This window comes from Aquarana catesbeiana, linkage group LG01, assembly GCF_042186555.1.
Source record: "Aquarana catesbeiana isolate 2022-GZ linkage group LG01, ASM4218655v1, whole genome shotgun sequence".
NCBI lineage: Eukaryota > Metazoa > Chordata > Amphibia > Anura > Ranidae > Aquarana > Aquarana catesbeiana.
The window spans coordinates 26122955-26267133 of record NC_133324.1 but is presented as its reverse complement, the minus strand read 5'-3'; the positions used below and the strand labels follow the sequence as shown (position 1 = coordinate 26267133).

Below are 144179 nucleotides of genomic sequence, written 5' to 3'. Positions count from 1 at the left end.
CGTCAGAGTGGGGCGGGCTCACCGGGTGGCCCCGCCCCCCGTTATTTAAGAACTGTCAGACGAGGAGCGCCGTCACACAGCGGGAGCCTCCCTCCATGCCAGCATGGATTGCGGAGCGGCCCGGAGAAGAAAATGAAGAAGAGAAGAAGAGAAGAAAAGAAGAAGAGAAGAGGAGAAGAGCGGGAGCCTCCCCCCCATGCCATGGGTGCGGAGCGGCCCGAGGAGAAGAAGATAGAAGACGCCGCGGAGGAGATGCTGGACGAGAACGCCGGAGGAAGAACCAGAAGAGCCAGAAGAACCAGAAGAACCAGAAGATGAAGGAAGATAGAAGAAAGAAGAAGCATTTAAATAAAGGAATTGTCAAAAACTGTCTCTTGTCATTTTTAACATTTTTGACACTTTTTTCGTGAAATGGTAGGGGTACTTATGTACCCCCTTACCATTTCACACGGGGGGGGCCGGGATCTGGGGGTCCCCTTGTTAAAGGGGGCTTCCAGATTCCGATAAGCCCCCCGCCCGCAGACCCCCACAACCACCGGCCAGGGTTGTGGGGATGAGGCCCTTGTCCTCATCAACATGGGGACAAGGTGTTTTGGGGGGCTACCCCAAAGCACCCCCCCAATGTTGAGGGCATGTGGCCTGGTACGGTTCAGGAGGGAGGGGGGGCCGCACTCTCGTCCCCCCCTCTTTTCCTGCGGCCTGCCAGGTTGCGTGCTCGGATAAGGGTCTGGTATGGATTTTTGGGGGGACCCCACGCCGTTTTTTTTTTTTTTTTTGGCGCGGGGTTCCCCTTAAAATCCATACCAGACCTGAAGGGTCTGGTATGGAATTTAGGGGGAACCCCACGTCATTTTTTTTTTTAAATTTTGGCCGGGGTTCCCCTTAATATCCATACCAGACATGAAGGGCCTGGTATGTAATTTAGGGGGACTCCCACGTCATTTTTTTTTTTTAATTTTGGTTTGGGGTTCCCCTTTGAGGAATTCCCATGCCGTTTTTATCAATGAACTTCTATGTGTATTGTCGGCAATGCAATAGCCGCGGGTAGTTTTAAATGAGTTTTTTCCTTCAAAATGTAATTTTGCTGTCAGACTGTTCTAAACACAGGAAACATGCGCCCCTTTACAGGCATACTATAGACACCCCCCAGGTACGAAATTTAAAGGGATATTACACTTTTATTGTTTGACTTTAAGCATTATTAAAATCACTGCTCCTGAAAAAACAGACGTTTTTAAAACTTTTTTTTGCATTGATCCATGTCCCCTGGGGCAGGACCCAGGTCCCCAAACACTTTTTATGACAATAACTTGCATATAAGCCTTTAAAATTAGCACTTTTGTTTATTCATGTTCGTGTCCCATAGACTTTAACGGTGTTCGCGTGTTCGAACGAACTTTTTTCCTGTTCGCATGTTCTGGTGCGAACCGAGCAGGGGGGTGTTCGGCTCATCCCTACTAGGCACCAAAGGCAGACAATGATCTCATTGGGGGAACAAGGACCTAATCCCCACATCCATTACCCCAAAAAGATATTATTTTTCCAGGAGAACTAATCAGAATCTGGATGTTCCCTTCGGAATAAGGATGCCTTCAGATACCCCAGCCCCTGGGTGAATTACTGCAGAGTATATAGTATCCTGCTTTACAAATAAAAAGGACAAAGTAAATCAAAACACTCACACCATAGAAAAGTCCTTTATTAATACTAAAAATATAAAAAACAAACAAACAAACAATGTTTTCTTATGGAAAACCAATTTCAATGACATTGTCCAGTAACTACCTGACACCACCACCACCCACCAACATGATAATCCATTGCCTCATAATATTAATCCATTGCAGTACTGCTGCAAATTGACAGATTCCAGCCAGCTGTAGTATGTAAACCAACTGACCAGAGATAATGGGCGATCAGAGAATGAAGGCAGCAGAGAGAAGGCAGATTTTATCTGGAAATAAAAAAACAGAAACATTTTGCAAATGTGCAGCACAGTATGTAGTCTTTTTTTCTGAGACTGATGGTAAACAATGTACAGATTTGCTGGACAGTATGTACTTATTTTTCTAGCATGCGATTTTAAGGGCAGAGATTACACAGATTTCATTAGGAAATAATAAATTGTCTTTTTGCAGAGACTGAAGGCCAAAAAAAAGTCAAAATTTGAAGCACAGCTTTTAGCCATTTATGATAATCCAGGGATGTAAGGAAGAGACCCAACATCGAGACAGGGTGCTTTTCCAGATGGCCCTCCTGGAAATGTTTTCTCCCCATGCTGAGGGAATGTGGCCTGGTATGGTTCCAGAGGGGGCACACACTCATTGTTCTCTTTTTCTGGCCAGCCAGGCTGCATGCTCTAAAAAGGGTCTGTATGGCTATTGGGGGAACTCACATCATTTTGTTTGTATGTAGGATATAGAAAAAGTAACATTTAAAAGGAAAAAAACTATTGCTGGCTTTTGACATTTTACTGCCAGATTTTTCTAAAAAAAAATTGAATGGTGACACACATCTTTAATAGGGATGAGCTTCGTGTTCGAGTCGAACCCATGTTCGACTCGTACATCGCCTGTTCGCCCATTCGCCGAATTGCGAACGATATGGGTCGTTCGCGCCAACTTCGTATGGCGCGCCATGGCCCATAATTCACTGCGGCATCGCAGTGCATTGCTGGCTGATGATTGGCCAAGCATGCACTATGACCCGCATGCTTGGCCAATAACAGCGCCATCAGTAGAGAGAGCTGTAATTGGCCAAAGCCAGGGTGGCTTTGGCCAATTATGGCTCAGGGGGTTTAGAACACGTCCCACACTATATAAGGCCGCCTGCACAGAGGCCCTGTGTAGTGTGTTCCGGCGTGCTTAGATAGATAGAGAGACAGTGTCATTTCATATGAGTTAGCTAGATTAGGCAGGACAGTCAGTGAGTTAGCTGCACTTACAGTGTATTGATATGCATCCCTGGTGTTGTATGTGTATATATATATATATATATATATATATATATATATATATATATATATATATATACACTGTATTCAGTTTAGCTAGATCCGTTCCTGTTATCTTCCTACTGACAGGCAGGCTTGTCTTGTTACAGTATTTACAGCTACCTGAAGAAAATTGCTGGTGTTCTTTTGATCCTATTAGTACCACAGTCAGGCAGCTAGACTATTTACAGTTAGTGTAGTGCGTCCTCCTCACAGTGTTCAGTTAAAGCTACAAGTTAGTTTAGTGTGACCTCTGCACAGTGTTCAGCTAAAACTACAAGATAGTGTAGTGCGTCCTCCTCACAGTGTTCAGCTAAAGCTACAAGTTAGTTTAGTGTGACCTCTGCGCAGTGTTCAGCTAAAGCTACAAGTTGGTGTAGTGCGTCCTTTTCACAGTGTTCAGCAGCTAAAACTACAAGTTAGTGTAGTGCGACCTCTGCACAGTGTTCAGCTAAAGCTACAAGTTAGTGTAGTGCGTCCTCCTCACAGTGTTCAGCAGCTAAAACTACAAGTTAGTGTAGTGCGACCTCTGCACAGTGTTCAGCTAAAGCTACAAGTTAGTGTAGTGCGTCCTCTGAACAGTGTTCAGCTAAAGCTACAAGTTAGTTTAGTGTGACCTCTGCACAGTGTTCAGCTAAAGCTACAAGTTGGTGTAGTGCATCCTCCTCACAGTATTTAGTGCTAAAACTACAAGTTAGTGTAGTGCGACCTCTGAACAGTGTTCAGCTAAAACTACAAGTTAGTGTAGTGCGTCCTCTGAACAGTGTTCAGCTAAAACTACAAGTTAGTGTAGTGTGACCTCTGCACAGTGTTCAGCTAAAGCTACAAGTTAGTGTAGTGCGTCCTCCTCACAGTGTTCAGCAGCTAAAACTACAAGTTAGTGTAGTGCGACCTCTGCACAGTGTTCAGCTAAAGCTACAAGTTAGTGTAGTGCGACCTCTGCACAGTGTTCAGCTAAAGCTACAAGTTAGTGTAGTGCGTCCTCTGAACAGTGTTTAGTTAAAGCTACAAGTTAGTTTAGTGTGACCTCTGCACAGTGTTCAGCTAAAACTACAAGTTAGTGTAGTGCGTCCTCCTCACAGTGTTCAGCTAAAGCTACAAGTTAGTTTAGTATGACCTCTGCACAGTGTTCAGCTAAAGCTACAAGTTAGGGTAGTGCGAGCTCTGCACAGTGTTCAGCTAAAGCTACCTCTAGAAGGTTGGTGGTGTTTTCCTGATCCTATCACTACCGCAGGCAGCTAAATAAGCTACAAGTTATTTTTTTTCAAGCTCTGCACAGTGTTCACCTAAAGCTACCTGTAGAAGGTTGGTGGTGTTTTCCTGATCCCATCACTACCGCAGGCAGCTAAATAAGCTACAAGTTAGTTTTTTTGCAAGCTCTGCAGTGTTCAGCTAAAGCTACCTGTACCTGTATATATATATATAGTGCAGCTACAGGCCATTAGTATGTCTGGAAGGCCAACAAGGAGAGGCAGACAATCACAAGCCAATAAAATAGGGCAAGCAGGCTCTGTGTCTAGAGGCAACAGTGCTGGTCGTGGAGACGGTGCATCCTCATCAGCACGTGGCCGTGGGACACGCTTGGCCTTTTTTTCGGCAGCTGGCCGTGTTGAGCTGCAACATGTGGAAGACTTGGTCGAGTGGATGACCAAGCCGTCCTCATCCTCCTCATCCTCTCCCACCCAACCGAGCTTCATGCTCCTCCAATGTTCTGCCAAACATGATGATGTCATTAAGGTACACTAGCACTTCCACCAAGTTCATATCCCCACCGTGTTCTTCATCAGTCTCTGGAAAGTGGCGGCGCTCCAGCTAATCCTTGTGGCTTTCGATCAAATTAGAAAAATCCTAGAGGGATGATATTTTTTATCCAGATGCACGGGTATCTGATCTGGTAGTATTCACTCTTCAGATCCAGCACACTGAACCACTTGGCCCCAGACAGACATTGCAGGGGCTTTCTATGCTGAGGGTTGTGTATTGTTCTGGGATAGTCCTTCGGTTCAAGGTTCGGTAGTCAATACACATCCGGAGTGACCCATTTTTCTTTATCACTACCACAATTGGGGATACTTAAGGGCTCCTGGACTCCTTCATGATCCCAGACTTCTTCAGCTCAGTCAGCTGTTCTCTAAGGTCCTCCAGATCACACAAAGGGATATGCTGGCCCTTTCATGAAAAGGCTTGTCTTCAGTTAGTCAAATTCGATGTTGGGCAGTCCTTGAAGAACATCTTCTCCCATCGGGCTAATTGAGCTTTAATCTTCTCCTCCCATCCTGAGGGTAGATTTGAGCAATTTTTCTTTCCTTGCAAAAATTTTTTTTATTATTCAGCTGTCAGCGGGGAAGCCCGTTGACAGCTGATGACTTCCCATCCCCGCTTACTAACAAGCAGCTTTTACTGCACCCTGAATGGGAAAAGCTTTGCCTAATCAGGGAGCAGAATGCACTGTGGAAATTTGGGTGTTTCCCAATGTTTGGCCCAAACTCAGGCTCAGACAGAACGGTTCACCCAACACTAGGGATGAGCTTCGTGTTCGAGTCGAACACATGTTCGACTCGAACATCGGCTGTTCGATCGTTCGCCGGATTGCAAACTATATGGGCCGTTCGCGCCAAATCGTGTGGCGCGTCACGGCCTATAATTCACTGCGGCATCGCAGTGCATTGCTGGCTGATGATTGGCCAAGCATGCACTATGACCCGCATACTTGGCCAATCACAGCGCCGTCAGTAGAGAGAGCTGTAATTGGCCAAAGCCAGGGTGGCTTTGGCCAATTATGGCTCGGGGGGTTAGAACACGCCCCACACTATATAAGGCTGCCTACACGGCGGCCCTGTGTAGCGTGCTAAGAGAGAGAAAGAGACAGTGTGATTTAATTTGAGTTAGCTAGATTAGGCAGGACAGTCAGTGAGTTAGCTGCACTTACAGTGTATTGTGTATATATATGCATCTCAGGTGTTGTATATATATATATATATATATATATATATATATATATATACACTGTATTCAGTTTAGCTAGATCCGTTCCTGTTATCTTCCTACTGACAGGCAGGCTTGTCTTGTTACAGTATTTACAGCTACCTGAAGAAAATTGCTGGTGTTCTTTTGATCCTATTAGTACCACAGTCAGGCAGTTGGATAATTTACAGTTAGTGTAGTGCGTCCTCCTCACAGTGTTCAGCTAAAGCTACAAGTTAGGGTAGTGCGTCCTCCTCACAGTGTTCAGCTAAAGCTACAAGTTAGTGTAGTTTGACCTCTGCACGGTGTTCAGCTAAAGCTACAAGATAGTGTAGTGCATCCCCTGAACAGTGTTCAGTTAAAACTACAAGTTAGTGTAGTGCGACCTCTGCACAGTGTTCAGCTAAAGCTACAAGTTAGTGTAGTGCGTCCTCTAAACAGTGTTCAGCTAAAACTACAAGTTAGTGTAGTGCGACCTCTGCACAGTGTTCAGCTAAAGCTACAAGTTAGTGTAGTGAGTCCTCTGAACAATGTTCAGCTAAAACTACAAGTTAGTGTAGTGCGACCTCTGCACAGTGTTCAGCTAAAGCTACAAGTTAGTGTAGTGTGTCCTTATCACAGTGTTCAGCTAAAACTACAAGTTAGTATAGTGCAACCTCTGCACAGTGTTCAGCTAAAGCTACAAGTTAGTGTAGTGAGTCCTCTGAACAATGTTCAGCTAAAACTACAAGTTAGTGTAGTGCGACCTCTGCACAGTGTTCAGCTAAAGCTACAAGTTAGTGTAGTGTGTCCTTATCACAGTGTTCAGCTAAAACTACAAGTTAGTATAGTGCAACCTCTGCACAGTGTTCAGCTAAAGCTACAAGTTAGTGCAGTGCGTCCTCCTCACAGTGTTCAGCTAAAGCTACAAGTTAGGGTAGTGCGTCCTCCTCACAGTGTTCAGCTAAAGCTACAAGTTAGTGCAGTGCGTCCTCCTCACAGTGTTCAGCTAAAACTACAAGTTAGTGTAGTGTGTCCTCCTCACATTGTTCAGCTAAAACTACAAGTTAGTGTAGAGCGACCTCTGCACAGTGTTCAGCTAAAGCTACAAGTTAGTGTAGTGCATCCTCCTCACAGTGTTCAGCTAAAACTACAAGTTAGTATAGTGCAACCTCTGCACAGTGTTCAGCTAAAGCTACAAGTTAGTGTAGTGCGACCTCTGCACAGTGTTCAGCTAAAGCTACAAGTTAGTGTAGTGTGTCCTCTGAACAGTGTTCAGCTAAAGCTACAAGTTAGTGTAGTGTGTCCTCCTCACAGTGTTCAGCTAAAACTACAAGTTAATGTAGTGCGTCCTCCTCACAGTGTTCAGCTAAAACTACAAGTTAGTGTAGTGCGTCCTCCTCACAGTGTTCAGCTAAAACTACAAGTTAGTGTAGTGCGTCCTTATAACAGTGTTCAGCTAAAACTAAAAGTTAGTGTAGTGCGACCTTTGCACAGTGTTCAGCTAAAGCTACAAGTTAGTGTAGTGCGTCCTCCTCACATTGTTCAGCTAAAAGTACAAGTTAGTATAGTGCAACCTCTGCACAGTGTTCAGCTAAAGCTACAAGTTAGTGTGGTGCGACCTCTGCACAGTGTTGATCTAAAGCTACAAGTTAGTGTAGTGTGTCCTCTGAACAGTGTTCAGCTAAAACTACAAGTTAGTTTTTTGCGAGCTCTGCACAGTGTTCACCTAAAGCTACCTATAGAAGGTTGATGGTGTTTTCCTGATCCTATCACTACCGCAGGCAGCTAAATAAGCTACAAGTTATTTTTTTGTGAGCTCTGCACAGTGTTCACCTAAAGCTACCTGTAGAAGTTTGGTGGTGTTTTCCTGATCCTATCACTACCGCAGGCAGCTAAATAAGCTACAAGTTAGTTTTTTGCGAGCTCTGCACAGTGTTCAGCTAAAACTACAAGTTAGTGTAGTGCGAGCTCTGCACAGTGTTCAGCTAAAGCTACCTGTAGAAGGTTGGTGGTGTTTTCCTGATCCTATCACTACCACAGGCAGCTAAATAAGCTACAAGTTAGTTTTTTGCAAGCTCTGCACAGTGTTCAGCTAAAACTACAAGTTAGTGTAGTGCGAGCTCTGCACAGTGTTCAGCTAAAGCTACCTGTAGAAGGTTGGTGGCGTTTTCCTGATCCTATCACTACCGCAGGCAGCTAAATAAGCTACAAGTTAGTTTTTTGCGAGCTCTGCACAGTGTTCACCTAAAGCTACCTGTAGAAGGTTGGTGGTGTTTTCCTGATCCTATCACTACCGCAGGCAGCTAAATAAGCTACAAGTTCGTTTTTTGCGAGCTCTGCACAGTGTTCAGCTAAAACTACAAGTTAGTGTAGTGCGAGCTCTGCACAGTGTTCAGCTAAAGCTACCTGTAGAAGGTTGGTGGTGTTTTCCTGATCCTATCACTACCGCAGGCAGCTAAATAAGCTACAAGTTCGTTTTTTGTGAGCTCTGCACAGTGTTCACCTAAAGCTACCTGTAGAAGGTTGGTGGTGTTTTCCTGATCCTATCACTACCGCAGGCAGCTAAATAAGCTACAAGTTAGTTTTTTGAAAGCTCTGCACAGTGTTCAGCTAAAACTACAAGTTAGTGTAGTGCGAGCTCTGCACAGTGTTCAGCTAAAGCTACCTGTAGAAGGTTGGTGGTGTTTTCCTGATCCTATCACTACCGCAGGCAGCTAAATAAACTACAAGTTAGTTTTTTGCGAGCTCTGCACAGTCTTCACCTAAAGCTACCTGTAGAAGGTTGGTGGTGTTTTCCTGATCCTATCACTACCGCAGGCAGCTAAATAAGCTACAAGTTAGTTTTTTGCGAGCTCTGCACAGTGTTCAGCTAAAACTACAAGTTAGTGTAGTGCAAGCTCTGCACAGTGTTCAGCTAAAGCTACCTGTAGAAGGTTGGTGGTGTTTTCCTGATGCTATCACTACTGCAGGCAGCTAAATAAGCTACAAGTTAGTTTTTTGCGAGCTCTGCACAGTGTTCACCTAAAGCTACCTGTAGAAGGTTGGTGGTGTTTTCCTGATCCTATCACTACCGCAGGCAGCAAAATAAGCTACAAGTTAGTTTTTTGCGAGCTCTGAACAGTGTTCAGCTAAAACTACAAGTTAGTGTAGTGCGAGCTCTGCACAGTGTTCAGCTAAAGCTACCTGTAGAAGGTTGGTGGTGTTTTCCTGATCCTATCACTACTGCAGGCAGCTAAATAAGCTACAAGTTAGTTTTTTGCGAGCTCTGCACAGTGTTCACCTAAAGCTACCTGTAGAAGGTTGGTGGTGTTTTCCTGATCCTATCACTACCGCAGGCAGCTAAATAAGCTACAAGTTAGTTTTTTGCAAGCTCTGCACAGTGTTCAGCTAAAGCTACAAGTTAGTGGAGTGCGAGCTCTGCACAGTGTTCAGCTAAAGCTACCTGTAGAAGGTTGGTGGTGTTTTCCTGATCCTATCACTACCGCAGGCAGCTAAATAAGCTACAAGTTAGTTTTTTGTGAGCTCTGCACAGTGTTCACCTAAAGCTACCTGTAGAAGCTTGGTGGTGTTTTCCTGATCCTATCACTACCGCAGGCAGCTAAATAAGCTACAAGTTAGTTCTTTGTGAGCTCTGCACAGTGTTCAGCTAAAACTACAAGTTAATGTAGTGCGAGCTCTGCACAGTGTTCAGCTAAAGCTACCTGTAGAAGGTTGGTGGTGTTTTCCTGATCCTATCACTACCGCAGGCAGCTAAATAAGCTACAAGTGATTTTTTTGCAAGCTCTGTACAGTGTTCAGCTAAAGCTACAAGTTAGTGTAGTGCATCCTCCTCACAGTGTTCAGCTAAAACTACAAGTTAGTGTAGTGCGACCTCTGCACATTGTTCACCTAAAGCTACAAGTTAGTATAGTGCGTCCTCTGAACAGTGTTCAGCTAAAACTACAAGTTAGTGTAGTGTGCCCTCTGAACAGTGTTCAGCTAAAGCCACAAGTTAGTGTAGTGCGTCCTCCTCACAGTGTTCAGCTGAAACTACAAGTTAGTTTTTTGCGAGCTCTGCACAGTGTTCACCTAAAGCTACCTATAGAAGGTTGATGGTGTTTTCCTGATCCTATCACTACCGCAGGCAGCTAATTAAGCTACAAGTTATTTTTTTGTGAGCTCTGCACAGTGTTCACCTAAAGCTACCTGTAGAAGCTTGGTGGTGTTTTCCTGATCCTATCACTACCGCAGGCAGCTAAATAAGCTACAAGTTAGTTTTTTGTGAGCTCTGCACAGTGTTCAGCTAAAACTACAAGTTAGTGTAGTGCGAGCTCTGCACAGTGTTCAGCTAAAGCTACCTGTAGAAGGTTGGTGGTGTTTTCCTGATCCTATCACTACTGCAGGCAGCTAAATAAGCTACAAGTTAGTTTTTTGCGAGCTCTGCACAGTGTTCACCTAAAGCTACCTGTAGAAGGTTGGTGGTGTTTTCCTGATCCTATCACTACCGCAGGCAGCTAAATAAGCTACAAGTTAGTTTTTTGCAAGCTCTGCACAGTGTTCAGCTAAAGCTACAAGTTAGTGGAGTGCGAGCTCTGCACAGTGTTCAGCTAAAGCTACCTGTAGAAGGTTGGTGGTGTTTTCCTGATCCTATCACTACCGCAGGCAGCTAAATAAGCTACAAGTTAGTTTTTTGTGAGCTCTGCACAGTGTTCAGCTAAAACTACAAGTTAATGTAGTGCGAGCTCTGCACAGTGTTCAGCTAAAGCTACCTGTAGAAGGTTGGTGGTGTTTTCCTGATCCTATCACTACCGCAGGCAGCTAAATAAGCTACAAGTGATTTTTTTGCAAGCTATGTACAGTGTTCAGCTAAAGCTACAAGTTAGTGTAGTGCATCCTCCTCACAGTGTTCAGCTAAAACTACAAGTTAGTGTAGTGCGACCTCTGCACATTGTTCACCTAAAGCTACAAGTTAGTATAGTGCGTCCTCTGAACAGTGTTCAGCTAAAACTACAAGTTAGTGTAGTGTGCCCTCTGAACAGTGTTCAGCTAAAGCCACAAGTTAGTGTAGTGCGTCCTCCTCACAGTGTTCAGCTGAAACTACAAGTTAGTTTTTTGCGAGCTCTGCACAGTGTTCACCTAAAGCTACCTATAGAAGGTTGATGGTGTTTTCCTGATCCTATCACTACCGCAGGCAGCTAATTAAGCTACAAGTTATTTTTTTGTGAGCTCTGCACAGTGTTCACCTAAAGCTACCTGTAGAAGCTTGGTGGTGTTTTCCTGATCCTATCACTACCGCAGGCAGCTAAATAAGCTACAAGTTAGTTTTTTGTGAGCTCTGCACAGTGTTCAGCTAAAACTACAAGTTAGTGTAGTGCGAGCTCTGCACAGTGTTCAGCTAAAGCTACCTGTAGAAGTTTGGTGGTGTTTTCCTGATCCTATCACTACCGCAGGCAGCTAAATAAGCTACAAGTTAGTTTTTTGTGAGCTCTGCACAGTGTTCACCTAAAGCTACCTGTAGAAGCTTGGTGGTGTTTTCCTGATCCTATCACTACCGCAGGCAGCTAAATAAGCTACAAGTTAGTTTTTTGCGAGCTCTGCACAGTATTCAGCTAAAACTACAAGTTAGTGTAGTGCGAGCTCTGCACAGTGTTCAGCTAAAGCTACCTGTAGAAGGTTGGTGGTGTTTTCCTGATCCTATCACTACCGCAGGCAGCTAAATAAGCTACAAGTTAGTTTTTTGCGAGCTCTGCACAGTGTTCAGCTAAAGCTACCTGTAGAAGGTTGGTGGTGTTTTCCTGATCCTATCACTACCGCAGGCAGCTAAATAAGCTACAAGTGATTTTTTTGCAAGCTCTGTACAGTGTTCAGCTAAAGCTACAAGTTAGTGTAGTGCGTCCTCCTCACAGTGTTCAGCTAAAACTACAAGTTAGTGTAGTGCGACCTCTGCACAGTGTTCACCTAAAGCTACAAGTTAGTGTAGTGTGCCCTCTGAACAGTGTTCAGCTAAAGCCACAAGTTAGTGTAGTGCCTCCTCCTCACAGTGTTCAGCTGAAACTACAAGTTAGTTTTTTGCGAGCTCTGCACAGTGTTCACCTAAAGCTACCTATAGAAGGTTGATGGTGTTTTCCTGATCCTATCACTACCGCAGGCAGCTAAATAAGCTACAAGTTATTTTTTTGCAAGCTCTGCACTGTGTTCACCTAAAGCTACCTGTAGAAGCTTGGTGGTGTTTTCCTGATCCTATCACTACCGCAGGCAGCTAAATAAGCTACAAGTTATTTTTTGTGAGCTCTGCACAGTGTTCAGCTAAAACTACAAGTTAATGTAGTGCGAGCTCTGCACAGTGTTCAGCTAAAGCTACCTGTAGAAGGTTGGTGGTGTTTTCCTGATCCTATCACTACCGCAGGCAGCTAAATAAGCTACAAGTTAGTTTTTTGCGAGCTCTGCACAGTGTTCACCTAAAGCTACCTGTAGAAGGTTGGTGGTGTTTTCCTGATCCTATCACTACCGCAGGCAGCTAAATAAGCTACAAGTGATTTTTTTGCGAGCTCTGTACAGTGTTCAGCTAAAGCTACAAGTTAGTGTAGTGCATCCTCTGAACAGTGTTCAGCTAAAACTACAAGTTAGTGTAGTGCGACCTCTGCACAGTGTTCACCTAAAGCTACAAGTTAGTATTTTGCGAGCTCTGCACAGTGTTCAGCTAAAGCTACCTGTAGAAGGTTGGTGGTGTTCTCATACTACAGTCAGGCAGTTGATTTTTTTAGCTGCAGTGTCAGTATATATATATATATATATATAATATATATATATATATATATATATATATATATATATATATATATATATATCCATCCCAGCTTAGTGCAGCCAGCTACAGGCCATTAGTATGTCTGGAAGGCCAACAAGGAGAGGCAGACAGTCACAAGCCAATAAAAGAGGGCAAGCAGGCCCTGTGTCTAGAGGCAACAGTGCTGGTCGTGGAGACGGTGCATCCTCATCAGCACATGGCTGTGGGACACGCTTGGCCTTTTTTTCGGCAGCTGGCCGTGTTGAGCCGCAACATGCGGAAGACTTGGTCGAGTGGATGACCAAGCCAACCTCATCCTCCTCATCCTCTCTCACCCATGCTCAGGGTACTTTGTCTGGCAAAGCAGCTGCCAAAACGGCCTCTTACCTCGGCTCAATGGCATCAGTGACTCCTTCCCTAGCCCCACCATGTCCTCCTGAGGAGTCCCTCAAACTGTTTGACCACAGTGTTGGGTACATGCTCCAGGAGGATGCCCAGCGTTTATGATGATGATACTGAGCTAGATGAAGGCAGTAACGTGAGCACAGACAGAGAGGGTGCCCAAGAAGGACAGCAATCTGGCAGTCATGCTCCCCCTGCTGCAGCATACTGCCAGGTTTGCTCCAGTGATGAGGAGGAAGGGGATGATGAGATCACTGACTCAACGTGGGTGCCTGATAGGAGGGAGGAGGAGGAGGCACATCACCAACAAGGCAGGATGCCCTCCAGGGGACAGCCTAAGGGCAGCACACTGACTGCATTACACCCCAAAGCTCTGAATGTGCAGGGCGCTGCTGTCTCTGTGCAGTATTTCAAAAGTTCTTTGGTGTGGGCCTTTTTTGAGACGAGTGCATCAGATTGCACCGCTGCTATTTGCAACATATGTGTCAAGCGTATCTCGCGTGGCCAAAACATCTCCCGCTTGGGCACCACATGCTTGACCAGACATATGTTGACCTGCCATGCAGTTTGTTGGCAAGCGTATCTAAAAGACCCACACCAAAGAACAAAGAGGACCTCTCCTTGCTCCTCATCAGCTGAGATCTCCAACCCCACTATACCTTCTGTCCTCTCTGAGACCTGCACTGAGAGGAATGAAGGCGTAGAATTAGGTGTGTTACAGCCAAGTACTTGTGGGCAATCTTCTTTCGGTACACCAACGTCAGATTGTACCAGGCAAATTTCCCTGCCCCAGCTGCTGCACCGCCAAAAGAAGTTTGCTTCCAGCCATCCACATGGCCAACGGTTGAATGCTAGCTTGGCTAAATTGCTAGCACTTCAACTGCTGCCTTTTCAGTTGGTAGACTCTGCCCCCTTCCGTGAGTTTGTGGAATGTGCGGTTCCTTAGTGGCAGGTACCCAAATGCCATTTTTTCTCATGGAAGGCAATTCCGGATCTTTACTGGCATGTGGAAGGCAATGTCTTGGCCTCACTGGCGGTCAGTGGTAAGGTGCATATTACCGCTGACTTATGGTCCAGCAGGCATGGACAGGGACGTTACCTAAGTTTCACCGCGCATTGGGTGACCCTCCTCTTCTTCTTCCTCCATGGCCTCTTCCTGTGCTTTGTCCTCGGAACCAGCGGTGCTCCATAGCCGTTCAAGGAGCTACGCAAGTATGCAGGCCAAAAAATGCCATGCGGTGCTTGAGCTGGTGTGCTTGGGAGACAGAAGCAACACTGGGGCAGAGGTTCTGTCACCTCTGCAGGGGCAGGTTCAGAGGTGGTTGAGGCCACACCAACTTAAGGCAGGAATGGTGGTTTGTGACAATGGCACCAACCTCCTCTCTGCCCTCCGACAGGGACAAATGACCCATGTGCCCTGTTTGGCTCACGCCCTTAACTTGGTGGTGCAGTGGTTCTTGGGCAGGTACAAGGCTTACAGGATGTCCTGAGGCAGGCCAGGAAAGTCTGTGTGCATTTCCGCCGGTCATATAATGCCAGTGCTTGGCTGGCATACCTCCAAAAGGAGTTTAACCTGCCCAAGAACCGCCTAATCTGTGACATGCCCACTAGGTGGAACTCAACGTTGGCCATGCTGCAGCGGCTGCACACGCAGCAGAGGGCCATCAATGAGTAAATGTGCGACTATGACACCAGGACAGGGTCAGGGGAGCTTGTTTTTTTTCCCCATGCCAGTGGGCCATGATCAGGGATGCATGCACTGTCCTGTCACCATTGGAGGAGGCCACGAGGATGGTGAGCAGTGACAGTGCATGCATCAGTGACACTGTCCCCCTTGTCCACACGCTGCGTGGAATAATGGACAGGGCACTTGAGGCAGAACAGAGGCAGGAAGAGGAGGACTTCCTTAGCTCTCAAGGTCCCATTTATCCAGACAGTGTTCCTGCGTGCCCGCCGATCACACAGGAAGAGGACAAGGATGAGGAAGAGGAGGATTGTGTCAGTATGGAGGTGGAGCCTGGCACTCAGCATCAGCAGCAGTCTTTAAGGGATCAGAACAAGCAAGTAAAGGCACAAAAACCGGAAGCCTTATATCACCATCATGCTACTGACAAACTAAAGTTGTAAATATAACTAATAACTGATATAGTCCATAAAAGTCTATGTAAAGGGGCAGGCTGATATTAAAAAGTCCACACAGAGGGCTGCCTTCCAAGAAGAGCTGAAACCAAGCTCCAAGATCTGCAGGAAAAAACACAAGGGGGAGGCGCCTCTAGGTGTAGTATGTAAGCCAATTTATTTAAAAAACACTGTGCAAACAACTCACATTTTGAAGGATAAAAAACAGCATGTAGTACGATTATGATCCATCATGAAAAACGGGGGGAGTCCATCAGATCGATCACAGGTATCTCTGCTGCCTGCCGTGCATAGGGCTTTGCTGGACACCACTCGAGCCGGCCGCAGTGGTGGTGTAATTTAGAGCGAGGCCTGGAACGCTGATGGCAGGCAGACGCGGAGCTGTGACGTCACTGGAAAGCGACGCGTTTCCTGAGCGTACGGGCTACGATGTCACGGTAGCCTCGCTCCTTCATCAAGCTACAGATGGATCGTAGTGGCGACTTAAAAGAGAATTGGGGGAGGAAAGGAAGGAGGAGAAGGGGAGGGGACGGAGAAGGATGGGAAGGGGAAAAGTAGTGGCTATCGGAAAACACTCTGTCAAATCTGATTAAACGGCGCATGTCTAGAGGTAGTCTCAATTGATAACAGACATACAGATGATATGTATATATATGAGATATACCTCTATAAAAAAAACAATATGGGAAAGACAATGTAAAAGATTAAATATAAGAACATGATTGAAATAAATATAAATAAAAATAAAAATAAAAATAATCAATGCATATTAAGCGCAGTATAAGGCCAACAAATTTTAAATATTAATGGTAATATTAAAAAGTAATAATGGTAATATTAAAAACTAATAATTAATTAATTAAAAAAATTAAAAAGAGCTCAATATTATAGTCAGAGGTATTGGTACATATATATACATGCACATACAAATACGCATATATACATACACACATATACATGTATACGCCTCTGCTGTATAGCCCCCATATATACAACCCATGCAGAGCAGGGAACAAAGAAGCACTCATGTAAAGGTACCAATGCATATAAATGGGTCATATATAATTGATGACTTGTAACAGCCATATGATGCAATAGGAACAATTTGACCCCTAGGGGACAATGATTAACATTGGGACCACCAGTTGGTTTAATGGATTTTAATGAATAAGCAAATGTTACGGGAGTATATAATGTATTCATAGAATGGTTGCGATCTCGATGCTCTCATTGATTCCTCCTGGCGAGAGTACACCCAGAGGTCTCACGGGCACAAAGCTTCTTGAATCTCTCAGCGGCTGGGAGGGACCTCGGGATCTGTTCGATGACCCATACCCTAAGGCCATCCGTGGAACTCTGATGGGCTGAGGCAAAATATTTTGGGACACTATGGGGGTCTTTTCACCCCTCGATAAGCCTTCTGTGTTCACCAAATCTTCGTCTCAAGGCCCTAATTGTCCGGCTTACGTACAGTAGGCCACAAGGACAACATAGGCCATAGATGACGAAGTCGGATGAACAGTTAAAACATTCTTTCAGCATGTAGGTCTTACCCTTGGTGGTGAAGGATTTCTGTCCATGTTGGACGAAATTACAGGTTTTACATAAGGCCTTTCGGCATTGGTACATGCCTACCAGGGAAATCAATGTGGGTACAGGCGGTATCGTTGAAATAGATTTAAACTTACTGGGTGCAATCTTGTTTTTAAGATTGGGAGCCCTGCGGTAGATGACTTTGGGGCGAGGTGGGAGTAACGTTTTTAGATGGGGGTCTTGGTGTAGAATACCCCAATGCCTTTCTACGATCTTCTCCATACCTTTGTGTTTGTTATGGAAGGTAGTTATAAACCTACTAGAACCATCGTGTTTTGGTAGATTATTTTTTGGTATTGGTGGTTTTCCATGCAGGTAATGTTTGAAGGCTTCTTCCACTAGATTTTCAGGATATTTTTTGTCAAGAAATTTTCTTTTAAGGGTTTCACTTAGTTCAACATAATCTGAATCCTTAGTACAGTTTTGCCTGACACATAATTACTTCTCCTTTAATGAAGAATACTACCAACAGATACACGGTACAGCAGTGGGGGCGAATTTCGCACCCTCATATGCTAACCTGGCGATGGGTCTATGGGAAAACAATTTCATTTACAAAAACAACCCCTTTGCGGCCAACATCATATTCTTCGGGTGATATATCGATGACTTAATCATCATCTGGGATGGTGATATTGATTTGATAACTCCCTTTATCCAACATTGCAATACCAATCCCTATGGGCTGTCATTTACGTCAGCCACCGACTCAGCCACTATCGCTTTCTTAGATCTAGAACTGGGACATGATGGTTCCACCATCACCTCTAAAAATTATACCAAGCCCACAGCAGGCAATTCGTATTTACATTTTGAAAGTTGCCATCTTCCCAAATGGGTTACAAACATTCCTAAAGGACATCAAAAGGGGATTTCTCCAAATCTTTTTCCAAGTGAAAACACCACCACCGTGCACTTCCAAGCAGTAGTCACAATCCACCCTAGTAGTTGAGCCTGCTTACCAGATGGCAAGCATAAAAGGGCAAGTGGCTTTAGCCCAGCCAAGGCCTTTTAGCTTGCTGACTCGCCAGAACCACAATGTTCGGCACTCATCGATGCCTGTGAGCAGCACACCATTTCCCGTGTCGTGGTGGGAAGTGGTGTGCTGCTCACAGGCATCGATGAGTGCCGAACATTGTTGTTCTGGCGAGTTGGACTTCAGGCTCATATTCGAAGAGGCTACGGCGCAGCCTTTAGGATTGACAGCCTAAGGGAGCCTGGAGATTTACCCCCCATAGGAACACCGGGAGCGTCAGCAAGCTAAAAGGCCTTGGCTGGGCTAAAGCCACTTGCCCTTTTATGCTTGCCATCTGGTAAGCAGGCTCAACTACTAGGGTGGATTGTCACTACTGCTTGGAAGTGCACGGTGGTGGTGTTTTCACTTGGAAAAAGATTTGGAGAAATCCCCTTTTGATGTCATTTATATAGATTATTTTTAACTTTTAGCGCAGCTTTTTACAGGACTCTAGATTTTGGTGTAATCGCACTATATGCTGCTGCTTATTTACATTATATTTTTGTGTTAGCACGGTTCTTCCTATTTACATTCCTAAAGGACAGTTCTGCCGTCTTCGGCAGAAATGTACTAAGGATTCAGATTATGTTGAACTAAGTGAAACCCTTAAAAGAAAATTTCTTGACAAAAAATATCCTGAAAATCTAGTGGAAGAAGCCTTCAAACATTACCTGCATGGAAAACCACCAAAACCAAAAAATAATCTACCAAAACACGATGGTTCTAGTAGGTTTATAACTACCTTCCATAACAAACACAAAGGTATGGAGAAGATCCTAGAAAGGCATTGGGGTATTCTACACCAAGACCCCCATCTAAAAATGTTATTCCCACTTCACCCCAAAGTCATCTACCGCAGGGCTCCCAATCTTAAAAACAAGATTGCACCCAGTACGTTTAAATCTATTTCAACGATACCGCCTGTACCCACATTGATTTCTCTGGTAGGCATGTACCAATGCCGAAAGGCCTTATGTAAAACCTGTAATTTCATCCAACATGGACAGAAATCCTTCACCACCAAGGGTAAGACCTACATGCTGAAAGAATGTTTTAACTGTTCGTCCGACTTTGTCATCGATGGCCTATGTTGTCCTTGTGGCCTACTGTATGTAGGCCGGACAATTAGGGCCTTGAGACGAAGATTTGGTGAACACAGAAGGCTTATCGAGGGGGGAAAAGACCCCCATAGTGTCCCAAAACATTTTGCCTCAGCCCATCAGAGTTCCACAGATGGCCTTAGGGTATGGGTAATCGAACAGATCCCGAGGTCCCTCCCAGCCGCTGAGAGATTCAAGAAGCTTTGTGCCCGTGAGACCTCTGGATGTACTCTCGCCAGGAGGAATCAATGAGAGCATCGAGATCGCAACCATTCTATAAATACATTATATACTCCCGTAACATTTGCTTATTCGTTAAAATCCATTAAACCAACTGATGGTCCCAATGTTAATCATATACTGTCCCCTAGAGGTCAAATTGTTCCTATTGCATCATATGGCTGTTACAAGTCATCAGTTATATATGACCCATTTATATGCATTGTTCCTTTACATGAGTGCTTCTTTGTTCCCTGCTCTGCATGGGTTGTATATATGGGGGCTATACAGCAGAGGCGTATACATGTATATGTGTGTATGTATATATGCGTATCTGTATGTGCATGTATATATATGTACCAATACCTCTGACTATAATATTGAACTCTTTTTAATTTTTTTAATTAATTAATTATTAGTTTTTAATATTACCATTATTACTTTTTAATATTACCATTAATATTTAAAATTTGTTGGCCTTATACTGCGCTTAGTATGCATTGATTATTTTTATTTTTATTTTTATTTATTTCAATCATGTTCTTATATTTAATCTTTTACATTGTCTTTCCCATATTGTTTTTTTTATAGAGGTATATCTCATATATATACATATCATCTGTATGTCTGTTATCAATTGAGACTACGTCTAGACATGCGCCATTTAATCAGATTTGACAGAGTGTTTTCCTATAGCCACTACTTTTCCCCTTCCCATCCTTCTCCGTCCCCTCCCCTTCTCCTCCTTCCTTCCCTCCCCCAATTCTCTTTTAAGTCGCCACTACGATCCATCTGTAGCTTGATGAAGGAGCGCGGCTACCGTGACATCGTAGCCCGTACGCTCAGGAAACACGTCGCTTTCCAGTGATGTCACAGCTCCGCGTCTGCCTTCCATCAGCGTTCCAGGCCTCGCTCTAAATTACACCACCACCCCGACCGGCTCGAGCGGTGTCCAGCAAAGCCCTACGCACGGCAGGCAGCAGAGATACCTGTGATCGATCTGATGGACTCCCCCCGTTTTTCATGATGGATCATAATCGTACTACATGCTGTTTTTTATCCTTCAAAATGTGAGTTGTTTGCACAGTGTTTTTTAAATAAATTGGCTTACATACTACACCTAGAGGCGCCTCCCCTTTGTGTTTTTTTCTTTAAGGGATCAGTCCCAAGAAACACATGGACTTGTACGTGGCTGGGAGGAGGTGGCTGTGGACCATGTCATCCTTAGTGACTCAGAGGACTCCGGACCAAATGCCTCAGCAAACCTATGCTGCATGGCCTCCCTGATCCTGCAAAGCCTGCGTAAGGATCCTCGTATTCATGGTATCAAGGAGAAGGACCAATACTGGCTGGCAACCCTCCTTGATCCACATTACAAGGGTAAGGTTTCGGACCTTATCTTGCCATCGCAGAGGGAACAGAGGATGAAACATCTTCGGGAGACCTTGCAGAAAGGTCTGTGCAACGCGTTCCCAGAGGCTGGGAGGTTACAAACTCATGTTTCTTCACAACGTGTTGCTGAGGCTTCGGTCAGTCAAAGAAGGAGCGGTGGAGAAGGTGGCCATCTGACTGATGCGTTCAGACAATTTTTTAGTCTGCAGCCCCAAGCTATGATCGGTTCCAGCAACCATCGCCAGCGTCTGTTTTACATGGTGCAGGAATACCTAGGGGCAAGATCTGCCTTGGACACCTTTCCCACCAAAACTCCTCTGGGTTACTGGGTCTTGAGGATGGATCACTGGCCAGAGCTTGCACAGTATGCAGTTGAGCTACTGGCCTGTCCTGCATCCAGCGTTCTTTCGGAATGCACATATAGTGCTGCTGGAGGCTTTGTAACCGATCACAGGGTGCGTTTGTCCACCGACTCGGTCGATCGACTGACCTTCAAAAAAATGAATCAGTTTTGGATCACTACCAGCTACCAAGCACCTGATGATGATGTAACCGAATATTTGCTTTGAAATCTCAGATCCCTTCAAAGACTGCCTATGCTGATGCTGAGTGACTATCCTGTTATGCTGAGTAATTATCCTCTTCCTCCTCAATGATCACCCTGATAGCTTGTAAGAACACTTTTGCTTCTGGGCGCCGCCACCAGTGCCTAAGGCCCAATTTTTCTGCCCCTGTTTAACCGGGGCATGTAATTACAATTTTCGATGCAATACTTTGCAGCAGGGTTCGTTCCTGCATTCCAACTAGAGTATCGGTGAGGGGTTTCAGTGTTGTGGCACCAGCACCAGTGCCTGAGGCCCAATTTTTCTGCCCTTGTTTAACCACTTGCCGACCGCCGCACGACTATATACGTCGGCAGAATGGCACGGGCAGGCAAAAGGACTTACAGGTACGTCCTTGCCTGCCCGCGGGTGGGGGGTCCGATCGGACCCCCCCCCGGTGCCAGCGGCGGTCGGATCGAGGTCAGGGTCGATCGGAGGTGAGGGGGAGGCCACTCATTCGTGGCTCCCCCCTCGCGATCGCTCCTGGCCAATGATGTGCTTCCTCGGCTTCTGTGAATGTAAACAGAAGCCGAGGAAGTGATGTCATCTCTCCTCTAGTCGGTCTTTTCGTCCGGCGCCGAGGAGAGAAGACATCCAAGTAAGTGCACCAACACTACACATTCAGTAGAACACGCAGGCACACTTGTCACCCCCCTGTCACCCCCCAGTCACCCCCCGATCACCCCCCTGTACCCCCACACATACTGACACCAATAGCAGTTTTTTTTTTTTTTCTGATTATTGCATTGGTGTCAGTTTGTGTCAGTTATAAGTGTTAGGGCAGTTAGGTTAGCCCCCTTTAGGTCTAGGGTACCCCCCTTAGGTCCAGGGTACCCCCCTAACCCCCCCTAATAAAGTTTTAACCCCGTGACCCCCCCCCGTCGCCAGTGTCACTAAGCGATCGTTTTTCTGATCGCTGTATTAGTGACACAGGTGACGCTAGTTAGGGAGGTAAGTATATAGGTTCGCTGTCAGTGTTTTATAGCGACAGGGACCCCCATATACTACCTTCTAAAGGTTTTAACCCCTTGATTGCCCCCTAGTTAACCCTTTCACCAGTGATCACCATATAATTGTTACGGGTGACGCTGGTTAGTTGGTTTGTTTTTTGTAGTTTATTATAGTTTATTACAGTTTATTATAGTTTTAGGGCACCCGCCGTTTATTACCTTATAAAGGTTTAACCCCCTAATTGCCCGGCGGTGATATAACTTAAGTTTTTAGGGTCAGCTTAGGTCTGCGTCGCCCCAGGCAGCGTCAGGTTAGCGCCAGTACCGCTAACACCCACGCACGCAGCATACACCTCCCTTAGTGCTATAGTATCTGAGCGGATCGATATCTGATCCGATCAGATCTATACTCCCCAGCAGTTTAGGGTCCCCCAAAAAAACGCAGTGTTAGCGGGATCAGCCCAGATACCTGCTAGCACCTGCGTTTTGCTCCTCGGCCCAGCCCAGCCCAGCCCACCCCACCCAAGTGCAGTATCAATCGATAACTGTCACAAAACACTAAGCACACATAACTGCAGCGGTCGCAGAGTCAGGTCTGATCCCTGCGATCGCTAACAGTTTTTTGGTAGCTTTTTGAATCAATCACTGACAGTCAGGAGCTTTTTTGCCTGTGAGTCTCACTAGTGTACCCCTAAATTTAGAGGCCAAAATGGCAAATCGAAGGTACACTAGTGAAGAGGCCTACACGTTTCTGAGTATGACAGATAGTGAAGAGGAAGTCACTCATCTGTCAAGTTCAGGCTCAGAATACGATCCTGTAGAGGACAGCGGCTCCATGACAGATAGCTCTGACGACGGAGTTGTGGTCCCTGCTAGGGTCAGGCGTACCAGACCCCGAACTTCTTCTTCTGTCCTTGAAGTGCAAGAACCGCAGGTCCCTCGTATGGAGCAGAGCAGTACTAGTGCCGCTACTCCTTCTGGTGAACTGGCAAGCACCAGCGGCCTAGTACACCCTGGTCGTACATCCAGCACTGCAGTATCACGTGGTGACGTGGCGAGTCCCATAAGTGCAGTTCAAGCTGGTGAGGTGGCAAGCACAAGTAATGTCCCGCTGCCACCAAGAAGACAAAGACAGGCCCGTCGTGCCCATAGTGCCCTTCCTGCTGCATTGGCCAATCCGAATTGGGTACCCACCACTTCTGCAGCACCCGTATTGCCCCCATTCACTGGCCAACCCGGAATTCAGGTGGAAACAGTTGATTTTACGCCACTGGATTTTTATTCACTGTTTTTCACCGAAGATCTCTATAGATCTATTGTGGACCAAAGCAATTTGTACGCTGGTCAACACATCGCCACTATTCCCCAGTCCTCCCTTGCCAGAGATTGGAGACCAATTACGGTCTCCGAATTTAAGGTCTTTCTGGGCCTTTCCCTCAACATGGGCATAACCAAAAAGAGTGAGTTGCGGTCATATTGGTCCACTGACCCAATTCACCATATGCCCGTGTTCTCTGCCTCCATGGCCAGGGCACGATACGAGCAGATTTTGCGGTTCATGCACTTCAACGACAATGAACTCTGTCGTCCTCGTGGAGACCCTGGATACGATCGGCTCTACAAAATTCGGCCCCTCGTAAACCACTTCAACCAACGTTTTGCAGACTTGTTTACCCCCCATCAAGTTGTCTGCGTTGATGAGTCCCTGATTAAATTTTCTGGCCGCTTGTCATTCAAACAGTACCTTCCCAGCAAGCGTGCCAGATACGGGGTCAAGATGTATAAGCTCTGTGACAGGGCCACAGGCTATACATGTAGATTTATGGTTTACGAGGGCAAAGATAGTCACGTAGAGCCGATCAACTGCCCTGACTACATAGGAAGCGCTGGCAAGATAGTGTGGGACTTGGTGTCACCCTTATTCGGAAAGGGGTACCACTTGTACGTGGACAATTATTACACGAGCGTGCCACTTTTTAGTCACCTTTTTGATCATCAAATTGGAGCATGTGGCACCGTGCGACCTAATCGCCGGGGCTTTCCTCAGCGGCTTGTAGATTCCCGTCTTAGGCTGGGGGAGAGAGCCTGCTTGCAGTGTAATAATTTGCTCGCTATGAAGTGGAGGGACAATAAGAATGTTTTCGTTCTTACCTCCCTTCATGCAGACATGACGACCCAAATTACTACGGCGACTGGTGTTGTGGAGAAACCCCTCTGTGTCCACGAATATAACCAAAATATGGGAGGGGTGGACCTCAACGACCAGTTGTTGGCGCCGTACCTAATTGCCCGTAAGGCCAGACGCTGGTACAAAAAAGTGTCTGTATACTTATTTCAATTGGCTTTGCTGAACGCTCATGTGCTATACAGAGCTTCAGGACGGACTGGATCCTTCCTTAAATTCCAGGAAGAGATCGTCAGAGCCCTTCTGTTTCCAGACGGTGCTCCACCTCACCTTCCCCAACCAAATGCAGTAGGCCGGCTGCATGAGAGGCATTTTCCTTATGTCCTCGAGAGTACCCCTACCCAACGAGCCCCCCAAAGAAAATGTCGTGTCTGCAGCAAGCGCGGATTTAGGCGTGACACCCGGTATTATTGTCCCTCCTGTCCTGGCAATCCTGGTCTTTGCATTGGTGAATGTTTTGAACGCTACCATACACTAGTTGAGTTTTAGCGTAGGGTACAGCACTGCACAGACTAGGACACACTTTCACAGGGTCTCCCAAGATGCCATCGCATTTTGAGAGACCCAAACCTGGAACCGTTACAGTTTTAAAAGTTACAGTTATAAAAAAAAAAAAATGTAAAAAAAAAAAAAAAAAGTAAAAAAAAAAAAATACACAAAAAAAATATAAAATAAAAAAAACAAAAATAGTTGTCGTTTTTATTGTTCTCTCTCTCTCTATTTTCTCTCTATTGTTCTTCTCTTTTTTACTGTATTCTATTCTGCAATGTTTTATTGTTATGTTTTATCATGTTTGCTTTTCAGGTATGTAATTTTTTTATAGTTTAATGTGTTTTAACCATTTTTTTGTTTTCAGGTACGCCATTCAGCTGCAGCGCGGATTTATTTATCTTGACAGCAACAGCGTTTGCTCCCACGATACATAAAGCCGTGACTCCAGCGCTGTCGGAGGTGATTTCACCACCACAGTTGCATACTTCAGCATATATGCCGAAGCGTGGGGGCAGCAGTGGGTGGAGGAGCGATTTGCTCCTGCCTTTTGTGGGAGGATGCCCCCATGCTTCGGCATATATATATTTTAGGTAGGCACAGGTTGCGTTAAATGTTTTATTTTTTACTATGTTTTTTTTTTTTTTGTATTTGCTTTGCAGGTATGGTAAGTATTACTGTTATACTGTAATGTTACTTTGTTTTTTGTTAACCATCATTTGCTTAGCAGGTACGCCATTCAGTTGCAGCGCGGATTTATTTATCTTGACAGCAACAGCGTTTGCTCCCACGATACATAAAGCCGTGACTCCAGCGCTGTCGGAGGTGATTTCACCACCACAGTTACATACTTCAGCATATATGCCGAAGCGTGGGGGCAGCAGTGGGTGGAGGAGCGATTTGCTCCTGCCTTTTGTGGGAGGATGCCCCCATGCTTCGGCATATATATATTTTAGGTAGGCACAGGTTGCGTTAAATGTTTTATTTTTTACTATGTTTTTTTTTTTTGTATTTGCTTTGCAGGTATGGTAAGTATTACTGTTATACTGTAATGTTACTTTGTTTTTTGTTAACCATCATTTGCTTAGCAGATACGCCATTCAGTTGCAGCGCGGATTTATTTATCTTGACAGCAACAGCGTTTGCTCCCACGATACATAAAGCCGTGACTCCAGCGCTGTCGGAGGTGATTTCACCACCACAGTTACATACTTCAGCATATATGCCGAAGCGTGGGGGCAGTGGGTGGAGGAGCAATTTGCTCCTGCCTTTTGCGGGAGGATGCCCCCATGCTTCGGCATATATAAATGGTGCATGTATGCCCATCATTAGAAGTGGGTGGATGAAGGGAGGTATTCTAATGGTGGGCATACCCACCGATCAATATCTTTTTTTCGTTCAGCCCACAGGCTGCATGAAAAAAAAGTTTACAATATATGCCCAACAAGGACCAGCAACGTACTGGTATGTTGCTGGACTTTGAGTGGTTATACCAGAATGATGCCTGCAGGTTTAGGTATCATCTTGGTATCATTCTTTTCAGCCAGCGGTCGGCTTTCATGTAAAAGCAATCCTAGCGGCTAATTAGCCTCTAGACTGCTTTTACAAGCAGTGGGAGGGAATGACCCCCCCCCCACCGTCTTCCATGTTTTTCTCTGGCTCTCCTGTACCAACAGGGAACCTGAGAATGCAGCCGGTGATTCAGCCAGCTGACCATAGAGCTGATCAGAGACCAGAATGGCTCCAAACATCTCTATGGCCTAAGAATCCGGAAGCTACGAGCATTTCATGACTTAGATTTCGCCGGATGTAAACAGCGCCATTGGGAAATTGGGAAAGCATTTTATCACACCGATCTTGGTGTGGTCAGATGCTTTGAGGGCAGAGGAGAGATCTAGGGTCTAATAGACCCCAATTTTTTCAAAAAAGAGTACCTGTCACTACCTATTGCTATCATAGGGGATATTTACATTCCCTGAGATAACAATAAAAATGATTAAAAAAAAAAAAAAATGAAAGGAACAGTTTAAAAATAAGATAAAAAAGCAAAAAAATAATAAGGAAAAAAAAAAAAAAAAAAAAAAAGCACCCCTGTCCCCCCCTGCTCTCGCACAAAGGCGAACGCAAGCGTCGGTCTGGCGTCAAATGTAAACAGCAATTGCACCATGCATGTGAGGTATCACCGCGAAGGTCAGATCGAGGGCAGTAATTTTAGCAGTAGACCTCCTCTGTAAATCTAAAGTGGTAACCTGTAAAGGCTTTTAAAGACTTTTAAAAATGTATTTAGTTTGTCGCCACTGCACGTTTGTGCGCAATTTTAAAGCATGTCATGTTTGGTATCCATGTACTCGGCCTAAGATCATCTTTTTTATTTCATCAAACATTTGGGCAATATAGTGTGTTTTAGTGCATTAAAATGTTAAAAAGTGTGTTTTTTCCCCAAAAAATGCGTTTGAAAAATCGCTGCGCAAATACTGTGTGAAAAAAAAAAATGAAACACCCACCATTTTAATCTGTAGGGCATTTGCTTTAAAAAAATATATAATGTTTGGGGGTTCAAAGTAATTTTCTTGCAAAAAAAATAATTTTTTCATGTAAACAAAAAGTGTCAGAAAGGGCTTTGTCTTCAAGTGGTTAGAAGAGTGGGTGATGTGTGACATAAGCTTCTAAATGTTGTGCATAAAATGCCAGGACAGTTCAAAACCCCCCCAAATGACCCCATTTTGGAAAGTAGACACCCCAAGCTATTTGCTGAGAGGCATGTCGAGTCCATGGAATATTTTATATTGTGACACAAGTTGCGGGAAAAAGACAAATTTTTTTTTTTTTTTTTTTTTTTGCACAAAGTTGTCACTAAATGATATATTGCTCAAACATGCCATGGGAATATGTGAAGTTACACCCCAAAATACATTCTGTTGCTTCTCCTGAATACGGGGATACCCCATGTGTGAGACTTTTTGGGAGCCTAGCCACGTACGGGACCCCGAAAACCAAGCACCGCCTTCAGGCTTTCTAAGGGCGTAAATTTTTGATTTCACTCTTCACTGCCTATCACAGTTTCGGAGGCCATGGAATGCCCAGATGGCATAAACCCCCCCCAAATGACCCCATTTTGGAAAATAGACACCCCAAGCTATTTGCTGAGAGGTATAGTGAGTATTTTGCAGACCTCACTTTTTGTCACAAACTTTTGAAAATTGAAAAAAGAAAAAAAAAATACGTTTTTCTTGTCTTTCTTCATTTTCAAAAACAAACGAGAGCTGCAAAATACTCGCCATGCCTCTCAGCAAATAGCTTGGGGTGTCTACTTTCCAAAATGGGGTCATTTTGGGGGGTTTTGTGCTATCTTGGCATTTTATGGCCTTCGAAACTGTGATGGGTAGTGAGGAGTGAAATCAAAAATTAACGCCCTTAGAAATCCTGAAGGCGGTGATTGGATTTCGGGGCCCCGTATGAAGCTAGGCTCCCAAAAAGTGCCACTCATGTGGTATCCCCATACTCAGGAGAAGCAGCAGAATGTATTTTGGGGTGTAATTCCACATATGCCCATGGCCTGTGTGAGCAATATATCATTTAGTGACAACTTTGTGCAAAAAAAAAAAAAATTGTCACTTTCCCGCAACTTGTGTCAAAATATAAAATATTCCATGGACTCAACATGCCTCTCAGCAAATAGCTTGGGGTGTCTACTTTCCAAAATGGGGTCATTTGGGGGGGGTTTGTGCCATCTTGGCATTTTATGGCCTTCAAAACTGTGATAGGTAGTGAGGAGTGAAATCAAAAATTTATGCCCTTAGAAATCCTGAAGGCGGTGCTTGGTTTTCGGGGCACCGTACGCGGCTAGGCTCCCAAAAAGTCCCACACATGTGGTATCCCCGTACTCAGGAGAAGCAGCAGAATGTATTTTGGGGTGTAATTCCACATATGCCCATGGCATGTTTGAGCAATATATCATTTAGTGACAACTTTGTGCAAAAAAAAAAAAAAAATTGTCACTTTCCCGCAACTTGTGTCAAAATATAAAATATTCCATGGACTCACCATGCCTCTCAGCAAATAGCTTGGGGTGTCTACTTTCCAAAATGGGGTCATTTGGGGGGGTTTTGTGCCATCTTGGCATTTTATGGCCTTCAAAACTGTGATAGGTAGTGAGGAGTGAAATCAAAAATGTATGCCCTTAGAAATCCTGAAGGCGGTGCTTGGTTTTCGGGGCCCCGTACGCGGCTAGGCTCCCAAAAAGTCCCACACATGTGGTATCCCCGTACTCAGGAGAAGCAGCATAATGTATTTTGGGGTGTAATTCCACATATGCCCATGGCATGTTTGAGCAATATATCATTTAGTGACAACTTTGTGCAAAAAAAAAAAAAAATTGTCACTTTCCCGCAACTTGTGTCAAAAAATAAAATATTCCATGGACTCAACATGCCTCTCAGCAAATAGCTTGGGGTGTCTACTTTCCAAAATGGGGTCATTTGGGGGGGTTTTGTGCCATCTTGGCATTTTATGGCCTTCAAAACTGTGATAGGTAGTGAGGAGTGAAATCAAAAATTTATGCCCTTTGAAATCCTGAAGGCGGTGCTTGGTTTTCGGGGCCCCGTACGCGGCTAGGCTCCCAAAAAGTCCCACACATGTGGTATCCCCATACTCAGGAGAAGCAGCTGAATGTATTTTGGGGTGCAATTCCACATATGCCCATGGCTTGTGTGAGCAATATATCATTTAGTGACAACTTTTTGTAATTTTTTTTTTTTTTTATTTATTTTTTATTTTTTTGTCATTATTCAATCACTTGGGACAAAAAAAATAAATATTCAATGAGTTCAACATGCCTCTCAGCAATTTCCTTGGGGTGTCTACTTTCCAAAATGGGGTCATTTGGGGGGGTTTTGTACTGCCCTGCCATTTTAGCACCTCATGAAATGACATAGGCAGTCATAAACTAAAAGCTGTGTAAATTCCAGAAAATGTACCCTAGTTTGTAGACGGTATAACTTTTGCGCAAATCAATAAATATACGCTTATTGACATTTTTTTTACCAAAGACATGTGGCCGAATACATTTTGGCCTAAATGTATGACTAAAATTGAGTTTATTGGATTTTTTTTATAACAAAAAGTAGAAAATATCATTTTTTTTCAAAATTTTCGGTCTTTTTCCGTTTATAGCGCAAAAAATAAAAACAGCAGAGGTGATCAAATACCATCAAAAGAAAGCTCTATTTGTGGGAAGAAAAGGACGCAAATTTCGTTTGGTTACAGCATTGCATGACCGCGCAATTAGCAGTTAAAGCGACGCAGTGCCAAATTGTAAAAAGTGCTCTGGTCAGGAAGGGGGTAAATCCTTCCGGGGCTGAAGTGGTTAACAGGGGCGTGTAATTACAATTTTTGAGGCAATACTTTGCAGCAGGGCTCGTTCCTGCGTTCCAACTAGAGTATCTGTGAGGGGTTGCAGTGTTGTGGCACCAGCACCAGTGCCTAAGGACCAATTTTTCAGCCCCTGTTCAACAGGTGCATGTAATTACAATTCTTGATCTAATATTTCACAGCAGGGCCCATTTCTGCTCCCACCATGAGCGAGTGAGAACTTACAGTGTTGTGGCACCAGCACCACCACCACCACCAAAGGCCCAGTTTTTCTGCCCCTGTTCAACAGGGGCATGTAATTACAATTCTTGATCTAATATTTCACAGCAAGGCCCTGTGAGGGCTTACAGTGTTGTGGCCACAACAACACCTAAGGCCCAAATTTCTGCTGAGTATATAGGGCAGGCCCCTACTTTCAAACATCCAACTTACAAACGACTCCTACTTGCAAACGGAAGGAGACAACAGGAAGTGAGATGAAATCTACTCCTAGGAAGGGAAATTCTCTCCTGTAAGAGTTTATATGGGAAAAACATTTCTCCTTTCCACTGATGCTTTATCACCAATCCTTGTTTCACAAAAAAACCCACATTTTCAAAAAACATTTGTCATTGGGACAAAAAGTGAGGTGAAATCTTCTGAAGAGGAGCACACACAGCAAAACAAATGTCACAGGGGTGATAACCCTTCCCTATGTTTTCAAAAAAGCTTAAAATAGATTTTTTGGCTGGAGCTAAACACGTTAAAAATGTACCAGTTCAAAATTACAAACAGATTCTACTTAACAACAAACCTACAGTCCCTGTCTTGTTTGCGCCGCCTGTATACTGCTGTTCAGAGTACAGAGCCTGTATACTGCTGTTTCCTTTGTTAATTCGGGTGCGGGGTTCCCCTTAATATCCATACAAGACCCAAAGGGCCCGGTAATGGACTGGGGGGTACCCATGCTGTTTGTCTCACTGATTTTCATCCATATTGCCAGGACCCGACATTACATTAAAGCCGCACGCAGTTTTAAATGACTTTTTTTCCTTTAAAAATGACATTTTGTGCAGGGACTGTTCTAAGCACGGGAAACACGCTCCACTTTACAGGCATACTATAGACACCCCCCAGGTACGATATTTAAAGGAATAGTTCACTTTTTTTTTTTTACTTTAAGCATCATTAAAATCACTGCTCCTGAAAAAACGGACGTTTTTAAAAGTTTTTTTTGCATTGATACATGTCCCCTGGGGCAGGACCCGGGTCCCCAAACCCTTTTTAGGACAATACCAAGCAAATTAGCCTTTAAATGAGCACTTTTGATTTCGAACTTTCGAGTCCCATAGACGTCAATGGGGTTCTAGCGTTCGTGCGAATTTTCGGTCCGTTCCCAGGTTCTGGTGCGAACCCGAACCGGGGGTGTTCGGCTCATCCTTACCCAACACTAATCTCTACCACACTGTCCCTAACCAGAAGGAGCTCTATCCCTGCAATGCCCACTTCAAAAAATGTGTGTCATTTTGTGTCACTAAAGATGGCTATGGAGTTCACCCAGGAATCCAGTGCCCAATCTGACATCTGCTCCCCTGATGACACTAATAGAAGCTCCAGAGGGACAAAGTTCTCCATTCCTCCCTCCTGTACAGTGGCCATGACACAATGCCATCTACAGCCAGGAGGCCACATTGCACCTGCGTTATGTACTAATGCACTCATCTTCTTTTTCCTTAAAGAAGACTTCAAGGTATGACATTGTTTTTACATAGCTTGGACCAATCTAACTATGACTATACCATACCAATGGAATCCCTCTATAAAATGGAAATCACTTTAGTAGACAACCGTACTACAGTGATCTGCACTAGCTTCTGGGTCTTGTACCAAGTGGCTGCCCTGCTGCATTGTAAACACTGGAGTTTGTGATATCACTGCCCCACCTGCCCACCTCATCCAATAAGAGAATGCTTTGCAAATGAAAATGCAATTCTCTGAATGAGATCCTTCCTGTGTTTCTGACCGCCTGTGTTCAGCATGCAGCTGGGAAGCTATTCAGCACAAGACCTAGAAATGAGTGGAGATCACAGTAATAGACGCTGCTACTACAGTGATCTCTACTATCATTTGGGTCCTGTGCTTCAGCTTGTAGAGGGATCCCATGAGTATGGTATGTGCATTGGTACATTGGTCCAAGCATCTATATTTGGAATTCTTTTTTTAAGACACATTAAAACCAGTACTTGGGACTACTAATTCTTCGTTTTCTTCTTGCACAAGGATACATATCAGTACTTTTTTGGATTGCTAGTGCACCCGTTCTCCTCCCCCTTCTCCCTTTTTCTGTGTCCTGTACTACACAATAGCAGGTACCCAACCATCATTATTTTGACCCAAAGTTCAAGCCAGTGCCATTATTTTGCACAAAAGGCCATTCCATGTCCATGGCATGTGGAATGCCCTAAGGAAGCAGGAGGTAAAGGTGTAATATGAAGATCAAGAGTGTTTGGGTGCTGAAGGTTAAGAGGATAAGTGTAGGGCACTGAAGTTTAGGAAAAGTGTTGGAGTGTTGAAGGTTAGGAAGATAAGTGTTGGGTGATGAAGGTTAGGAGGAGAAGTGTTGGAATGCTGGCAACAGCAGGAAATATAGTGGGACATTTCAAGGGAGACATTTCACCCCTTCTTGATACAAGGGGAAAACTCTGGTAGATCTACTGCTACCATTCCAGAGGAAGCCCAAGTAGAACAATAACTGTAGGAAAAGAAAAATGCAAAGTCATTACTGTTTCATGAGCGTAAATACAGAAGACATGGAGAAGCAGGTATTCACACACTTAAACATGTTTGCAGGTAAGGGCCAAAAAAAAAGGTAAGTAAAGACAGCCTTCTTTTACAGGCCTTGCTTACTTTACAGGGTCAGGTATAATATAGAGCAGTTATGTGCATTAGTAATGTGACCAGAAATCATTATAAAAAAACAATATTTGGTACTACCTGTGTATTTCCATTGTATGATAATATTTCGCATTGATTCTAGCTGAATAGGAGTTTATTTTAAAGAAATTATGTGTCTTGGTTTAGAGTTGTAGAAATAATATGAAAAATAGAGGACTAAACTTAACCACTCACAAATAAACTACCCGCACAAACAACTAAAAGTAGATAGAAGATGATGTCAGTATATTGAGAACAAAGAGAGATGTATGGTACCGAACTGTATAAAAAGAGAAAGAGAAGCCATCACATTGTATTGTCATTGTGATACCCATGTCACAATGGAGAATTATAGGCTTTAATTAAAGAAGAACCCAGTGATCGGAGCTATGGTCATATCATATATCTACATCTTCCAGCTCTGTGTGATCCTGCAATGTATGACACTCTGGAGATCAGGAATGCAGAGTCCAGCCTGCACCCTTCATTTTACTGATGTATTTGATGAGTTCCAATATTTTCAGGATGGAGATTTGATCATTGGAGGAGTGTTCACTGTGAGGTCAAAAGAAGAACAGCAATATTCACCTGAAGAAAAGAGGTACAGGTATGTGACTTACTTGCTATGGAGAGAAAAAAGTGATCAGGGCGACAAAGAACAACAAATCGGATTTTAAAAAATTATTGTAAGAAATGCATGTGATGGAAATATTATAAGAATGTATACATTGGATATAAAATGTCTCTTCATTTACATGCAAGCTAAGCTGAAAATGTCAGGGGTGGGCGACAGTGATATGGGATGGGTGACAGTAACAGGGGTGGGTGACAGTGACAAACTATAACAATGTCAGGGTGTTGGAGAAGTTGCTGGAAGAGTCTTTTCTTTAAAGATGAAAAGTGTGGGGATTCCTCTATCTGCTCTGTTTGTGTGGATCTGCCATTATTTATTTGTTGTAACTAGGGTTGCACCGATACTAGTATCGGTATCGGTGCCGATACCGAGTATTTGCACAAGTATTGGTCATTGTGCAAACCAATAAGAAGTCCGGTAACTGGAGGTGTCAAAAAAAATAAAAAATAAAGCAGCTGAAACACTAAAATAAAAAGAAACATTGTCTCTTTTTGTATCTTTCTGTTTCTTCATCTGCAGATCAAAGAGATGAACAAATGTTCCTCTGTTTAACCCCTTATTAACCCTAGATTTACTCTAATCAGCCTTAATTAACTTCCTTTTCTCCTCCATTTTATTATTATTTTCCTGCTTTTTTTTTTCACGTCTATTTTTTTAAACGATAAACAATTAAAACTTTTTTGTTTGCTTTGTTAGTGAATATTTTCACATATATATTAACATATATTTACACATTTCGCATTGAAAAAGCACAAAAAAAATCTATTTATTTAATTTGTAAATAACTTTTCAATGCTTTGTACCATTGCTGACAGCTGAAGTGAAAAAAAAAAAAAACAGTTGCGGTAGGTATTGGTAATCGGTATCGGCAAGTACTAAAAAAAAGTATCGGTACTCATACTCATTGTAAAAAAAATTATATCGGTGCATCCCTAGTTGTATCAGTGATCACTTTACAGCTGTCCTTGGATGATTTTTTTTTAAAATTCATCTAGGTAGATGGAGGAATCCTCCCTTTTGAGACATTGTATTCTGGAAGCGGGACTCTTCACTGTCAGAATACTCTGACTTTTGTTCTACTAGGCCTCTGCTTTCAGAAAATATATTATGTTCTGGGGATTTAGGTAATTTTATAAGCAAAAATGCAGATTTTAAAAAGTGTACAAAAAATAAAATAAATCTTCTAAATGGGACATAAAATCTCAGGGGGAAGTTTTTGGGGAAAGTGTGATGTGCGCTTATGCTTTAATCCCAATTGTTCTGTTACCATTCTTTATAGCATCACACATACAATCTGTGCTGTTATTTCCCTTTTTAAGGGAGCTGTGTAAATATCAGAACTGGATGGACAGACATACAAATCCTTTGGCAGTTAAAACAGCTCTCATGTATGCGTTTCTTCTTGTGTATTTCATTATTTGCTTGGAGTTTGATTTGAATGCTTTCTCTGCCAGAGCAGTTTCAGTTATCGCACTCCTGGTAAAATGCACATTTTAGGCCTGAAAATTAAGCTCCCCAAACATTATGCAGTATATTTCTGAAAGCAGAGAACCTGTAGAATAAAAAAAAGGATAATTGTAACTCTTTATGTTGCACCATATCTGTGCAATTGTGTATCAAACCAATATTTTTACCACAAAATACACTTGCATTTTCTTTTAGTGCGCACAAAGTTAGTAATATAATGTACAGTATCTATTTTTAAATATAAAAGGTGAGATTGTGTCTATTAAATAGATACCAAACATGTAAATCTTAAAAAAAATGTCTGCACCCACAAAACAAACATCCTTAAGTGAAGTTTTCAAAAGTCCTTCCAGCTTATAATTTTAGAGTTAACCATAAATAATGGAAATAAAACTATTTCTCTCCTCCAAAATGTGTTACACTGGTGATGTCTTCCAATGCTAGATATATGTATTTTTACATATGTGTCTAAGGGCATCAATGGTCATTGTTACTTTTTGCTTTACTTATTTATTTTTTCCAGTTTTATTAATTTTAACTTCACTTTGAATTTTGACATCAGGGGTCTATTATTTTCCCAGAGCTGATAAAGGACATAAACTCCCTGATCAGCTCCTACACTTGCCATTAGCGGCTGTTATTTGACAGTCACAAACCCAGAAGTGCTTCCAGGTTCGCTGTATGGAGGAGAGATCAGGTATGTTATCTCTCCTCTTTTGCACACCTCTAATCACCCTGATAGTTGTTGTGGTCCTGTGCTCCTGGTTGGAGTGGGAGAGCCTAGGAACCACAGTAGGGAATCACATGCTGGGTCTTCACCAGTGATGGGCTTAATGTTCGTGTCCAACATAAGTTTGACTTGAACATCAGCTGTCTGTTCATAGAACAAACAAACATATGGGGCACTAGCGGGATGTTCGCCCGCTGTGGAGCTCCCCATAATGCACTATGAGATCGCAGTGCTTTGACAGCTGCTGATTGGCAAAAGCATGCACCTGAACTGTATGCTTTGGCCAATCACAGCGCAATGTGCTATTAAAGCCATCATGGCTAAGGGGCTAAGTCCACACCCCACACTATATAAGGCTGCCTACACGGTGGCTGTATGTAGTGTGTTGTAGTGGAGAGAGATTAGGCAAGTTAGTTAGTGGATTGAGCATGTAGGCAGTGTAGAATATTTAATAGAGTGCAGTCAGTGTAGAATATATAATAGAGTGCAGTCAGTGTAGGCCCTGAAGGGCCTGGTATTGAATTTAGGGGGACCCCCCACGTCATTTTTTTTTTAAATTTGGTTTGGGGTTCCCCTGTGGGGAATTCCAATGCCGTTTTTATCAATGAACTTTTATGTGTATTGTCAGGAGACTCGGGACCGGCAATTCATTAATAGCCACGAGTAGTTTTAAATGACTTTTTTTCCTTTGAAATGTCATTTTGCTGTCAGACTGTTCTAAGCAAGGAAAACATGCACCCCTTTACAGGCATACTATAGACACCCCCCAGGTATGAAATTTAAAGGAATATTACACTTTTATTGTTTGACTTTAAGCATTATTAAAATCACTGCTCCTGAAAAAACGGCCGTTTTTAAAACTTTTTTTTGCATTGATCCATGTCTCCTGGGGCAGGACCTGGGTCCCAAAACACTTTTTAGAACAATACCATGCATATTAGCCTTTAAAATTAGCACTTTTGATTTTGAACTTTCGAGTCCCATAGACTTCAATGGGGTTCTAAAGATTTTGCGAAGTTTTGGTCTGTTCGCAAGTTCTGGTGCGAACCGAACTGGGGGGTGTTCAGCTCATCCTTAATCACAATCATGGGAAAGACTGCTGACCTGACAGTTGTGCAGAAAACCATCATTGACACCCTCCATAAGGAGGGAAAGCCTCAAAAGGTAATTGCAAAAGAAATGGGGTGTTCTCAAAGTGCTGTATCAAAGCACATTAATAGAAAGTTATGTGGAAGGGAAAAGTGTGGAAGAAAAAGGTGCATAAGCAGCATGGATGACCGCAGCCTGGAGAGGATTGTCAGGAAAAGGTCATTCAAAAGTTTTGGGAGCTTTCACAAGGAGTGGACTGAGGCTAGAGTCACTGCATCAAGAGCCACCACAAACAAAAGCACGTACAGGATCTGAAGTAAATGAAGGCATGTCATATGTTCATAGAGCAGGTGGTCTGGCATAAGAGGGGTCCCCAGTGTGTTAAGATTTCCCAACGATGTCAGCGTATAGCAGCGGAAGATCTCAGGATGGCCTGCAGATGGACGTCCTATGGATCTAGAGACACTGGTAGAATAATCGCGCTGTCAGGATCAGCGAGGAGCAGAGGTTCCCAGAAGTGACATCAGCAGAGGGGGACGACAACCAGCATGGACCGCAAGCCAGAAACCGGAAATAGTTATCAAATAGTTATGGTCGTCCTATGGCTCTAGAGTAGGGATGAGCCAAACACCCCCCGGTTCGATTCGTATCCAGAACATGCGAACAGGCAAAAAAATTTGTTTGAACACGTGAACACCGTTAAAGTCTATGGGACATGAACATGCATAATCGAAAGTGCTCATTTTAAAGGCTTATATGTAAGTTATTGTCATAAAAAGTGTTTGGGGACCTGGGTCCTGCCCCAGGGGACATGCATCAATGCAAAAAGTTTTAAAAACTGACTTTTTTTGGGAGCAGTGATTTTAATAATGCTTAAAGTGAAACAATAAAAGTGTAATATTCCTTTAAATTTTGTACCTGGGGGGTGTCAATAGTATGCCTTTGAAGGGGCACATGTTTCCCGTGTTTAGAACAGTCTGACAGCAAAATGAAATCTCTTAAGAAAAAAGTCATGTAAAACTACTATCGCTAGTGCCGGCTATAATAAATTGTCGGTCCGGCAATACACATAAAAGTTCATTGATAAAAACAGCATGGAATTTCCCCACAGGGGAACCCCGAATCAAAATTAAAAAAAAATGCGTGGGGGCCCCCTAAATTCCATACCAGGCCCTTCAGGTCTGGTATGGATATTAAGGGGAACCCCATGCCAAATTGTTTTAAAAAATGGCGTGGGGTTCCCCCCAAAAATCCATACCAGACCCTTATCTGAGCTGGCAACATGGCAGGCCGCAGGAAAAGAGGGGGGACAAGAGAGCGCCCCCACCTCCTGAACTGTACCAGGCCACATGCCCTCAACATTGGGAGGGTGCTTTGGGGTAGCCCCCCAAAGCACCTTGTCCCCATGTTGATGGGGAGAAGGGCCTCATCCCCACAACCCTTGCCCGGTGGTTGTGGGGGTCTGCGGGTGGGGGGCTTATTGGAATATGGAAGCCCCCTTTAACAAGGGACCCCCAGATCCCGCCCCCCCGTGTGAATTGGTAATGGGGTACAGATGTAACCCTACCATTTCACAAAAAAGTGTCAAAAAGGTTAAAAAACACAAGACGGTTTTTGACAAGTCCTTTATTAATTTCCTCTTCTTCCATCTTCTTTCTTCTGGTCTTCCTTCGGTGTTCTTCTTCTTCTTCCATCTTCTTCTTCTCCATCTTCTTCTTTCCCGTAAAGTCCCTGTGAAGTCCCAATGCGTCAGAGGAGGGCGGGGTCACCGAGTGGCCAGGGTTGTGGGGATGAGGCCCTTCTCCCCACCAACATGGGGACAGGGTGCTTTGGGCGGCTGTGGCCTGGTCCGTTTCATTACTGATAGACTGGACACCCCTAGTGTCCCTAGATACTACCTGGAATACCATAACAAATCAACTGATGGTCTAATGGTCCAGCTGAGCATTTTTGTAAGCTTTGTCATAGCGAAATGTATTGGATTTTCTTTTTGAACGTTTTGGCTCCTGGAGGGTTAAATGAGGATTTTGAAATCAGTGCCATACTTTAGAATTTTATCCTAATTTATACATGAATCTCCATTTCACACTTATCCTCATTGGATAATCACTTTTTCATCACCCATGGGATGCATATGTGTTTGTATACATGTATGTGTGTGGATGGTGTGCGTTATGCCCTATCCCCCGGACATATGTACATACATTCTTGCATTATGGAGAGATATATGATCTACCTGTGAACTCTTTTGCACATGCATTCATGGGTATGCACATATGCATGTGTATACCCACATGTCCTTATTATATTGACATCTGATCATTTTTTTCCTAATATGATGTACTATTTTTAATAATTAATTTTTATCACCCATTTTAGTGCTTTTTCCAAAATAAGGTCCTTTCTTCCCCTTAACAACACTGACATTGTCATTAGTGAGTGTGTAACCTTGCTGCAGTGTTCCACTCTATATCCATGTGTTGGTTCTACTGGCAGTCTGGCTTCATCCATTTCTGAAGTTTTGTTTCTTGTTTTGTTTCTTGTCTTGTCATATTTATTTATTTATTTGTTTTTTTTCCTTTGTTATATTTGTTTTCACTTTTAATTGGTTTAAGACACACCTTGTATCTTATTTTATCTTATGTATGTTTTCCACTCATATATTTCCATATATCCTGTGAGAACATTTGTATTATTCCACTATTTCCCCTTTCCACTCCCACCCATAGCCCCATCCACAGCCCGCCCACAGATTACAAGAAGCCATACCTGGGAAAACGTGTAGTCATTGGCTTGATGAAGGAACCAATCAGTAGTTCCGAAACGCACCCCATTTTGATAACTATTTCCGGTTTCCGGCTTGCGGTCCATGCTGGTTGTCGTCCCCCTCTGCTGATGTCACTTCTGGGAACCTCTGTTCCTCGCTGATCCTGACAGCACTATTGTTCTACCAGTGTCTCTAGAGCCATAGGACGTCCATCTGCAGGCCATCCTGTGATCTTCCACTGCTATACACTGACATCGTTGGGAATTTTTAACACACTGGGGACACCTCTTATGCCAGACCACCTGCTCTATGAACATATGACATGCTTTCATTTACTGCATATCCTGTAAGTGTTTTTAACCCTTTTTGGGATATTAAAAGTTTTTAATTCTGCACTTAGAGGCGGCTTTTTGCTTTTGTTTGTTTTTTAGAGATTGCTCCTCTCTGCGAGTGCAGCCCTAAGTGCTGAAGAATATACACATATCGGATCACCCTATTTTATATAGACATTATCTGCCTGGTCCTTTTACTCAGAGCGCCCTTACGTATACTTCTATCAAGAGCCCCCACACACAGACAGTTCCTGGACATGGACTTCAAATGTCGTATTCCTCTTGCCAAGCCACTCCCGAACAATAAACAACATCAGAAGCGTCTTACCTGAACTAAAGAAAAACAGACCTGGTCTGTTGCTCAGTGGTCCAAAGTCCTCTTTTCTGATGAGAGCAAATTTTTCATCTCATTTGGAAACCAAGGACCCAGAGTATGGAGGAAGATTGGGGATGCACACACACAGCAAGATGCTTGAAGTCCAGTGTGAGGTTTCCACAGTCTGTGTTGATTTGGGGAACCATGTCATCTGCTGGTGTTGGTCCACTGTGCTTCATTAAGTCCAGGGTCAACACAGCCATCAACCAGGAGATTTTGGAGCACTTCATGCTTCCTTCCAAAGACGAGCTCTATGGGGATGCTGACTTCATTTTCCAGCAGGACTTGGTACCTGCCCAGACTAGCAAAAGCACCAAAACCTGGTTCAATGACCGTGGGATTACTGTGCTTGATTGGCCTGCAAACCTGCCTGACCTGAATCCCGTAGAGACTCTATGGGGCATTGCCAAGAGAAAGATGAGAGACATCAAACCCAACAATGCAGAAGAGCTGAAGGCCGCTATTGAAGCATCCTGGTCTTCCATAACACCTCAGCAGTGCCACAGGCTGATAGCTTCCATGCCACACCGCATTGAGGCAGTCATTGCTGCAAAAGGGGCCCAAACCAAGTACTGAGTACATATACATGTTTCTACTTTTCAGGGGTCCGATATTGTTCTATGTACAATCCTTGTTTTATTGATTGCATGTAATATGCTAATTTTCTGAGATTGTGGATTTAGGGTTTTCATGAGCTGTAAGCCATAATCATCACAATTATGACAAATCACAGCTTGAACTATTTTGCTTTGCATGTAATGAGTCTATCTCATATATTAGTTTCACCTTTTAAGTTGCATTAGTTAAATAAATGAACTTTTGCACGATATTCAAATTTTTTGAGTATGACCTGTATACTACAGTGCAAAGTATATAATACAGTGTAGTGCGGTGTGAATAATACAGTGCAGTATAGTGTGAATTACACAGTGTTGTGGTGCTACTGGAGTGTCGGTGTGTCACCACTGATCCCATTTTTTTTTTTCATTAATCATATTTTTTGCAGTATCACGTTCTTTTGCTGCATTATTAGTACTCCCCCTTCTGTGTCACATGTGTTATTCCTTCTGCGTCAACACAGCAGTGGTATACTTTAGATTGTTAGGGGATATTTAGGGCATAATTGATGTCCCCCTTTCTGCGTTGCAGGTTTTTCTCTTTCTGCGTCAGCAGTGGTTCCCTATTTTTTTTTTTTTTTTTTTGGGGGGAGAGGATTTTTGATTTTTTTTTCCAGCAGGAGAAAAAAAAATCTCCATAAATGCTGTTTCTTCTTCTGAGTCAAGGGTGGTCTTTCTTCTGTGTCACCACTGTTTGTTTTCTTTGCCTTTCTTAATTTTTTTTACATTTATTTTATTTTAAGTTTTTATTTGCAGCAGCAGCAGTGAAAGAAAAATTCTCCACACTTGCTGCATCCTTATTTTCTTTATAAAAAAACTATAATAAAACAGTTTATAGAGCACCAAGCCAAAAAGTATTGCACCCAAGCACCATATTTTCTTCCCATACTCTATAATAAAGAGTTATAAAATCCCCCCCAAAAATAAAAAAAAGAATAAAACAATGGTTTATAGTGCACCAAGCAAAAAAATAAATCCCCCCAAAAAATCCACATCATGTCTGAAAGGCCAACAAGGAGAGGCAGACGCTCACATGCCACTAAAAGAGGGAAAGCAGCCTCTGTGTCTACAGAAAAAAGTGGTGGTCATGGACATGGTGATTCTCCTGCAGGCAGGGCACGATTGTCCTTTTTTTTCCGCTGCTGGCCATGTAATTGAGCCACAACATGCAGAAGAGTTGGTGGAGTGGATAACTAAGACATCCTCATTCTCTTCATCCTCTGTCACCCAGGCTCATAGTAGTTTGTCTTCCACCGCAGTCAAAGTGGCCTATTCCACCAGCTCCTTGTCCACACTTACTCCTTCCATAGGCCCACTATCATGCACGGAGGAGTCACCTGAATTATTGGATCATAGTGTTGGTTACATGCTGCTGGAGTATGAGCAGCAATTTGAATGATTTGATATTAGTTCCCAGATTGAGGAAGGGAGTAACGTGAGCATAGAGAGAGGGGGTGCCACAGAAGGAAAAGAAACTAGCAGTCATGTTAACCCAGCTGCAGCATACTGCCAAGTTTGCTCCAATGATGAGGAGGGAGGGGAGGATGAGGTCACTGACTATACGTGTGTGTCTGAGAGAACAAAGGATGAAAGTGAGGAGGAGGCACAACTCCAATGAGGCAGGGTGTCCTCCAGGGGCAGGCTTAAGGGCAGCCACCCTATTGCATCACACCACAGAGCTCCACAGGTGCAAGGCGCTGCTAACTCCCCGCTGACTTCCAAAAGTTCATTGGTTTGGGCTTTTTTAAACACATGTGCAACAGACCGCAGCGTTTCTGTTTGCAATTTATGTCTGAAGCGGATCAAGCGTGGCCAGAACACCAGCCGCTTGGGCACCACATGCTTGACAAGACATATGATGACCTGCCATTCAGTCTGGTGGCAACAGCACCTGAAAGACCCACATCATAAAAAAAAGCATACTTCTCTTTGCTCCTCATGTGGGATCTTTACTCCTACTATACCTCAAGTTTTCTCAAAAACCTGTACTGAGAGGAATGATGGTAGATCAATGGGTGCCACAAGTACTTGCACCCAATCTGCTAGCAGTACACCACCTGTTGATTTCACCAGGCAAATTTAGCTACCCCAGTTGTTAAACTGTAAAAAAAAAATACTGTCCCAGTCATCCACATGCTCAGCATCTAAATGCTAGCTTGGCCAAATTGCTAGCACTACAACTGCTGCCTTCTCATATGGTAGACTCTGCCCCCTTTCATGAATTTGCAGAATGTGCTATACCACAGTGGCAAGATCCAAAAATACATTTCTTTTCACGTAAGGCCATTACAGCTCTGTACCGTCATGTGGAAGGCAATGTTTTGGCCTTGTTGGACAGGGCGGTCAGCAGCAAGGTTCACATTTCTGCTGACTCATGGTCCAGCAGGCATGGTCAGGAACGTTACATTTCCTTCATGGTGCACTGGGAAACTCTGTTGGCAGCTGGGAAGGATGCCTGACAGGGTTCAGTGCTGGAGCTTGTTCCACCACCACACTTCCAAAAAGCTAGTGGTGATTCTGTCACATCTGTCTGCTCCACTCCCTCCTCTTCTTCTTCATCTATGGCCTCTTCTATGGAATTGTACTCTGAACTAGGGATGAGCCCGATGTTTGAAAGCTGTGGAACACCCTTTAAAAGTCTATGGGAAAAACCTTGGGGTGCCTATAGTATGCCTGTAAAGTGGCGCATGTTTTCCACGTTTAGAACAGTCCCTGCACAAAATTACATTTCTAAAGGAAAAAAAGTAATTTAAAACTGCTCACGGATATAATAAATTGTCTATGGGGGAAATCAAAAGTGCTCATTTTAAAGGCTTATATGCATGGTATTGTCATAAAAAGCGTTTGGGGGCCTGGGTCCTGCCCCAGGAAACATGTATCAATGCAAAAAAAGTTTTAAAAACAGACGTTTTTTAGGGAGCAGTGATTTTAATAATGCTTAAAGTGAAACAATAAAAGTGAAATATTTCTTTAAATTTCATACCTGGGGGTGTCTATAGTATGCCTGTAAAGTGGCACATTTTTCCTGTGTTTAGAACAGTCTCTGCACAAAATTAAATTTCTTACATTTGCCTCCACACCGGCCGTGTGAGACCTGAGACCTTGTATTGATTATAGGGGTCTCAATCGTTTCACAATTAAGAATGCCTATCTGATTCCATTGATTACAGAGTTATTTGACCGCCTCAAGGGATCAAAGGTTTTCAGGAAGCTTGATTTGAGAGGGGCATACAATTTTGTGAGGATTAAGGAGGGCGACGAGTGGAAAACTGCGTTTAATACCAGAACAGGCCATTATGAGTACCTTGTAATGCATTTTGGCCTTTGTAACGCCCCCGCAGTTTTCCAGGAATTCATTAACAGTGTCCTCTGAGATTTGTTGCAGTTATGTGTGGTGGTTAATCTCAATGATATCCTCATATTTTCCAAGTTCCTGGAGAGCCACCACACAGGTGTCTGTCATGTGCTTCAGAAACTTAGATAGAACAATCTCTATTGTAAATTGGAGAAGTGCGAGTTCCATCGTGAACAGGTTAAATTCCTGGGTTATGTCATTTCCACTGCTGGTTTTTCGATGGACCCAGAGAAACTTTCTGCAGTCCTACAGTGGCCCCGTCCCGTGGGTTTACATCCTCTGCAGCGTTTCCTCACCTTTGCCAACTATTATCGGAAGTTTTTTCGTAATTTCTCATCTCTGGTCAAGCCCCCGACTGATATGACCAGAAAAGACGGTAACCCACAGAGTTGGTCTCCGGAGTCCATTAAGGCCTTTGAAAGTCTCATGGCTGCCTTTGTTTCTGCTCCTGTGTTGGCACATCCTGATCCTACGTTACCGTTTATGAGAGCGCTATGCATCCTTGTGGCTACTTTTCCAAGAAATTCTCACCTATGGAGTGCAATTATGAGATTGGTGACAGAGAGCTGTTTGCGATCATTTTAGCCCTGAAAGAATGGACACATCTCCTCAAAGGTACCACTGTGCCAATTTTCATTCTTACTGACCAAAAAAATCTCACATTCTTGTCTGAGGCGAAACACCTCTCTCCAAGAAGAGTGCGATGGGCTCTTTTCTTGTCAAATTTCAATTACATTGTCTCATTCTTACCCGGTAATAAGAATGTAAGGGCTGACACCTTGTCACGACAATTTTCCTCCACTTCCAAGTTGGAGTTGGTTCCGGTTCCTGTGATTCCTCCTGATCGTATTCTGGCTAAGGTTCGCACCGGTCTCACTTCTCCTTTGGGTGACAAAATTCTTGCTGCTCAGGTCCATGCTCCTCCTGAGAAACCTTGTGACCACTGCTTTGTCCCAGAGAGTCTCTGTACTGCCGTACTCCAGACTTACGATTCTCCCAAGGCTGCTGGCCATCCTGGAAAGAATCAAACTCTTTTGGGCCATTTCCCAATAATTCTGGTGGATTAGTCTAAGAGCTGATGTAACCACCTTCGTAGCTGCCTGTTCCGTGCTTGCTCAGAGTAAGACTCCATGACATCTTCCAGTGGACCTCCTAAAACCCATACCCAATGGAGAGAGGCCCTGGACCCACCTGTCTATGGATTTCATTGTGGAGTTACCCAACTCCCAGGGCAACACAGTTATCTTTATTGTGGTTGACCGGTTCTTTCGCTTACATGGGCTATCCAAGGTGATTGTCTCAGACAGGGGTAGTCAGCTTGTGCCGAGGTTCTGGCGAGCCTTTTGTGCACAGTTGGGAATTCAGCTTGATTTGTCCTCTGCATATCACCTGCAGTCTAATGGGGCTGCAGAATGAGCCAATCAGTCCTTGGAGCAATTCCTACGTTGCTATATTTCTGACCATCATAACAACTGGTCAGACCTATTACCATGGGCAGAGTTTGCTCACAATAGTGCCTTTAATTCTGCTTCCCGATTGTCCCCATTTACGGCAAACTATGGCTTCCAACCTTCCATTTTGCCTGACTCATACAGGGCTATGAGAATTGTTAGAGAATAAATATCATACACACATACTTGGGAAACTACATTGTCTATCCACTGTCAGCATCCCTTCTCATGTGAAATTAGTGTCGGTCCGAATCCAAATTCAGACAAATTTTTGGTTATTTTGAAATTCAGATGTATCCAAATCTCCATATGAAATAGTAATTCTGTTTTGTTTATTCATTTTCTAACAAATTCTAAAACGATTAGCATTCGGATTAGTCAAAAAATGAACAACCGATTCAAATTCTGTTTGAAGACTAGCTGGTTGTTAAGCAGCGGGCTGGGAAGCCACGCCCACCCTTAACAAACAATGACTCGTCAGCTGTCAGCGGGCTTTCCCACTGACAGCTGAAATGTAAACATAACAATGCTGGCAATACAAAAACGTAAACAAAAAAATGGCGTGGAGGTCCCCCCAATCCATATCAGGCCCTTCGGGTCTGGTATGGATTTTAAGGAGAACCCCATGCCAAAATGAAAAAAAAAATATGTAGGGTCCCCATCCCCCCTGGGTCCCCCTCCCCCCCTCCAAATCCAGACTCTTATCTGAGCCTGCAGCCCGGCAGCTCAAGAAAAGGTGGATGAGCGAGTAGCCCCCCTCCTGAACCATACCAGGCCACATGCGCTCAACATGGGGGGTACTTTGGGGTGGGGGGATCTTGTCAATCATCTTGATTGACAATGGATTTACATCGGGGGACATTGTTTTGTTTTTTTAATAAACTGTCCACTGTTTTTTTTTTATTTTTGTTACTTTTTCTGGTGAATGAGGAGAGGTACAATGTACCCCATACTCATTCACCTGGAGGGGGCTTCCAGATTTCAGGGAGGGTTTAGGGGGAACTCACTTTTTTTGTGTGAAGGCCCCCGTCAAATCCACACCAGAATCAAAGGGTCTGGTATGTACAGTATATCCTGGGGAACCTTATGCTTTTTTTTGTTTTTTTATAATTATTTTTATGTGAAGTACCTTCTTAAAATCCAAGCGAGACTCAAATGGGTTCACTTTAATGCCTTCCCACCCAGCCTATTGTAAAATGATGGTTGGATGGGAGCACTGTTATTCTGGTAGGACGTCATATGACAACCTCTCAGGATTGCGCCTCGCCTTGCATTGTTCTCAAAGGCAGTATTCGTCCACTCCCTTTTTTATTCCCTCTTGCCTATTAGAGCAGAAAATTAGCATTTTCAATTTAACTGGTTTCAATGAAGTTCACCGAACACCTGCTGAACTGAACATTGGCAATTTGGCTGATCTCTACCTGCCAGACCTATGCAGAATATACCAAAACAGTCCACAAATAGGTGTTCTGGATCTTTAAAGACCATATGATTGGTTTAAACATTCAGTGGTGAGACTTTAATTTACAGACCTGCTTTGTGAAACTTAGCATTAACTCAACATTGTTTCTGCTGTTTTATTCATTCCCCGGAAATCTTTGCTCAAAAGCTTTTCCATTTGCATTAAATGCTGATTACATGTATGAATATTTTTAAAACATTTGACATATCTGTATAGAAATTGTTAATGTACTGTTTTGGAAAAATCTTTTTGTAGCCTGTCTTTCTGGTATTACATGAACCTCCTAGCTTTCCTTTACACAATTGATAATATTAACCAGGATCCAGATATCTTACCCAATATCAGTCTAGGCTTCCATCTATATGATTCATGGTTGGAACCCAGGAAGGGTGTACAGAGTGTTCTGCAGATCTTATCTGGACCAAATGGGACATTTCCTAATTATTCCTGTAAAGGACAAGGCAAGCTGGCTGGTGTTATTGGAGATCACTATTCATCCACTACAATCCCAATCGCCCAAATCCTTGGACTGTACAGATATACACAGGTGAGTGAAAAGTACTTGTATATTTGTAATAATATTCTAAGTCAACAGAGAAAACAATATACATTTTACAAAAATATGACAGTCTGTGAAATTTAAAGTGTATATAAACTCTAACAATTAAAGTTTTTGTAAATGCAAAGTCAGTCAAACAAATTAAGACACACCTAGCACAATCACTAAGGATTTTGTCCCATTTTCCATCATTAGGCTTCATTCACACCAGGAGCTAAAAGAAATGCTGGAAAAACACTGGACCAAAAAATGCTAAAGCAGGCTGTTTTAACAATTTTTAAAAATGGTGACAATGAGGACAAGGGCCTCTTCCCCACAACTCTGGCCGGTGATTGTTGGGGGTCTGCGGGTGAGGGGCTTATCAGAATCTGGAAGACCCCTTTAACAAGGGGGCCCCCAGATCCAGCCCCTTCATGTGGATGAGTATGGGGTACATGGCACCCCTACTCCTTCACCAAAAAAAAAAAAAGTGTTGTGTAAATAAAGACAGGAGGCAACTTTTGACAAGTGCGTTATTAAAAAAAAAAATATATTTTTATTTTCATTTTCATTCATTTAATTTTATTTCATTTTTATTTTCATTTTTTTATTTTTTTATTAAAATACAATTTGTGTTCCCACATTTAAATTTTGTATTGTTCTGCTGATATTTGTATGTAGGTGTAATAAAAATTCTAAGCATAGGGGTTTTAAAAGTTTTAAAATAGATTTGAAAACATTAAGAGTGTGAATAATGCTGACATTATGGTTGTTTTTAGGAATATAAAATTTGTAAAAGCCTTTCCAGCCATTTATATGGGTGACCTCGGCGAGGCAGAAGGGATTAAGCATATCATCCATAAAATACACCTTCATGATATCTATGAGATTTTAGGAACAATAATAAATAAAAACTAAGCGGGGGACCTATAAAAAACATACAGACCGGGTGTGGGCAAATAACAATAGTTAAAATGGCGGCGGATGTACTTCCGGTATAGGGGGATTGATTGGCCTAAACAATAGGTCCGTGGTATAAATAAGGTGACACACTGACAACAAGCAGCTTCCTGATGACGCAATCATTATTGCAAAACGAGTAGAGACTGCTGGGAAATACACACGACTTCACTTCGTCACTTCCGACCTGGCAAAAATGAGGTTTGAACCACAAACCAGGTGAAAACAAGGCTTGCACCACACGTCGGTATAGGAAGTATACGGCGACATCTTTACACCCATTCTAATGGCTGGAACAGCTTGGTGCCGGCTTACGGGCACTACAAAATGTGAATTCACAGTATCTTTTTTAACCAATTTTATAAATAAACAGTGTAAGCATACTACGCAATGATCGCTGTCTGTTTTTTATGAGGATGGATACTATATGCCCATAGTTTATTGGGGTCAGCAAGGACAAACATTACAAGTGGAGTGGTTATCCCTTCTTAATGAACCAAAGGTGCATTTATACCAGCATATGGTGAGTGGCCAATCCACGTGGTGATGGTGTTGTCACTGAAGTGGTGAAATTGTCACAAGCAATCATGGATAAATGATTTAAGAGCACAGGATTACCATATTCACAGAGAATAGTCCACACGGGGACCCCCTGTGTAGATTGGCACATCGCACATTATTAATTAATTGGATACTATATATCATAAGTTTGGACGTTTATATTGGTGTTATGTTAAAATATATCTAGGGGTTGTCTTTTTATAGTTATGAACAAGATGCAGACTGAGAGTATATGACAACGATTATATACCATTGCACAATTTATATTTCTTTTTTACACAAATATTTTTGTTATTTATATGATTTATTTCACAAATTGAACAAGAGTGGTGTATTTAATGTTATGGTATTGGGGTAGCGCAGTCAACACTATTTTCACCTTCCCTGTTCTACATCCTGAAGCAATCCTGCACCGCAGCTGGCGGGAGAAGAGGTGAAGCTGGCAGCGCTGTGGGGGGACGTACCAGGGGAGCACATACAGTAAGTGACCCGAGCAGCAGAAAGAAGTAGAACCTGAGTAGGAGGAGTAGGAGGTGCAGCATATACTGGAACAGATCTTCTGTATTTTCCTCCAGCAGCCACAGAATGCTCACGGGAGGGAAAGGAGGAGAAGCAGTCTTTCAGAGGCTGCAGGAGAAAAATACAGGGATTTGTTCCAGTGAATGGTAAAGTGTAAAACCTAATGTGAAAAGAAGGCCTCACAATCTCATCCCCTAGAGCATAGGCAGGGTCACCATTGCGACCATCAAAGCTCCACCAGCTCCACTCCCCATTCTGATGCCCTAAAGCGGCTGTCTAAGCAGCCTTATGCTGGTGCCAGCCCTGTTAATAGTTAATCCTTCTCCTTTCAGATCAGCTATGGAGCCACCGATTACTCTTTAAGTGACAGACTCCTTTACTCACAAGTATTCAGGACCGTTCAGAATGATTATGTCCATTATTTAGCAATTGCCAAACTAGTGAAACATTTTGGCTGGAATTGGGTTGGAATACTTTTTTCAGACAATGATACTGGAGAGAATGAAGTGCAAATTCTGAAGAGAAACTTGGCTTCCCAGGAGATTTGTGTGGCTTTTGAAAAAAGAATGACCATGGATTTCGCTACAATGAATCAGTGGATAGACGCACTTAGTAAAGTGCATTGCAAAGTCTTAATACTTTGTGGTTCCTTCACAAGCAATGCTCGGGGATACCTTTATGAATACTCTCGGGTCCATAGAAACAATATGATTATCCTTCCCCCAGGCTGGGCTTCAGGTGATTTCAAGATAATAACCGTTTTAATAGGTTTTATAACAAGTTTGTCTTTACAGTTGTTTGATCCTCAAATTCTTAATGATAAAAGTCCATTTGATGACAATCTATTGTCAAGACATTCACAAATTGAACAGCTGATGGATAATCTAATCATTACATTTTACAATATAACATCATCTCAAAATGGGAAAAATATTTATTTTCATAACTTTACTATTTTTAGTCAGAGTTTCATAAGAGTCTTTTTTTCAAAAATTAAAAGAAGTATACTTTGCGGAGAAACTCTACGAGTGTATATTGCAGTAGAAGCTATGGCTGAAGCTATAAATTTTTTCAACAAGTTTAATCACAGTTTTAATATTAACAGATTTAAGCAGGTAAAACAGTATAGTGCAATAGTCTGTAAATTATTTTTTTCGATTTTTTTTTTGTATAGAAACTTAAGAAGGTACTTTGACCAAACATTTTGGGTTTGTTATAATTATTCTACAGGATTTATATAGCGCCAACTGTTTGCACAGTGCTTTGCAAAATAAAGGGACACAGTACAGTTACAATATAATTCAATGCAAGAGGGTTAGGAGGGCCTTGCTCATGGGAGCTCATGATCTAAAAAAAGGCTGCAAGTGATATAAAAGGTAATAACTGTATTGGATGAGCTACTGAGAAAATAAAAGTATAGTTTTTAGGTGGTGGCAGGATAGGCTTGCCTGAACAGATGAGTTTTCAGAGATTGCCTGAAGGAGGACAGAGCAGGAGAGAGTCAGACAGATTGCATTACAATGTTTCAAAGGATGAAAGAGTCTCTGAAGTAGTCTTGGAGGAGAGTATAGGAGAAGGTGTTGAGGGAGCTAGAGAGTAGAAGGTCTTGCAGGAGCAGAGAGGATGGTTTGAATGATAGTTTGAGATGAGGTTGTTGTTATAGCTCCTCAGGGTAGGGCTCTTGTTAGTAGTTAGAATTTTAGTTGTTAGATGATCGCAAGCCAGTGGAGAACTTGGCAAAAGAGCTGATGGTTAGGTGCATACATCTAGCAGCAGCACTATAGCTGGGATAACCTGTGTAGCAGTAGGCCAATGAGGGGGAAGGTGTTATTGTCAAGGTGAGGGATACTAAGAGAGTGAATTTGTATGTTGGTGGTGTCATTGGCAAGAAGGAGTGCATTTTAGAGATATTATTGAGATTAAGGTAGCAAGATTTGGACAGTGATTGGCTGTGGAATCAAAAGGAGAGGTCAGAGTCCAGGATTACACCTAGCGTGCTGACATGAGGGAATAGACTAACGATTGTGTCATTTATCTTGAAGGAAAAGTTCTAGAGGGGACATGGTCGAAGGAAATATACGTTTTTTGCAACTTTTAGCATCTAACCACATCTGAGGGCTGCAAAGGGAATTGGTTCTGAGACTTCCCTCTGCCAGACTTTGTGATCTCATGTCTGAACAGGGAAAAGGTATCATTTGCATCATATTTTACTGAGTGCAGGTCCCACTTTGGCCGCTGTCTGAATAGTAGCTTCACTGAGGGCTCCAACAAAACAAACTGTATTTTTTTAGTAGAAGAATTAAGTTGGCCATACACCAGAGCAGGAATAGGCTTAACTATGAGCTGTGACTGAGTGACCCTGTCAGCACTTTTGACAAACTTCTACTGAAACATCAAAAAAGGTGAATGGCCAATTGTACATGCATAGATTTCTCTACACTGAATCTATACTGCTGGTTATTGAATTCAGACAGCCACAGCACACAAAGCTGTCGAGTATAGTAGCTCTCATTGTAGATTCATCCATCCATGCTGTTTAGAGTGTAAATCTGTGCATGTATACAGAACATAAAAGATTAGAGGATCCCAGATGACAACATTTTCCAGAACGTGGTCTTTAGGTCTAACATAGAGGCTTTTACGCTCCAGTTTTGACTGGCGGACATGTAGGGCCCTCTCAAGCATAAACATTTTACACATTGAAGCATATGCTTAAGAATTTGTACAAGCAACACGGTGTTCACTATTAGAGACATGCATTCCTGTTATCTTGGAACAACTTATTAGCTTGACAGACCTCTAGATTTCCTAATCCCTTATTGTAGAACAAGAAGATTAACTTGCTCCATGATCCACATAAAAGGTTTTCTGAGAACATTTTACACATTAAAGTATACACTTAAGAATTTACAGAAGCAACACATTGGGGTTGATTTACTAAAACTGGAGAGTGTAAAATCTGGTGCAGCTGTGCATGGTAGCCAATCAGTTTCTAAGTCCAGCTTCTTCAATTAAGGTTTGACAAAAAAAATTTGGAAGCTGGTGGGTTTCTATGCAGAGCTGCCAGATTTTGCACTCTCCAATTTTAGTAAACCAACCCCATTGCTCACTATAAGAGACCTCTCATTTTTCAAATCCCTTATTGCAGAACAAAAAGATTAATGCCCCATACACATGATCAGAAATTCCGTCAGAAAAAACTTGGATGATTTTTACGACGGAATTCCGCTCAAGCTTGCCTTGCATACACACGATCACACAAAAGTTCTCTGAACTTTCGACCGTCAAGAATGCCGTGACGTACAACACTACGACAGGCCGAGAAAATGAAGTTCAATGCTTCCGAGCATGCGTCAAATTGTTTCCAAGCATGCGTGATTTTTTGCACGTCCCAATTGCATACATACACATTTTTCGGAAAGGAACTTTTTCCGACTGAAAAATAGAGAACCTGCTCTCAATCTTTTGCTGGCTAGAATTCTACCAGCAAAAGTCCGATGGAGCATACACACGGTCGGAATTGCTGACCAAAAGCTCACATCCGACTTTTGCTGGCAGACTTTCTGATCGTGTGTACGGGGCATTACTGTTTACATGTTACAAACAAAATGCATTCTAAGAATCTAGAGAAGAACTATGTGTTCTAACATCTTTCTTCAAAACAATCTAACATTACCTTTTGAGCACTGTAATGTTATTTAATCATTAGCAAAATACATAAAATTATACTTCTTTATCAGAACTTTTGAGGTAGATGGATCTGCTCATGTATTCACACATATCATACAGTGCCTTGAAAAAGTATTGATAATCCTTGAAATTTACCACATAATTTATCATGTTACAACCAAAAACCTACATTTACTGTATTGGGATTTTATGTCTTGATTTGTTGTAGCCGTATTAGTGCAATTGTGACAGAGAAAATTGAGTACTGTCCGTGATACTTTTTTTATTTGCACTAACATACAATTTTTCAGGACAAGCTTTCGGGGTATGTCCCCTTCTTCAAGGTCCAAGCAGTACTGATTCACACATTTTGATTTTATGTGATAGACCAATACAAAGTGGCACGTAATTGTGAAGTGGAAGAAAAATCATAAATAGTTTTAATTTTTTTTTTAAATATGTAAAAAGTGTGGCATACATTTGTATTCAGCCCCCATTACTCTGATACCCCTAACTAAAATCTAGTGGAACCAATTGCCTTAAGAAGTTACCCAATTAGTAATAGAATCCACCTGTGTGTAATTTAATCTCAGTATAAATAAATAATATAAAAATCAGAGGTTTGTTAGAGAACCTTAGTGAACAAATAGCATCATGAAGGCCAAGGAACACACCAGACAGGTCAGGGATGTTGTGGAGGTTGTGGAGAGTTGTGGAGAAGTTTAAAGCAGGGTTAGGTTATAAAAAAATATCCCAAGCTTTGAACATCTCACGGATTACTGCTCAATCCATCATCCGAAAATGGAAAGAGTATGGCACAACTGCAAACCTACCAAGACATGGCCGTCCACCTAAACTGAAAGGTCGGGCAAGGAGAACATTAATCAGAGAAGCAGCCAAGACGTCCATGGTAGCTCAGGAGTGAGAATTTGTCCACAGGACAACAATTAGTCTTGCACTCCACAAATCTGGCCTTTATGGAAGAATGTCAAGAAGAAAGTCATTGTTGAAAGAAAGACATAAGAAGTCCAGTTTGCAGTTTGCGAGAAGCCATGTGGGGGACACAGCAAACATGTGGAAGAAGGTGCTCTGGTCAGATGAGACCAAAATTTAACTTTTTTGCTTAAACGCAAAACCTTTTATCATTTTCCATCCACTTCACAATTGTGTGCCACTGTGTGTTGGTCTATCACATAACATCCCAATAAAATACATTATTGTTTTTGGTTGTAACATAACAAAAATGTGGAAAATTTTAAGGTTTATGAAAACTTTTTAAAGGCACTGTAAGTTTTTTCTATATTTTAATATTTTACTTAGAAATCAATGTTTAAGAATCATTTATGGAGCAGTCATTAAGCCATATCTTTGTACAGTACATACATGACTACCAAGGTAACCAGTGTAACTGTACTTCAACCCTATCCTTAATTTGTGTAGAAATCAAGGTAATGTGAAATGAAACTTTATATGCTAATACTTTGCCAATTATACACCCACGGCCTCTTTATTAGGTACACCTGTTCAATTGCTTGGTAACACAAATTGCCAATCAGCCAATCACATAGCAGCAACTCAGTGCATTTAGGCATTTAGACGTGGTGAAGATGACTTTCTGGAGTTCAAATCGAGCATCAGAATGGGGACGAAAGGGGATTTAAGTGAGTTTGAATGTGACATGGTTGTTGGTGGCAGAAGGCCTGGTCTGAGTATTTCAAAAACTGCTGATCTACTAGAAGTTTCATGCACATCCATCTCTTGGGTTTACAGAGAATGGCCCAAAAAAAAGAAAATATCCAGTTAGCAGCAGACTGGTTGGAGATTATAGAAAGGCAACAGTGACACAAATAACCACTCGTTACAACCAAGGATTGCAGAATACCATCTCTGAATGCACAACACATCGAACCTTGAAGCAGATGGACTACATCAGTAGAAGACCACACCGGGTGCCACTCTTGTCAGCTAAGAACAGGAAAATTAGGCTACAATTCCCACAGGCTTACCAAAATTGGACAATGGAAGCAGTGACGGCTAGATGCTCAAATTTTTTTGGGGGGGCGCAAACAAACTGAAAAACACTGACCCCCCCATCAATTGCAGCCTTACTGTGCCCATCAAATGCAGTCACTGTGCCCGTCATATACAGCCACTTGTGCCCGTCATATGCAGCCACTTGTGCCCATCATATGCAGCCACTGGTGTCCATCATATGCAGCCATTGTGCCCATCATATGCAGTCACTTGTGCCCATCAAATGCAGCCACTTGTGCCTATCATATGCAACCACTTGTGCCCATCATACGCAGCCATTGTGCCCATAAAATGTAGCCATTGTGCCCATCATATGCAGCCACTTGTGCCCATCAAATGCAGCCACTTGTGCCCATCAAATGCAGCCACTTGTGCCCAGTATATGCAACCACTTGTGCCCAGTATATGCAGCCACTTGTGCCCAGTATATTCAGCCAGTTGTGCCCATCAAATGTAGCCACTTCTGCCAATCAAATGCAGCCACTGTGCTCATCAAATGCAGCCACTTGTGCCCATCATATGCAGCCACTATGCCCCCCGACCCCCCTCGCGGCTCTGATGGCCCCCCTGCTCACGGCTCTGATGGCCCCTACTGCTTGCAGCTATGATGCCCCCCCTCGCGGCTCTGACGGCCCCCCTCGAGGCCCTGACTCCCCCCGCTTGTGGCCACTTATTACCAATTGAGCATCATTTAAACACCACGGCCTACTTGAGTATTGTTGCTGACCATGTCCATCCCTTTATGACTACTGTCTTCTATTGGCTACTTCCAGCAGGATAATGCACCATGCCACAAAGCTCAAATCATCTCAAACTGGTTTCTTGAACATGACAATGAGGTTACTGTACTCCAATGGCCTCCACAGTCACCAAATCTCAATACAATGGAGCGCCTTTGGGATGTGGAGGAATGGGAGATTTGCATCATGGATGTGCAGCCGATAAATCTGCAACAACTGCGTGATGCCATCATCTCACTATGGACCAAAATCTCTGAGGAATGTTTCCAACACCTTGTTGAGTCTATGGCACGAAGAATGAAGGCAATTCTGAAGGCAAAAGGGGGTCCAAAATGGTACCAGCAAGGTTTACCTAATAAAGTGGCCTGTGAGTGTATTTAAACTGGTTGTAAAGGCAGAAGGTTTTTTCTCTTAATGCATTTTGTGCATTAGGATAAAAAAAACTTCTGTGTGCAGCCCCCCCCACCCAGCCCCCCTAATACTCACCTGAGCCCCATTTTGATCCAGTGATGTTGCATGAGAGACTCAGCTGTCCGGGACTCTGCCTCCTGATTGGCTCACTGAATTTGATTGACAGTAGCAGAAGCCAAAAGTCTCCGCTGTGTGTCTCAGCCAATCAAAGGAGAGAGGGGCAGGGCACACAGAGCAGCAGCTCAGCTCGGTTGCCCCCATAGCAACCTGCTTGCTGTGGGGGCGCTCAACAGGAGGGAGGGGCCAGGAATGCCTGTGAGGGACCCGAGAAGAGGAGGATCTGGGCTGCTCTGTGCAAAATCACTGCACAGAGGAGGTAAGTATAACATGTTTGTTATTTTTCAGTAAAAAGAAACAAGAATTTAGTATTACTTTAACCATTATAATCTGTGTGTGCAAATGAGCAACACATAGGGGGGGTGAGGGTTATGACAAATGGCCGTCCCCAAACAGACTATTGCGCTAAACCTTTAACTAAATAAGAGAACCAGAAACTTCACTAAGTGGAAGAGTGGGTTTGATAATAAAGTTAGCAGTGCCTCCACCCAGGACAGGACCTATGTGAGCATATACATTACCCAGGAATATATAGTTATCAATAGAGATATCTCCAGATCTCCAGTGTTGCAGCAAAGTCCAGTTTCATGGGGCCTCTGAGGATGAACCCAATGTGGTGTCCATCTTTGTGTCTGAGACTTGAATATAAGATCTGATGTGATGCGGAGACCCTCCAGCCATTGTACAACCAGCCTGGAATTGTGCTTTTCATCAGCAGAAACCATTGTATGGCACTGCAACTCAGAGTCAGCCTATCTACTCTGTACCCTGGTGGATTTTAACCAAACCTTTTATTACCAGAAGTGGCTGTTGGCTTGTCGAACCTGGCACTAGCCTATGCTGATTATTGAGTCATAAAGTGGTTGAAAAGGCAGAAGGTATTTTTTATCTTAATGCATTCTATGCATTAGGATAAAAAGCCTTCTGTGTGCAGCAGCCCCCCTCAGCCCCTTACCTGAGGTCCATCTAGATCCAGCGATGAGGTCAGGTCAGTCAAGTTCCTCCACTCCAAACTTGCTCATTCATGTCTTTATTAGGGATCGGTTCACAGCAGAACATGCGAGCAGGCAACAGGCAAAAAAATTGTTCAAACACGCGAAAGCCGCTAAAGTCTATGGGACACGAACATGAATAATCTAAAGTGCTAATTTTAAAGGCTTATATGCAAGTTATTGTCATAAAAAGTGTTTGGGGACCTGGGTCCTGCCCCAGGGGACATGGATCAATGCAAAAAAAAGTTTTAAAATGGCCGTTTTTTCGGGAGCAGTGATTTTACTAATGCTTAAAGTGAAACAATAAAAGTGAAATATTCCTTTAAATTTTGTACCTGGGGGGTGTCTATAGTATGCCTGTAAAGTGGCTCATTGTTCCCGTGTTTATAACAGTCCCTGCACAAAATGACATTTCTAAAGGAAACAAAGTCATTTAAAAGTACTCGCGGCTATAATGAATTGTTGGTCCTGGCAATACAGATTAAAGAAATAATTGAAAAAAATGGCATGGGATCCCCCAGGCCATTACCAGGCCCTTTGGGTCTGGTATGAATATTAAGGGGAACTCTGAACTGAAATTAAAAAATTGCGTGGGGGTCCCCCCAATTTCCATACCAGGCCCTTCAAGTCTGGTATGGATATTAAGGGGAACCCTGCACCAAAATAAAAAAAATGGCTTGGGGTCCCCTCAAAAATCCATAGCAGACCCTTATCCGAGCACACAACCTTGCAGGCCGCTGGAAAAGAGGGGAGGATGAGACTTGGCATCAGAGGGGGCGGGGACACACGTTTATGTAACCGGGTGGCCCGCCCCCTATGACACCCTGAGAAAGCCATAAGGAAGTCAGATAAAGGTCTGGTATGGATTTTTGGGGGACCCCCACGCCATTTTTTTTATTTTGGCACGGGGTTTCCCTTAATATCCATACCAGACCTGAGGGGCCTGGTATGGAATTTGGGGGGACCCCCACACAATTTTTTTTTTAATTTTGATTTGGCGTTCCCCTTAATATCGATACCAGACCTGAAGGGCCTGGTATGGAATTTGGGGGGACCCCCACGCAATTTTTTTTTTTTTTGATTCAGAGTTCCCCTTAATATTCATACCAGACCCAAAGGGCTGGGACCAATAATTCATTATAGCCACGAGTACTTTTAAACGACTTTTTTCCTTTAGAAATGTCATTTTGTGCAGGGACTGTTATAAACACGGGAAAAATGCGCCAGTTTACAGGCATAATATAGACACCCCCCAGGTACGAAATTTAAAGGAATATTTCACTTTTTAATTGTTTCACTTTAAGCATTATTAAAATCACTGCTCCTGAAAAAACGGCTGTTTTTAAAATTTTTTTTGCATTGATACATGTCCCCTGCGGCAGGACCCAGGTCCCCAAACCCTTTTTATGACAATACCATGCATATAACCCTTTAAAATTAGCACTTTTGATTTCTCCCATAGACTTTTAAAGGGTGTTCCGTGGCTTTCAAACTTGCCGCGAACACCCCAAATTGTTTGCTATTCGGCGCACAGGCGAACAGACGAACACCCGATGTCCGAATGGAACTTACGTTCGACTCGAACATTGAGCTCATCCCTAGTCTTTATGGTCCTCACTTTGTGTACTGGTGCACAGTCATGTTGGAACAGGAAGGGGCCATCCCTAAACTGTTCCCACAAAGTTGGGAGCGAAATGTCCAAAATGTTTTGGTATTCTGACGCTTTAAGGTTTCCCTTCACTGGAACTAGAAGGCCAAGCCCAACCCCTGAAAAACAACCCAAAACCATAATCTCCCCTCCACCAAATAATTTGGACCAGTGCACAAAACAAGGTCCTAAAGACACATGGATGTACAATTCGGGGTGGAGGAACTTGACTGGCCTGCACAGAGTCTTGACCTCAACACAACAGAACACTTTTGGGATGAATTAGAGCGGAGATTGCAAGGCAGACCTTCTCTCCCACATGCGCTTCTGGAAGAATGATCAAACATTCCCATAGACACACTCCCAAACCTTGTGGACGGCCTTCCCAGAAGAGTTGAAGCTGTTATAGCTCCAAAGGGTGTGGCTGCACTACTGCTGATCTCCTGAGCTCCAGTGAGGCCTACTGATCCATGGAGCTTGATTACTCCCTATACCCAGAGTGGATGCATGAATCTGGTGTGGACTAAGGATGAGCTCCGGTGTGTTCGCACACTGCACGTGCCGAGCCCACCAGGAATTCGGCACGGCGCTGCGCTAATCACAGGCAGTGAGACATTTCCCGATCTCTGCAGCCGCACATCGGGAAAATGTCTCACTGCCTGTGATTAGCGCAGCGCCGTGCTGACTTCCTGGAGGGCTCGGCACGTGGAGTGTGCGAACACGCCAGAGCTCATCCTTAGTGTGGACCAAGTGGAGGATCCCCAGCTGGCCAGAGTACTGGCCCTCCCATACCAGTGTCTGAGCAGTGGGAAATGGCCCAGCTAAAGGTGAAAGCCAGGCAGCCTACAGAAAGAAGGTTTGTGCTAGGATTGAGAGAATTGCCAAGGAGGAAGAGGTACTGGCAAAGTTAAAGATTGATTTCAAGCATAAAAAAATTGCAAATGACAGGCATCACAGTTCCAAGAGAAGACAGATGTGGCCTGAGTTAATGGCTTTGGAGGCCAAAGTGGAAAAGCAGAGTCTGCTGGTGGCCGCATTGAAAGAAATCAGCGGTGCTTTCAAGGAGAAGTATGGCAATGATGATCGCTTACGTGCAATGCGCAGAGTGACCATAGAGTCCAGTGGCATCTCCAGAGTGTGAGAAACCAAGATCAGTGCAAAGCAAAAAAGTTTCTGTGGGCTTGGACTGTGTTTCTGGCCAGCACGCTGAAAAATCTTTGCATCCCGTGCCAAGTATCAGTACGCCTGCAGATAGTGGAGAAAGCTCTGGCACACAGGTTGCGGTTGATCAGCAGTCAAATGGTTTGACTGGCAATATGTCATTGGGCCAAGGAAGTTCTGTGCCCTTGTCACCGCAGCAGGAGGCTATGGAGCAAGATGATCCATCTGAGCCTATGAAGGGAGCAGGTATGCTAAAGTTAATTTCAGAAATGGAATCACCTTTGCATTAGCAAGTTAGCAAGTTTGCCATGTCTGGATCATCTGAGGATGAAGAAGAGGATAATGATGTCCCCCCCCCAAACCTTTGAAACAACGGGTGACAGAATAAGCTGTTTTTGTTCATGACTTGCCTATACAATATAATGGAGGTGTAGCTCCTATGGATGGTGCAGTAGAGAGCAAGCTCATCTCCTGGCTGAGACTCCCACCTATCTACAGAAAGCTAGTGAAGGGTGTGCAGACTTTGCTTTGAAGAGTGCTGATAAGGACATCTCCACTGTTGGTAACCCTTTAGTTACTGGTAACAAAGTAAGAATTACCAAGGGTAATGTAAATATTTCTTTGTCAGAAGTCTCTGCTCCATCTGTTCCTGACAATAATGTTGTTACTACTTTACCTAAAGAGTGGTCTGTAACTAAAAGTGATGTGCGGGATGTTGCAAGGAGTACAATTATTTCCTATGCGGCAGCGCTGGATGCACCTGTCCCAAGGGTGAGTAGGGCCACTTATTCTGTAGTCACTAGTAGTGATGTGAGTGAAGGCCAGACCAATCTGACACCATCTGGTAGCTCCTTTAAATGCAGCAATGTGGTCCAATTGAGGTGGACTGGAGAGGGCCCCCCCCCAAATAGGAGAGATGTGGTGGACCATATTCTGGGGATGGGTTTTAAAGCGGAGGAGATTTTTGCCCTTATCAGCCCAGTTGGGTCATATGAGTATGATCTCTCCTTTGTCAAGGCGGAAGGATTAGATGTCTTTTGGAAGAGGTATGAGCAGAGGTCGAAGGTGTCCATCCCTACTGTGGATCTGATGGCGGACAAAATTAAAAAAAAAAAAAAAATGGTGTGGGGTCTCCCTCAAAATCTATACCAGACCCTTCAGGGTCTTTTATGTGTATTGTCAGACTGGCAATTCATTAATAGCCGCGAGTAGTTTTAAATTACTTTTTTTTCCGGCCGTTTTTAAAACTTTTTTTTGCATTGATTCATGTCCCCTGGGGCAGGACCCAGGTCCCCAAACACTTTTTATGACAATAACTTGCATATAAGCCTTTAAAATTAGCACTTTTGATTTCTCCCATAGACTTTTAAAGGGTATTCTGCGGCTTTCAAATTTGCTGCGAACACCCCAAATTGATCGCTGTTCGGCGAACTGGCGAACAGCCGATGTTCGAGTCGAACATGAGTTTGACACGAACTCGAAGCTCATCCCTAGACAGGATTATTACCTTTTATGCAGGGCAACCAAAGCTATGTCATCGCTGTGGTGAAAAGGAGCATTTTTCAAGCTTGTGTTCTGTGCAGAAATGTTCCCTCTGTCAGGGCTCAGGGCATGTTGCAAAGGACTGCAATAGTATTCCTTGTAATCTCTGTAACAAGTTAAGTCACTCCTATAGCCTTTGCCCTGAAGCCCTCCATAATCAGCCAGAGGTGGCAGAAGAACTGCTGAGGATGGAGAGGAAGGAACGTGGGGAACAGCAAGGGGTTGGTGGAGCTGTTTCAGCTAGTCCTGAGGACCCCCGCCAGGTGTCAGTTTCCCAATCTGAAGGTGTGACTCCTCTTGTGTCTGTTCCCTAGTCTGTGCTCCCTACTGTGTCAGTGTCTACTTCTGTTGTGTGTTCTTCCCCAGTGTTTCAGGTGCCCAGTGTTCCAGAGGTGGCTAAGTCATCCAGATTGGCTGAGGCTGCCAAAGGGGCAGATTTGTGCAGATCTGAGGTGGCAGCTTCATCTGGGCCTTCCATGAGGCAACGTAAGACCTCTAGTGGAGGTTCTAAGGTGAAGAAGAGGGAAGTTGCCACTGCTAATGATGTAGATGAGGTATTTCAGGGTAATGTTTCAGGGGAAGAGGGAGAGTGGACCAAGGTGGGGAGAAGGAGGAATAAGGTAGTTCTGACCTCTGCCTCCTTGGTTTCATCTTTAGAGGTAGATGATCTACCTCTGGGAAACTAATTTGGGTCCTTATCTTACGGGGAGGAGTCTTCTAAATCCGTGTCTCAGATGGAGGAGGATGAGGTAGAGTGTTCCCTAAAGAGGTCAAGGTCTCCAGTAAGGGGAGAGGGAGCTCAGGCTTAGGAACGCCTACCTCAATCATCCTGATGGCAGTTCCCACTCTGATAAAGGTGGCAACGATTAATGTTGCCAGCATAAAATCTGTAAGGGCTCGTAACATGGCCTTATTTTTACTCAGCAAGATGGATGCTGATATTCTATTTTTGCAAGAGACCCGGCTAAATAACCTGGCAAAGGGGGAGTGGAGGCGTGGGCCCTCCTTCTGGTCTCTTGTGGCTGAGCCTTACAGCGGAGCTGCGGCACTGTTTACTGGCATGGTAACGTATATTGCGTTGATAAAGGTAGATGGAGAAACAAGGGAAAGCAACATATAAATTGTTTCAACTTCAGTTTTAATTTGTTTGAGTTTTTTTTGTCCTCCAGCTGCATAAATATGTGAAACAAATAAAAAATCCATATAAGATGGTAGACAGAATGACCTTCTTTGATGAAAATGGTGAATTTCCTTTCCACTACCAAATAGAAAATTGGATGAAGTCTAAACGCCACGTTAAAGAAAAGTCTACTGAAGTTGGTTCATACACACCATGGGGTAAAGAAGAAGACCGACTTCACATTGACCCCAACAAAATAACATGGGATGAAGACAAAAATACGGTGAGGAGGAGAACATGTGGCACTCACTTTTCATGACATTGGCCACCGGTTTTCACACCAGATGTGTAACAATTATAGTCATTCAATGACATTTCATAATGTTACCCATGAACTTTATTACTTCAAATATTATATTAGCCTTATATGCCCTTCACATATAAGTATAAATAACACAGAAATTAACCACTTACCTACTAGACACTTTTACCCCCTACTACCCAGGCCATTTTTGAGCTTCCAGCGCTGTCACATTTTGAATGAAAATTGCACGGTCATGAAAACACTGTACTCATATGAAGATGTTATCATATTGTTCATACAAATAGAGCTTTCTTTTGGTGGTATTTAATCACCACTGGGGTTTTTTTTATTTTTTGCTAAATAAACAAACAAAAGAAAAATTGAAAAAAAAAACAAAACATTTTCATAGTTTATTATTAAATTTTGCAAACAGGTAATTTTTCTCCTTCACTGATGTGCACTGATGAGGCTGCACTGATGGGCACTGATGGGTGACACTGACAGACACTGATATAGCAGCACTGCTAAGCGGCACTGATGGGCACTTATAGGTGGCACTGATGGGCTCTGATAGGTGCCACTGGGCACTGATGAGGCAGCACTGATGGGCACTGATAGGGGGCACTGATGGGCACTGATAGGTGGCACTGATGAGCACTGATGGGCTCTTATAGGTGCCAATGATGGGCACTGATGAGGTAGCACTGATGGGCACTGATAGGTGGCACTGATGAGCACTGATGAGGTGGCACTGATAGGCACTGGTAGGTGGCACTGATGGAGACTGATAGGCAGCACTGATAAGTGACACTGATGAGGAGGCTCTGATGGGCACTGACTGACAGCACTGATTGGCAGCACTGATGAGCATTGATTGGCAGCACTGGTGGGTACTGATTGGCAACACTGATGAGCTTTGATTGGCAGCACTGGTGGGCACCAATTGGCAGCCCTGATAATCAGTGCTGATGCCCCTTTAACACAAGCCAGTTATTGGCTCTCTTCTTCTCTCTTCACAATGTCAGCATGAGGAAAGAAAAGCCCATAACCAGCTTGTGTTTACATCCTGTGATCAGCTGTCATTGAGCATAGCTGATCACATGGAAAAGGGCCACTGTGATTGGCCCTTTAACCCAGTTTATGATCATCTGAGTCCTATGGACAATCCAAGGAGGAAGTCCATGGATGCCCTCCCAGCAAAGGAAGCCTGCGCTGTAGCCATCTATAGTGCAGGCAGGACGTGGTTAAAAAAAGATAGTAAAATATTTTTCGGGATTACCATATATACTCGAGTATAAGTCGAAATTTTCAGCCCCTTTTTTGGGGCTCAAAGTGCCCCCCTCGACTTATACTCGAGTCACCGCCGTCTGCCTACATGATCAGTGTGTCATGCAGGCAGACGGCGGCCAGCATGTGCTACATACCACTAGGCAGCCTCTCACTGTTCAAAAGCCGCACCTCCTCGTCTGTGATAGGCAGTCAGTGTACAGCCTATCACGGACATTCTCTCATCCTCCTCCGTGGTATGAGGTAGGATGCACACAGACACATGCACACAGGTACATATACACATGACACACGCACATATACACAGGACACAGGTACATATACACATATACACAGGTACATGACACATATACACAGGACACAGGTGCATGACACATGCACATATACACAGGACACAGGTACATGACACATGCACATATACACAGGACACATGACACATGCACATATACACAGGACACATGACACATGCGCATATGCACAGGACACATGACACATGCACAGGACACAGGGAGGTATACAGCTGCAGATGGGCAGTGTTGACCCTCTTTTTCCACTTACAGTAGCTGCTGCATTTCTCACCCTCATCTTATACTCGGGTCAATAAGTTTTTCCCATTTTTTGTGGTAAATTAGGGCCTCGACTTATACTCAGATCGACTTATACTCAAGTATATACGGTATTTCTTACTCTTATGCCGCGTACACACGATCGGAATTCTCTTCTCACTGGAAAAAGATATGACGGCTTTTCCAACGGGATTCCACTCAAGTTTGCTTTGCATACACACAGTCATGCAAAAGTTCGCTGAACTTTCGACCATCAAGAACGCGGTGACGTACAACACTACGACAAGCCGAGAAAATGAAGTTCAATGCTTCCGAGCATGCGTTGAATTGTTTTCGAGCATGCGTAGGAATTTTGCACGTCGGAATTGCCACAGACGATTGCGTTTTCGGATAGGAGCTTTTCCCGACCAAAAAATTGAGAGCATGTTCACAATCTTTTGCTGGCTGGAATTCCGCCAGCAAAAGATGGATGGAGCATACACACGGTCGCATTTTCTGACGAAAAACTCTCATCGGTCTTTTGTGGGCCGAAATTCAGATCGTGTGCATAGACTATGAGGTTCTCCATGGGGAATGACTTCTGTCCCCCCAGGTTAAAATAGTTAACATGTTTGTAAACTCTAAGGCCGTGTACACACGAGCGGACTTTTTGACCGGACTGGTCCGACGGACTTTCCAACAGACTTTCCAACGGACTTTTGACGGACATCCAATAGACTTTTGAACAAACAGACTTGTCTACACACTATCACACCAAAGTCCGACGGATTCGTACGTGATGACATACGACCGGACTAAAATAAGGAAGGCACTAGCCAATAGCTGCCCTAGCGTGGGTTTTCGCCCGTCAGACTAGCATAAAGATGAGCAGATTTTTTGACCGGACTCATCGGAAAGATTTGAAGCATGTTTCAAATCTAAAGTCTGCCAGATTTTTGACTGGAAAAGTCCGCTGAAGGTCTGATGAAGCCCACACACGATCGGATTGTCCGCCGGACTCGGTCCGTCGGACCAGTCTGGTTGAAAATTCAGCTCGTGTGTACGCTGCATAAGAGTGAAATCCTCTTTTTTCCTCCTTTTTGCTCTATTAAATATACGATTGCAAGCATTTTGTTATACCTGTTCAAATTACAAAATAAAAAATAGGGCGAGGCTGACACCGGTCTACAAAAAAAAATATTACACTTTAAAGTGCAAGTAAACCAGAAATATATATATATATATATTTTCAATATGTTAGTCATCACTATATCACTGTTTTCGGTTTGCATTTTTTTGGGGATCCTTTGCAGTTTCTTACCCAGAGAAGAGTTGTTCCTGGCAGGATCTCCATACTGTACTTTGAGAGACTTGCTGGCAGCCCTACTGGTAAATAGAAATAGTATGCAATGGAAGACACAGATAAGGAGATACAGTAACAGATTTCAACACACTCTTATTGAATTTCCAATGTTATTTCACACAAGTAAATACATTTTTTTCACTTCCTTTTAGAAGCTGGAATCTAAGTGTGTGGATTCTTGCTTGCCTGGATACAGAAAAAAGCCAGGATCTTCAATCCACTCTTGCTGCCATGACTGTGTCCCATGTTCAGAAGGGCAGATATCCAATATGACTGGTATACCTTATATATTTATATACATACTGTATATACAGTATAAATACGCATATACTATGTTTTTTATATTAATTGTTTCTTAACTTTAACGTGAAACAGATGTGCAAAAGCTGTAACATTATATACCGTATATATATATATATATATATATATATATATATATATATTTTATTATACAGGATTTATATAGTGCCAACAGTTTGCGCAGCGCTTTACAACATGAGGGCAGACTGTACACTTACAATACAAATCAATACAGGAGGGATCAGAGGGCCCTGCTCATTAAAGCTTACAATCTAGAAGGGAGGGTCAAGTGAAACAAAAGGTAATAACTGTGGGGGATGAGCTGATGGGAAAAATGAAAATACAGTTATGTGTGGGTAGGGTAGGCTTCTCTGAAGAGAAGGGTTTTCAGGGATCGTCTAAAAGCTAATAGAGTAGGAGATAAGTGGACAGATTGGGGTATGGCATTCCATAGGATTGGAGAGGCTTTGGAAAAGTCCTGGAGGCAAGCATGGGAGGAGGTGACGAGGGAGCTAGAGAGCAGAAGGTCTTGAGAGGAACGAAGATAACGAGTAGGTTTGTATTTAGAGACTAGACTAGTGATGTAGCTGGGGGCTAAATTATGATGGCTTTGTAAGTAGTTGTTAGTATTTTGCATTTGTTGGGTGAGCGGAAGCCAGTGGAGAGATTGACAGAGAGGGGTAGTAAACAAAGAGCGATTGGTAAGGTGGATGAGTCTGGCAGCAGCATTCATTAAAGACTGAAGAGGTGATAGACTATGTAGAGGTAAGCCAATGAGAAGGGAGTTGCCTTAGTCGAGGTGAGAGATGACCAGCGAGTGAAATAAGAGCTTTATTGTGACATTGGTTAGAAAGGGGTGTATTTTGGAGATGTTGTGGAGGTTGAGGCTGCAAGATTTGGACAGTGATTGGACGTGGTGCTTAAAGGAGAGTTCAGAATCCAGGACTACACCTAGAACCTTGGCATGCGGGGATGGGCTTATAGTTGTGCCACTTATTTTAACAGAGAGATCAGGGTAAGGGAAAGGGGCATATGGGGGAGGAAAAATGATAAGTTCGGTTTTGGCTAGATTGAGTTTGAACAAGTGGTGTGAGATTCAGACTGATATATCTGATAGTAAATTAGTGATACAAGAGGAGACAGAGGGAGTTAGCTGAGGGGTAGAGAAATAGATTTGGGTGTCATCAGCATAGAGGTGGTATTGAAAGCCATGGGAGACTGACCCAGAGAGGAGGTGTAGCTTGAAAATAGGAGAGGTCCAAGAACAGAACCTTGGGGGACCCCAACAGAGAAAGGAAGAGGAGAGGAGGAAGTAGATTTGTAAGACATGCTAAAGGTGTGGCTGGATAAGTAGGAAGAGAACCAGTGAAGAGTACAGTCACAGAGACCAAAGGCATGGAGTTTTTTGAGGAGAAGGGGGTGGTCAGCCATATCAAAGGCGGCAGAGAGGTCCAGGAGTAGGAGTTCAGAATAGTGTTGATTGATTTTGGCCATTAGTAGATCATTTGTTAGTTTTAGGAGCAGTTTCTGTGGAATGTTAAAGATGAAATACAGACTGAAGGGGATAAAGAAGGCTATTATCAGGAAGGTGGACGCTCAGTTGGTTGTAGACTAGACATTCAAGAAGTTTGGATAGGAAGGGGAGCAAGAAGATGGGGTGTAGTTTGTTAAGATTGGATGGGTCCAATGAGGGCTTTTTAGGTATGGGTCTGACAAGTGCATGTTTTAGAGAGTTGGGGAAGATGCCAGAAGAGAGGGAGAGATTTAAGATGTGGGTTAGAGAGTGTAGCATAGAGCCAGAGGGTGAACGTAGCATTTGCAAGGGAACAGGATCCAGAAGGCAGGTGGTAAGGTGGACAGTGGCAAGTAGTTTAGCAACCTCGTCTATAGTAGTGGGGTTGAAAGAGGGAAGTAATGATTGTACCTGTGGGCATGAAGTGTAAAGCGTGGAGGGTATCTGAACAGTAGAGATCTCCTCGCAAATTGTATCAATCTTCTGTTTGAAGTTTTTGGTGATCTCCTGGGCAGTGAGTAAGTTGGCCGGTGGAGGCAATGGAGGACAAAGTAGAGAGTTGAAGGTAGAGAAGAGTTGACGGGGATGGGATGATAAGTTGCTAATGAGAGTGATAAAATAGGTCTGCTTGGCAGTGAGGAAGCTGGAATTGTATTTTTGGAGGGCAAATTTATATTGGTTGAAATCTTTCTGAGAGTTAATTTTATGCCACAGGTGCTCATGAGCACAACTATTTTTTTTCAGACTTCTAGTATCATCTGTTTACAAAGAAGAAAACAAGCAGCGCCAACCTAAGTGCAGTGGTATGGACATACGTTTTAATTGTAAGTAGAAATACACTCACTCTGAGTAAGATAAAAGCAAGCACATCATAATATAGTCCAGTGGACAGCAGGATGGACAGCAGGGCTCCACGAGGATGGTCCTCTAGCGCTGTTTTGTTTGCGTCTGATGATGCCGGTGGCTTCCGGTTTCTCAGACTCGAACAGGCAGGGCGCAGGGGGAGATCTTCAGTCCCGGAGTTCCTTGTTGCAGTCAGATGATGATATTTGCGTGCACGTGTTTGGAGCATGCGTGCTTCTATGTTAGATGCCTGACGATTTCCCCCTGCGCCCTGCCTGTTCGAGCCTGAGAAACCGGAAGCCACCAGCATCGTCAGTCACAAACAAAACAGCATTAGAGGACTGTCCCTGTGGAACCCTGCTGTCCATCCTGCTGTCAACTGGACTATATTATGATGTGCTTGCTTTTATCCCGCTCAGAGTGAGTGTATTTCTACTTACAATTAAAACGTATGTCCATACTACTGCTCTTAGGTTGGCGCTGCTTGTTTTCTTCTTTGTATTTCTCCAAAGGTGCCTTCTATCCTTCAGCATGCTGCCTCCTGCATTGTGTCAGTAATTCCTTTTGTGAAAATATACCCAGATTACAGAAACTTCTCCCCTCTCTTCATTGACTGTACCCTTATCAGGAGTCATTTTTACAAAACTATTTATTGACTCTCTGCTGCTATTTTATTATACCCTACCCCTGGTCCCATTTTTTAACACTCCCATCCCACCAACAACAGTACTGCTTACAAATGACATTATTAGCGCAACCAATTATTGTCTTTTTCTCAGTATCATCTGTTTGCCAAAGTTGAAGGGGTTGGGGCCTGATTCTGTGTGTAGTGAGGGGGGGCAGTGAGTCCATTGAGGCTAGAAGTAAAGCGTTGTAGACAGAATTGGTACAGGATAGGGGTGAGATTTTGTTGTAGAGGTTGTCGGTAGCAGAGTAGAGAAGAGAAGGGTTGAGATGACATAGGTTTCTGCGGGTAACTTTTAGGCAGTTGGAGGGAGAGGAGGTGGAGGAGAGGGAGAGAGTGAAACTAATAAGGTAGTGATCAGAGAGAGGAAATGGATATTAGAGAGGTTGCATGGAGTGCAAAGGTGAGAGAAAATGAGGTCAAAGATATTGCCTTCAGAGTGAGTAGGAGCATGAATCCACTGCTTCAGGTCAAAGGAGGAGGTTAGGCTGAGAAGTTTGGAAGTGGCAGAAGTATTAGTATTAATAGAAATGTTGAAGTCACTCAGAATGATTGTGGGGATTTCAGAAGAAAGAAAGTAGGGTAGCCAGGCAGAGAAGTCATCAAGAAAGGTTCATACTGGTCCAGGGGGCCTGTAGATCACAGCTATACTTAGAGAAACTGGAGTGAAGAGACAAATGCAGTGTGCTTCAAAAGAGGACAGGTACATTTTGTAAGTGTAGCTCCAGCCAAAAAATCGATTTTTAAGCTTTATGGATAACATAGTGAAGGGTTATCATCACCCCTAGAACATTTGTTTTGCTGTCTGTGCCCCTGTTCAGAAGATTTCACCTCACTTTATGTCCCATTGATAATTGGATTGAGAAAATTGTGGGTTATTAGGGAACCAAGGATTGGTGATAAAGCATCAGTGGAGACTAGGGATGAGCTTCGAGTTCGAGTCGAACCCATGTTGGACTCGAACATTGCATGTTCGACCATTCGTCGAATTTTGAACGTTATGGGCCGTGACACACCAAATTCGAGTGGCACGTCACGGCCTATAATTCATTGTGACATCGCAGTGCATTGGTGGCATATTATTGGCCAAGCATGCACTATGACCCGCATGCTTGGCCAATCACAGCGCCGTCTATACAGAGAGCTGTAATTGGCCAAAGCCAGGGTGGCTTTGGCCAATTATGGCTCAGGGGGTTTAGTACACCCCCCACACTATATAAGGCCGCCTGCACGGTGGCCCTGTGTAGTGTGTTCCGGCGTTGAGAGAGAGATAGATAGACAGACAGACAGTGTCATTTGATTTCAGTTAGATAGAGTAGGCAGGGGAGTCGGTTAGCTGCACTTACAGTGTATTGTATATATATATATATATATATATACATCCTAGGTGTTGTGTGTGTGTGTGTATATATATATATATATATATATATATATATATACACTGTATTCAGTTTATCTGGATCCGTTCCTGTTATTCCCTTCCTACTACTGACAGGCAGGCAGGTGTTTTACAGCTACCTGAAGAAAAGTGCTGGTGTTCTTCTGATCCTATTAGTCCTATTAGCTACAGTATTTACAGTTAGTGTAGTGCGTCCTCTGCACAGTGTGCACCTAAAGCTACCTGAATAAAATTGGTGGTGTTCTTCTGATCCTATATTAATACCACAGGCAGGCAGCTACAGTATTTACAGTTAGTGTACAGGGGGTTTAGTACACGCCCCACACTATATAAGGCCGCCTGCGTGGCGGCCTTGTGTAGTATGTTGCGGGGGTGGCGGAGAGATAGACAGAGAGACAGTGTCATTTGATTTAAGTTAGATAGATTAGGCAGGCGAGTCAGTTAGCTGCACTTACAGTGTATTGTGTATATCTATGCATCCTAGATGTTGTGTGTGTGTGTATATATATATATATATATATATATATATATACTGTATTCAGTTTAGCTAGATCCGTTCCTGTTATTCTCTTCCTACTGACAGGCAGGCAAGTGTTTCTACAGTATTTACAGCTACCTGAAGAAAATTGCTGGTGTTCTTCTGATCCTATTAGTCCTATTAGCTACAGTATTTACAGTTAGTGTAGTGCGTCCTCTGCACAGTGTGCACCTAAAGCTACCTGAAGACAATTGCTGGTGTTCTCATACTAATAATACTACAGGCAGGCAGTTGATTCTGCTAGCATCAGTATATATATATACATCCCAGCTTTGTGCAGCTACATCTCACCGCAGGCCATTAGTATGTCTGGAAGGCAAACTAGGAGAGGCAGATGGTCACAAGCCAATAAAAGAGGGCAAGCATGCTCTGTGTCTAGAGGCAACAGTGCTGGTCGTGGAGACGGTGCATCCTCATCAGCACGTGGCCGTGGGACACGCTTGTCCCTTTTTTCGGCAGCTGGCTGTGTTGAGCCGCAACATGCGGAAGAATTGGTAGAGTGGATGACCAAGCTACCTGAAGAAAATTGCTGTTGTTCTGCTCCTATTAATACCACAGGCAGGCAGCTACAGTATTTACAGTTAGTGTACTGTGTCCTCTGCACAGTGTGCACCTAAAGCTACCTGAATTAAATTAGTGGTGTTCTTCTGATCCTATTAGTGCACAGGCAGGCAGCTACAGTATTTACAGTTAGTGTACTGCGTTCTCTGCACAGTGTGTACCTAAAGCTACCAGAAGAAAATTGCTGTTGTTCTGCTCCTATTAATACCACAGGCAGGCAGCTACAGTATTTACAGTTAGTGTGCTGTGTCCTCTGCACAGTGTGCACCTAAAGCTACCTGAAGAAAATTGGTGGTGTTCTTCTGATCCTATATTAATACCACAGGAAGGCAGCTACAGTATTTACAGTTAGTGTACTGTGTACTCTGCACAGTGTGCACTTAAAGCTACCTGAAGAAAATTGGTGGTGTTCTTCTGATCCTATATTAATACCACAGGAAGGCAGCTACAGTATTTACAGTTAGTGTACTGTGTCCTCTGCACAGTGTGCACCTAAAGCTACCTGAAGAAAATTAGTGGTGTTCTTCTGATCCTATTAATACCACAGGCAGGCAGCTACAGTATTTACAGTTAGTGTACTGCCTCCTCTGCACAGTGTGCACCTAAAGCTACCTGAAAAAATTGCTGTTGTTCTGCTCCTATTAATACCACAGTCAGGCAGCTACAGTATTTACAGTTAGTGTACTGTGTCCTCTGCACAGTGTGCACCTAATTATTTTTATGAATGTGAGCCGATCAACAGAGTCTGTGGACAGGCACACTCTGTGTTTGGTTACAAAGCCTCCAGCAGCACTGAATGTGTGTTCTGAAAGAACGCTGGATGCAGGACAGGACAGTAGCTCAATTGCATATTGAGCAAGCTCTGGCCACTGGTCCATCCTCAAGACCCAGTAACCCAGTGGATGTTCTGGTGGAAAGGTCTCCAAGTCTGTTCTTCCCCCTAGATATTCCTGCACCATGTAATTCAGATGCTGGTGATGGTTGCTGGAACCGATCAGATCTTGGCACTGAGGTCTGAAGAATTGTTTGAAGGCATCGGTCAGCCGGCCACCTTCTCCACCGCTCTTTCTGTGACTGAACAAAGCCTTAGCAACACGTTGTCCAGCACCAGGAAATTGTAATCTCCCAGGCTCTGGAAACGCATTGCACAAACCTTTCTGCAAGGCCTCCCAAAGATGTTTCATCCTCTGCTCCCTCTGCAAAGGCAAGATAAGTTCTGCAACCTTACATGGATCAAGAAGGGTTGCCAGCCAGTAATGATTCCTTTCCTTGATACCACGAATCCTAGGGTCTTTTTGCAGGCTTTGCAGGATTAGGGAGGCCATGCAGCATAAGTTTGCAGAGGCATTCGATCCTGAGTCCTCTGGGTCACTAAGGATCACATGATCCTCAACAACCTCCTTCCAGCCACGTACAACTCCATGGGTTTCTGGGGACTGCAAACGATCCCTTGAAGACTGCTACTGATGCTGAGTTTTATCCTCCACCCCCATGCTGACACAATCCTCTTCCTCCTCCTCTTCTTCTTCCTGTGTGAATACTAGTATCTGGATAAAGGGGGCCTTGAGAGGTAAGGAAGTCCTCTTCTTCCTCCCGCTGTTCTGCCTCAAGTGCCCTGTCCATTATTCCACGAAGCGTGTACTCCAACAGGAAGACAAGAGGGACAGTATCACTGATGCATGCACTGTCACTGCTCACCATCCTTGTGGCCTTCTCAAATGGTGACAGGACAGTCCATGCATCCTTGATCAGTAGCCATTGGCGTGGCCAAAAAAAGCCAAGCTCCCCTGACCCTGTCCTGGTGCCATACTCACATAGGTACTCATTGATGGCCCTCTACTGCATGTGCAGCCGCTGCAGCATTGCCAACGTTGAGTTCCAACTGGTGGGCATGTCACAAATTATTCTTGGGCAGGTTGCATTCTCTTTGAATGTCAGCCAGCCAAGCACTGGCATTATATGACCGGTGGAAATTACTACAGACTTTCCTGGCCTGCCTCAGGAGATCCTGTAAGCCAGGGTGCCTGCTCACCACCAAATTCAGGACGTGAGCCAAATAGGGAACATGGACCAAGTGTCCCTGTCGGAGGGCAGAGAGGAGGTTTGTGCCATTGTCGCATACAACCATTCCTGGCTGAAGCTGGCGTGGCATCAACCACCTCTGAGCCTGCCCCTGCAGAGCTGACAGAATCTCTGCCCCAGTGTGGCTCCTGTCCCCCAAGCACACCAACTCAAGCACCGCATGACATCTTTTTTTGCCTGCGTACTTGCATAGCCCCTTGAACGCCTACGGAGCACCGCTGGTTCCGAAGACAAATCAGCACAGGAAGAGGCCATGGAGGAAGAATAAGAGGAGGGGGTGGAGGAGAGAGGTGTGGCAGAATCACCACTAGTAGAATTTTTGAGGTGTGGTGGCGGAACAACCTCCAACACTTACTGCACCCTGTCCTGCATCCTTTCCAGCTGCTAGAAGAGTCACCCAGTGCGCAGTGAAAGATAAGTAATGTCCCTGTCCATTCCTGCTAGACCATGAGTCAGCGGTAATATGCACCTTACCGCTGACCTCCCTGTCCTGTGAGGCCAAGACATTGCCTTCCACATGCCGGTAGAGAGCCGGAATTGCCTTCTGTGAGAAAAAGTGGAGTTTGGGAACTTGCCACTGAGGAACCGCACATTCCAAAAACTCACGGAAGGGGACAGAGTCTACCAATTGAAAAGGTTGCAGTTGAAGTGCTAGCAATGTAGCCAAGCTAGCATTCAACCGCTGGGCATGTGGATGGCTGGGAGTGAACTTCTTTCGGCGGTGCAGCAGCTGAGGCAGGGAAATTTGCCTGGTACAATCTGACGTCAGTGTACCGATAGCAGACTGCCCCTAAGTACTTGGCTGTGACACACCTAATTGTACACCTTCATTCCTCTCAGTGCAGCTCTCAGAGAGGACTGAAGGTATAGTTGGGTTGGAGATCCCAGCTGCTGAGGAGCAAGGAGAGGTCCTCTTTGTTCTTTGGTGTGGGTCTTTTAGGTACGCTTGGAAACGAACTGCATGGCAGGTCGACATATGTCTGGTCAAGCATGTGGTGCCCAAGCGGGTGATGTTTTGGCCACGCGAGATACGCTTGAGACATATGTAGCAAATAGCAGTGGTGGGATCTGATGCACTCGTCTCAAAAAAGGCCCACACCAAATAACTTTTGGAATAACGCACAGAGACAGCAGCGCCCTGCACATGCAGAGCTTTGCGATGTGATGCAGTAGGTGTGCTGCCCTTAAGCTGGCCCATGGAGGGCATCCTGCCTCGTTGGTGATGTGCCTCCTCCTCCTCCTCCTCTCTCCTATCGTGCACCCACGTGGAGTCAGTGAACTCATCATCCCCTTCCTCCACATCACTGGAGCAAAGCTGGCAATATGCTGCAGGTGGGGGAACATGACTGCCAGATTGCTGTCCTTCTTGGGCACCCCCTCTCTTTGGGCTCACGTTACTGCCTTCCTCTAGCTGGGTACCATCATCGGAGCCTTCAAAAGGCTGGGCATCCTCCTGAAGCATGTACTCAACACTGTGGTCAAAAAGTTCGGGGGATCCCTCAGGAGGACTTGGTGGGGCTAGGGAAGGAGTGACTGATGCCATTGAGCTGAGGGAAGAGGCCGCATTGGCAGCTGCTTTGCCAGACAAAGTACCCTGAGCCTGGGTGAGAGAGGATGAGGAGGATGAGGATGGCTTGGTCATCCACTCTACCAAGCCTTCCGCATGTTGCGGCTCAACATGACCAGCTGCCGAAAAAAAGGAGAAGCGTGTCCCACGGCCACGTGCTGATGAGGATGCACCGTCTCCATGACCAGCACTGTTGTCTCTAAACACAGAGCCTGCTTGCCCTCTTTTATTGGCTTGTGACTGTCTGCCTCTCCTTGTTGGCCTTCCAGACATACTAATGGCCTGCAGTGAGATGTAGCTGCACAAAGCTGGGATATATATATATATATATATATATATATATATATATATATATATATATATATATATATATATATATATATATACTTATACTGCAGCTAGCAGAATCAACTGCCTGCCTGTAGTACTATTAGTATGAGAACACCAGCAATTGTCTTCAGGTAGCTTTGGGTGCACACTGTGCAGAGGACACAGTACACTAACTGTAAATACTGTAGCTGCCTGCCTGTGGTATTGATAGGATCAGAACAACAGCAATTGTCTTCAGGTAGCTTTAGGTGCACACTGTGCAGAGGACGCACTACACTAACTTTTAAATACTACATCTGCCTGCGGTACTAATAGGATCAGAAGAACAACACTAATTTTCTTCAGGCAGCTTTAGGTGCACACTGTGCAGAGAACACAGTACACTAACTGTAAATACTGTAGCTGCCTGCCTGTGGTTTTAATAGGAGCAGAACAACAGCGATTGTCTTTAGGTAGCTTTAGGTGCACACTGTGCAGAGGACACAGTACACTAACTGTAAATACTGTAGCTGCCTGCCTGTGGTATTAAATAGGATCAGAAGAACACCACCAATTTTCTTCAGGTAGCTTTAGGTGCACACTGTGCAGAGGACACAGTACACTAGCTGTAAATACTGTAGCTGTCTGCCTGTGGTATTAATATAGGATCAGAAGAACACCACCATTTGTTTTCAGGTAGCTTTAGGTGCACACTGTGCATAGGACACAGTACACTAACTGTAAATACTGTAGCTGCCTGCCTGTGGTATTAATAGGAGTAGAACAACAGCAATTGTCTTCAGGTAGCTTTAGGTGCACAATGTGCAGAGGACACACTACACTAACTTGTAAATACTGCAGCTGCCTGCGGTACTAACAGGATCAGCAGAACACCACCAATTTTCTTTAGGTAGCTGCTTTAGGTGCACACTGTGCAGAGGACGCACTACACTAAATGTAAATACTGTAGATGCCAGCCTGTGGTATTAATAGGATTAGAAGAACACCACCAATTTTATTCAGGTAGCTTTAGGTGCACACTGTTCAGAGGACACAGTACACTAACTGTAAATACTGTAGCTGCCTGTCTGTTGTACTAATAGGAGTAGAAGGACACCACCAATTTTATTCAGGTAGCTTTAGGTGCACACTGTGCAGAGGACACAGTACACTAACTGTAAATACTGTAGCTGCCTGCCTGTGGTATTAATAGGAGTAGAACAACAGCAATTGTCTTCAGGTAGCTTTAGGTGCACACTGTGCAGAGGACACACTATACTAACTTGTAAATACTACAGCTGCCTGTGTTACTAATAGGATCAGAAGAACACCTCCAATTGTCTTCAGGTAGCTTTAGGTGCACACTCTGCAGAGGACGCACTACACTAACTTATAAATACTGCAGCTGCCTGCATTACTAACAGGATCAGAAGAACACCACCAATTTTCTTCAGGTAGCTTTAGGTGCACACTGTGCAGAGGACATACTATACTAACTTGTAAATACTACAGCTGCCTGTGGTACTAGTAGGATCAGGAGAACACCACCAATTTTCTTTAGGTAGCTTTAGGTGCACACTGTGCAGAGGACACACTACACTAACTGTAAATACTGTAGCTGCCTGCCTGTGGTATTAATATAGAATCAGAAGAACTCCACCAATTTTCTTCAGGTAGCTTCAGGTGCACACTGTGCAGAGGACACAGTACACTAACTGTAAATACTGTAGCTGCCTGCCTGTGGTATTAATAGGATCAGAAGAACACCACCAATTTTATTCAGGTAGCTTTAGGTGCATACTGTGCAGGGGACACAGTACACTAACTGTAAATACTGTAGCTGCCTGCCTGTGGTATTAATAGGAGTAGAACAACAGCAATTGTCTTCAGGTAGCTTTAGGTGCACACTGTGCAGAGGACACACTATACTAACTTGTAAATACTACAGCTGCCTGTGTCTTTCTCAACGCCAGAACACACTACACAGGGCCGATGTTCAGGCAGCCTTATATAGTGTGAGGCATGTACTAAACCCTCTGAGCCATAATTGGCCAAAGCCACCCTTGCTTTGGCCAATTACGGCTCTCTGTACAGACGGCGCTGTGATTGGCCAAGCATGCTGGTCATAGTGCATGCTTGGCCAATCATCAGCCAGCAATGCACTGCAATGCCGCAGTGAATTATGGGCCGTGACGCGTCACTCAAATTTGGCGCGAACGGCCCATATCGTTCGTAATCTGATGAATGGCCATTCGACTTGAACACGAAGCTCATCCCTAGTGAGTACTATAGCAACCTGTACAACATCAGACATGGCCCTGCTACCTACCAACCCTCCTCTACTGACATTAAAGATTTTCTCCACCAAATTAAACTCCCAACTCTGACTGACACTCAACTGTCCTTCCTAAACAAACCATTCTCTGAACAAGAAATCCTAGACACGATATAATTTTTGCCCTCGAGCAAAGCTCCCGGTCCAGATGGTTTAACGGGAGAATACTATATAAAAATTTCCAGCCGAGGGGCTTGTCCAGATGTGAAGCAGGGAAGACGTGTATGTGTGGAGCTCCACACAGACAGGGACAATCCAACACCATCCTGCCTCTGCTACACCCCGGTTTTCACCATACACAACGGCATACCCTTCAGGACGTCAAGTACAACAGCTACAACTGCCTATTTGCTGCAGACTTCGCTCGGCTGTGTATATCCCGGGACGGCCCTTTGATCTCCGGGCTCGAGGCCCGCCGCCATCCTAAGGCCCGCAGGCCCTTCTTCTCGGCACACTGCGACATGAAGGGGAAGCGATAGCTACGCTATAGCACACTAACAACTAATTCCCGGCAGACATCGGATGATTCTGCAGCGGGGGCCGGCTGTCTGACAGTTACCTGAGGTCATCTGTATATTCCATGGCCTAACATTACGCCGAAGCCTGCAGCCTATCGTTCCGGCTTCTACCTCCACTAGTGGACACAGTGAGTAACAAATCGCCTGCATCCCTCCCTGTACAGCGGAAGCCCTTAGCAGCGATTACTCGCTGACCCATCACTTGTGCTAAGTGGAAATTCCCAGGCCCGATCGGAGTGGAACTCACATGGGCGGCAGCCGCTTCTAGGAAAGTCCGCGGCTTCGGCCTACACGTGGAAGCCGGCGGCCATCTTGGGAATCCTGCTACACCTAACCACTTCTCTCTCACTTCACCTGTGCCCCACCTCCACCCTAACTGAACGGTGTCTGCTTGTGGGTCTAGCACTTCCTCATCCAGCCACTTCCTCACCCAGCTACTTCACAAATGTAATTTATAAATGAATGGTGGCCATCCCACCTAATATGAACTATGTTCCCTAATTGAGCTTGGAGGCCCGCCTGCTCCCCGAGACCTCTGCCATGCTACATCAGCTCTCTATAGCTCCGGAGGTAAGATAGATCGTCTGCCACATTCCCTGACCATCACATGGGCAAAGTTGGCCAACAGCAGCAAAATTACAAACCCCTCTTTGGGTCACGTGGAAGTTCAAACATGGAGCGATCTGTTACCAGACCCCAACTTCTGTCCTCCAATTCTCCCACAGACCCCTTTGCATCAATGGATCCATCCATGGGAGTGGAGAATGACGCAAACATTCCATCCACTAACCCTCAAAGCCCAGGTCCCGTCTTATCTTCTCCTCATGAGATTCTCACTCCAGATATATTAGATGCCAAACTAGATGCCAAGCTGCAGCTCTTGCTACAACAAATCACAAATAATGTCTCGAAGGAGGTGAACAAACTAGCTGCAGAACTGAGAGGAGAGATTGACCAAATTGGCGAGCATACTGAAACTCTTGAAAACAAATTTGATGAGATGACAAATTATGTACAGGCTATTGAAGAGGAAAACCATAACTTACGCTTGTCAGTCTCTCAATTACAGCTACAGCAGGAGGACTTGGAAAATAGAGAAAGAAGACAAAACTTATGCTTCAGAGGTATCCCTGAAACAGTGGGAGATCCTGACCTACGTGCCTACCTTCTGGGTCTCTTTAACACTATGGCCCCACGGTGGTGGACATTGATTGGCGTCTTGATAGGGCTCACAGGCCCCTGGCCCCCAAGCCTCCGGTTGGAGCTAGACCCAGAGATGTCATAGTGAAATTCCATTACTTTGAAAGCAAGGAGGCACTCACCCTTGCTACACGTAACAAATCTCAACTTACCTATAAGGAGGCGAAACTCCAGATCTTCAGCGAACTTTCTCCCATTACCCTTGCTAAATGTAGGAATTTGTGCCCAATCACACTACACCTACAACACCACAAGATTCCATATTACTGGGGCTTTCCATTCCGCCTCACCATTTCCAAAGATGGCGTGCAACACACCCTGCAGGAATTATTGGAAGGTGAGGCATTTTTGAAAGGTCTTGGTCTGCCTCCACTCCCGGAAGAGGATTTAATCCCTCCTAATAATCAGGCTCGTCCACCTCCTCACACGCCCAACCGCATCTGGACCCCCGTGAGAGACAAATCCAGGAAACGTTTCTCCACACCCCAGCGTCTTCGTACCTCCAAGCAACCTCCTTGAGTGCCCAACATCTGTCTCCCTGGATTCATCCACATAGTATTACTCAGAACGTTTTTTTTTTAACTCTACATGTTCTAAGAGTAGTAGAAGTTAATGCTCTGGCCTACTATTTTTTTGCAACTACCCTGTTCTTTTGGTTTTGTTTTTTTCCTGTTTTACTTTAGGGTAGAACTATTTTTTTTTCCTCATCCTGTGAGATCTCATAGCTAATGGTCTGTTCTTTCTCCCCTGGCCATAAGTGCCTTGGCTTACTGACCCTTTTGTACATTTGCTGACTTTTTCTTTGTCGGTTAACCACTCTTCTATTGGCAGAATCTATTGCTAATCTTATTGCTAATGAGCTCATAAGGCGAGCGGCGGGTGCTTCCCAGTTCTCTACCTGGAGACTCCTGATGGAAGTCCATATACGCTCCTACCTGGCCTTGACATTTGTTCAGGGCTTCCTGAGAGCAGTTGCCTCTCAGGCCTTACAGAATTTCAGTTCTTTTTTGTTTTTATTTTTTTCTCCAGTTGTTTTTTGTTTTTTTCTATGTCCATGGATATAAATCGGATGCTAAGGATGAAAATGTCGCATTCCTACCTTTCTAACCAAATGCAGTTTTATTACAAGATATGTCTGCTGATATGTGGGTATCAAGGGAACCCTCCTTGTTTGTGATCATATTTGTATTTTTTTGTTTCTTATGTTTCTGTGCTCTTTGATGTTTATACGCCTACAAAAGCTTATCTAATGGGTCCATACACATGGCTTTGAAAATCATGTTGTATAATGTGAAAGGTCTGGGTTCCATTCGCAAGCGCTGGATGGCCCTGAAGGATTTCAGGGCCTCAGAAGCAGATGTGGTGATGGTCCAGGAGACCCATTTCAAGTCAGATGGTTCGCTTAAATTTGCCTCAAGGTATTTCCCCACTTCCTTCCTTGCCTCGAATTCCTCGGGCAGGGCGGGAGTGGCGATTTTGATTAGGAAGTCATGTCCTATTAAGGTAAAAAGAACCCATGCTGACCCTCTTTGTAGATACCTCATCCTGGTCTGTGAATATATGACTACATTGTTTACCCTCATCAATCGCTATGCTCCTAATACAGGCCAAATTGAATTTCTTAATAAATTGTTTGACTCCCCTCGTTATCCATTTCAACCTTTCATGATCATGGGAGGGGATTTCAATCTGGTCATGTCACCCACTAGAGACAGGCAAACCCTCTTTAGCACTAGGGATGAGCCGAACACCCCCCTGTTCGGTTCGCACCAGAACATGCGAACAGGAAAAAAGTTGGTTCGAACACGCAAACACTGTTAAAGTCTATGGGACACGAACATGAATAATCAAAAGTGCTAATTTTAAAGGCTAATATGCAAGTTATTGTCATAAAAAGTGTTTGGGGACCTGGGTCCTGCCCCAGGGGACATGGATCAATACAAAAAAAAGTTTTAAAAATGGCCGTTTTTTCAGGAGCAGTGATTTTAATAATGCTTAAAGTCAAACAATAAAAGTGTAATATCCCTTTAAATTTCGTACCTGGGGGGTGTCTATAGTATGCCTGTAAAGGGGTGCATGTTTCCCGTGTTTAGAACAGTCTGACAGCAAAATGACATTTCGAAGGAAAAAACCCATTTAAAACTACCCGCGGCTATTGCATTGCCGACAATATACATAGAGGTTCATTGATAAAAACGGCATGGGAATTCCCCACAGGGGAACCCCGAACCAAAATTTAAAAAAAAAATGACGTGGGAGTCCCCCTAAATTCCATACCAGACCCTTAAGGGGAACCCCGCGCCCAAAAAAAAAATGGCGTGGGGTCCCCCCAAAAATCCATACCAGACCCTTATCCCCAGACCCTTAAAATGAAGATGAGAAGAGAAAAAGAGAAGAAGGAAGAAGAGAAGAAGATGAAGAAGAAGATGAAGAGCGGGAGCCTCCCCCATGCCATGAGTGCGGAGCGGCCCAAGGAGAAGAAGATAGAAGACACAGCGGAGGAGATGCTGGACTAGAACTCTGGAGGAAGAACCAGAAGAACCAGAAGAACCAGAAGATGAAGGAAGATAGAAGAAAGAAGAAGCATTTAAATAAAGGAATTGTCAAAAATTGTCTCTTGTCATTTTTAACATTTTTGACAGTTTTTTAGTGAAATAGTAGGGGTAAGTACCCCCTTACCATTTCACACGGGGGGCGGGATCTGGGGGTCCCCTTGTTAATGGGGGCTTCCAGATTCCAATAAGCCCCTCGCCCGCAGACCCCCACAACCACCGGCCAGGGTTGTGGGGATGAGGCCCTTGTCCTCATCAACATGGGGACAAGGTGTTTTGGGGGGCTACCCCAAAGCACCCTCCCAATGTTGAGGGCATGTGGCCTGGTATGGTTCAGGAGGGGGGGGCGCACTCTCGTCCCCCCCTCTTTTCCTGTGGCCTGCCAGGTTGCGTGCTCAGATAAGGGTCTGGTATGGAATTTAGGGGGAACCCCACGTCATTTTTTTAAAAAATTTTGTCCGGGGTTCCCCTTAATATCCATACCAGACCTGAAGGGCCTGGTATGGAATTTACGGGGACTCCCACGTCATTTTTTTTTTTTAATTTTGGTTCGGGGATCCCCTGTGGGGAATTCCCATGCCGTTTTTATCAATGAACTTCTATGTGTATTGTCGGCAATGCAATAGCCGCGGGTAGTTTTAAATGGGTTTTTTCCTTCGAAATGTCATTTTGCTGTCAGACTGTACCCCCTTACCATTTCACACGGGGGGGCCGGGATCTGGGGGTCCCCTTGTTAAAGGGGGCTTCCAGATTCCGATAAGCCCCCTGCCCGCAGACCCCCAAAACCACCGGGCAAGGGTTGTGGGGATGAGGCCCTTGTCCCCATCAACATGGGGACAAGTTGCTTTGGGGGGCTACCCCAAAGCACCCTCCCAATGTTGAGGCCATGTGGCCTGGTACGGTTCAGGAGGGGGGCGCTCTCTCGTCCCCCCTCTTTTACTGCGGCCTGCCAGGTTGTGTGCTCGGATAAGGGTCTGGTATGAATTTTTGGGGGGACCCCATGCCATTTTTAAAAAAAAATTTAAATCCATACCAGACCTGAAGGGTCTGGTATAGATTTTGAGGGGGACCCCCACGCCATTTTTTTTTTACATTTTGGCCGGGGTTCCCCTTAATATCCATACCACACCTGAAGGGCCTGGTATGGAATTTAGGGGGACCCCCCACGCCATTTTTTTTTAATTTTGGTTCGGGGCTCCCCTGTGGGGAATTCCCATGCCGTTTTTATCAATGAACTTTCATGTGTATTGTCGAACCGGCAATTCATTAATAGCCACAAGTAGTTTTAAATGACTTTTTTTCCTATAAAATGTAATTTTGCTGTCAGACTGTTCTAAACACGGGAAACATGCGCCCCTTTACAGGCATACTATAGACACCCCCCAGCTACGAAATTTAAAGGGATATTACACTTTTATTGTTTGACTTTAAGCATTATTAAAATCACTGCTCCTGAAAAAACGGCCGCTTTTAAAACTTTTTTTTTCATTGATCCATGTCCCCTGGGGCAGGACCCAGGTCCCCAAACACTTTTTATGACAATAACTTGCATATAAGCCTTTGAAATTAGCACTTTTGATTTCTCCCATAGACTTTTAAAGGGTGTTCCGCGGCATTTGAATTAGCCGCGAACACCCCAAATTGTTCGCTGTTCGGCGAACTTGCGAACAGCCACTCAAACTCGAAGCTCATCCCTATTTAGCACCACGCCCTCTAAAAAGATTACATCCCAAGCTAACTCCTTTCGCAAATGTATAAGGTCTCATCAACTGTTCGACTCATGGAGGATCAGACACCCCTCCTCTAAACAGTTCGCTTTCTATTCACCGGCCCACAAAATGTATTCACGTCTTGATGATTTCTTTATATCAGCCCCACTCATATCCTATGTGATTGAGGTTGATATATCACCTATTACGTGGTCGGACCATGCTCCCATCACATTAAACCTTATGCTTTCCCAGGCCTACACCAAGTCATGTCATTGGCGCCTAAATGATCACCTGCTACAATCTGAGCTCTCACGTACCATATTGGCAAAAAATCTAGAAGAATACTTTCAGCATAACATAGGGTCTGTCTCAGAGTTCTCCACACTTTGGGAGGCACACAAGACTGTTTTTTGTGGTGCCTGCATAGCTGAAAGCTCCAGGCTAAAGAAAGATAGAAATAGTCTTATACAGTCTCTTACTTATGCTTTGGTTACTGCGGAGCAGAGGCTGTTGAGTGGCCCCACAGTATCAAAACTACGCAGAGTCACCTCTCTTGGAGAACAAATCAAACTAATACAACTGGGCAGGGCAGCTAGGTCTTTACTATGGACAAAGCAAAAGTTTTACGAATTTTCGAATAAACCACATAGAATGCTAGTCAATAAACTACACCCACGCCCATTTAACTCATTTCCTGATTTCCTTCAACAAACGGATGGATCTAGAGTGTACTTCCACCGTGCAATGTCTAGCACCTTTGGCAAATTTTACCATAAACTGTACAACTGTCTAACTCCTGAGCACAATTTTAATTTTACTCAGGAGAAGTTTGATTTTTTTTCTATTATAAAACTCCCAAAACTGTCTTCGGAAGACTTAGACAGTTTGAATGTAGACATAACGACTGAAGAACTTTTGTCCATAGTTAAGAAACTCCTACTACATAAATCACCTGGCCCTGATGGTCTGCCCTATTTCTACTACACATCTTTCTTTGATATCTTATCTCCACACATGCTAACCCTCTATGAGTCCCTGCTCAAGGGTACGTCTCCTCTGTCACAATTCTCTCATTCATTTATTTCCGTCATTCCGAAACCAGGCAAGGATCCCTCTATCCCAGATAATTATAGGCTGATAGCTCTTCTAAATTCAGATTATAAGATTTTCACTAAAATTCTTGCATCCAGATTATCTAGGATTATCCCCCAAATTGATTTATAAGGATCAGGTGGGTTTTGTGCCTGGCAGGCATGCAGGGGACAATACCCGTCATACAATAGACCTGATAGATCTTTTGGATAGAACCTCTAGACAGGCATTGATCTTAAGTCTAGATGCACAAAAGGCCTTTGATAGGTTGAGCTGGCCTTACATGTTTAATGTTTTAAAGAAGTATGGCTTCAGGGGTCCTTATCTGAAAGCTTTAGAGGCTCTGTATTCAACAGTTACAGCTCAAGTACAGATGTCATCTTTCTTGTTGCCAAGCTTCCCCATGACTAATGGTGCTCGGCAGGGATGCCCTTTAACACCATTGCTTTTTATTCTCTGTTTAGAGCCCCTGGCCGAGTCCATCTGCACTCACCCGAATATTCGTGGGGTGGTAATGCGACAGGAGGAATATAAATTGTCACTTTTCGCGGATGACATCTTGCTCACGATCACTAATCCACTGATTTCTCTTCCCTCTCTACATAAACTCTTGTCATCCTTTGGGGTCATTTCAGGTTATAAGGTCAACACTTCTAAAACTGAAGCTCTGCCTATACATATCCCATTACCCATATTATCACAGCTCAAAGGGTCATACCCTTATAAGTGGTGCAAAAATTCCCTCAAATACCTAGGTATTCTTCTCACCCCTTCCTATTCCTCGCTTTACTCCGCTAACTTTCCACCCCTGGTTCTGGACATCAATAAATCCCTGATGACTTGGACAAAGTACCTTTTGTCTTTGTTGGGCAGGATAAATGTTCTAAAAATATCTATTCTACCTAGACTGTTACACCACTTTGAAACGTTACCAGTTGCCTTGCCCTCATCCCAATTAAAGACAATTCAGCGAAGCTTCCTAAAGTTCATATGGGGAGATAAGGCTCATTGTATAGCAAGTTCGGTAGTGTTTGCTCCAAGATCCAGGGGTGGAATGGGTGCACTGGACATTATTAAATATTACTATGCCTTACATTTAAGGCCTATTGCTTCCTGGTCCTCTTTATTTGCACTGGACTGCCATTGAAAAGGGTGTGCTCTATCCAGTCCACCCAAGTTCCTTGGTTTGGGAGGGTTCCCTATCCCTGGATCCCACTCTCAAACACCAATGCACTGCTCCAATTAATTTTACCTTAACCATTTGGCGTAAATGTCTTAAAGAATATCACCTTACCTTGCCTTGCTCCCCGCTTGTCAATGTATTGTTTAACCCACTTATACCAGACAGTATGTCCCTGGGTAGGATGTTCCCATGGCTTAACGCCTCCCTTTTTCAGCTTCGAAATCTAGTACATCCTATTACGCGTAGGCTACATACCTTCGACACTACGTGAGAAATTCAATATCCCTCCCAACTTTTCCACTTCTACCTGCAGGTTAGACATTTTTTTCACTCTAAATCCTCAACTTTAACTCTTGACATTCCAACTACCTTCGAGTACATATGCGCTCAAGGCCCACATCAATTTAATATCCTCCATCCATCGTATCCTTCATGAGTCGACACCTCTTACTGAGACCACGCATCATTATATGGGAAAATGGTCCCATTTAATAGGCAAACCTATATTAATCCAGGAGTGGGATAAGATTTGGACCTTTGTTTCCAAATCTTCCAAGTGTGTGACCCAGCGGGAGATTTCTATGAAAATTTTTGGTATAGAACCCCTGACGTTTTGGTATAGAACCCCTGACGTTATTCATAAATATGATCCTTCAGTCTTGCCACGCTGTTGGCGTTGAGGGACTGATACAGGTTCCTTATTCCATATATTTTGATACAGAAAGTGTTGGATAAATCTCTCCCACTTGACCCCCTACATTAACTGTTGGGTCTCCTTTTCCCTGGCTTAACCAAGAGAGCTAACCAGCTCCTTTCTTACATACTACTGGCTGCCAAAAGACTCATTCCCCTGTGTTGGCTGTCCAACGCCCCTCCTCCTTGGCCCAAATTTTTACATCTAGTGGCTGAAATCCGGAGGATGGAATATCTAATGGCCTCAGTACATGACACTATCCCCCAATTTGAAAAACTCTTGGAATTCTGGGACCGGTCGGATTCTGGAACCCCTATGCCATATATTGATTCTTAAATCTTTTACTGGCATAGGTTTTCCATGTGATCATGACACCTCCCCCCTCATTTGCACCACTTTCACATTTGTTATTTAGAGCTTAATACCCCGTACCACATATCCTCCATGGAATCTGGGTTCTTCCCTTTATGTGATTAACCTATGATTTTGATCCTGTAACTATTTTTTTTTTGGACTGTTTACTGTGTATATCCTGGACATATGGTGCGGAGCACCCCTGTACTCTGTAATTGTGCATTCTGTTTATATGTACTTGTTCTGTTTTAATATCAAGATGTCTTCAATAACTTTATATTCTATATTGTACAACAATGCTGTACTTGTTCACATTAAAATATAAAAATTTAATAAAAAATACAATTATAAAAAAAAAAAAAAATTCCAGCCACTTATTTCCCCATCTGACGGAATTTTTCAACATTGCTGCCTCCTCTTCTAAGTTCACAGATGAATCATTAAATGCTCTTATAATTACCATCCCGAAGCCAGGAAAAGCTACAACCTCCCCTCAAAATTTCCTCCCTACCTCCTTACTGAACCTTGACATAAAAAGTATATGCCAAAACAATTGCCAGACGCCTGATGACTGTTATGCCTGATCTCATTCATAAAGACCAATCGGGGTTCATTAAGGGTAGAGGAGCTCCTTACGCCACAAGACAGATGATAAACCTGCTACACCATATTGAATCTAATTGAAAGCCTTCTCTGCTCCTCTCTTTGATGCAGAGAAGGTGTTCGATAGAGTCCATTGGACCTACCTAACAGAAGTATTGACCAAGTTTGGTTTCAAAGATCTCATCTATAACGCTATAATGGCTCTATATACTACCCCATCAGCAAAGGTCTACTCCGCAGATATGCTGTCACAACCATTTCACATAACGAATGGCACTTGACAGGGATTCCTGTTATCCCCACTGATTTTCAATATGCTGATGGAACCATTGGCGGAACACATCCGCTCAAACCCCCTAATTACAGGTCTAACGATAGGCAAAATCTCGCACAAGTTCAGTCTTTTTGCAGATGACGTCATACTAATATTCACCAACCCAACTTCCTCCCTACCTGAAGCCCAAAAAACATTCGACTGGTCTGGACGAATATCATTCTACAAACTGAACATGACTAAATCACATATCTTAGACTTAAACTGGATGCCACCACCAGAAACTTACTACAGGTTCAATTCTCCTTTGCCTGGGCAGACAATAGCATCTCATATTTGAGAGTTCATCTTACGAAATCAGTCAAACACCTCTTCACAGCCAACTTCAAACCTCTCCTTGCCAAATTAAAGATAGAAACACAAGCCTTAACCAAACACAACCTCTCCTGGTCTGGCAGACTCGTGACACTTAAAATGCTCCACTTACCTCAAATTCTCTACCTGTTCAGAACTCTCCCCATCCCCATACCTAAACACTACTTCAAATCTCTACAAACTATGTTTAACAAATCTATATGGAATGGAAGCAAAGCTAGAAGTGCACATCTGTCACTTAGATACCATAGATCAGCGGGGGGTTCAGGAACGATAGACTTCGAAGACTACCACACAGCGGCGATACTGGATCAGCTCACTGAGTGGTTCCAGTCAAACCCCAGTAAGCTCTGGATCTCAATAGAAAACTCAACTCTACTTCATCCAAATCTAAAATTTTGGGTGATGAGCTCACCCTGGGGCCAAAAACTATTGAATAAAAAAAAAGATATGTCATCCTCTGCTCCCTCTGTGGGGATGGGATGAGTTCCGAGACTTTCCTCTTGTACAGAAACAGTGGTCAATGAGGGTTTCCAACAATAGTGATCCTTCTCACTGATGCCACCAATTCTCGGGTCCTTTTGCTGGCTATAAAGAATGAGGAAGGCCATGCACTGCAAGTTTGCACCACATTCCTGGCTATAGCTAAAAGAATCTCTGCTCCGGTGTGGCTCCTGTCCCCTAGACAGACCCGCTGAAGCACTGCATGGCATTTTTTAGTGTTACTCATTGAATAGCCCCATAAACACTTGGGGTTTACTGGTGGTTCTTAGGACAATTCAGCAGAGAAGGGCATGGAGGAGGAGGAGGGGTGGAGCTGACAAATCTCACATCATCACCTCCAGCAGTATGGAGATGTGGTGGCAAAAGAAGCTGCAGCACTGAGCCCTGTCCTGCATCCTTCCAAGTTGCAAGCAGAGTTACCCAATGTGCTGTGAATGAAATATATCATCCCTGACCATGCTTGCTGGACCACATGTCAGCATTAACGTGGACCTTGCGGCTGACTACCTTTCCCATTGATGCCACAGAATTATCCTCCACTCAATGGTAGAGAGCTGGAATGGCCTTGCAAATAAATAGCGACCGGGAACCTACAATTGTGGTACAGCCCATTCTGCAAACTCATGGAAGGGTCAGAATCCATAAGACCAAAAAGCAGGAGTTGTAAAGCCACCAGCTTGGACAAGCTAGAATTTAGACGCTGAGCATATGGGTGGCAGTGACTGTATTTTTTTCCACTGCAGTAACTGGGGCAGAGAAATTTGCCTGCTATACTCTACAGCTGGTGGTGTGCTGCTGGCAGACGTGCGGCAAGGACCTGTGACACCCTTTGCTAAACCGTCATCCTTATCAGTGGAGGCTGCTGAGAGGTCATGAGTAGGGATGAGCTTCGAGTTTGAGCATCGGTTGTTCGGTAGTTCGCCGAACAGTGAACAATTTGGGGTGTTCGCGGCAAATTCGAAAGCCGCGGAACACCCTTTAAAAGTCTATGGGAGAAATCAAAAGTGCTAATTTTAAAGGCTTATATGCATGGTATTGTCATAAAAAGTGTTTGGGGACCTGGGTCAATGCAAAAAAAAGTTTTAAAAACGGCAGTTTTTTCGGAAGCAGTGATTTTAATAATGCTTTAAGTGAAACAATAAAAGTGTAATATTCCTTTAAATTTCGTACCTGGCAGGGTGTCTATAGTATGCCTGTAAAGGGAAACCGAAGGAGGATAGAAGATAGAAGATAGATGAAAGAAGATAGAAGATAGAAGAAAGAAGAAGCATTTAAATAAAGGAATTGTCAAAAACTGTCTCTTGTCATTTTTAACATTTTTTACACTTTTTTTGTGAAATGGTAGGAGTACTTTTGTACCCCCTTACCATTTCACACGGGGGGGCCGGGATCTGGGGGTCCCCTTGTTAAAGGGGGCTTCCAGATTCCGATAAGCCCCCTGCCCGCAGACCCCCAAAACCACCGGGCAAGGGTTGTGGGGATGAGGCCCTTGTCCCCATCAACATGGGGACAAGTTGCTTTGGGGGGCTACCCCAAAGCACCCTCCCAATGTTGAGGCCATGTGGCCTGGTACGGTTCAGGAGGGGGGCGCTCTCTCGTCCCCCCCCTCTTTTACTGCGGCCTGCCAGGTTGCGTGCTCGGATAAGGGTCTGGTATGAATTTTTGGGGGGACCCCATGCCATTTTTAAAAAAAAATTTAAATCCATACCAGACCTGAAGGGTCTGGTAAAGATTTTGAGAGGGACCCCCACGCCATTTTTTTTTTTTTACATTTTGGCCGGGGTTCCCCTTATAATCCATACCACACCTGAAGGGCCTGGTATGGAATTTAGGGGGACCCCCCACGCCATTTTTTAAAAATTTTGGTTCGGGGCTCCCCTGTGGGGAATTCCCATGCCGTTTTTATCAATGAACTTTCATGTGTATTGTCGAACCGGCAATTCATTAATAGCCACAAGTAGTTGACTTTTTTTCCTATAAAATGTAATTTTGCTGTCAGACTGTTCTAAACACGGGAAACATGCGCCCCTTTATAGGCATACTATAGACACCCCCCAGGTATGAAATTTAAAGGAATATTACACTTTTATTGTTTCACTTTAAGCATTATTAAAATTACTGCTCCCGAAAAAACGGACGTTTTTAAAACTTTTTTTGCATTGATCCATGTCCCCTGGGGCAGGACCCAGGTCCCCAAACACTTTTTATGACAATAACTTCCATATAAGCCTTTAAAATTAGCACTTTTGATTATTCAATTTCGTGTCCCATAGACTTTAACGGTGTTTGCGTGTTCGAACAAATCTTTTGCCTGTTCGCATATTCTGGTGTGAACTGAACAGGGGGGTGTTCGGCTTATCCCTAGTCATGAGATATAGTGTGGATAGACCTGAAAAGTGAGGCGTGAGGAGAAACAGAATTTTGTGTGGCTTTCAGGTAGACATGAAAGGATGCAGGATGAAAAAATGTGTTTAGTTTCGTTTTGATTTGTTATTTAACTAAATGAATTTAGTTAAATTTGTTGAATTTGTTACATTTGTTTTTGGGATTCATTTCATTTCATATTCGAATTAAAAAAAAAATTTGACTGAATTCGAAAAACTTCGATAAAATTAAAAAAAAAAAAATCTACCGCATTCAAAAAAATTTGACCAAATTCGAAAAATTTAACTATATAACCATTTTCCAAAATTCGAATTACGTATAGAAATTCAAATAGAAAAGATTAGAATAGAAAATAATAGAAAAGAATAGCACAGAAACATACATCAATAGAACAGAATAAAAAAAAATATTATATGTATAAAACCATCTTCTGAAATTTGAATTTCATATAGAATGATATCGATTTCAAATAGAAAAGATTAGAAAATAATAGAATAAAAAATAAGAGAATACAATAGAATATATATATATATATATACATTTATGTAGAGTCGCTAGTATATTTGGTGCTCTTTTCAATAGTGGAGCATTATGGTTAATTTACCGCCGGGGCCTAATATCAGAATATTATTATAGTATGTCAACCAGCTATAGTGGAGTTTACCTGAATTAAAAAGGTAATATGAAAAATGAGGAGGGGAAGGGGATCACAACAAGGAGGGGAGAGAAAGCAAGTAGGAAGAGGGAGGGATAGGAGGTCCCCAAAGGTAGGTTACTCCCAGAGAGAGAAGACATTTTCATTTTTTTGTTTCTTTTCATTTTTTTTTCTATTTGAGCTCTGTGGTGCAGTGCTTAGCCAATCCCCTGTGAACAACAAACTGAAACCATGAAATCACAGCACACACAAAAAATGCACGAGGGTACAGAATATTACCAACCACTGAAGAGGAAGGGCCTCAATCCCTGACCCCCCCCTCCCCAGGGCATTCATTAGGGATGCCACCTCATCCCTTTAAAACTGAACCCAAATTTTTTTTTTTTTTCTATTCTGTTGTATTGTATTCTTGGATTTTTTATTCTTTTTTATTCTTTTGTTTTCTACTCTTTTCTACTATATATATATATATATATATATATATATGGGCCTGTTACGCTTGGCTCCTTTTCTGCGTTTTTGTAGCAGTTATAATTCAGCTAGTTTTATAAATAAAGTAATTTGAATGAGTAAGTAATTCCCTATTGTACTTTTAGGGTCTTAACAAATAAGAACTAGAATTAATAAGGTATATAACTTATATGTAATATGACCTTATTTAGTATGTGGATACCAGGACAAGGCCACATTAAGTTAAATGTTTATTTCTTTTAGAGAACAGTCTCTGGGCGAGTGTACTGAAAGAAATACTAGAGTTTAAGTATTCAATCCATGGAGTTTTCTTGGTCTTGGTCTTGGCCTAAAGAAGAGGGGGCATAATGGCTTCTCTTATGGGAGTGGTGGCTTCCATTTTGCCCTGAAATTTGCTGAGCACTGCTTGGGGGTGAGGATGATGCCATTCTTCTGCATGAAGAGCGATTGTTGCTTGTGGGTTCCATCAAATGCAGTTTTAGAAGGGTCTCTTGTAGTTCATCTGTGGATCTGCTCATATATCTGGTACCTTGATATGTTAATTTGACAGAAAAGGGGAATCCCCATTGGTATATAATATTGTGGCATTGCAGTTCCATTAGCTGGGGTTTCATGGAGCGTCTTTTTAGCAATGGTGAGTTGGGATAGATCAGAAAATAGTTGGTAATTATGGCCTTGGAAATTCAATTCTCTTTTTTCCCTTGCAGCTGCTATTATTTGCTCCTTTGTCTTGTAGTAATGGAATTTTGTGATTATATCACGTGGGGGTCCATCTTTCTTTTTTGCTGTTAGAGCTCTGTGTACTCTGTCCAATTCCAAACGTTCGATTGGAATAGTTCTTGCAAGAGGGCAGTGATTGTTGATTGCAGTTCTGTTACCGATTCAGGGATTCCCCTTATGTTCAGATTGGAGCACCTGGCTCTATTTTTATGGTCTTCCACTTTATTGTGGAGTATTAAATTCTCCTCTTTTAGGTTTTCCATTTCTGTCATATAGTCTTGGGTTGTAGTTTCAATTTCATCCATTTTAATTTCAAGTGCAGCGGTGTGGTTACCTAGTTCTCTGATTTCTTTAGTTAAACTGTTTGTTTTTTGTTTTAATGCTTTGTGGAGCATTCATTCAAATTGTTGTAATAAAGCTGGGGATGCTGAGGAGGCTTGTGAGGAGTTCTGTGAGAGGAGTTCTGTGAGAGGATTTGTTCAGTATCTGACAAATTTGGAGAATCCTGTTGTGACAGTTTCTGCCTGTGAGAGCGCACTGTGGCTGTGAATGATGAGGGGGCCGGCGCCATTTTAGCTGCAGTGCACGCATGTGTGTTCCTTTTTATGAGGGGATTTTTAGATTTGCCATGGTTTCCCCCCAGTACCATTTTTCCAGCCCAAACTGTCACAGTTTGTTCCCAGGGACAAGGAGGTTCGGCTGGGTACCTTTTAAGCCTGTTGTCTCTGCTTTATCCTTATGTAGCACTTACCCCCGAAGGAGCTGCTGGTAATTGATGGGACCTGCACTCTGCTTTTCCACCCCCAATGAATTGGCTCAATCTCCTTGACACAACTGTGTAACAGTGTTGGTGTGAAACCCACTGATAAGGAACAACCCAACAATAGCAATATACATAAATTGTACCTCTATCATTACCTGGGTATCCGTTGCTCCACCTGTTATGAGAATGAACAAGCCTCACACCAATTATACTTTTAACTAGACGGTAAGTTTACTGAAGGCTAAAACAGTAATTACAATAATTATTTTAGTACACAAACTTGACACAACAATGAACTAAGGGTATGTAATAATTATCCCTCAAGGATTACTTAAATGACGGGAGCATCTCCAAGTGGGACTAATGCTCAGGGTGGTAAGACCTAGACACTGGGCACATTCCCACTTCCAACACGGCCATGCAGACACACTAAACCCGCAGCACACTATGCAATGCTATCAAAACAATACAACACAGTATAATTGCTCTAGGGCTCCCCCTGCTTTGTAATGCAGTCCTTTGCATGTAGCAGAAACACAAGGCTTTACAGTGAATAGTATAGTCTCTTGTCTTCTTTCTTCAGCCAGCCACATTATACTGCAGTATTTGTATTCCAAAGGTCTAGTGGATGGTAAAGTAACATAAAGTAATGGATAACAGCAACTCCAGTTATGCAACTCACTTATAACTCCCTTCTGTATAAATGCACCCAGACCGTCAGTCAATAACTAGTGGAGTATATTCTTTAAGGCCTGGTTGGACTCAGTCTATTTAAATGAGACTGCTCCGTGGAACTGCAGGTCTCAGCAACACTGTGAAACGAATCTATAGCGTGTTAATTGCTTTATATAATTTCTGAGCAGCAGCCCTCTCACGACACCAGGCCTGGAAAGTTGGATGACTCCACTTCAGTGATCTCAGTCCTGCTGCCAGCCACGCCTTCACGCTGTGCCAGTCCGCAAGATGACCGGGAGTCCTTGATTAGCTCCGTCAGGTGTCTTGGATCCCTCTCGATCCGACCACGCTGCTGATCCAGCACACTGTGGTGTAAACTTCTCCGGTGGCTTAAAGTCTGTTCTGCGCCAAACAGGCCGTGCTCTAAAGAACACCCCCACACAGGTCCCTGCAGGCAGGTCACATGTCCCAGGAATAAAAGAAAAAGCATGGCTGCACTGGGCCTTTTATTTCCTACCCAGCATTAAGTTCAGTCACTGGGCCTCATGGGTAGGTAAGTGAGGCACTGTGGGTAAGTGATGCTTTACACAACAAAATTAAGTCACTTCCTATATAGGCCTTCCTTCATGCTTCAATGTTAAATATAAACAAGTCTTATTCACATTATATACCACTAGAGGGAGCCAAATACCAATCTAACAACATTACAACATTACATAGCATTAGAAGGCAAAAATCCCAGCGCTACACTTATCTCCTCTCCTCAGCGGTACGGAGCTCTAGCAATGCATGTCCGCCTCGCTAGACTCCGCGCATGCACCCCCCCAAATGTGGTCACTATTTCAACCACCTCTCCTTTCTCCACATCTTGAGGTTGTATGCTGAGTTAACCTTCTTTAGTAGGTGGTGGGTCCCTGGTGTCCTCAGGTGTCACAAGTCTTTTCTCCCCTATGAGAGTGAAACAAAAGGTATACTTAGCACACAGATATTTGAGGCCAGAAATAGGAATATGAAACATTGCTTGGAAGTGGGGTACAATTGTCTGTTTGGGCAGAGTTCCAAGCTAAAGACATGATTTATTCCCTTAACAAAGCTGGAATAGTTACCTTTTTTGGACAAGTTTCACACATGGAGACACCCCAAATATCCACTGGAGCACCTGTATGGGACACCCTAAAAAATGTTATTTTTGTGTCCCACACGAGTGCTCCTGAGTCCAGATGTGTAAACAGCTGCCGAGTGTCCTCTCCTTACATTACACTGAATTAAGTTTGCATTTCATTCTAGTTACAAACACATCTAGACAACAATGCCCTAAACTTCTTTGAATACAAATTAGCATGGCCAAATGTAGTTAACCCTGTATCTGCCAAAAACATTGTATTTAGTTGACGAATGAACAATGTTTACTGTGAACGATTACTGTGCCCACGAGCCTGAAAGTTGCCATTTTAAATTGTACAACAGTAAAGAAAAGCACATGGAGAAGCATGCAAGTGATAATAATCGAAACACACAACAACTACTTACTTTTTAAAAGCACTTTCTTGATTCTTCTGTACTGATCCTGCTCCCTCAATTTCAGGTCTGACCAGCGTTTCCTCAATTGCTCCTTGGATCGTCGTACCCCAAAAATCCTGTGCAGACTCTTCACAACTTTAGTCATGATCTTGGTCTTTCTCACATTTGGGTTTAGGTACGGTCCATACTTCCCGTAATAGTTGTCCCTCTTCAAGATGTCCACTATCTCCACCATTTCTACAAAGACCATATTTGAGGCCTTAAATCTTCTCCTCCGGGATCAGGACTTTTCGGGCTCCAGGCTTTCCTCCTCCTCGTTACTGCTATTACGCCCCTGCTTTGTCTCTGCCATGTTCATCTCCCACTGCCCCGAAAAAGAAGGGGCGGGGAATATTCTAGAAAGAATGTCAGGGGCGCGTGACGTGGGCGGAGTTTCACGCAAGTGCAGTGTACTTAAAGCTAACACACATGTGTTGTACCTACGTTCTGTGTGCGGAGGAAGGAGGACCAGAAGTGCCAAACGTTATAACAAAGGTAACATTTTAACTTGGGACATCAGTGACCTATACTGATTCTAGATTGAAGTCTATATTGGGCTAAGATTAGGAGAGTTTAGCTTGATAATAGTGTTTTGGTCTTGTATTTTATCTTTCAGCAAATATGAAACATTTCAAAGACCCTGAATTCATGGGCCAGTTCATAGACAAATACAGGGATATGAGAAATTTGTGGGAGGTTAAAAACCCCTTATATCACAATAAACCAGCTAGGAAGGCATCGCTGGAGAAACTGCTGCAATTTGTGAAGACGTAGGTCCCCGACGCAGACATCAAGTTTGTGGAGAAGAAAATTGGTAGCTAGGAAGGAGCATAATAAGGTCCAGGCTTCCATGGGATCAGGAGCAGCATCAGAGGATGTGTATGTACCCAGTCTGTGGTACTACAACAGGATGCGGTTTCTGGAAGACTAGATGGAAGCCAGGGAATCGCTTTCTACACTTCGATCCAGCCTTCCCTCAACCCCATCTGAGGATTCGGAGGACCAACCTGGGCCTTCCATCCTGGAAGAAGTGGAGGAGCCCAGCTGGAGCCAGGTATAGTATTTTTTAACATATTTATTGTCCAAAAATTATTGTTGTTAACTAGATGTGATTATTGATAACAAATGAATGATTTAACAAAAAGTGTTTTACATATCAATAGACAGTAGAGGCCAAAAATGATTGTGGCAAGAATGAAAAATGCTGGGCTCAGAATGATAGTCTTTTCTATTTCTTAACATTCAATTTGCAACAGTCATGAGCTGAAAATTGTGTGTGATTGATGAACCAAAAACTAAAACCATGTCCCTTTTTCATTCACAGGAAGACCTCAGCCAGGACGAGGCTCTGGAATGTGGCACACAGGAGGAGGCAGGGGTTTCAGCCAGGAGGTGGCGGGGCCCTGTAGCCTCACCCAATCCCAGGTGCCTCCCCTCTGCCTTACAACAAAAAGGGCCAGGAAGGGGAGTAACGTGGAGGAGGCAGCACTGGGCCTCATTAAAGAGGCTAATGCGAACCTGAAAACACCCCCCGATGCTAAAGAGGCCTATGGCTGCTATGTAGCTGCCAAATTGCAGAAAATGGAGGAGGGCCAACACTTCATGTGTGAGAATCTAATTTTTCATGCCCTTCGGAAGGGGTTGAGGGGCCAAATTAGTGAGAACATGCACTTATGTGTACTCGCCCATCTTCCTCCTCCTCCTTCTCCTCCTCCTCCTTCTCCTCCTCCCACAAGTTCACCTCCAGAGCCACAGCCTCCAAGGAAGGCTGCAGGCAAGGTTGCAGGGAAGGCTGCAGGGAAGTGTGGAGGGAAGGCTGCAGGGAAGACAAGAAAGTGATGGCCTGGGTTCAGTCTGGTCTGACAGAAGATGCAGCCTGTTGTAGTACCACAGCCTGGGGGCATATATGTCATCTCCTGCTGTTACTGATCTCTGGGAGTCCTGGACCAGATTGTGCTCCCTTAAATATGGACTTCTCAGGCTACCAATTTTAATTTACAAAGAGTTGATATGTGTCCTGGGGGCCAAAGGCTTTGCAAATTCAAGCAGTTTCTCCAGCGTTGCCTTCCTCTTTATTTATTTTTATATGAAAATACTTGCCTATGTGTTTTTCTTCAAAAAGGACAGTTTGTGAGCAGGCAGGTACATTTCAAAAATACAATGTCAAATTAACAAGGGACATCAACACAAACCAACCTCCTTGAGCTTTATAAAAATACAAGATAATAATGTTGTTGTGGAAGCTTGACACACCGAAAAAAATTATGGAGATCACTAGAAACTAATTTAAAAATAATCCAAAAAACAGGAGATCTTGATTAAAAATAAAAAAAAAGATGACTATAAAAAATAATTCTAAACATTATTATGGAGCTCTGGCTTTAAAAACAAAAAAGATTATTCATGAGATCAAGAGAAATAATAAAGAAATCAGTTTGTCATAACTCTGTGTGAATATCAGCAGCAAAACAACTTCATTATTCTAGCATTATAAAGAACAAACGAATGCGCTGCATTAAAAGATCCAATAATTTGCAGCGTGACAAATGTGCTATCTCCATTATGAACTCTAGTTTAACCAGACTGAGGGCTTCCGTCTCATACTTGATTCTGAGCATGCGTGATTTTTTGCACGTCGGAATTGCATACAGACAATCGCATTTTCGGATAGGAACTTTTTCCGATCAAAAAATAGAGAGCCTGCTCTCAATCTTTTGCTGGCTTGAATTCTGCCAGCAAAAGTCCAATGGAGCATACACACAGTTGCATTTTTCGACCAAAACCTCTCATCGGAGTTTTGCTGGTGGCATTTCCGATCGTGTGTACAGGGCATGAGAACGTCATTTCCTGTTTCTTTTTTGGGCTACACATGGACAGCATGGAAACAGAAGGCAGCAACCATGAAGAACATATGCTTTCATAAGCTTATTACAGCTTTATAACTATTTATTCTATTTCATATATTTTTACCTACACTGAACTGAACTATTATACTTTTTCATTGTATTTATGATGCCAACTGTGTGACAATAAACTCACACTTTGTTTTGAGTCAGTCTGACTATCAATCCTATCCATCCAGGAACGCCCTTGAGATACAAGAATATTTGATATTTTTTCTATTCTTCACATTCTATACAGAATTGAAATTTTGTAAGATGGTTATATATATATACCGTATATACTTGAGTATAAGTCGATCCGATAAGTCGAGGCCCTAATTTACCACAAAAAAAATGGGAAACACTTATTGCCCCGAGTATAAGACGAGGGTGAGAAATGCAGCATCTACTGTAAGTGGAAAAAGAGGGTCAACAATGCCCATCTGCAGCTGTATACCTCCCTGTGTCCTGTGCATGTGTCCTGTGCATGTGTCATGTGTCCTGTGCATATGTGCATGTGTCATGTGTCCTGTGTATATGTGCATGTGTATATGTGTATATGTGCATGTGTCATGTGTCCTGTGTATATGTGCATGTGTCATGTGTATATGTGCATGTGTCCTGTACCTGTGTCCTGTGTATATGTGCATGTGTCCTGTACCTGTGTCCTGTGTATATGTGCATGTGTCCTGTACCTGCGTGCATGTGTCATGTACCTGTGTCCTGTGTATATGTGCATGTGTATATGTGCATGTGCCCTGTACCTGTGTCCTGCGTATATGTGCATGTGTCCTGTACCTGTGTCCTGTGTATATGTGCATGTGTCATGTGTATATGTACCTGTGTCCTGTGTATGTGTCATGTGTATATGTACCTGTATATGTGTCCTGTGTATGTGTGCATGTGTCTGTGTGCATCCTACCTGTGTCCTGTACATGCCTCCGGGTGCCGCTCTGCACCGATCAGCATGTGCTATTACTATTCAGCGTCCATTCACTGTTCAAAAGCCGCACCTCCTCCTTGTCCATGATAGGTAGAAAACTCAATTTCCCAGCAGTCAGAGGTCAGCCTATCACGGACATTCTCTCATCCTCATACCATGGACGAGGATGAGAGAATGTCCGTGATAGGCTGTACACTGACTGCCTAACACAGACGAGGAGGAGGTGCGGCTTTGGAACATTGAGAGGCTGCCGAGTGGTATGTAGCACACGCTGGCCGCCGTCTGCCTGCATGACACGCTGATCATGTAGGCAGACGGCGGTGACTCGCGTATAAGTTGAGGGGGCACTTTCAGCCCCAAAAAAGGGGCTGAAAATTTCGACTTATACTCGAGTATATACGGTATGTATATATGTATATATATATATATATATATATATATATATATATATATATATATATATATATATATATAAAAAAAAAATATATATATATATATATATATATATATATATATATATATATATATATATATATATATATATATATATATGTATATATATATATATATGTATATATATATATATATATATATATATATATATATATATATATATATATATATATATATATATATATATAAGTATTATATATGTATATATAAACCCATTCTCAAATTTCATGTAGAATGAAATCGAATTTGAATAGAAAAGATTAGAATAGAATAGAAAAAAATAGCATAGAAAAACAATAGAACAGAATAGAAAAACATGTAATATATATAACTTTCTTCTGAAATTCAAAGTTTTTCTATTCTATTCTTTTCTATTCTTTTCTTTTCTACTCAAATTCAAATTAATTTTATAGGAAATTCGAATTTCGGAAGCCATCTTCTGAAATTAACATTAAAAACAGATTAGAAGAGATTAGAAAATAATAGAAAAGCATAGCATATAAACACAATAGAACAGGACAGAACAAAAAAAAATATAATATATATTATATTTTTTCTGTTCTGTTCTATTGTTTTTCTATGATATTCTTTTCTATTATTTTCTGTTCTTTCTAATCCTTCTATCCAAATTTGATTTCATTCTATCCGAAATTCGAATTTTGGAAAATGGTTATATATAGTTTACTTTTTTGAATGCGGTCAATTTTTTTGAATTTGATCGAATTTTTCAAATTCGGTTGAATTTTGTTTCGATTTTGAATAGGAAAGGAATCTATTCGAATCTTTTCTATTCTAATTCGATTTCATTCTATACGAAATTTGAATTTCGGAAAATGGTTGTGTATATATATATAATATAATAATAAATATTGGGGCATCAACATTATTGTAATCTTTTTGGCTCTATACACCACCACAGTGGATCTGAAATGAAACAAACAAGATGTGCTTTAACTGCAGACTTTCAGCTTTAATTTGAGGGTATTTACATCCAAATCAGGTGAATCACATTGTAGGAATTACAACAGTTTGTATATGTGCCTCCCACTTTTTAAGGGACCAAAAGTAATGGAATAGATTAACAATCATCCATCAAACTTTCACTTTTTAATACTTGGTTGCAAATCCTTTGCAGTCAATTACAGTCTGAAGTTTGGAACGCATAGACATCACCAGATGCTGGGTTTCATCCCTGGTGATGCTCTGCCAGGCCTCTACTGCAACTGTCTTCAGTTCCTGCTTGCTCTTGGGGCATTTTCCCTTCAGTTTTGTCTTCAGCAAGTGAAATGCATGCTCAATCGGATTCAGGTCAGATGATTGACTTGGCCATTGCATAACATTCCACTTCTTTCCCTTAAAAAACTTTTTGGTTGCCTTCGCAGTATGCTTCGGGTCATTGTCCATCTGCACTGTGAAGCGCCATCCAATGAGTTCTCAAGCATTTTGCTGAATATGAGCAGATAATATTGCCAGAAACACTTCAGAATTCATCCTGCTGCTTTTGTCAGCAGTCACATCATCAATAAATACAAGAGAACCAGTTCCATTGGCAGCCATACATGCCCACGCCATGACACTACCACCACCATGTTTAACTGATGTGGTGGTATGCACAGCTGCACATATATTGTACAGTAGCTCAACAACTTGGTAAGGCTGCAATGTAAAAGGGAGAGATGAGGCAGGTTTTATCTTGAAAGAAACATTGTAATGTATTATTTGAGAGACAATAGCCACAAATATTGCTCATGAGAGACAATAGCCACAAATATTGTTCAGTGGTTGGACAGTATCAAGCCGCATCTAAGGTTGCAATGTAAAAGGGAGAGATGAGGTGTTTTATTATCTTGAAATAAACATTAGAGGGTAATCTTAGTAATACAACATCCACAAATTTTGTACAGTTATGAACAATATGTAAATAGTTTGGTTAGGCTGCAATGTAAAAGGGAGAGACATGGCAGGTTTTATTATGAAAAAAAATAAAGCATACTATTTGAGGGACACTAACTGGAAATATCATGCAGTTGCTGGATAGTATGTAAGCAGCTTGGTAATACTGTAATGTAGGAAAGGTGAGGCAGGTAGTATTTTAAAATGGATAATACACAGGGTGTTATTTTCTAAAACAGCAGCACACATAATCTGGTGCAGCTGTGCATAGAAACTAATTTGATTGTAACCTCAGCTTGTTCAGTTAAGCTTAACCACTTATGGAGTGCCACATGAAGATATATGTCCTAAGTTTAAAGAGGAATATCGTTGTTATAGCAGCAGCTAGCTGCCATAACCCCGGTATTCTCTTCTTCGGCTGGTGATCCGCTTTCCAATAAGAGTGGTCTCACTGTGAGATCACTTTTATCAATGGCGATAGAGGGCCCCCCTTCCCGGCGCGCTCTGGTGCGCTCTGGTGCCCTGCGCCGCTTACCGGAGCCGCTGGCAGTGGCGGAGGCGATCGTATCCTTTCTCCTCTGTAGCATGGAGACAAATGAGGGGAAGATGGCCCCCACTCGTCTCCATAACATTGCAGGGCAGAAGCAACGTCAAAACGTCACTTCTGCCCATAATTCTTAAATGGCCTTTTTTTTTATAAATTTTTTTTAAATGACAATTGTTTTTATTGCATTTTAGTGTAAATATGAGATGTGAGGTCTTTTTGACCCCAGATCTCAGATTTAAGAGATCCTGTCATGCTTTTTTTCTATTACAAGGGATGTTTACAAAAGTGACACATTTTTTTTTAAACAGTTTAAGAAAAAAAATAAAAGGTAAGCTTGCGTGCAGAAGTGAACGCATATGTGAATAGTGCCCGCATATATAAAATTGGTGTTCAAACCACACATGTGAGGTATCGCCACGATCGGTAGAGCGAGAGCAATAATTCTAGCTCTGTAACTCAAAACATGCAAGCTGTAAAATTTTTTAAACATTGCCTAGGGAGATTTTTAAGGGTAAAATTTGTCGCCATTCCACGAGCGGGCACAATTTTAAAGTGTGACATGTTGGGTATCAATTTACTCTGCGTAACATTATCTTTCACAGTATAAAAAAAGTTGGACTAACTTTACTGTTGTCTTATTTTTTAATTCAAAAAAGTGTATTTTTTTAATTAAAAAATAAGACAACAGTAAAGTTAAAAGTGTGCTTGTAAGACCGCTGCGCAAATACAGTGTGACAGAAAGTATTGCTACCGCAAAACAACCGCTATTTTATTCTCTGGGGTGTTAGAAAAAAAGTAATTTTCTAGCAAAAAAAAATGTTTTTAACTTGTAAACAACACATCTCAAAAAGAGGCTCAGTCCTTAAGTGGTTAAGGACTGGAAGGATCTGCCCCCTTAATGACCAGGCCATTTTTTTGCAATACGGCACTGCATCGCTACAACTGACAATTGTGCGGTCGTGTGGCGTTGCACCCAAACAAAATTTATGTCCTTTTTTTCCAACAAATAAAGCTTTCTTTTGGTGGTATTTGATCACCTCTGCGTTTTTTATTTTTTGCCCTATAAACAAACAAAGAGCCACAATTTTTTTTTTTTTTTTACTTTTTTTCCCCTTTTTTGCTATAATACATATCCAAAAAAATATATAAAGAATATATAGAGAAAAGTTTGAAATAATCTGTTCACCTAAATGTAACTATAAAATGTACTCTACGACATGCAGCTTTGCTTGTTGGATACCTTCAAAGAGTAATTTAATGAATAACAACCGTATTTGTATACGGATGTACTGAATCGTTGTTCACGTGAAAACCTTAATAAAAACAATGAAACGAAAAATTAGCTGCAACAAAAACCATCAAATACCTCTATGGTGCAAGTTGCGCTAAATATGAAGAGATCACAAATCAAGTGATATATGGTGCAAATAAATTAATAAACAGTGAACGTTCAAAAATTCATAAGCACAAAATACATGTGTACTTAAAACTTAATAATGAGTGATAGGAAACAAATTTAATGAATGTATAAAAAATCAAAAAATGAATGAAAAAAAAATAAATAAAAAAAGTCCATTGAGATAATAAAATGAATAAGAAGGAAAAATCTGTTGGGGTACAAAGTTCCAAGGGTTATCCACCTTCATCAACAGGGGATGAGAGGGCTCCTTTTTTAAATGTTATTTCACGATTGGAGTCCTTTCTCTTATATCTTTTGTACAAATTTGGCTTTGGGTGGGAGTGTATTCACCCAGATTGGAGTGCCTGTTGGTCTGTTCCTGTTATACCTTGCTGAGTGGCTTCCGTCCACACTCGTAGGATCCCGGAGGTATCGCATACTCACCAGTCCCCACAGAGTGCTTAATCTGCCTGCGTTTATGACCTCGCTCTAGAAGGGGTCTATCTGTTCCGGTAAGGGTTCCCACTTATAGAGTGGGTTCTTCTCTTCAGATTGGGATCCTCCCCCTCCTCCCCTGTTGGTGAAGGTGGATAACCCTTGGAATTTTGTACCTCAACAGATTTTTCCTTCTTATTCATTTTATTATCCCAATAGACTTTTTTTATTTATTATTTTTCATTAATTTTTTGATTTTTTATATATTTATTAACTTTTGTTTCCTATCACTCATTATTAAGTTTTTTATATGTACACATGTATTTTGTGCTTATGAATTTTTGAACGTTCACTGTTTATTTATTTATTTGCACCATATGTCACTTGATTTGTGATCTCTTCATATTTAGTGCAACTTATATTTTTTATTATTTAATATGATGGAAAAGTTTACATGTATAACTTTGTAATAAGCCACAACCAATATAATAAAATCATTAATACCACTCCTATATGCAAAATTCCAACTGTCTGGACGGGGGCTACAGGAGATAGATGAGATAATCCACTCCACTCCACTCCACATTAAATCTGTGGGTATTATAATATTGATAAATTGAATCTGTTAATAATAAGATAATCTAGTAACTTAAAGTTCACTTCAAAGACAAGATTGATGCAATTTGTGAGGATACCTCCACTGTGCGTACATCTTCCCCACCCAACATACCTTGCCAACAGCACATTCAACACTCTCCTCTTTTGAATTGGCTACTACTGAAGAGGTTACAAAACTTTTCTCAGATGCCCACTTAACCAATTGTCCCCTGGATCCTGTTCCCTTACAACCACTACGGTCACCCTCTTTTTCTATGCTCCCTCACTCACATCTTCAATCCCTCTCTCTCTAGTGGCACCTTCCCCTCCCCTCTAAAACATGCGCAGATCACTCCCATACTTAAAAAGCCCTCACTGGACCCTACCAACCTGAACAACTTAAGACCCATTAATTGCTCCCATTCACCTCTAAACTTCTAGAACGCTTAGTCTACAACCGTCTTAGCTTCTACCTCAGTGAAAATAACCTTTTTGACCCTTTACAGCCTGGCTTTCGCTCACAGCACTCTACAGAGACTGCCTTATTAAAACTCACTAACAATTTACTAACTGCTAAAACAAACAGCCAGTACTCCATACTCCTACTACTTGACCTCTCTGCTGCCTTTGATACTGTTGACCACCCGCTCCTTCTCAATAAACTACATTCCCTTGGCCTCTGAGATTTTTCTCTATCCTGGTTCTCTGCCTATTTATCACAGCGCTCCTTCAGTGTCACCTACAACTCTGTCTCCTCCTCTCCATTGCCCCTTTCTGTGGGGGTCCCCCAAGGCTCTGTTCTTGGACCCCTTCTCTTCTCTGTCTACACCTCCTCCCTTGGTCACTTAATAACTGCCCACGGCTAACAATACCACTTATACGCTGATGACACCCAAATCTATCTGTCTACTCCTCACCTCACTCCTTCAGTCTCCTCTCGCATTACTAACTTACTAACTGACATATCAGCATGGATGTCACACCACTTCCTTAAACTAAATCTCTCTAAAACTGAGCTATTAATATTCCCTCCCACCCGTGCCCCCCTTCATGACTTTTCCTTCAAAATCAACAATGCAACCATCAGTCCCTCCCCTCACGCTAGGGTACTAGGTGTAATCCTAGACTCTGACTTGTCATTTCAGCCTCAAATCCAATCATTGTCAAAAGTTTGTAGAATTCACCTCCGTAACATCTCTAAAATTCGCCCTTTTTTAACAAATGAAACCACCAAGCTCCTCATTCACTGCCTTGTTATCTCTCGCCTTGACTATTGCAACTTCCTTCTCATTGGCCTACCTCTCCTTAGGCTATCCCCTCTTCAGTCTATCATGAATGCTGCTGCCAGACTTATCCACCTTACCAACTGCTCAGTGTCTGCCAACCCTCTCCTCCAATCCTTACACTGGTTCCTAATCACCCAGTGAATTAAATTCAAAATACTAACCACAACATACAAAGCCATCCATAACTCTGCCTCGAGCTACATCACCAATCTCGTCTCCAAATATCACCTAAATCGTCCTCTCCGCTCTTCTCAAGACCTCCTACTCTCAAGCTCTCTCATCGCCTCCTCCCATGCTCGTCTCCAGGATTTCTCCAGAGCCGCTCCCATCCTCTGGAACTCGCTACCTCCACCTGTCCGGCTATCCCCTACTCTTGCTACCTTCAAGCGATCCCTGAAAACTCATCTCTTCAGGAAAGCCTATAACGTCTCTAACTAATCTTTTACCACTTCCATTAGCTCATTCCCCACAGTTACAACCTTTTGTACCACCTGCCCCACCCTATTAGATTGTAAGCTCTTCTGAGCAGGGCCCTCTTAATCCTCCTGTATCTTATTGTATTATAACTGTATTGTCTCCCTTTTATATTGTAAAGCGCTGCATAAACTGTTGGTGCTATATAAATCCTGTATAATAATAATAATAAAGTTATAGCGAACTTCCTAAAGATATCTACCTAAATTAAAGAAAGGGGTAAATCCTCAGTTACAATATATCCTCTAGAGACCGCATTATTCAGCTTAAAATTTTTCATCATTCTCACCTTACTCCTGCCAAATTGTATAAAATGGGGTTTTCCCCCTCCGCAGAATGTTTTAGAGGATGTGGTCAAACTGCTGACTTCATACGCTGCTTCTATCCCATTTTTGGACAGATATTTCCTCCACTCTGGGCCTGCCCTATATTCTGAATCCCAAGAACTGCCTTCTAGGCATTTTTGGTGACCTGTCTATTCCCACTCATGCTAAGAAACTACTCTGCACCTTAAACTTTTATGCAAAGAAGTCCATATTATTATCATGGAAGGGATCACAATCCCCAACAAGATCCACATGGTTGAAACTAATTAACAACTCTTTACCACTATATAAACTTACATTTGAGACCCTCAAGAGAGCTAAAACATTCCAAACAATTTGGGGCAGAAGGATAGCCAACCCTCTGACTCTTACTCAAGGGTCACCCTGTTAGCTATATTACTCGTTGGTTGTAATAACCACCCTATTCAGTTTTCTTTATGTCTGTATGTAAGTTTGTCTTTATAATCAATAAAAATATTTTTATTTATTTATTTTTTTAATTAAAGAAAGGGGAGTTATATGCAGTTAACCTTCTTGGGTCCTATGCAGACTCTCCTTTTGTTGGTAGACAACTGGGCAGCCTCAGGAGAATACATTTGGACCAGTGTTTCTCAACATTTTGCAGACAAGGCACCCTTGTTTGAAAATATGCAAAATCCCAAGGCAACCCAATCTAATATGTAAAAATGCATATGTTGATTATCAATGGGAAACCTGAGCCTGTGATGTTGCAGTCACTCACCTTGATTAATGAATTTCACATCAAAAGCCCCTCTTCACATCAGATCTCCCTCATCAGGTCAGAGGCACCCCTGTCCATCAAAGTCTTTCCTATGTGTCAAAGCCCCCATTATATACCAGATTCCCCTCATCAATGAGTCTTTTCATCACATCAGAGTCCACCCATCACAAAGCCCCCCAAATCACAGAGCTTCCCATCACACAGTTCCTCCTAATCACAGAGTCTCTTCTTCACATCAAATCCCTCCAGCAGTGTGGTAGAAGGCGAGAAGTGGAGCAGGTCTGGAGCAGCCATTTTTGCGGGAAGGCTGGCTGCCAACATCATAGCAAATAACAACACCATACCTATTGCCCTAGAGCAGTGTTTCTCAACTCCAGTCCTCAAGGCGCACCAACAGGTCATGTTTTCAGGATTTCCACTATTTTGCACAGGTGATTTGATCAGTTTATTTGCCTTAGTAATTACCACAGCCATTTCATCTGAGGGAAATCCTGAAAACATGACCTGTTGGTGCGCCTTGAGGACTGGAGTTGAGAAACACTGCCCTAGAGCATTATTGATTGTTATGACACAATGAAAATAACTGTTTTACCCTATATAATCAACAAGGAGAACCAAGCTCAGTAATGAAAAATACCAGTAAATGTTAATGTAAGACTCTGCAAGTAAAAACAAACTAACTTACTCAAAACTGTCATTAGACAGAAAGTCTCCGAATGTCCATGCTGAACAGGTGGATTATGGGATGTGTAGTTCCATCACAGTTAGGTGGAACTGCTCTCTGTTGAGGAAAAAAATGACAGCTGTGGAGGAGTGGAAGAGAGAACTTTTACAAAACTGCCTGGGAAGATCCAGGGCACTTGGCACCAGACCAGGGAAGGAATGTTGGGACAGAGTGCTGAGTCTGATAACAGCTGTCTGCCAGCACAATCTATTCCATAGACACAGAATGGAATCGCTAGTCTATCCTCAGCTGTTCCAGAAACACAGAGCAGAGTTGCCAGTCCAACCTCAGCTGTACCAGAGACACGGGAACCACCAGTCTATTCCCAGCATTCAAGGAACACAGAGCAGCATCGCCAGCCCATCCTCTGTGTCCCATAGACACAAAACTAGATTGCCAGTCTGCCCAGCTGTTACAGAAGGGTCAAGTGGGTTCTCCGGAGTCATCAAATTAGTGTATGAGGGGCCCCTCCACTGTCTGTACTTACAACTGAGTTTGGTAAGAGGGTTGTTTACCCCATCCTTGTACTATATAGCAGACACTGACACTCCAGTTCCTTATTGCCTTACCTACCACCCTTTGGGTGTCATCCATCCTATCCAGACCATTCTCAAAGCTATTGTCTTAATACCCCAAGGCTGCACTTCTTCCTACAATACTACTCCTTTGCTAATTTCCCCTCCCGTCCTAAACATATTGTAGCTCCGTGACTGATTTGAGTTCTTCTTGAGTTAAACCACTCCAGTTACCTCTGCTACAATTACTGACTTTAAACAGGTAAGGATCGTTGAGCTTCACCAATTGTGCACCACTGAAAGGGCTCCAACCAAGCTGCCAAAAACAAAATTCTTTTCTGCCTCATTCTCTGGAAATCTGTTTTTTATATACGGTATACAGTTTCTCACAAAGTGAGTACACCCCTCACATTTTTGTAAATATTTTATTATATCTTTTCATGTGACAACACTGAAGAAATTACACTTTGCTAAAATGTAAAATAGTGAGTGTACAGCTTGTATAACAGTGTAAATTAATGGTCCCTTCAACATAACTCAACACACACCCATTAATGTCTAAACTGCTGACAACAAAAGTGAATACACCTCTAAGCGAAAATGTCCAAATTGGGCCCAATTAGGCATTTTCCCTCCCCGGTGTCATGTGACTTGTTAGTGTTACAAGGTCTCAGGTGTGAACGGTGAGCAGGTTTGTTAAATTTGGTGTTATCGCTCTCACTCTCACATACTAGTCACTGGAAGTTCTGTCTGAGAATCTGAAAAAAGAATTGTTGCTCTACATAAAGATGGCCTAGGCTATAAGAAGAATGCCAAGACCGTGAAACTGAGCTACAGCATGGTGGCAAAGACCATACAGTGGTTTAACAGGACAGGTTTCACTCAGAACAGGCCTCGCCTTGGTCGACCAAAGAAGTTGAGTGCATGTTCTCAGCGTCATATCCAGAGGTTGTCTTTGGGAAATAGACGTATGAGTGCTGCCAACATTTCTTCAGAGGTTGAAAGGGTGGGAGGTCAGCCTCTCAGTGCTCAGACCATACATGGCATGCTGCATAAAATTGGTCTGCATGGCTGTTATCCCAGAAGGAAGCCTCTTCTAAAGATGACGCACAAGAAAGCCTGCAAACAGCTTGCTGAAGACAAGCAGACTAAGGACATGGATTACTGGAACCATGTCTTGTGGTCTGATGAGACCAAGATAAACTTATTTGGTTCAAATGGTATCAAGCGTGTGTGGCGGCAACCAGGTGAGGAGTACAAAGATAGGTGTGTCTTGCCTACAGTCAAGCATGGTGGTGGGAGTGTCATGGTCTGGGGCTGTATGAGTGCTGCCAGCACTGGAAAGCTACAGTTCATTGAGGGAACCATGAATGCCAACATGTACTGTGACATACTGAAGCAGAACATGATCCCCTCCCTTCGAAGACTGGGCCGCAGGGCAATATTCCAACATGATGACCCCAAACACACCTCCAAGACGACCACTGCCTTTCTAAAGAAGCTGAGGGTAAAGGTGATGTACTGGCCCAAGCATGTGTCCAGACCTAAACCCTATTAAGCATCTGTGGGGCATCCTCAAATGAAAGGTGGAGGAGCGCAAGGTCTCTAACATCCACCAGCTCCGTGATGTCATCCTGGAGGAGAGGAAGAGGACGCCAGTGGCAACCTGTGAAGCTCTGGTGAACTCCATGTCCAAGAGGGTTAAGGCAGTGCTGGAAAATAATGGTGGCCATACAAAATATTGCCACTTTGGGCCCAATTCGGACATTTTTACTTAGGGGTGTACTCACTTTTGTTTCCAGTGGTTTAGACATTAATGGCTGTGTGTTGAGTTATTGTGAGGGGACAGCAAATTTACACTGTTATACAAGCTGTACACTCACTATTTAACATTGTTACAAAGTGTAATTTCTTTAGTGCTGTCACATGAAAATTAACATAATATATATACAATATCTCACAAAAGAGAGTACACCCCTCACATTTTTGTAAATATTTTCTTCTATCTTTTCATGTGACAACACTGAAGAAATGACATTTTGCTACAATGTAAAGTAGTGAGTGTACAGCTTGTATAACAGTGTAAATTTGCTGTCCCCTCAAAATAACTCAACACACAGCCATTAATGTCTAAACCGCTGGCAACAAAAGTGAGTACACCTCTAAGTGAAAATGTCTAAATTCGGCCCAATCAGCCATTTTCCCTTCCCGATGTCATGTTAATCACACATAGGTTGGACTTGATGGACTTGTGTCTTTTTTCAACTTCGCCTACTATGTAACTATGTAACTATGTGACTCGTTAGTGTTACAAGGTCTCAGGTGTGAATGGGGAGCAGGAGTGTTAAATTTGGTGTTATCGCCAAAGTCCAATCAGTATAATCAAACACAGCTGGTCTCAAATGAAGGTGTAGAACCATCTCAAGGATGATCAGAAGAAATGGACAGGGTCAGAATACTTAGGATCATGTGATATTTCAGCTTTTCTTTTTTAATAAATCTGCAAAAATTTTAACAATTCTGTGTTTTTCTGTCAATATGGGTTGCTATGTGTACGTTTAAGGGGGTCTGAATACTTTCCGTCCCCACTGTGTGTGTATATATATATATATATATATATATATATATATATATATATATACATCATTTTTAACTTTCTGCTATAAAACATATCCAATAAAAAATGAAAAAAATAAAATTGCTTCTTAAATTTAGACCAATATGTATTCTGCTACATATTTTTGATAAAAAATCCTATTAAGCATATATTGATTGATTTGCACTTACATTATAGCTTCTAAAACAATAATATATATACTGTAATTTTTTTTAAACTTGTAATACTAGTAATGGTGGTGATCAGCAACTTATAGCAGTACTGTGATAGTATGGCGGGAAGTCAGACACTAACTGACACTTTGTGGGAACCAGTAACACTAATACAGTGATCAAAAAAGTGAAAGTGATAAATACAGTGATAAAAATTTACACCGACACTGTACTAATGACACTGGCTGGGAAGGGATAACCACCATATAGGGTGATCACAGGGTTAAATGTGTGCTTAACAGAGCTTGGTACGTTCACTGTGAGATGCTTTTACTAAAGGATGTGCCAGTTTTTATTCCCTGCTTTGCAGAGAAACAAAAACTGGCACATCCCCCCTGACAGGACAGAGCTCTGTATTGCTTACAGTCAGAGAGCTCTGTCCTGTCATCTTTTTCGAAGATCAGCAGGTGCCAAAAGTCATCCATTGGCCAGGGCCCACTGCTCGGTTTGTGCTGTGACTAATGACAGAATAGCCAGTGTGGCTGTCATGTGCTCGCATAGCCCCTACACGGAAGTACTGGATTAGGTATCTAATAATGTGATCCAGTGCAGGAGAGCCACTGTGCCACCATACTCCTACATGAGGCGGTCGGCAAGTGGTTAAGCTTACCTGAGTGGTTGGTGGTAATATAATTACAGATTCATTTCAAGTTGGTGTCTTCTAATTCATTGTCAGGAGTGTGGCAGAGTGGTTAAATTGATAATATGAATAGTCCATACACCAGATTTGTCTCAGGGGGCTTATTTCCTCAGTAGCTCCTTCAGAAGTGTGCTGCATATGTACAAATTACATCCCCACTGCTCCTCCAAAAATGACTGTTTCATTCATTAGAATAAAAAATTAATCTGTGTTATATGTATTACTCTTGGCAGACAGTGAGAACTGTATGAATTGTCCAGAGGAAGAATGGCCCAATGAGAATAAAGATCGGTGTATTCCAAAACACATTGAATTCCTTTCCTACACTGATGGCATTTCTAAAGTATTCCTAACAATTTCTGCTGTACTCTGCATTGTGACTGTTTTAATAAAGGGGATTTTTATTACCTATCTGAACACCCCGATCGTCAAAGCTAATAACAGAAATCTGAGTTTTGTTCTTCTTGTCTCCATTTTGTTGAGCTTCCTCTGTGTTTTCTTGTTCCTTGGCCAGCCACTGGATATAACCTGTATATTGCGTGTCATGACATTTGGAGTCATCTTCTCCATAGCTGTCTCCTCTCTTCTTGCTAAAACAATCATGGTTTATATCGCTTTCAAAGCCACCAAACCTGGCAGCTACTGGAGGAAATGGCTTGGAAGCAAACTGGCCAATTCCACGGTATCAGTGTGTTCATCCATTCAAGTAATAATATGTATTTATTGGTTGTCCTCTTCTCGCCCTTTTAAGGAAATGGACACTCACTCTTATCAGGACAAGATCCTCATTCAGTGTAATGAAGGGTCAGTTATCTGCTTCTACTCTGTGTTGGGTTATATGGGGTTTCTGGCAGCTGTGAGTTTTGTTCTGGCTTTCATGGTGAGGACATTACCGGACAGTTTTAATGAGGCCAAATACATCACCTTCAGCATGCTGGTTTTCTGCAGTGTCTGGATTTCCATGATCCCGGCCTATCTGAGCACCAGAGGGAAATACATGGTGGCCGTGGAGATATTTGCCATATTGGCCTCAAGTGCTGGACTTCTAAGCTGTATATTTTTTCCAAAATGTTTCATTATCTTATTTAAAACTGAATTGAATACACAATCATGTTTACTTGATAGCAAAAATAGACATGAATAAGTACTCTTGGAATTTATTTATAAATGTTTTCACACAAGATTCAAATAGCTTTCACCCAAGTCTAATGAATTTAAAAATGTTGTGAATCCTCTGTCAAAGTTGTGTAAATCTTGTGCAATTTTTTGTTTTTAAAGGTAGATGGAGATGAAACCTGGGGCTGGAAGTGGGTGATGGTTTTCAAATTAATGTCATTGTTATGTTGGTGTATTCCCTGTAGGGCATTTGATCAGTAAGTAGGCAGCTTCTGCAAGCCAAGCAGGTTAATTAGGTACTGATGGCTTAGGCCCCATTCACACCTGTGCATTTTGTAGCTTGAAGCCTGAAGCTACAAAACACTGGAAGGGAAAAAATCAATTATTCTCTACGGAGATGGTTCACATCTCCACTCCAAAACACCTGAAGCCAGAAGCTCCAAAACACCTGAAGCTCAAACAAGATCTGGAACTTTTTTTTATACAGATTTGGGCATTCTTCTTCTTTTTACATTGGTGACCTTTTGACCTGTACAAAATCTCGGCAAAACGCGTCAAAATGGCGGCAAAAATCACGGTAAAATCGTGCGACTTTCAGCCTGAAAACGATACGTTCAGGTGCGAATGGAGCCTTAATATGTGTGTGTTCACGCTGCAACACAACTTAATTCATTAGTTATGTCCGAGTCACCAGACTGTCAACCCTATATTTTGCTAAGCCTTGGTGAAAGGGCTGATGTTGGACTCCTAAACGTGTTGGCTATTTTACCCATTTAATATTTGAATAAACCTCATATTGGACTTAAACTATTTAGTGTGGTACTTCAATATTCAGATTAAGATTTTTGAACAAACCCCCCAGTAACCTTTTGTCAAAGTTCGCCTCTCCTTACAAAACCTGCCTCTGAAATTTGCCCATACTAAACCCAAAGTGTCTTTTGGAAAAAATTTGATTTTTGAATGTTCAGTCAATGTTCTAGTAGTAAATGGGGTCAAATAGATTTTTTACTGTAGCAATAAAAAAAATCAAAGGAAAAGGATGGACATATTTTCTCCAAACAAACACAATTCTAATGATGATTGTGGTTTCTGTTTTCATTAACAAATGTTAAAAGCAAATGAAATGTTGAAGTATTTTTGAGTGACATTTGTCAAGTTTCTGATGGCAGTATCGAATGAAACAACAAGAATTTTTCTGAAAATGTTTCTATAGAAAGCTATTTCTGTATAGCCAGCTTATGAACCAACAATGTAAAAGGAGCCAAGAGTTTCACCTGCTGGCTGGAATTGTAGGTGTGGGGAAAAATTTTCTAAAAAAAAAAAAAGCATAAATAAAGTTAACAAATCAATATAAAACATTAGACATTTCCTTTAAGAGGCAAATCAATTGAAAGCTAAGGATATCCCTAGGCTTGTGAAGTGGAAATGATCTTGTTTAGGGCTCTTCTAAACTCATTTTAGTTATAATAAAATTATTCTCAAGTTTCTTAGAAATATAAATCACATTTAAGATCACATTTAAGTGAACCTGTGTTTTTCCCCAGAAGAGTAAATAGTTATCTTAACTGCCCACTGATCATATTCACATTATCCTTGATTGCCACCTTTCCTTTCACTACTGAAAGTGAACACTAATACCTTATACTTCCAGGTATGGGGGCATGTGGCTTACTCCCCTTCCTCCCATGTGACAACATGGTGCTTGGTGATTGGTTGCTCAGACATCTGGCACTGTCTTTTGGAGTCATAGAGAGATGCTTGCCTTGTGTAAGCCCCAAGTCAGGTTGTGTAGCCAAGGTTGTCTCTCTCCTCTTTTCCGGAGGATGAATAATTAGCAGTTATTCAAGAATAAGCATTTACGTACACACAGGTTTAAAATATCAAAGGCTCATTGCTTGATTTTAATATGGAGGCAAATTTAGCAATTATTCCCAAGCACAGGAGATGATATGTTCATACAGTAGGTATGCAACCCCCCCCCCCCCCCCCCCGACTAGGGTTGTCAACCTCCAGAAGTGAAAAGTACTCACACGACACAAAAAAAATTACTGACAGAGAAAATTCTTTACTGACTTTTTAAACCGTTAGCCAAAATGTCAGCATGTAAGCTAAATACATTTAGCTAGTGGGATTTGCAATGTACTTGAGATATAACAAAAGACAAAACACATATTTCTCCTTTTACATGAAGATCACGGTAAGATAACCCAGCAGTTTTGTCACCTATCTCCAATTTGAGAGATTCCCCTTCAATTTCAGTTCTATAGCCACCACAGAAAGTGAGGGGAAATTCCAGGTAGCCACCAAGATCACAAGAATTAGTTTCCCAATTTATGAAGTTCCCTCTATTCCTGTTGTGGATTGGATCTTACCTTTGGTGATAATGGTAAACAGCCCAAACAACCTGGGCACAGAGATATCAATAAACAACTGACATTTCAATTATCAGCTGCCACAGAGATAGAAATGTGAGTATTGTGGAAATAACAAGAAAGTACCTTGCAGAAGTATTCAGTGGAGCAGGTGTCCCCATGTGAAGGTTTCCCCTCAGCACCTTTTCCACTGACAACTGCAATTTTTGGGGAAGCTGGTAACTTTCTGCTACTGTGATAATAGGCAAAACAGAAAAGGTTGAACCTCCCCAGCATAGTGACAGCTCTGCTTCCAAAAACTGAATCAAAATGAAGAAAAATTACCCTTTGTAGGCAGAAAATACAGAGATAAACACTTAGGGCTTGGCTGGCCATAACCCAAATATTTTTACAACTCAAACTGTAATTTTCTGTATGTTGATACTGTTTCATACAGTATGCTATCATAGTACTGTAGCACCCTACTCCTGTGGACCAGGCGCTCGCATGTAAATTTAGTTTTTGGCTGAGCTGTAACCAGCTCAGATTGAATGTATATAGTTTACTGGACCTGTTCTGGAATTGACTTGGTTATGCAGTTCCCACTGTTGCCAGTAGGTGTCACTGGTTCCACAGGACAGTGTGCAAATAACAACTTAGTGAGACTGTAATGAATATTCTTTTTCCAGAAACAGCCCAGTAGGAGGTTCCTGCCGCTGTGCATTCAGAGAGAGAGTATTTATGGGACAGATGCCATGTGCTTTGTCAGTTCTTCCCTTGTGGCCCTCCAGGCCTGAGGTTATGTCGCTGCAGCTGTGCAAGTAGGCCCAGAAGCCTGTCTGGGACCTACTACCGCAGAGGTGGTCCTTAGGCTGTCTTGCCTGCTAGGAATAAGCCGAGCCAAGCTGAGGAGATCCAGGGGAGGACCCTTGCTGGAGAGAGCCAAGATGAAGGCTGGTCTTTCAGAAGGGCCTGGTAACTTACTTGGAGGACACACCTATCTCTAACCTATCCTCACAGTATTGCCGGGTCAGCTTAAAGGTTCTTGTACTGTGAAGAAGCTGCTCTACAATTCAGTCAAGGTAACTAATTGTCTGGCTGCTAAATTTTTGAGAGGGACTTATCCAGGCGTATACTGGCTGCTAAGTCTGCGAGAGAGGCTTGTCCAGACATCTACCCAGCCATACAAGATTTACAGAGAGAAAGCTGTGTTTTGTCCCTTATTCTGAAGAGTCTGTAAGTGATCTCCTACAAGAGAAAAAAAGGTATCTGCAACTCCCCTTCAACCTCTTCACTGCTACTTCTTTCAAGTTTTTTTTCATTAAAGCATTGAAGAAAAAAAAGAACTAAGTGATTGGTGCATACATTGGTGGACACAAGGCCCAATATAGACTCTAATGCCCCATACACACGGTCGGATTTTCCAACGGAAAATGTGTGATAGGACCTTGTTGTCGGAAATTCTGACCGTGTGTAGGCTCCATCACACATTTTCCATCGGATTTTCCGACACACAAAGTTTGAGAGCAGGCTATGAAATTTTCCGACAACAAAATCTGTTGTCGGAAATTCCGATTGTGTGTACATAAATCCGACGCACAAAGTGCCACGCATGCTCAGAATAAATAAAGAGATGAAAGCTATTGGCTACTGCCCCGTTTATAGTCCCGACGTATGTGTTTTACGTCACCGCGTTCAGAATGATCGGATTTTCCGACAACTTTGTGTGACCGTGTGTATGCAAGACAAGTTTGAGCCAACATCCGTAGGAAAAAATCCTAGGATTTTGTTGTCGGAATGTCCGAACAAATTCCGACCGTGTGTACAGGGCATAAGTCTCTGATATGGTGAACTGTGGGTAAGGAGTGACGGCAAAGACCCAATTTAAACCAGCAGCTCCTTCGGGGGTCAGTGCTACATGTGGGGGCATCGTCCGGGATTGTTTTCCGTTGCCCTGAGCAACTCTGAGAAGTATTTAATCGAGAGTTTATGCTAAAAGAGGGGTTCCTGGACGTTGTCACTTTCTCCAGGAAAAAGAAGGGTTAAATTGCAAGATCAAATTTCTGACTGCGTAGGCTGCAGGTGGAGAAGTAAAAGCCTGGGAGCTACATGATCAGAGGAGCAAGTGGGAGGAGCTACATCTTCTTGCTGCTGCGTGAGACGCTGTGCGTGTGTCTGGCGCTAAAGAGAGAAAACGTTTGCTGTTACTACAGGGTAGATCAGAGCCCAGCTATGGCTGAATTTTCTCTTGTGCAAACTGCAGTGGGGTCCAAGATGTTTCCTGCCAGCACCGCTGCAAGTACTATGCTGTCTGGAACCCTGACAACAGAAACCGGCATCCGCCTGAAGCCATATGGCCGGTTTGTGCTGTATACCGTCGGGGACCATGAAGCGCTTGGTATGTTATGCCACAAGTGTGAAGGACTGGACATACACCCCCGTCCGTTTGTTCGTTGCTTGCACTGTGGGGAGTACCTGTTTGCTGTGGAACACCCTACCATGCCGCCCCAGGCCTACAGAGTTGATTGGGCCACAGGTGCTGCTACTGGGGAGGCTGTTGCCTTTACTCCTGCAGGAAAATCTACATTCACCGTGCTTGATACTGTGAGTATTCCATTTGATGATGTCGCTGCTACTGTTTCTAAAGTGCCATCAGCAGACATCGCCATTGCTACTGTGCCTGCTATACCTATACAGAAGAAGGTGGGCTATGTAAAGGCGTCCCGTGGTCCGGAGCCCAAGGAAGGCGTCACTCCTGGAAAATCCACGTCAGGAACTGGTGAGAAATCTGGGACAAATATTTCAGTGGGGTCAATGTGTAAATATATGCCTGCTGAAGAATTAAGGGATTCTGAGTTGGATTCGTTATCTGATTTATCTGGTGATGATGAACTGTTTGAATCTATGTCACAAGAACTGTTATGGGCTAATAGTGAGGATATTGCTTCTGCTTTCACTTTCCCCAAATGGGCAGCTCTAGACTTTGGGGAAACATCAATTAGTGTGGAAACGCCAAGTGTTGCTAGTGAGCCCCTACCTAAATCATCAGTTCAGTTAAACCTAAAAAGTTGTCTGCTAAAGCTATGGTGCATAAATAATTGAATCCATGTGTGCTTCCTGGATTGGGACGTACCAGAGCTTTGCCTAAGCTTGCTCGTTTGCAAAGAGTGCTTAACAAAAGAATTGCCACAGAATATGGATTGGAATTTCCATATGTTTCTGCAGAGACAATGCAGGAAATTGAACTAAAGCGAGAGGAATGATGCAATGATGCTGTCTGGGACTACCTGTCTGTACCAAAGCCTTTCAGAAAAGCTGGCTATTCGTCTGTCATGGATGAGCGTTATGATGGATGCATGCTTCAATGAAACTATGGCCGGCATATCTACTCTGACAAAGTGGTCATCTGCAGACCTGGAAAAGAAAATGTTGTTTACTTTGTCACTACTGTGAATAACCAAGGGAAACCAGTTACCTTGCCAGATCCTCGTTTCTATTGGTAACTGTTTAAAGGGACTGTCATAGTTTAGCTGGAAAATTTAATTTTCTGCTATAAAGCAACAGTTTGTTCCTGTTTAAATTACAGAAGAAGAGTCTTCAGTTTTTGAAAGAGACTGAGAGAAGTTTGTTGCTCTGAATGGACTATGGGGTACATAGCCAGATAGTCAGAGGTTTAGAGAACTTTGTGGTCAAGATTCTCTACTGTGTACAGTAATTTCAAGACCCTGGTATTAAGGACTTTTGCCATAATGGTCACTCTTGGGAGTGAGGCTTTGCTCCCAATCCTTACAAAAGAGAAAGGGAAAAAAACACAGGACTTTTTTAAACATTTTATTTGTAACAATTAAAATTGCTAAAGTTCTTTGTCATATCAATATACAATTCATACACAAATGCAGCCACTTCAGCTCTACATGTTTCGCCCCAATGGGTTTCTTCAGGAGACTCAATAGTGCTGCATGAAATTGATACAATAAATGAAAAAGACATATAGAAATAATTAAAAAATTCTGAATACAACACACTATATTTTTACACCCCTCTCATTTTTGTAAATATTTTATTATACCTTTTCATGTGACAACACTGAAGAAATGACACTTTGCTACAATGTAAAGTAGTGTAGTAGTAGCATAACAGTGTAAATTTACTGTCCCCTCAAAATAACTCAACACACAGCCATTAATGTCTAAACCGCTGGCAACAAAAGTGAGTACACCCCTAAGTGAAAATGTCCAAAATGGGCCCAAAGTGTCAATATTTTGTGTGGCCACCATTATTTTCCAGCACTGACTTAACCCTCTTGGACATGGAGTTCCCCAGAGCTTCACAGGTTGCCACTGGAGTCCTCTTCTACTCCTCCATGACGACATCACAGAGCTGGTGGATGTTAGAGACCTTGCGCTCCTCCACCTTCTGTTTGAGGCTGTCCCACAGATGCTCAATAGGGTTTAGGTCTGGAGACATGCTTGGCCAGTGCATCACATTTATCCTCAGCTTCTTTAGCAAGGCAGTGGTCGTATTGGAGGTGTGTTTGGGGGTTGTTATCATGTTTGAATACTGCCCTGCGGCCTAGTCTCTGAAAGGAGGGGATCGTGCTCTGCTTTAGTATGTCACAGTACATGGCATTTATGGTTCCCTCAATGAACTGTAGCTCCCCAGTACTGGCAGCACTCATTCAGCCCCAGACCATGACACTCCCACCACCATGCTTGACTGTAGGCAAGACACACTTGTCCCTATACTCCTCACCTGGTTGCTGCCACACACGCTTGACGCCATCTGAACCAAATAAGTTTATCTTGGTCACATCAGACCATAGAACATGGTTCCAGTAACCCTGTCTGCTTGTCTTCAGCAAACTGTTTGCAGGCTTTCTTGTGCATCATCTTTAGAAGAGGCTTCCTTCTGGGACTACAGCCATGCAGACCAATTTTATGCAGCGTGCGGTGCATGGTCTGAGCACCGAGAGGCTGACCCCCCACCCCTTCAACCTCTGCAGCAATGCTGGCAGCACTCATAGGTCTATTTCTCCTTTTTCTCTCTATTCTATCCAGACAACCTCTGGATCTGACACTGAGCACGTGCACTCAACTTCTTTGGGCAACCATGAGGAGGCCTGTTCTGAGCGGAACCTGCCCGCTTAAACCGCTGTATGGTCTTGGCCACCATGCTGAAGCTCAGTTTCAGGGTCTTGGCAATTTTCTTATAGCCTAGGACATCTTTAGGTAGAGCAACAGTTCTTTTTTTCAGATCCTCAGAGAATTCTTTGCCATGAGGTGCAATGTTGAACTTCCAGTGACCAGTATGAGAGAATGAGAGCGATAACACAAAACTGAACACACCTGCTTCCCATTCACACTTGAGACCTTGTAACACTAGCGAGTCACATGACACTGGGGAGGGAAGATGGCTAATTTGCCTCAATTTGGACATTTTCACTTAGGGGTGTACTCACTTTTGTTGCCAAAGGTTTAGACATTAATGGCTGTGTGTGAGTTATTTTGAAGGGACAGCAAATTTGCACTGTTATACAAGCTGTACACTCACTACTTTACATTGTAGCAAAGTATAAATTCTTCAGTGCTGTCACATGAAAAGATATTTATAGATGGAACCCTCCAAAAAGAGGAAAGGGGAACACTTGTACCCCCCGGTACACAGGGACTTTTAAGGCGAACAGAATATTATAATAAAAGCATATTTATTTAGAAAAATTGCTTAAAAAACATGGTACTAAAAACATGATGATAATCTATACAGAACATTGATATACATCACGGTTTACATATATTTTGTTTTCTATACATTCCAAGCTGAAGCCAATTTTCTCCATGGACCTAACATGTTTCAGGACAAAAGTCCCTTCTTCAGACGTGTTTTTGTAGGAGAAACAGATGGATGTATTCTGAAAAACAGGCAAGAACAGATTTAAACATAGGCATTACCCTCAATGTGACCATCGCAGCATCCAGCATCAGCTTCAGCAGCATTGGAGGGCATCCAATATACACACCAATATTAATATTCAAAGATATATACAATATAGCAATGTATGTAAGAAAGTGTATTTTCCCACAATAGGACGACCACCACGGCAAGACCGAAAGAAGCCCTACGGGAATGGTAGAAAATGCTCAGATTGTAAACACTGCTCAATACAGTGGGGTTATATATAAACAAATAATAACAAATCAATAAAAATAAAAAAGTGAAAATGGAAAGGGGGGGGGGGGACTGAACCAGAAAAGATCACCAAAAAATGAGCAAAACTCTTTTCTCCCAATGCTTAGAGACCCTTTTGATGTGAAAGCATTCTTAAAGGTGGTATACACCTATGAGATAATTGTCATAGAAGGGAACATCCTCTCATACAAAACACAAACCCAGGAGAGGACAGAGAAAACCCCCCTAACCTTGCTCCTGAAAGCCATATTGAAGATATACTCTCAAACAGTCCAGGAGAAAAGGACAGGACGAGAAACCAAACAAAAAAAGACAGACATTCCTAGGTTTGAATAGTGCTTGTACTTATAAGATGGATCGATATAGCAAGGGCATTGTTCCCCTCTATGCCAATTATCTCATAGGTGTATACCACCTTTAAGAAAGCTTTCGAATTGAAAGGGTCTCTAAGCATTGGGAGAGAAGAGTTTTGCTCATTTGTGGGTGATCTTTTCTGCTTCAGTCTCCCCCCCTTTTCCATTTTCACTTTTTTATTTTTATTTTTTTTTATTATTTGTTTATATATAACCCTACTGTATTGAGCAGTGTTTACAATGTGGGATTTTTCTACCACTCCTGTAGGGATTCCTTCGGTCTTGCCGTGGTGGTCATCCTATTGTGGGACCTTTGTGTGGGCTTCCCTGGGCACGTATGGGGCCCATCATCTTTTTGATGGACACTTGGCGGCAGAGGTCTATTCCAAATTCTCAAGGAAAATACACTTTCTTACATACATTGCTATATTGTATATATCTTTGAATATTAATATTGGTATGTATATTGGATGCCCTCGGTATGCTGCGATGGTCACATTGAGGGTAATGCCTATGTTTAAATCTGTTCTTGCCTGTTTTTCAGAATATATCCATCTGTTTCTCCTACAAAAACATCTCTGAAGAAGGGACTTTTGTCCTGAAACATATTAGGTCCATGGAGAAAATAGGCTTCAGCTTGGACTGTATAGAAAACAAAATATATGTAAACCGCAATGTATATAAATGTTCTGTATAGATTATCATCATGTTTTTAGTGCCATGTTTTGTTAAGCAATTTTTTAAATAAATATGCTTTTATAATAATATTGTGACTGTTCGCCTTAAAAGTCCCTGTGTACCGGGGGGTACAAGTGTTCCCCTTTCCGCTTTTGGGAGGGTTCCATCTATAAACATACCGTATTTATCGGAGTATAACACGTGCTTTTTTCCCCTTAAAATCAGGGGAAAATCGTGGGTGCGTGTTATACGCCGATCCCCCGCTGACTGTGAGCAGAGGAGCGAGCGCCGCCAACATACATACATAGCCGAGTGTACTTGGCTAGGTTCGGCTAGCTCCGCTCACAGTCATGACCAGTCCCGCCCTATGATGGACATAACACAGGGACTGGGCGTGACTGTGAGCGGAGCTAGCCGAACCTAGCCAAGTACACTCGGCTATGTATGTATGTCGGCGGCGCTCGGCTCCGCCCACAGGACTATGAGAGGAGCCAAAAGCAGCCGAGAGCCACAGGAACGGCTCTGTGTCTCTCGGTGGTGCTCTATTTAAAAACTGCAGTGACACTGACAAGTCTGCAGTGTCACTGGGCAAGGCTGCAAATGACACTACAAGGCTGCAGATGACATTACAAGGCTGCAGATGGACACTGATAAGGCTGCATTGATGGGCATTTTAATGTAAGCTTTTTTCCTTAAAAAGTTTTTTCCTTAAAATTCCCTCCTAAACTTGGGGTGCGTGTTATACGCCGGCGCATGTTATACGCCAATAAATACGGTAATTCGGGATGTTGGCAACAATTTGGAGAATTTAATTTTTTCTACTTGTGGTTCATTACTTTATTCACATGAAAAGATATAATAACATACTTACAAAAATGTGAGGGGTGTTCTCACTTTTGTGAGATACTGTATTTATATTGAAATAGAGATGGGCCTAATGGATGCTATAGGACAAATTTCAAATCATATTGGTATATGAATCCCAGTAGATTCCAATAGATGCCTGACCAATGGGACGTATTGTGACCACAGGGGAGAGATAGAGATTTCACCTACAATGTATATAAATAATTGTATAAACAGATATGATTTAGATTTTGTTCCCCTTTCTCGTTGAGAAGGGCATTTTGCCACTATGGATGATGGAGGGAAAACATGGATGGTAGATGCTGGATAGCCGAAATGGAGCAAACATACACAGCGAGAATTTCTTCCGCTGAGGGAGCCTATTATAATCACCCTCCAATCATGCATCAGCCTAGTTATGCCTGAAAAATAAATAAAACACATATATGTTCACTCAGTGATATGTATCTATATAAGATACATTTAGAGTGGGATCTCCATAGTCAGTCCAGCGGGAGGGAGACTAGGTGCATGCCTCTCATTCTATAGTAGATCCTGCCAGGCTGATTAGTGGGCCCCCCTTGAAGCATGGAGATAGTCACATATAGGTGCACAGAGATAGTTGGTTCTCACCTGTTCCAGAAGAAATCCAAAGTTGTCTATAGAGAAGGAGAGGAGACACACAAACTCTCTCTCTCTCATGGCCTCTGTCAGAGAATGGCAGTTGATCACCGCTTCATATCTCTCCCCCGTTCCAATGGCATTTTAAGTCACCACTGGAGCATGGACATTAGATAGATGCTGACGTGCATGCACTAGCTCCATACGGCGGAAACAACGTAGCGCAACTACACGCTGTTGTTACATCGCCATATTGGATTATCCTTGCTCAACATACACATAGGCGGGCTTAGCATGCCTCCCGAATAAATGTGGGCAAGATAGCTTGCACTACGAACCAGGATGCTCTAGGCAAAGCCTAGGTCGGTTGGTATTGAAGGACCCAGTTTGATATTGTGCGTTAGTCTTACACTATATTGGGCTCAAGTCCGCTACAGGTGATTGGTCAAACACCTGCCCCGGGCATCTGTATGATCACTGATCCCAGTTATGGTTTGGCAATGGTCATATAATATACACAAGTAATATTTATTCCACTGTGTTCATTTAATTAAATCTCTATATATATCTCCTCTGGATTTGTCCCAACATCCTTACAAAGCACATCTCTAGATTTCAATTTCCATAGCATAATATAATGCAACAATACATATTCGGACATCAAATTGAATAGGTTATTATTTATCTTTATGATCCCAGGGCTTTTTTTCAGGGGGAACTTGGTGGAACTCAGTTCCACCACCTCTGGCTCAGACCCTTTGGTGCCTGCTCACCACAATCACTTGTAAACACAAAAGTCTGGTTTCTGTGTTTACAAGTGACAGCTCTGCACTCTGTATGTAATGCAATCCTGGTATTTAATGCCCCTTTAAGACCCTCCTACTGTTTTCGTGAAATTTGACTGAACACACCCACTATTTGATGTGATTTGGAGGTTGTGTGTAGGGGGAGGGGTTTTGTGGGGCCGTGGTTAAGTTCCAGCACCTATTGTTTGAGAAAAAAAGCCCTGTATGAACCTATCTTTCTGACAATAACATTTTAGTACATATTAGAGGGTGCATTAATATGCCCTGATTAAGTGGGGAATTATTGATAGAACAGTGCTCTCCTATTCACAGAAATGATTTATAACTGAGAGCATCGTTCAATCCGGGGTGCTTTAATGCAGACAAGTTGTGAATCCAGCAAGCTTGTCACTGTAAGAGTATCTTGCCATTATCTCCCCCTCTTTCATTTAGTGGGGATATATTCTAAAGCAAAAAAATGCATTTTTTGAGCAGTCAAATTTGTGAAAAAGGCCCACGTGTCTACTAATGGGTGTCTCCATTTTTTTCTTTGACAATAGAAAGACACGATCACGGATCCGATGGTTAAACGGTCTCTTGGTTTTTCCCGCATAAAAAGCCCCACAATCACACAGCATTATGTATACCACTCTCACTGACTGACAGTCAGACGGAAATTGAGTTCTGAAAATATCAGGAAGAGTGATCCACTCAGCTTTAAGATACATTTTATAAAAATGTATCTACAAAAATTGCATTTATTGCAGGGAAAGGTTGCTTTGTTCTATTTTTGGTTCCTACTTTGGAAGTATAGTGACTATGGACCAGATTATCTTTTAATGATTTTCATCTCCTGACAGTGATTTCTGAATAGGTTTTGAGATGTTTGGATATGGTACTGTCAGCCGTTAACAGATACCAATACTTCTGCATAATTTGACAGACTTGTTTGTGTTGTCCCAAGAAATGAGTAATCATACTGTAGACAGATGTCCCTTTGATTTGAAGTTTGCACTCTAATGCCCCGTACACACGGTCGGACTTTGTTCGGACATTCCGACAACAAAATCCTAGGATTTTTTCCGATGGATGTTGGCTCAAACTTGTCTTGCATACACACGGTCACACAAAGTTGTCGGAAAATCCGATCGTTCTGAACGTGGTGACGTAAAACACATACGTCGGGACTATAAACGGGGCAGTGGCCAATAGCTTTCATCTCTTTATTTATTCTGAGCATGCGTGGCACTTTGTCCATCGGATTTGTGTACACACGATCGGAATTTCCGACAACGGATTTTGTTGTCGGAAAATTTTATATCCTGCTGTCCAACTTTGTGTGTCGGAAAATCCGATGGAAAATGTGTGATGGAGCCCACACACGGTCGGAATTTCCGACAACAAGGTCCTATCACACATTTTCCGTCGGAAAATCCGACCGTGTGTACGGGGCATAAGTGTGGTCAAATGCAATCAGTGCATCATTTTCCATTGAAACCACCAGGTTTGACCTGATAAAGTAGCCCAAAAGACCTTTTAGCAGTTGGTAGTACTTGAAGAAAAAGTCAGGTAACATAAGAGAATTAAACTGGAAAATTTAATTGAATTGAGTGAAATTTGGCAGAACTGTTTGAAGAAACAGAAAGTAGTACTTAATGATAGGTTCCTGGTGCTTGACACTTATTCTGTAATTACCAAGCAGTCTGCATCATCGTTTGACCGCTTTCAGGGGATTCCAAACCTGAGAATAGCCCCAAGGGACACTTAAATGGCAAATAAATCACAATCACACTTCATATCGGATTGGTTACAGCTTTACGAGTCCAGCAGGAGGAGAGCAGAAAACTGACCCTCTTTATGTCAGACCTCTCTTCTGTCTCTCGACACCACAGGCCCAACTACAAACACTGTATTCAAATCAACATTTAATTGATTAGCTTCCCAGATAAACTGTTCTGCACACCCACGGCATATACAGAGCCCTGAGTATGTGTGTGTGGGCCCATATGGCACTAGTAACTCCAGTCCCTTTGAAGAAAGATGAGACTTTGTATTTTCAGCTAGCCACTGGTTGGTGCACTTAAACTCCTGAATAGCAGAGCCAAAAAACACAACTGGCCCGGTTTATCAAGTAAAGAATGCAGGATCTTCCTCAGCAAGGTGAAAGGAAAATGGTGTCTGTATAAAGTGTCTCTGTATCTGAATGGCTTTGTGTCCTGTGGCACTACAGGTCTCAGCAAGGTGACTAAGAGCAATGATGTCTGTATACAATGTCCATACAACTCTATTTGTGTACAGTGTCCTTGTTTACTGCAAATGGGCAAAAGCCCTCTCACCCAATCCCGTGGTCAATGCCCAAACAAACATCATGGAACAGGCAGGCTCTTCTAGTGACCAGGCTAGTCCACTCACACCGGAATGCCCCACACCGTCAATGCAGGTGTGTCTGGATATGCACCTGGGATCCCTCTCCCACAGGCTGGATGTCCTGACTGGCTGTGGATGCCTGAAATCACATGGTGAACTGACCTGGCAGGCAATACCTCTTTCCTATGTCTAATCTCTTCCTCTGCCTTGGGTAGTCTGAGAAAATCCCCTCAGATCAGCAAGATGGTGTCTCCTTTGACCCCAGAGCAGGCTGGAAGTTGTAGTCCTAAAATAGCGCAATCTTAATGAAAACTTGAGTCCTGGAACTAAAATTCTCTGTATGCTTTGCTACCTGCTGTTAATCACTCTGCCGGCAGGATGTGATGACACAGTCTTTGCGGCCACTAGAGGGAAACATTTTCACTGCAGCAATGTTGCAAAGTGTCTTTTGTTATTGCAGGTAAGATAGCTGGCTCCAGGCCACCTCCCCCTACTGAAGAACCTTTGGTCCCCTAAAGGAAAGAACAGTCCTTGACCTGTTACATGTTTTGTCATACATGCAGAAGGAAACAGGTTAGCATAACAACAACAAATTAACACTGTATGACTCAAAGAACTAATTTTATGACACAGGATTTACAGACAAACCTCCCACTAATTGCCATATGATGGGGGGTTGTCCTGTCTGCAAGGCACCTCTACAGGGCTGGCCCTGCCAGTTGTGCCAGGGCGTGAGTCAGGGTCGCCCTTCACCAAATCTGTTGACAGGTCAGGCATGTCAAGAGTCTCTTTAGGAATGAGTGTAACTTCTTCTGAGCTCTCATCCAACACATCACATGTAAATCTCTTGAGATGGCACAAAACTCTTCACCATTTCTGTGCCCTTAGTTCAGGCCTGGTAGGCTCACTAGCCCTATCTTCCCATTTGGCTGTTTCTGCCTCCTCCAGATCAGTTTCTTTTGCTTCTGCTACAGATCCATCTTCATTCACTGTAGAGGACAGAGACACTTCTCACTTTTCTACTGATAGAAAAGGTGTCAAAAACCATGAATCAGACTGAGACAGAAGTACAGTTAAATCACACTTGTTTAATAATAATAAAATAATAATAAAAAAAGGTAAACAGAGTAGACATAGTCAAAACATAGCCAGAGTTCAGGAACTGGAACGGATAATCAGGCAAGCCAAAACATCAGGGAGCCAGAGATGAGCGTAGTAGAACAGCAAGCAGGATCTGGAGCCAGAAGGAATGTCAGCCAAGCAAGTCTTAAACAGGAACACAGGATAGCATCTATAGAGATGACCAAGGTGAAGGCAGAGATCATTTGGACTGGACGGCTTAAGTAGACAGGACTGACGAGCAGGATATCATCAACAGGTCAGTCACTGTGGAGATATAGGAGCTGGTAATTAGCTGACAGCTGAGCTGCCAGGTTTGAGAAGGAAGGGCTGAGCCCAGCCCTGACAGAAGGTGAAGGATCACATCTGTGGACAACAGGGACTAACAACTGCTTTACCAGATCTGTGTTGGTCTCAATGATCAACAAATTTCCTGTGGACCCGGCAGCCAAAGGGCACACAATGGCCAATGTCTCAAAGTTTTGAGGTTTCCCAGTCCTCAATGGATCACACGACAACTTGATCCGCAGATATCCATCACCCGGGTAATCCTCCATTTGAATACCCTGGATTTCTATATCTTCCAACTCTCACAGGGGTATGTATGACAAATACCTCTTAAAAGTCTCTGGTCAACAAGGTAACCCGAGCACCTGAATCAAGAATGGCTCTTGTATAAATTCCTTCCACCAAAACAAGAACTACAGGCAGAGGGCCTACCAACTGAGCAGATTTGGTGGAAGCATTTGGAACAGCAGATTTTTGTGGCTGGACTCATGCTTCCTTCCTCTTTTGGCATTGGAAATTCTGTTTCTGTTGACATCTTGGAGGCTGAGGGTCATTACTCACTGAGACAGCATAAACTGCAGGTGCCCTCCACTATTCCCTTGCAGGTTCAGTGAAAGTTCCTCTTGAAGGCCCAGGCCTTCTCTCCATCCTTGGCTCACCTCTCTGTGGTCCCACCAGTCTTCTACCCTCTGTGGACTTGGGCACACTCTCTGGTAATGACCCACACCTCCTCAGTTTTGACCGAAGTCTTGATTCATTGGTCTCTGGCCAGGCACATCAGGCAAGACGGTGGGTACATTCTGACCCATACCACCCTCTTTGGACAACTCCACTGCCAACATGTTTACCATGTCCATTATCTGAGACATCTGTAGCTTCAATACCACTATCTCAGATTTGATATCCAGTTGCTCTGTTTCTTTATACAACCTGGAGGTAGTGTCTGTGTCTACTTTGGTGACTTGACTTGACAACCCGGTCATCATCTCTCTTAACTGGGACATATGAGTCTTCAGGAGCTCAGTCTCTGAATCACTCTGAATCAGTTGTACTGGCCACTCTGACCCCAACAGCAGATTCCACCCTTTGGCCCTACTTCTTGTTTTCCAGCAGGGCCTCCTCTTCTCTAATGATTTTCATTAGTTTAGAGTAGGTAAGAAAGTCACTCAGACCCCGGGCTCGAAGTTGTAGCACAGCAGGATCCAGCGGTTGGACTCCTCTTTGCATTTGTCGCATGAGAGCTCTACTTGCAGCTTTGGCTTCCATTCCACCCTTCTTTATGATTTGGTGCAGAATCTCATCTAGCTGCATGACATAGGCTGATAGCTTCTCACCCTCCATCTGGTAAATGTGGTTAAAGAGATAGATTAACTCCACACCATCTTCAATTCTTCCATAGACCTCACAGAAGTAGTGCAGCTGGGTTTATCCCACTTCAGGTTCCTAATAACATCCAGAGGATGTGATGTCTGTAAGAAACCCGTGGTAGGTAGTGTCCAAAGTAGAGCTTGTATGCTGAGGATTCCGATGAAAACTTAGTCTGGTAGGTCAAGTCGGCAACAGGTCAGGCATAGCTGTACAAAATCAAAATCCAAAGAATGGTCAGGCAGGCGGAGGTCATACGTAAGCTGGAGGTGAAGTACCAAATCAGCAGGCTGTAGAATGGTCAAGAATTCAGGCAGAGGTTCAATACATGGTAGTCAAAATCATTGCGCTATCAATACAGTTAGGGAGCAAGTCCAAACAAATGGGCACTAAGTAACAGGAAGTGCTGCTATTTATGGGCTGCTTGATAGTACATTGTCCACAGCTGGCAGCAAGTGGAGCTAGTGAGTCCAAGGCAATGCATCAAGCTGGGAGAACATTGCAATAACTCCAGAGCTCCTCTGTGGCACAAAAGGTAAGACTGCAGCTGTGAGACCAGGAACATCCCGGTTTGAAGACACCCAGGTACATGACAGGTTCCCCTCCTCAGTGGACCCCTCTGGGGGCCTAGCGGGCTTAGTGGTAAAGGAGGCTTGGAAGTCTTGAATAAGAGCAAGGGCATGCAAATCTTTGGTTGGAACCCAGGAACAGTCTCTAATGAACCAGATACTGTAGGCCACAACTGTGCCTTCTAGAATCCAGAACCCTAGAGACTTCAAACTCATGTTGTCCATCAACAAGAACAGGAGGAGGTAGCTGTTGTGTTCTGGAGTAGTGATTGAAAATTGCCTTTTTGAGGAGAGAAAGGTGGAATACGGGATGTATCCGGAGAGAGGAGGGCAATTTTAACCGATAGGAGACTGTAAAGACCGATAACTCGAGGACCCAATTTGATAGAAGGCTGTTTCAGTCTCACGTATTTGGTTGATAGTCAGTAACATATTTTTTCATATGAGGCCACCAGACATGACGCTGCAAGGTCTTAAGAGTGATGTGACACCAGAATGACCGGATAACACACCATCATGTGCCCAGAGGAGTACAGGTTTTCTGAGGCTAGGGGCTACAAACAGGCAACCTGGTGGTATCTTCAAGGCTTGAGGAACACAATTCTTGCAGCTGTTGGGAAAGAGCCGTAGAAATCTGTGCGACAATTTTGTGAGGTGGGATTATATACTGTCGGTAGGTTGCAAGGAACCATAACACCCTTTGCTATACCATCATCACTGTCAGTAGAGGCTGATGAGAGGTCATGAGATATAGTGGGGGTAGACATGAAAAGTGAGGAGTGAGGAGGAGAAGAATTGTATCCCTTTTGTGTAGCTTTCAGGTGCTCTTGCCAAGGAGTGGTGGGAGGTTAAATGTTTTTGCAAGTAAGTGGTACTCAAATGGCTGGTATTTTTGCCACGCTTGATCTACTTGCCACAGGGATTGCAAACTGCAACAGTGTGATAAGCTGCACATGTGCAAAAAAAGGCCCAAACAACTGAGCTGTGGGCCCAGAGGTAACAGCTCCACAATCTGGTGGAATAGGGTGGCTGCTCTCTACTTTTCCATGATGGCTGCCTTTTTGGGGTTGTGCCTTACCGTCACTTTCCTCCTCTGCTCTATCTGGCACCCAAGTCGCATCAGTGACCTCATAATCATCATCCCCACCATCCTCATCATCACTGCAGCAAACTTGACAATATGCTGTGGCTGGGGGAACATGACTGCCGATGTGTTGTTTATCAGTGTTCTCCTCTCTCTGTAGGCTCATGTTACTCCTTTTCACAACCTCAGAAGCAACATCAAATAATGTCTGTGCATCCTTAAGAAGCAAGTGGCTGATGCTGTGTTCAAATAATTCAACTGATTCCTCTATGCATAAAGCTGGGGCTATGGCAGGAGTAGCTGTGGAAAAGGAGGAAGAATAAGCCGCTTTGGCAGCTGCAGTAGATTGCACACTAGTCTCACCTTGGGTCATAGAGGATGAGGGGGATGAGGATGGTTTAGTAAGACAGTCCACCACCTCCTCTGCATGCTGTGGCTGGATAGCATGGGCAACATCATTAAACAGAGAAAATGGTGCCCTGCCTGAGGACGGGCCACGTCCACCTTTGCCTATGGGCACAGATGCTAATGGCACCCACATAGTGGCATGGGAATATCTGCCTCTCCTTTTTGGCCTCCCAGACATGATGGGGCTTATTAGCTAAATTTAATAAATACTGGAAAATGTGTAATTGGATGCACTTTATTCAATGAAAAGTGGTGTTTGGTGCACTTTAACCGCTTAAGGACTGCCCCACTTACATGTACTGTGGCAGGGCAGCCCCTAAGCACAAAATCATGTACCTGTAAGTGATTCTTATCTTCAGCTCTGGGGCTGCGATGGCCATCGTAACTTGCCGATCATTAACAGGAGAGGCAGAGCGGTGGTCTGCCTGTGTAAACAAAGCAGATTACCGTTCTACCAGAGAGTAAAATGGAGATCTTGTGTTTCTGCTAAGCAGAAACAAAGATCTCTGTTTTCCTCCAGTCACAGGATTCCCCCCACAGTTAGAAAGGAATCCCTAAGAGCACACTTAACCCAGATGTTAACCCCTTCCCTGCCAGTGTCATTTATACAGTGACAGTGCATTTGTTTAGCACTAATTCCTGTATTCGTATCACTGGTGACAAAAGGTGTCACTTAGCCCTGGTTCACATTTGACATGTCAAAACGCATGTCAAATAGGTGGCAATTGCCGGCAATGGCACTGTCCTAATCGGTGCAACGCTGCATTTGCGGTGCCACACAGATTTCAAAAAATACGTTTCTGTACTACTTTTTGCGATTTCGGGTGCGATTTCCATTGACATCTGTGCAGAAACCCACACAGATGTCTGTGAAATCACTGGCGAAATCGGGACTGACATGCGGGAGTGAAATTGTATGAGTTCAGCTGAACTCGCACAGCTTCATTCCCACAGCTCAGTGTGAACCTGGGCTTACTGTCATATGTCGCAGTCCCGCTAAAAATCACTGATCACAGCCATTACTTGTAAAAACAATTAAAGTCTATAAACCTATCCCATAGTTTGTACATGTTATAACTTTTGTGCAAACCAATCAATATATGCTTATTGGGATTTTTTACCAAAAACATGTAGCAGGATACATATTGGCCTAAATTAACCACTTGTTGACCAGCCGCCGTTGATGTCCGCTGGTGACCCGTGATCGCTTATTACAGAGGCAGAACAGGCAGCTGCCTTTGTAAACAAGGCAAATCCCCATTCTGACAGGTGACATGATAGGGATCTACTGTTCCCAGTGATCAGGAAGAGTGATCTCTGTCATGTTCCAGAAAGCCCATCCCCCCTACAGTTAGGACACATTTAACCCCTTGATTGCCCCTAGTGTTAACCCCCTCCCTGCCAGTGACATTTACACAGTAATCAGTGGCTATTTATAGCACTGATCACTGTATAAATGTCAATGGTCCCAAAAAAGTGTCAAAAGTGTCTGATCTGTCTTCCGCAATGTCGCAGTCCCGCTAAAAATTGTAGATTGCTGCCATTACTAGTAATAATAAAAATAATAAAAATGCCATAAATCTATCCCCTATTTTATAGACGCTATAACTTTTGCGCAAACCAATCAATATACGCTTGTTGCAATTTGTTTTTTCTAAAAATATGTAGAAAAATATATATTGTCCCAAACTGATGAATAAATGTCTTCTTTTAGATTTTTTTTGGATATGTATTATAGCAAAAAATTAAAAAAAATGTTTTTTCAAATTGTGGCTCTTTGTTTATAGAGCTAAAAATAAAAAACGCAGAGGTGATCAAATACCACCAAAAGAAAGCTCTATTTGTGGGAAAAAAAGGATGTCAATTTTGTTTGGGTACAACGTCGCATGACCGCGTAATTGTCAGTTAAAGCGACGCAGTGCCGTATTGCAAAAAATTGCCAAGTCATTAACAGAGCAAATCCTTCCGGGGCTGAAGTGGTTAATGAAGAAATTCAATTTTTATTTTTTATTGATTGTGTTTTATAGCAGAAAGTAAAAAATATTGTTTTCAAAATTGTTGGTCTTTTTTTTGTTTACAGCGCAAAAAATAAAAACCGCAGAGGTGATCACATACCACCAAAAGAAAGCTCTGTTTGTGGGAACTGCCATGCAGTTCATTGGCAAGCGTACCTAAAAGACCCACACCAAAGAACAAAGATGACCTCTCCTTGCTCCTCATCAGCTGGGATCTCCAACCCCACTATACCTTCTGTCCTCTCTGAAACCTGCACTGAGAGGAATGAAGGTGTAGAATTAGCAGTGTCACAGCCAAGTATTTGTGGGCAATCTGCTATCGGTAAACCGACGTCAGATTGTACCAGGCAAATTTCCCTGCCCCAGCTGCTGCACCGCAGAAAGAAGTTTGCTCCCGGCCATCCACATGCCCAGCGGTTAAATGCTAGCTTGGCAAAATTGCTAGCACTTCAACTGCTACCTTTTCAGTTGGTAGACTCTGCCCCCTTCCATGAGTTTGTGGAATGTGCAGTTCCTCAGTGGCAGGTTCCCTAACGCCACTTTTTCTCACGGAAGGCGATTCCGGCTCTCTACCGGCATGTGGAAGGCAATGTCTTGGCCTCGCTGGACAGGGCAGTCAGCGGTAAGGTGCATATTACTGCTGACTCATGGTCCAGCAGGCATGGACAGGGACGTTACCTAAGTTTCATGGCACATTGGGTGACTCTGCTGGCAGCTGGGAAGGATGCAGGACAAGGTGCAATAGTGTTGGAGGTTATTCCGCCACCACGTCTCCAAAATGCTACTACTGGTGATTCTGATACACCTCTCTCCTCCATCCCCTCCTCTTCGGAACCAACGGTGCTTCTTAGGCATTCAAGGGGCTACGCAAGTACGCAGGCAAAAAGATGCCATGTGGTGCTTGAGCTGGTGTGCTTGGCAGACAGGAGCCACACTGGGGCAGAGATTCTTTCAGCTCTGCAGGGGCAGGTTCAGAGGTGGTTGACACCACGCCAGATTAAGCCAGGAATGGTGGTTTGCGACAATGGCACCAACCTCCTCTCCGCCCTCTGACAGGGACAACTGACCCATGGGCCCTGTTCGGCTCATGTCCTTAACTTAGTGGTGCAGCGGTTCTTGGGCAGGTACCTGGGCTTACAGGATGTCCTGAGGCAGGCCAGGAAAGTCTGTGTGCATTTCCGCCGGTCGTATAATGCCAGTGCTCGGCTGGCTGACCTTCAAAAGGAATTTAACCTGCCCAAGAACCGCCTAATCTGTGACATGCCCACCAGGTGGAACTCAACGTTTGCCATGCTGCAGTGGCTGCACATGCAGCAGAGGGCCGTCAATGAGTACCTGTGCGACTATGGCACATTTGCCACTATGAGTGACTATCCTGTTATGCTGAGTGACTATCCTCTTCCTCCTCAATGATCATGCTGATAGCTTTAAGAATATTTTTGGTTCTGGGCGCCTCCACCAATGGCTAAGGCCCAATTTTTCTGCACCTGTTCAACAGGGACATGTAATTACAATTCTTGATCTAATATTTCACAGCAGGGCACGTTTATGCGCCCACCAAGAGTAACTGTGAGGACTTACAGTGTAGTGGCACCTGCACCACCACCACCATCACCAAAGGCCCAATTTTTCTGACCCTGTTCAACAGGGACATGTAATTACAATTCTTGTTCTAATATTTCACAGCAGGGCTTACAGTGTTGCTGCAACATCAACACCTAAGGCCCCTGTTTCTGCTGAGTATATAGGGCAGGCCCCTACTTTCAAACATCCAACTTACAAACGATTCCTACTTGCAAACGGAAGGAAACAACAGGAAGTGAGATGAAATCTACCCCTAGGAAGGGAAATTCTCTCCTGTAAGAGTTAATATGGGAAAAACGTTGCTCCTTTCCACTGATGCTTTATCATCAATCTTTGTTTCACTAAAAACCCCAAATTTTCAAAAAACCTTTGTCATTAGGACAGAAAGTGAGGTGAAATCTTCTGGAGAGGAGCACAGACAGCAAAACAAATGTCACAGGGGTGATAACCCTTCCCTATGTTTTCCAAAAAGCTTAAAATAGATTTTTTGGCTGCAGCTAAACACTTTAAAAATGTACCAGTTCAAAATTAGTAACAGATTCTACTTAACAACAAACCTACAGTCCCTGTCTTGTTTGCACTGCCTGTATACTGCTGTTCAGAGGGCCTGGGGCCCCACGCCTTACCTTTTTTTTAATTTGGGTGTGGGGTTCCCCTTAATATCCATACAAGACCCAAAAGGCCTGGTAATGGACTGGGGGGTACCCATGCCGTTTGTCTCACTGATTTTCATTCATATTATCGGGTCCCGACATTACATTAAAGCCATAAGTAGTTTTAAATGACTTTTATTTCTTTAAAAATGTCATTTTGTGCAGGGACTGTTATAAGTTCGGGAAACATGCGCCACTTTACAGGCATACTATAGACACCCCACAGGTATGATATTTAAAGGAATATTTCACTTTTTTTTTTCACTTTAAGCATCATTAAAATCACTGCTCCCAAAAAATTGTCCGTTTTTAAAAGTTTTTTTTGCATTGATACATGTCCCCTGGGGCAGGACCCGGGTCCCCAAACCCTTTTAGGACAATACCATGCAAATTAGCCTTTAAAATTAGCACTTTTGCTTTTGAACATTCGAGTCCCATAGACTTCAATGGGGTTCTAAGGTTTGTGCGAAGTTTCGGTCGGTCCGTTTGCAGGTTCTGGTGCGAACCGAACCGGGGGGTGTTCAGCTCATTCCTATTCATGAGTACAGGTTGTAGCATTAATATTTAAGCTTAACTGCCTCAATACTGGGAACTTTCACCCCTTCCTTCTCAATCCAATTTTCAGCTTTCAAAGCTCTTGCACTTTAAATGACAATTACTTAATTTTTTATCATTTTGTTAACACAAATAGATATTTCTTTTGGTGGTATTTAATCACCACTGGGTTTTTTATTTTTGCAATATAAGCAAAAAAATTCAAACATTTTGAAAAAAACCCAATATTTTCTACTTTCTGTTTATAAAGAAATCCAATAAATTCGAATTTCGTAATACATTTAGGCCAGAATGTATTCTGCTACATGTCTTTGAAATAAAAAATACTGATATGTGTATGATAATAGGTTTGCGTGAAAGTTGTTTAGTTATTTAGTTATGTATTGACGGCCTATCTCATTTCTTGAGGCCCTAAAATGTCAGGACTGTACAGATACCTCCAAAATGACCCCTTTTTGTAAAGATGACAGTCCAAGGTATTAAGTAAGAGGCATAGTGAGTTTTTGATGTTACAACAATAGTTTGGAAAATTAAGAATTTGTATTTATTTTTTAACAAAATTGGCATATTAAGTTATTTCTCACACATGGCATAGATAAACTTGCAATTACATTACTCCACAGCCTAGCCACAGCCTAGCCACATACAGAGGTCCAACATGCAGGGAGCACCATCAGGTGTTATAGGAGCATAAATTACACATTTAGTTTCCTGACCACCCATCACATTTTTGAAGGCCCTGGAGCACCAGAATAGTGAAAGTAACCACAAAATGACCCAATTTTGGAAAGAAAATACCCCAATACAAATTCTATGAGGCATAATGAGTCTTTTTGAACATGTCATTTGTTTCCACAAGTTTTTGGAAAATAGGTAAAGAAAGTGAAAACATATTTGTTTTACACAAAGTTGTCAAGTTATAAGATTGTTCTAACACATAGCATGTACACAGCAAAATTTACACCCCAAAATACATTCTACTACACATGTGTGAGATTTTTACACAGTGTGGCCACATACAGGGGCCCAACATGTAGGGAGCACCATCAGGTGTTCTAAAGGCATAAATTACACATTTCGTTTCCTGAGTACTTATCACATTTTTGAAGGCCCCGGAGCACCAGGACAGTGGAATTAGATGTGGCAGATGATCACAGACAGATGTGGCAGATGATCACAGACAGATGTGGCAGATGATCACAGACAGATGTGGCAGATGATCACAGACAGATGCGTCAGATGATCATGGGCAGATATTGCAAATGATCATGGACAGATGTGTGCCAGATGTGCACACATGATCATGGACAGATGTGCCAGATGATCACTGACAGATGTGGCAAATGACCATGGACAGGTGTGTGCCAGATGTGCACAGATGATCACGAACAGATGTGCCAGATGATCACAGACAGATGTTCAGTATGGCAGATGTTTACTGGGACAGATGTGGGACTGGTATTGGTGTTTTTCACTGTTTGGGACACTGTTTGGGGACACTAGCTGAGTGATCAGTGTGTAAAAAGCAGTAAAAAACAGCTCATACACATGAATACCCGGCTCGCAGGTCCGCTCTCCTTCTACTCACTAACACTGTGTGAGGAGAAGCTGAGCCGATCGCCTGGCAACAGCTCTTTGTTTACATTACATGATGGCTGTGATTGGACACAGCCATCATGTAATCAGGAGGGCCAATCACAGAGCCCTCTTACAAAGCGATGTTGCCCTGTCTCTGGGGGACACAGGCACGTCGGGATTGCACCACTGCGTGGGCATGCGGCCGCGCGATCCCGCTTCTTGTGACGTCCCCTAAGCTGTGTTTACATCACATAATGGCTATGATTGGACACAGCCATCATGTGATCAGGAGGGCAAATCACAGAGCCCTCCTGTTAATCTGAGATGCAGCATGTTGGGGGGACACAAGCGCATCAGGATTGTGCAGCCGCTCAATCCTGCTCCTTCTGAAGAACATTCAGGAACGTCCACTCAAAAGGAGGAATCACCCACCTGGCCTGTATGTGCAGTATGTGGGAAGTGGTTAACGAGGTCTCCCAGCCTTGGTTTCATAAAGCATTGCAGATATACTGCATGTAAATTAATAATGCTTGCAGAAAATCAATAATCAAAGAAGATCAATAGCCAATCAATCCTCCCCTTTGCTCCTAAAAAGAACACCAATATAAGTCTAACTCATAATTCTCACAATCCTCCCTAGCCTGCTCCACCCTTCTATATTTTATCTTCAAAATCATACACATAACAAATTTGATTTCAAAGTATACAAAGAGAAATAAAAGAAGTGCAATTAGAATAAGCATGTATTAAATAGAGAAAAATAAACACATCAGAATTAGTCAATATCAAGATCTCAGCTGTATAGCAATTGTCCATGAAAAATAAAGTCAAGGGGGAGTGACAGTCCATGAAAAACAAGAGGGAGGGGGCATGACATTCTGTAGGTAAATGAAAAATTGTCCTCATCAACAATATAAAAGAACACAAAAAGAGTCTCTTTCTATGGCTTATAAATGTCCATAACATTTCCAGTATATAAAGAGTCCACATTATTTCACTCCATAATTTAATTTCCTAAACTCCTAAAATACCTCAAAGGATTTGTTTCAATGCATTCAGAAGATTCTCCACCCCATAAAACTTGCCTCTTTGTAAGGACAGAACTTGACATCCACAGACAGACTGGAACTGATGCATTTGGGCTAGGTTTGGGTCTTTGGGTTGGCACCTCAGATCTCTCTCCTGTGGTGTTCACTGGAATTCTCAGGCCTTGGGTTGGCATTGTGGCTCCCCCTCTAGGCATCCCAGGAGTGGCTTTATTTCTTCAGCTTGCTTCAGCAATGACAACGAAGAGTAGCCATGTGTCATACCAGAATGGACCTCCTGGCTGGCTTAGAACAACAAAGATTTTCATGCAAAAGATGTAATAATTTCTTCAAGTAGCAGACATCCAGATAGAGGCATGAATGGAGGGTGGATACTCTCTAGCCAACACGAATAACCACAGAGTCACCTGAACGACTAGATAAAGCCTTCCTTAACCAGTGGATGTGTTAAAAATAATATTATTTCATTAATTCAAACATAAGTCCATTAGTCAATTAAGCATGGAGAAATAAAATGTTTCCTAGCAACAGTTTTCATTATATATATTGTTTTCATTGTATATATTCAACTGACCATCTTTCTCAAATCCAATATCGCAGCAGGATTCAATAAAACATAAACACTTTTAGTTCCTCTTATCCTCTGGACCAAAGTAAAAACCTGAGGGTCCCAGAACAGAACTTTTTACCCAAGCACATATTCTGACTTAGTTTCCTAACTTTGTAATATATGATTATCATAAGCATAATAAAACAGTAATGAATATAAGCAACATTACATCTTTAACACTTTACAGCTGACATTCTGGGAATTCAAAAAGTAATATGTTTAAAAAAAAGTAGTCACTATAATAGAGCATATGATCAACTGTCACTCCATTTTGTAATCTACCCTCCATTTCACAAGCTTGTTTTTAAAGAGTTAGAGTTTTAGACTTTTTTGCTTGAGCCAACTTTTTAATTAGAACTTTCACTGTATGACTCAATGTGTTTGGGCCGATTTGCGATTTATGTTCTTGCAGATAAACTATCTTTGTAAATTCCTTTCAGCCTAAAATTAATGATGAAAACATCTCTCTGTAAAAGCCTTGTTAACCCATAGAAACTTAGGAGTGAGTTTGCCCCTCCCCTCTGTGTTGTAACTCACATATAAAGATATCATTCTTAATAAAGAGTTCAGACTCACATTGCACATGAAACCTGCCTGTTGTGTGTGTCATTGGGGTCTCCAGAATTCTGATGGGGGCGCTGTGGATTACCAAGGGTGGTCGGCTGTCCAGTAATCTATGCTATCAGATGGGGGCTTGTCCCAGTTAAAGCAGTTATTCCACGGTAAGTTATTTTTTTGTCTTATCTGACAAATTGTTTCCTTGCCGTGGCTCTGATAAAGCTTTAGAACAGTTTAAATTGTATAGAAAGGAGACAGACCATGCCTACATAGACTAATATAGAAAAGGGTCTTCGGCAGACCTAATTAAGTCCTTTTGGGAAGAACACTAATATAGCAAAGGGTCTTTGGTAGACCTGAAAGTCCTTTTGGCAAGGATACATACAGTATCTCACAGTGAGTACACCCCTCACATTTTTGTAAATATTTTATTATATCTTTTCATGTGACAACACTGAAGAAATGACACTTTGCTACAATGTAAAGTAGTGAGTGTACAGCTTGTATAACAGTGTATATTTGCTCTCCCCTCAAAATAACTCAACACACAGCCATTAATGTCTAAACCACTGGCAACAAAAGTGAGTACAACCCTAAGTGAAAAAATCCAAATTGGGCCCAATTAGCCATTTTTCCTCCCCGGTGTCATGTGACTCGTTAGTGCTACAAGGTCTCAGGTGTGAATGGGGAGCACGTGTTATCGCTCTCATTCTCTCATACTGGTCACTGGAAGTTCAACATGACACCTCATGGCAAAGAACTCTCTGAGGATCTGAAAAAAAGAATTGTTGCTCTACATAAAGATGGCATAGGCCCTGAAAGTGAGCTGCAGCATGGTGGCCAAGACCATACTGCGGTTTAACAGGACAGGTTCCACTCAGAACAGGCCTCGCCATGGACGACCAAAGAAGTTGAGTGCACGTGCTCAGCGTCATATCCAGAGGTTGTCTTTGGTAAATAGATGTATGAGTGCTGCCAGCATTGCTGCAGAGGTTGAAGGGGTGGGGGGTCAGTCTGTCAGTGCTCAGACCATACACCGCACACTGCATCAAATTGGTCTGCATGTCCCAGAAGGAAGATTCTTCTAGATGATGCACAAGAAAGCCCACAAACAGTTTGCTGAAGACAAGCAGATTAAGGACATGGATTACTGGAACCATGTCCTGCAGTTTGATGAGACCAAGATAAAATTATTTGGTTCAGATGGTGTCAAGCGTGTGGTGGCAACTAGGTGAGGACTATACAGACAATGTGTGTGTTGCCTACAGTCAAGCATGGTGGTGGGAGTGTCATGGTCTGGGGCTGCATGAGTGCTGTCGGAACTGGGGAGCTACAGTTCATTGAGGGAACCATGAATGCCAACATGTACTGTAACATACTGAAGCAGAGCATGATCCCCACCCTTCAGAGACTGGGCCGCAGGGCAGTATTCCAAAATGATAACAACCTCAAAGACACCTCCAAGATGACCAC

The 144179-nt window shown here is 43.0% G+C and overlaps 1 protein-coding gene across 1 annotated transcript; it reads left to right on the top strand.

Annotated features, from left to right (window-relative positions):
- The first annotated feature begins 33462 nt into the window (after positions 1-33462).
- LOC141134863 (vomeronasal type-2 receptor 26-like) lies at positions 33463-115115 on the top strand. The gene is made up of 6 exons (XM_073624329.1): positions 33463-33680; positions 47609-47900; positions 50264-51046; positions 63415-63648; positions 67017-67140; positions 114205-115115. Exons 1-6 carry the CDS (start codon positions 33463-33465, stop codon positions 115113-115115), a joined length of 2562 nt encoding a protein of 853 aa, XP_073480430.1.
- Positions 115116-144179: the final 29064 nt, after the last annotated feature.

Coding starts and splice junctions, on each gene's coding strand:
- LOC141134863 (XM_073624329.1), top strand. CDS start 33,463: ATGGTCATATCATATATCTACATCTTCCAGCTCTGTGTGATCCTGCAA. Junction 33,681..47,608: donor CCTGAAGAAAAGAGGTACAG/GTATGTGACTTA, acceptor ATCTTTTTGTAG/CCTGTCTTTCTGGTATTACA. Junction 63,649..67,016: donor GGGATGAAGACAAAAATACG/GTGAGGAGGAGA, acceptor ACTTCCTTTTAG/AAGCTGGAATCTAAGTGTGT.